We start from the raw sequence: 144,179 nt of genomic DNA on the forward strand, positions 1-144,179 counted from the left end.
CCAACTTTCTGTTTTATTCTAAGACCCTGTGGGATTTTTGAAGTGCTCAGGTTGTAAAGCGGTCCACAGCCCACTTTTGTTTGTTCTCAATGCTCAGAGTGAATGGGGACAAATATTCTCTACCAGAGGTGGAGATGGATGGAAGAGAAGTCACATGTATGCAGAGGTGTTTCTACCCTGAGTGTGTAATAGGGTTGGGTGGGGGTCAGAGCAGTTCAATTCAGCATCAAAACAGAGAGCATCAGTGTAATGACGTGGTGAATCTAGTTTTAACCTTGCATCCAGGTCTAGTAAATTTTTTTGACCTGGTTTTTGAGCTGGGTCCCAATCTTGCTCCACAGGATAAGTCCACCCTTTCTCTGCATACCTCTGTGAACCTGCAGATACCCTGCTGCTATTTCCCATTACAATGCTCAATCCACCCAATATTTGAGGCCAAGGATACCTCCTACTGCCACTTCCCTAGGGTCCTGGCTGGTTGCTTAGCTGTCTGCTACTGGCCTCCTTCCAAAACATCCAGAGTCATCCTCACACTGCAAAGTACATCTGTGCCTACTCACACACATAAACTTTAGAAAAACAACTCCTCCAGATTCAACCAGGTCACAAGGTGTCCTGACTGGTCTCCCAAAAGATACACAAAGCTTCTTATTCTTTCTGATTTAATCTTTTTTTACATCTGCCATGACAGAAGCTGTCACTGATGGATTCCAGACGAGTTTGTGATATTTTTACTGGAATTTAAGATACAGAGGTCTATCCAATGACTGTCCCCAAAAAGCAGTGAGAGAAGCTGTTTGAGCCTGAAGGTAAAGGCAAACTTACATCCAATAAAAGATTTCTTCTTACAGTTGCAAATGCAAACATCCAAAAGAAATGGGAACAGACAAGAGCCCTCTGAAAGCAGCTGTTATGTAACATTTGCTGACCAAAATCTGATTCCGTCTCCCATTCAAATACTGCAATTTAAAGGAAGGTTAAATGAACATCTATATTCAGAACTCTCTAGAGAGTCTGGGACATTTTAATACTGAGTAGAATTTAATGAGTCTTTAGATACTAATAATGTCCTTTGCTGCTCTTTATTGTTCTGTGGATAAAATGTTTCCTGGGAAATGGACCTTGAAAGTAGGACCAATAAGGACTTGGCTTCTCAAAAGAAACAAACAACATCTGTGCCTCCTGGAAAATAATTGCTTGTATAGTCTTCGTTGTCATATGGTAGCATATAAGGGCCTAAAGTGAGACAAAGCAGAGAATATAGACTCTTGGAATGCAGTCTCCTGACCTCAGGAGGGACTCTCCTTGAATATCATATGGGAACATTTTTGAAATGGGAACATTGCAAGGAAATGAGTGAGTGAGTGAGCACATTGGTCAGAGTAAGAAGGAGGATGGCGCTTTGTGGAGCCCTAGTGCAGCTACTGTTACATTTTCATGTTGGGGAATTTCATGTGCTTTTCCTCATTCCATTCTCACCAGGACTGCATGTGCTAGGAATAATGCAGGTTAACAAGAAAAAAAAGAAATTCAGACTCAGATTATAAATAAATTGCCCAATTTCACACCATTAGTGTTAGATGTAGAATTTAAAATGTGGTCCATTGTCTCTGGTAGATTACATGATCAACCTCAATTCTGCATCCTCTCTGTAGCCACATCTTTTGCCACTGAGCGCTGCAGTGCTCTGTGGAGAGCAGGGCACGCGTCTTTTGGGTTCTACTATACAGCTCGGTGTGGCCAACAGAACTCTTAAAGTGATGATCTGTCAGTTCTGACTCTGACCTCAACCAGGCCTTATGTCTTTATACTTGTGTTCTGAAGCCTCTGTCACCATGAAGAAAAGAACAGGCCTGGGCTGCCCACTGGACCCAGAAGAAGGATGAGAGACATGTGAGCAGACAGAGGCTCCCTAACCAAGTCCAGCCTAGATGTCTAGACAGCTGCAGACATGTGAGTCTATCCAAGATCATACAAGCCTAGAGCAGTTTTACTCCACAGTCAGATTTATCGTTGCATGTCACTGAAGTTTATGGCGGTTCATAATGGACAAAGAGCTAACTTATGCATTGTTTTGGAGTTAGACTACTGGTTTTCAAGAGTTTATCAATGAAGCCCATTAATCAGATCAGTGTTTACTAAGAAGCCTAAAGTGTGGGACTTCGCTGGTTGTCCAGTGGCTAAGACCCTGCACTCCCAATGCAGGGGGCCCAAGTTCGATCCCTGGTCAGGGAACTAGATCCCTCATGCTGCAACTAAAGATCCCCGTGTGCCACAACAAAGATCCCACACATGGCAATGAAGATCCTGCATGCCACAACTAAGACCCAGTGCAGCCAAATAAATATATATATTTTTTTTTTTAAAAAAGAAGCCTGAAGTGGGAAGCAGATATAAGTGAGCAGATTGTTATGATTTTAACCAAAGGTGGCTTTATTCCTAGCCACCCATGAAATGTGCTCTAACCTAGTTCCTTCCATCCATGTGGATACAACGAACAGCATGAGGAACCCTCAGCACAGGAGGTGACTGAGAATGTATCATTTTTTGCTCATATGCTAGGAGTGAAAGCTCATTCTCAGGATTACCTGATGCTAGGTTAGCAAGTTTCTGATAGGCACTCTGCCCCAGGTAACTTTACTGCAGAAGTTCAATTTCCAACCATACTGATCCTGCTTTTTTTGAGCCATATTGGTGAGACCCATCTAGGCTTGGGATATATTTACAATTGCTTTTGTGAATTTAGTAGCTTGATGGCTCGGATGAAGGCATTTTCATAGCTTCTACAATCTCTCATCTTAAAGAAAACCAATACATTTGCCCATGAGAGAAAGAATGTATTCAATAGAATTATAAAGATCATGGACATCAGAGCTGAGAATGAGCCCTAAAACTGCCCCAAGCTGTGTGACTTTGGGCAAAGCATTTACCAATTCTAGACCTGATTATTCTCATCAGTAAAATGGAGGTAAAAATACCATACCTTATCTCACATGAGATAACATAAGGAAAGTAATGAGCACAGAGTAAAGGCCCAGTGAGTGTAGCAAAAAGGGAAGAAGACAATACAGCTAACTCAGCATAGGCCAGTAAGGGTGTACCCACAGTCTGCAGCCTATGCTCTTCCATGAGCTGCCATTAGAGCAAAGAGTCAGTGAGGTTTTACTCTGAGAATTCTTTATTCATGCTGAATCTCCACAGACCTCTCTCTGTCACTCATGTCTATGCCACTTCCCCAGTTACCAAAGGGACAACTCTGCTTAGAATGTGTGAGCTCAATTAACTGTGGCTCAGTGTATTTAGGAGGGGTGAGCATGCTACTTTAATTTACACATATATAAATTAAATATATTTATATATTATATATAATTATATATTTATCTTTATTAGCTATAGATAATATATTAAATGTATGTTTATATATTATATTTATATTTAATTTTTTATATTTATATTAAATGATATTTATATTAAATGTTATATATCATATATCTGCACTTCACAAGTTAAAATTATATTTTGATTATCTTGAAGTTCTAGATTTTTTGTGGCAATGAATCTATGAATTGTTTCAAATAAGAATAAAAACATCTGCATAAGCTCTCTTACTTATATGTTCCCTCCCTTTCTGTCTCTCTCTCTCTCTCATAACCATGCATTAAAGTGTGACTGGGAATCTAAAATTAAGCTGACATCAAATTCCAGGGCAGGTTACAAGGCAAAAATGTCTCTATGCACCTAATGCTTTCCATTTAAAGGAAGAAGCTGAGATACAGTTTAATAACTGAGAAATTGATGGAATTCGCTGCCCAGCACTGGCTCACATCACGCGCCCCGCTGGCTTCTTCATTATCCCTGGCCCTTCACACCAGGGAAGCAGTTAGACTTATGAGGAAGAAGCAAAAGAGTTAAGTGAAGAACAAAGGTGAAAAGAACTAATAAATTCATTTCATTTGGTAGATTTCCAGCCAGTTGGTACCCTTTAATGGGTAGAGGGAAGTGAGACGAAAGCCAGGCTGAGTGACTCATCAGATCCCACAACGTGGGAGAATTAGATTTAAGTGAAAAAGGATGTTTCCTAGGAAACTACATGATCAGCTGGTGAAACATCAAACAAGTGCAATTTCTTCACAACAACCATGACTAAATTGATCTACCTCAGCCGGCTTTAGCAGTAGGGGGGAGGTTAGCTGCCTTTTGTGTTTTCTTAGTTACTATCATCAAATTGTCTACTATGTGACAGCTTCAGTTGCTGTGTTTCTGACCTTTTATAAGGATAGCCACGGCATTTGCTGTTACATAATTGGAAAACAGTTTTTCTTTTTTTCCTATTTCCTGTCTCTCCCCCCATGTCCCCTTAAACCCTTGGAACACACATCTCTTCATCACCCCTTTCTAACTTTGATAGAAGCTCCTAATGCTGTCCTCGCAGCAAACCACAAGATTCAGTCATTAGAACCACTAAGAATATCCTCCCAGCTTTAGTCATCCAGGGGTCTAAATTAACTTACTCTCTTTAACCATGACAGTGAAGAATCTGTAATTCACACTAATAGGACAAGGGAGGTCGGTCTGGATTAGAAAATGGTCTGCAAATACATGGAAACTCTTAAAAAATAGAGTTAATTACCACAGGCACATAGGGTGTTTAGCTCAAATACCTTAACACTACAGTCTAATCTATATCTTCAGCTTAAAAAAGGTTTATAATTAGCAGGCAAATTGGTCAGAGAGCAGAGCTTTGTCATTCAAAGCAGTTAATTACTCATTAAATTCTGAAGGTTTTCGGGAGTCACAAATTTGAATTCTGTGTTTTGGAGGAGGGAGCTGCTGGCCCCTCTCACAGCCTCAGGACAGCTGGAAGCCACACCTGGATGGGGCTTTGAGGGTCTCTGCCTCTTGAATGACAACTCTTGTTATTGTATTAACAGCAGCAGTTAAAATTGAACCCACTTGTTGGGTCAACTAAAATTTGTTTAGTGTCCAGTGTACATTGGACAGTGTTCTGATTGTTAGTACTAAGACAGAGAAGACTGCCCCTCCCCAAAATTACCCTCTAGTAGAAGGAAGGAGACAAGATAAAAAATTCAACAAACAAACAAACAAATTCAAAAAACATGTTAATTTCAGATACTGGTAATTTCTACAAAGAAAATAAATGAGGGTGATCTGATGGAGTGACTGGAGTAGGGAGGTACTTTGCATCTGTGCTTCTCCAACTGTCTGTGGTCTGTCTGTGTTGAGGATATGTTATTCTTACACCCACTGCCTAACCCATTATGGGCCAAAACTTTTGTAAAATACAATATAAATAACTTACCAAAAATTAAATCCAACTTTTGCAATTATTAGGTTCAATAGACATAAAATTACTCCATCAAATTGCCATAAAATTTTCTGAATGTCTATTCTCAATGACTGTTCTTTTCTAATCACAGACCACTAACAAATGGATTGCAGAGGCCCCTGTCCTCAGACCACACTTTGAGAGTAACTTACACATGGGATAGTCAGGGAAACCTCTGGAGGTCCAAACACTTTGTCTCGTATTGGAAATTAGTCACCTACTATATAGTACATAGCAGGCTCTTAATGTTATTTGATTGGCAGTAGTTTAGTTAGGACTGTAATATTTCAAATCAGTTAACATTCTAAATTGTCTTTTGGATATAACTGGATTTACAGCCATCTCCAATTTTAATATTGTTTCTTAGGCAAAAATATGTTTACAATTCCAACTAACCATCTTCAAAACAATTTCTCTACCTCAATTTCACTTAATGTAGCTACTACATATTGAGTGCTTTACCCTGCACCAGGTATTATGGTAAGCATTTTACATATATAATGTTATTTGAATTTCAAATAACCCTAAAAGCAGAAATTATTATTGTCCTTTCATATGTTAGGAAACAAAAATTTTTACATATGTGCCTAGAGGTGTCAAATGACACCATTTACATTTTTTAAGCTCTTGGATTATGTAATTGTATTACAAAGATGAAAACTGTACTCAATTCTGCTAGTGATTAAGTTCATTGAAATTCCATTAGCTGTCTGTGAAATAGCGTCGTGGAGAGTCTAGAGAATGGGAAGAAGCCGTTTCTGTTCTCTTCCCTTTTCAGAGATGATGGAAGACCCAGGAGGAAGTTCAAGCCCAGACATTGGGCAGATGCTACAGAGGTTTTACGTGGAGTTTAGGAGGTGGCGGTTAGACCAGGTGCATTGGTCCTGGGAAGGCCCTCCTCTGGTTTTATTTACTCATTTATATATTCCCTTTATTGCCACAATTCTTCTTTTCTCCACCCAACCCTGGTGTGTTCTAATGTGTTCAACATGTATCCTTTTATTTGTGTATGTTTTTCTTCATCTTTATTGGAGTATAATTGTTTTACAATGTTGTGTTAGTTTCTGCTGTACAACAAAGTGAATCAGCTATACATATACATATATCCCCATATCCCCTCCCTCTTGAGCCTCCCTCCCGCCCTCCCTATCGCATCCCTCTAGGTCATCACAAAGCATCGATCTGATCTCCCTGTGCTATGCAGCAGTTTCCCACTAGCCATCCATTTTACGTTTGGTACTGTATATATGTCAATGCTACTCTCTCACTTCATCCCAGCTTCCCCATCCCCCTGGTGTCCTCAAGTCCGTTCTCCAGGTCTGCGTCTTTATTCCTGCCCTGCCACTAGGTTCATCAGTACCAATTTTTAGATTCCATATATATACATTAGCATATGGTATTTGTTTTTCTCTTTCTGACTTACTTCATTCTGTATGACAGACTCTAGATCCATCCACCTCACTACAAATAACTCAATTTCGTTCCTTCTTACGGCTGAGTAGTAGTCCGTTGTATATATGTGCCACATCTTCTTTATCCATTCACCTGTTGATGGACATTTAGGTTGCTTCCATGTCCTGGCTATTGTAAATAGTGCTGAATGTACATGACTCTTTTTTGAATTATGGTTTGCTCAGGGTATATGCCCAGTAGTGGGATTGCTGGGTCATATGGTAGTTCTATTTGTAGTTTTTTAGGCACCTCCATACTGTTCTCCATAGTGGCTGTATCAGTTTACATTCCCACCAACAGTGCAGGAGGGTTCCCTTTTCTCCACACCCTCTCCAGCACTTATTGTTTGTAGATTTTTTGATGATGGCCATTCTAACTGGTGTGAGGTTTTGATTTGCATTTCTCTAATGATTAGTGATGTTGAGCATCTTTTCATGTGCCTCTTGGCCATCTGTATGTCTTCTTTGGAGAAATGTCTGTTTAGGTCTTCTGCCCATTTTTTGAATAGATTGGTTTTTTTTGGTATTGAGATGTATGAGCTGCTTGTATATTTTGGAGATTAATCTTTTGTCAGTTGCTTCATTTGCAAATATTTTCTCCCATTCTGAGGGTTGTCTTTTTGTCTTGTTTATGGTTTCCTTTGCTGTGCAAAAGCTTTTAAGTTTCATTAGGTCCCGTTTGTTTATTTTTGTTTTTATTTCCATTACTCTAGGAGGTGGGTCAAAAAGGATCTTGCTGAGGGCTTCCCTGGTGGCGCAGTGGTTGAGAGTCTGCCTGCCAATGCAGGGGACACGGGTTCGTGCCCCGGTCCGGGAAGATCCCACATGCCGCGGAGCGGCTGGGCCCATGACCCATGGCCGCTGAGCCTGTGCGTCTGGAGCCTGTGCTCTGCAACGGGAGAGGCCCGCATACCGCAAAAAAAAAAAAAAAGGATCTTGCTGTGATGTATGTCATAGGGTGTTCTGCCTACGTTTCCTCTAAGAGCTTTATAGTGTTTGGCCTTACATTTAGGTCTTTAATCCATTTTCAGTTTTTTTTTTTTTGTATGGTGTTAGGGAGTGTTCTAATTTCATTCTTTTACATGTAGCTGTCCAGTTTTCCCAGCCCTACTTATTGAAGAGGCTGTCTTTTCTCCATTGTATATTCTTGCCTCCTTTATCAAAAATAAGGTGACCATATGTGCGTGGGTTTATCTCTGGGCTTTCTATCCTGTTCCATTGATCTATATTTCTGTTTTTGTGCCAGTACCATACTGTCTTGATTACTGTAGCTTTGTAGTATAGTCTGAAGTCAGGGAGCCTGATTCTTCCAGCTCCGTTTTTCTTTCTCAAGATTGCTTTGGCTATTCGGGGTCTTTTGTGTGTAAAATTTCTTGTTCTAGTTCTGTGAAAAATGCCATTGGTAATTTGATAGGGATTACATTGAATCTGTAGATTGCTTTGGGTAATATATTTTTGTGTATGTTCTTAGTTCAATCAATGGCATTAGCCTATAAATATTTCTCATCTTTTTTGTTTTGTTCTCTCAGCATCCTCTTTTAAAATCAAACTACGTTGCTGTGTATGCATCTAATATCTTACTCTAACTGCTGTGGATTCCTCCCATTTTCTTTAACCAACATCACAGAAATGGACACCTAGGTCCATTTTCATAGGAGCAAAAAGAGCTGGATCAGGTTGTACATTTATGCTTCCATGGATATGGGTAAGTACCGGTGGATTGTTCCCCAGAATGACCATGGAACAGCCCCACTCCCTCCAGCAGAGCTCCACATTTCTTGATCTCTCTCAACCTCCTCTATAACTATTGACCTTGGACCTCGTTTTTCCAGCATCCCAACAATATCTTTCTCTTTTGTCCTACGTTGTGTCCCTTTTTCTCATACCCCATATCTTCCTTTAACTTAATTTATTCCCTTGATGGAACACAGAGTCCAGTAACATCCTGAAAAAGGTACAGGGGAGATACACGTTTTGAGAACTTGCTTGTGTGAAAATATCCTTTTTTTTTTTTTACTTCATTCATAGTTTGGATGGTTTTACAAGTCTGTTGAACACTTTATTTATCACTAAAACTTTGAAGGCCATTGCTTCCAGTGCTGCTGGTGAGCAGTTTCAGGTCATTAGAGTCCCACTTCTACATGTATTACTATTTCATTCATTCTTTGGGATTTCAAGATTTTTTATTTGTCTCTGGTGTTCTGGAGAACAAATATCTATCAGGATGATGTTACTTAAAATATGTGACTTCCATTTGTTAGGCAATTTGTTTTCTTTAAATGTTCATTTTTCTTTGGATTTTATTTTTGTTTCAGGATATAATGACCTCTGCATTTTCTGAGGATACTTACTATTTTTATTTATTTCCAATTTTATTGCAAAATAATTGACATATATCACTGTATAAGTTTAAGGTGTATAGCATGATGCTTTGATTTACAAATATTGTGAAAATATTACCACAATAAGTTCGGCTAATATCCATCATCTCATACAGATACAACAAAAAGAAAAAAGAAAAAAAGTGTTCTCCTTGTGATGAAAACTCTTAGGATTTACTCTCAACAACTTTCCTAAATATCATACATCAGTATTAACTATAGTCATCATGTTGTACGTTACAGACATACTTTGTTTATTGTGCTTCACTTTATTGCACTTTGCAGATAATTGTGTTTTTTACAAACTGAATGTTTGAGGCAACCCTGCATTGAGCAAGTCTATCAATGCTATTTTTCCAATAGCACTTGCTCACTTTGCGTCTCTGTGTCACATTTTGGTAATTCTTACAGTATTTCAAATTTTCCAATATTCCTATTATATTTGTTATGGTGATCTGTGATCAGTGATCTTTATTTTTACTACTGTCATGTGCTGAAGGCTCAGGTGATGGTTAGCGTTTTTTAGCAATAAAGTATTTTTAATTAAGGTCTGCACATTTTTTTAGACATAATGCTATGGCACACTTAGACTATAGCATAGTGTAAACATAATTTTTATATGTACTGGGAAATCAAAAAAATTGTATGACTCGATTTACTGAGGTATTTGCTTTGTTGTCGTGGTCTAGAACTGAACCCACAATATCTCCAAGGTATGTCTGTACATTCCTCGTACTTATTTATCTTATAACTAGAAGCTCGTACCTTTGGACAACCTTCCTCCAATTCTTCGTCCCCCTACCCTCAATCTCTGGTAACCAAAAGTCTGATTTCTTTTTCTATGAGTTTGTTTTGTTTTTGTTTTACATTCCACATATGAAATCATACAATATTTGTTTTTCTATGTCTGACTTATTTCAATTACCATAATGCCTTAAACGTCCATCCAGGTTGTCTCAAATATCATGATTGTCTTACTTTTCATGGCTGAATAATACTCCATTTTGCATATGTATATATTACAACTTCTTATCCACCGATGAACATTTAGGTTGTTTCCATGTCTTGGCCCTCATAAATAATGCTGCTACGAACATGAGGGGGCAGAGATATCTTTCTGAGTTAGCGTTTTCATTTCCTTTTGGATATATGCCCAGAAGTGAAATTGCTGGATCATATGGTTAGTTCTAGTTTTAATTTTTTGAGGATCCTTCATACTGTTTTGAATAATGACTATACCAATTTACATTCCCACCAACAGTATACAAAAGTATTTTTAAAGTTTCCTTCTGCCTTCTGCATTATCTCTAATTCTTCTTTCTTATTTTCATTGTTTGTTTTGGCCTCTGACTGTGATTCTGGGCTTTCCTCAACTGTGTGGTGGTCCTTGCTTTAGCGTTTACATTGCAAGGACTTGCTTGGCCACCCTTGTGTGAGGATATGGCTTTCCACGTGTAGATTTACTCGGTGGTAGTTTGGCTCCCCCGATTTGGGGGGACTCCACAACTTTCTATAACTCTGTTTTCTTGGACTTAGTTTCTCCAGAGGGAAATCCTCTCTTGACAGGGAGTATAAGTTGGTTTCCAGCATTTTTTGACTATCACTTCAACTCCATGATTTCATTCTATGCTTTTACACTCAAGTGAGTGTTGGATTCCCCAAGACCAAAGTCCCTCTGCCTCCAACTTTTCAGCCAATAAGCCTCCAGCCCTCTACTGAGATAGGGAAGTGGATGCGCAGGTGAGTACAGTCAGGGAAGGGATCTGGGTGCCTAACTGGTTTTATAAAGACTTTCATTCAGTCCTCCTGCTGTTAGTCCACCTGCTCCCCAACTTTTGGGTGTTCTTGAAAACTCCATTCACAAGGGTCTGTGTCTGTATGCAGTAGGGGAGGCTCTGTACTATGGATAGACTGGCCTCTAGGCTTCTACACTGTCAAGTTAGGGTTCAGCATCCCCAGGTCTGTTAAGTCCATGATTGCTCCTCTATCTCCTCTCCAGCTTCCTGAATTCTATGGCTCTCATTTCCTCTCTCTTATTCTTTATCATAAATTATTTCTATATTATTTTATCCCTTTCCTATCATTCTGTAAGATTTCAGAAAGGTATCAAAATAAATACTAATTTCAATCCACTTCTACCATTTAGCAAGAAAAAGAATTACAGTTGTTGCTTTGTTCTGTTTTATTAACAGATTTTACAACACATTCTTGATATAGTACAAGGTTGCTTTGCCTGTACCTTCTTCTCCATAGAGAGTTTTTATTAGTGAAAAAAGAAAAGGCGGTGATGAAAAATCTATTCTCTTCTCTAAAACTGTTGATTTTGTACCCCCAAAAGGTATGTTGAAGTCCAAACCCCTAGTAATTCAGGATGTGACCTTATTTGGAAATAGGGTTGTTACATATGTAACTAGATGAAATGAGGTTGTGTTGGAGTAAGGTAAGTCCCTAATGTAATAGGACTGTGACTTTATAAGAAGATGGCCATGTGAAGACAGAGATATAGAAGAATGATGTGAGGATGCAGTCAGAGGTTGGAATGGTACAGCTACAAGTCAAGGGATACCAAGGATTGCCAGGCATCATCAGAAGCAAGGAAAGAAGCATGGATGCAATTTCACCTCAGAGCTCTCAGAAGGAACCAACCTTGCCCAATAGCTTAATTTCACACTTCTAGCATCCAGAACCGTGAGGTGATATATTTCTGTTATTATAAGCCATCCAATTTGTAGTAACTTGTTATGACAGGCTTAATTAAGAAACGAATACAGATTTTGGTGCCAAGAAGTAGGGTGGTGCTGTAACAAATACCTAAAAATGTGGAAGTGGCTTTGAAATACAGTAATAGGTAGAAGCTGGAGGAATTTTGAGGGGCATGATAGGAAAAGCCTACAGTGCCTCGAAGAGATTGTTGATAGATATATGGGCATTAAATATGGACTTGGTGAGGTCTCAGATGGAAATGAGGAAAATGTTATTGGATGCTGGAGGAGAGAGAATCCTTCTTGTCTTTCTGGTGACAGAGAACGTGACTAAATTTTGCTCTGCTGTTTTATGAAAAACAAGTGATGAACCTAGAAACTTAGCTGAAGAGATTTCCAAGCAAAGAGTATTAGAAGTGGGCTGGTTTCTCCTTGCTGCTTATAATAAGTGAAAGAAAAGAGATAAATCAAAGAAGAACTGCTAAGCAGAAAGGAACAAATGCTTAATGATTTGGAATACCCAGACAGCATGCTCTGGGAACAGGGTCAAAATTGTGGCTGGACAACCATTTGCTAGAGATATTAGGTATGTGACTCATTGATCCAATCAATCTCCAATCAACCATCTCAGCAGTAACTAGGAATAAAGATGTGGTTCTCCAAGAAGGATCTGTAGGGACCCCTTGTCTTATTTTGTAATCCCCTCAATATCCAAAGAAGACCAAGAAGGTTTTGAGAATTTTATACTAGCAGAAATACTGCATGCCTAGACTGAGAAGGATTAAGATGAGATGAAATGAAGGAAGAATGACTTTTAGGACAGAGCCACAGACGCAGAGACCTGGACCAAGGGGACCTCCTAGTCTCCAGAAGGCAGGGCAACCCAGAGCCAACGTGGGTAGGGCCACTCCAGCAAAGCCAGAGGACAGAGCATCAAGTCACAGAGAAGTATTCTCAGGTCTTGGAAACTAATGGAATTTGCCCTGCTGAGCTGCAAACTTGCTTGAGACCTGTGATGTCTTTTTTCCTTCGAATTTCTCCCTTTTGGAATGGGATTGTCTATCCTACGCAAGTCCACCATTGTGTCTTGGAAGCAGACATCTTGTTTGCTGAATGCCATTTGAAGGAGGCAGAGATTGGAATGACACACCTATAAGAGAAAGAAGACCAAGGATTGGGAGACATCAACAAAAGACAGGAGGAAGGCATGGAGTAGTATCTTCCTGAGATCTCTCAGAAAAAAAAGCAACCCTACTGACATTTTGATTTTTTTTTTGGGGGGGGGGTACGTGGGCTTCTCACTGTTGTGGCCTCTCCCGTTGCGGAGCACAGGCTCCAGACGCGCAGGCTCAGCGGCCATGGCTCACGGGCCCAGCCGCTCGCGGCATGTGGGATCCTCCCGGACCGGGGCACGAACCCGCATCCCCTGCATCGGCAGGCGGACTCTCAACCACTGCGCCACCAGGGAAGCCCGACACTTTGATTTTTGTTGTTGTTGTTATAAAATATTTATTGTAACCTTGATAGTTTCAGTTGTGAAACTAAGTGCTCTGAAAAGTATCTTGCAGAGACGATTCTCTTGAGGAAGACGCAATATTTCATGGTTAGCTAGGCTAATTTAATGGTCTGATTAAATAACAAAATCCTCTCCTAGTTACAGAGACACAGGGCCACATCTGAGCCTTAAACCAAGACATACAGTCTGAGATCACAAGCTGCTAAAATCACCTCATGCGATTCTTATAAGGGCAGAGATGCCTGTAGATTCTTCCTAACTAATCCACATATATAGGCTGCCATATATTTCCCCAATGAAAATATATTTCTAATTATTTATAGTAACTAGAAAATATTCTATTGAGGATGCTACAGCTATAGGTGAAGCATTTTTAGTACCCCATCCTTAGAGGATACATAAGTGATTAGAGAACTTCAGATATTAACTGCCATTAAAGTATAATTTAGAAGTTCTAGCTTCCAGAATTTTGAGACAATCCATTTCTGGCGTTTCAAGGCACATAGTTTGTGGTACTTTGCAATGGCAGCCCTAGGAAATGCCCACATTCCATCTACTTATACCAGTTAGCAAGAAAATAAACTACAGTTTTATTTCAATTAATTGTAGAACATATCCTTATATATAGTTGAAAGTCAGTGTGCCTGTACTTTCTTTTCCATAGGCAATTTCTTATACATGGAAAAGAAAATGTGACAAAAAAATACATTCTCATCTTCTTTAAAAGAGTACTCATCAAGGATATAATATTTTTTACTCCTAATTCACAATAAAATTCAAATGGCTATAAGCATTAATTCAAATGTCATAGAAGTAATAAATATATTATTAAATACATATATATATATATACTCCAAAAGAGAAAGGCCAAGGAAGACTAATTGATATATAGTAGAAATAAGAAATTTTATAGAATACTTTATAAAATTTTATAAAATAGAAAAAACATTTATAAAATAGCATAAAAATTTTCCTTGTTTTGTATTGAATGTGTTTTCATTTTTATAATATTTCTCTGATTTAAATTGATAGGAAAATAACACTTAGGAGGGGTTCAGCTACGCAGGTAATTTGATCAAAATGCTGTGAAGAAAGATTTTTAGAGCATGGTTTCATAATGTTTTGCTAGTAAATATAAAAATCATTTTCCAATTGTTATGATAATATCCTGTGTGTTCTTCCCCTCAGCTCCTTTCCCCTGCTGTCTCTCTTAACACTTAGGCATAATTTTCACCAGGTTACCCATTCTAAGTGTGCCAATAAATGTAATTATATTTATTTCAGAAGGCAGAGTTAAATTTATGGAAGTAAAAACAACCCGATTTCTTATTTATAACCACAGTAAATTTTAATAGTGAGTTTACTCTAGCAGTGCATAATGTGATGGCTGAGGTACTTAGCACGATTATGATTCAGTGTAAACCCTGGGGAATTCCTCAAGAACCCCCTCCCCTCCAGTGTTTCTGTTTGTAGTTTAGCAAAAGAGTGCGGAATTAGAAATCAAAGGATTCGGACAAATTCTCAGCCAGGAAGCAGTGCCTCCCCTGAGCATCTATTGTTCCTGAAACTGACCTCCCTCACGGGGCTTCCTGGATTGTTCTGCATTCACCCACTTCTTACTCAGTGTTCCCACTGCAATTAGCGCCTTAAGCTCAGAGCTTGGATTATTTTTTCGTGGCAATCGTGCCTAGCAAGGTGCTCATGAGCTCTTTGTTAAACGAGTGAGAAAACGAAACAAGAGATTATTGAACAACGCCATGACTTGTTTCCTCAATGGGAAAGGAGCACTTTCGAGCTGCCAATTCAGTTGTATTGCTTTATGTATGTTTATATATTGTGGATGAAAAAATGTTGCCTGCCATATCAGCAAACAAAGGATGCTGTGGCCATCAAGCCATCAGCCACTATAGCTGCCCCAGTGGTGCATCCTGAGGGGACCCAGGCTGGGAAAGCACAGGATATTGGCCCCAGATACCTAAGGTGCATATCAAAGGATTTCAAAGAGCCCAGACTCTTGCATCTTCCCATACATAGAAAAGCGCTAAATTCCTTAACTTGAGATGTCTGGTTTTCTTTAATTAATAGTAAACTTTTGTTGTTCCAACTACTTGGGTTTTTGTTGCAAAAATTCCCCATATACCTTGGCTCCTCTCTTTCTTCTTCGGAGGAGTCCCTCAGAGCTATCTGAGAGCCTGTCTTCTGGGTTAAGCCTTCAGCTTTGTCAACCAAATAAAACATAATTCTCAACTTTTAGGCTGTACATGTTTTTTCAATCGACAATATGTTTTATATGCCATAGGGCAAAAGGGCCTGTTCTATTCACCTGGCTTGCCCCATTCTCATAACAACTTGCTATTTCCATCACTTTCTTGACATACAGAAGGCACAGACTGATTCTCATTGATCTCGGTATCTCCAGCCCTTGAAAGTGTTCAACTTGATAAATGAATAACAGAATAAATGAATGTCTAGAAGAAACAGATGCTCTTGATGTGCCACTCACATTCCCTTTACTTGGTGAGTGTACCTGCCCCCCACCTGTGTTGGCTACTGATTGCCCACAGCTGGCCTTTTCTCCAGGTGCATGTGCCTGGCATCTATGAGCCACCCTGCCAAAGAGGCAGTCATCTCTCAGGGATAACCTGAATTTAATGAATGACTGACCTGTCTCAAAATGGGGACAAATCTACAGTGTAAATCACGTTCTGGAACTCCAATGGGATCAACTGGAAGCTGGTTTCCAGCTGAGACCACATCCTTGCTGAGGTCTCCCCCTGCCCCTTCTCCTTTCTTTACTCCCCTAATCCTGAAAGCCCCACCCAAAGAATCACTTGCACAAAAATATCTGCCCTGGAACTAATCTAAGACACCATTTCCATGCTGGGTTTTTTTTTCTTTTTATTAAACTTAAAAAAATTTTTTTGAATAATTGTAGTGTAGACAAAGAATGTTGCCTGCCATTTCAGTAAACAAAGGATGTTGTGGCCAGCACCACCGTCCCAAGACCTTGTACCCTGAGGGGAATTCAGAATGGAGAAACACAGGATACTGGTCCTAGATAATTAAGATGCATATCAAAGGGATGGTTTCAATAAGCCCAGAGTCATGCATCTTCCCATACAGAGAAAAGCACTGAAATCATGAACTTGAGATACGTGGGTTTTTTTTTGTGATTTGCCGTAATCTTTTGATATTTGACTATGTGTTGTTTTGTTTGTTTTTGTTTTTTTAAAAAACTCCTGTATATCCTGGCTTCTCCCTAACCTCTATGGGAACACTCAGAGCTATCTGAGAGGCTGCCATCCCAGGTTATAGTCCTTAGTAATGTCCCAAATAAAACAAAATTCTCAACTTTCAGGTCGTACTTTTTTTTCCAGTCAACAGTAGACTGCAGTTGTAAGAATACAGAGAGGAGTTTGCAGGACAGCATGAAGAGCTCCTCATGGCCTCTCCCCAGTGAAACTGATAACAAATATTTTTTAAAAAAAGAAATTAAGTCTCCTGAAATGGTCCTATGGGTATAGAGCAAATAAACAATCAAGAAAATCTGCTCAAACTCTGTAAGAACTGTGTGAGTCTGTGGTATTGGAAACAAAACCTGCTCCCTTCTTTCCTCCTCCCAACTCAGTAGGACAGAAACTCCACTTAGGACTGTGCAGGGCTGCACACCACAGGCCTGCAAGCCCTGTACTTACCCATCCTCAAAACTAAAGAAAGAGCCCCGAGGCAGCAACAGAGACGTCAATTGTTTAATGGATGGGGGATCTTACACATCTGAAGCAAGGTCCTGGAGCAACACCCCACACGGTGTGGCAGACAGTGGGCAGGACATGGCAGTAGTCTTGGCTCCCAGGGCAAGAGGGAGATTACCACTTACAGGAGGGAACTGACATCAGGTTGGCTCATCCACTACCAGGGAAACCAGCAGAGGGGCATGCCTCTGACTGTCCCTTTGATAAACTACCATAGTGGAGACAGTTTTGATTTTAAGATGAGAACAATCACTAGCTGGGACGGGGCATTTACTGACTAGGCTTTAAGACTAAGAGGGAAGATCAGTCAGGTGAGTAGGGACTGGTCCAGCAGGGGATGTACAGAGAGCAAGAGAACAGCCGTCTTGGGTGGCCTGATCACACAGACTGGTATGGCCAAAAGTGCGGGGACCCTTCCCCCCAGCTGTCAGTCAGAGGGCTACCTCCTTGGGAAAGGTAGAATGCCAGCAGTTCTCAGCCTGCCCCAGCTACCTGTTGTTGAGGTTAAGTTCTAGGTGAGTACAACCCAGAGGTAGGGGCATCCTTCTTCTCCCCAATGCCCCCTCAGGAGATGGAGCTCCATCTTAGGTCTGGCATAGCTGGGAATACCCAGGGCCCTGACTGCCCTTTCTCCATCTCATAGGTTGGAGGAGCCACCCCAAAAGAGACAAGCTGAGGAGACCTGGGCTGCTGATCCCCCATCCATGGAGTCTTAGCTGCTACAGCAGGGTTGTCACCTAGACATTAATGTACTGTTTTCCCCACCCCAGCAGGAGAGCTCTGGGTCGGAGATATTTCCTGAAGGAAGAAGCAGGCCATAGACCCGAATTCTATATACCTCCCCAAAGAAACTGAGTTCATTTGCAACAGAGTGTGGAGAAGGTCAAGCCTAAAAATGGTCTTTAAAACAGTGGAATTTGTGTTGAAAGACAACTGGGAGGAGATGTAGAGATTCACTGGTGATGTAGGCTGAACTATAGGCCAGCTAGTTTGTCAGTGAGAAACAGGGCAAGAGACCAGGAAGAGCTCTCCTGGAGTTAGAATAATCTCAAACACTATCCAAGTCTGGGGTGGGAGTTCCTGTCTTACACATGGTCTCTGCTGACACCAGGTGCATTTGGCCTTATTACCAAAACTGCTTCTTTTTGCCCATCAACTCATCTAGATATAATGACTCAGGTTAAAATCCTACAAAGGGCAAGAAAACATTAAGCCTTTGCATAATCCTTTAGCACTGCTTACTTACAGGGAGCTGCTGATTTAGAGTGTGGAGAAAATATCTTTGGAGCTATTTTCACAGCATTCCAATTGATTCATTGCTTCTGCCACATTAAGCTACAATGCTATTGGCTTCAAAATCAACTCATCTACCATTTATGTCTATCCCCATCACTTTTTTTATTAAGATGCTTTTGCAGGTTAATAAAGTGTTTACATTTAAATTGTTATATCTGTCAATCAAATGTAGTCTCCAGTCAATCATATATCTAGCTTAAGATGGAAGAGGGGCAAAAAGCAGTTTAAACGACTTGGCTGACACAATGTATATGAAATCCATTCAGGGAACAGGTTAAAAATGTATTCGTTATACTTGATTAGGTTTGGAACAGAAAGTTTGTCCTCTTAAACCAGCCACTGGATGACTTCGATGACTCCACCATTTTTCCTTCTTCCCTTTAGGACTTATGTAAACATACACTAAGACATCTCTCCCACTCAGGTCAGTGTAGTTTTGACTGCAAATATCAATGTATCTGTATTGTGAAGCAACCATATTATATTAACACTTTTAACATCAAAAGCATTTATTATGTGAGTATGTAATATGTAACTTTAAAAATTACCAGGTGAATACAACCATGTTAACAATGTTTTGCTTATCAGGATTGTCTATGCCATGCTCATCTTTTAGTAATGTGTGATGTAAGTAAATTATATCAGTTCTCTGAGTCTCATTTTCTTTATGTACAAAAGAGAGTGTGGCTTTTCTGCTTCTCTCCCTCCAGTCAACATCCATTACACAACCACCAGTGTGATTTTTGTAAATTTACATCAGGTCATCTCACCCAAACGATTTAAAATCCTCCAGGAACTCATCACCACTAAAATGAAGTACAGATTCCCTAGATTGATCTTAGAATACCACATGATCTGTAATGTGTGCCATTTTCATGCCCCATCTTCTTCACACATGCACATATATGTCACATTTTAATCCAGTTATAATAATCAGAGTTTGCTAACGTGACCTTTCCCTCTCTGTATGTGAACACTTGCAAATAAACCATCCTTCTCAATATGTCACCGGAAAAATCTCTTTTTCATCCTTCCTCTCCAAACCCTATATACCCTGTGTTTCAATGCTTTCTTGAACATACTTGTATATACTTCCATTTTGACATATGTCATTTTAGGTAGGCTATATATTATACTTCCCCATTAAATTCTCAGTCCCTTTTAGGGCAAAAACAATGTTCCATCCATTTGGATTGAACATGATGTCAGCAATAGTAGATTATTCATTATGTTGTGTGAAAATTTTATGATTAAGAAATAGCTATCATAAGTTACATCCTAACCACTGAGATAAACATCTCAAAAAAACAAAAACTAAAATTTTTAAAAACCCTATTTGGCCTAAAAAAAAGTAAAGGAGATAGAATAATTTCTAAAAAAGTAAATAAGCAAATAGATACTTAGTTAACCCAAAGGAAGACAACAGTGGAGCAGAAAAAAGAAAAGAACAAAAAAAAGAGCAGCTAATAGAATGCAAAGGACATGATGGTAGATTTAACTCCAACCATACAATAATTACATTAAATATAAATAGTCTGAACATTCAATACAAACATTTTCAGAATGAATAAAAAGAAAGACTCAACTATATGCTGTTTACAAGACACACTTCAAATATAAAGGCATAGACTGACTGAAAATAAAAGCATGGAAACTGATATACATGCAAACTTTAAGCATAAAAGGAAGCAGATGTAGCTATATTGATATCAAACAAAGTAGACTTCAAGACAAGGAATACAACCAGGGATAAAGAAGATTATCTCATAATGATGAGAGAATCATTCTATAAGAAAGTCCATTTTGCAGATGAGAAAACTCAAGCTCAGAAAAAATAAGCAATATAAACAGGAAGTGGAAGAGTTAGATATGAAAATTGTCTGCACGAATCCACTGTGCTCTGATGCCTACCATGACTGCGCTTGCCAATAAATGAAGCAATCAATGAATAAACATAATCTCTAGGGTCCTTTTCATCTCCCAATCTTAGGAGTTCATTTTCTTTTCTGTCTCTTGCCAAAGCACCCCTGCCATAGGATCCCCACTGTCAATGGGTCTTTGAAAGAAGGGACAGTTCTCAAATCCCACATATATGCAGATAATCGCAATTGGTCTGCAATAATTTATGATTTGTTGATTTAATGATTCTTTTCCCACAATTTTGATGTCCTCATAACTGCAGGAGAATTGTAAGAGTTGTAATATCTATTTTCAGAAAGAGCTAAGCTTCAGACATTCTGTAGTTATTAATTTCAAATATGTTAGCATTTATTGGTTGGATGAAAGATTTGCCATTACTCGAGATGCTACAGAAAGATGTATTTGCTCTAATACTGGCCTGAACAGGACAAGTAAGTCGTCAAGAGAAATAAGATGAAGGATTTTTATTTGTAAAGTTACTCTGAATCTTGTATCTTGGAGCAGTATGTCAGTATTAATTAATTTAAGCTCAGAAAAAGAATGCATTGCAGCATTTAGAGGTATCTAAGACTGCTGAAAACTCTGATAAAGTTTCTCTCTCAAACTTCTATCACTAAAATGCTATGTTTGAGCATCCTTGGAAGTATGCAGCCTTTCCAACCTCTTCATATTTTTGATGTTCAACTTCACTATCATAAATTTTACTTTAAGGCTGAAAGTTTCAAAAACTGTGTAATCAAGTCCCTCAGCCCTAGAATCCTGGACTTTCTGTTGTTGCCATTTGAGATTCATAGGGGGAGACAATATGACATTGTGCTTAAGTGGCTTGACCTTTGAACCAGAGAGAATTCAGGTTTATTCTTAATTATGTCACTGTTAATGTGCCTTCTGATAGCCATTAACTCCTCTAAATATGTTCCCTTCCCTGTGAAATGGTGATTAGAATACTTACATCAAAGTAGGTGAGACATTTTATCTAGAGCGCATAGCATACTATTTAACACAAAGATATCACTTAACACATGGTATTTTGAAACCCAGAAACTGAATGAAGTTGACTCAGCACTTTATAATCACTTGCTGGAGGTTACTGGTGTCAAGATGCCCCTGGACATGACAGTCTGGGCTATATCATGGTGGTGAGGTTGGTCACTTCTCATTTGAAGTGAACCTTCCCAGCTTCTGTGGAAATGTTCGTGCTGCCCACTGAACTGAGAAAATACTGCTTTGGAAAATGGATGAATCAACAGGAAACAGAACAGTTTGAGGTTTGCTTTTAGGAAGAAAGTTACAAGGAATCTCAAACTTTATCTCTAATTACTCCCAGTCACTGACAGACATAACGTGGGAGAATTTGGACGTTCTGTAAGTGGAAAAAAAAAATTAGATCTCAGAAACTTAAAAAACATCATAATCCATTCTAAAAGTACACAAAATTAGCTACTGTTCCATTCATTCTGCAACATTAGAAACAGTGAAACATTTTCATCATACTAGGGGATAAGAAACTGGGAAAGACCATAAGGGGTACCTTGGCCATGCCATATCCCTATGCCCATGTTCTTCTTACTCTCTACACGAAATTCTGTATGCCACATCTTTAATGGCTGGTTATGCACTTTCTTGTTACCCACTTGTGCAATATGCAGCTTTAACTGACTGGAATTATTTTTTCTTGACAATTATGTTATCGATGATAGTTTTTCTTTTGTTCTTCCTAACAACTTTGTTGATACCTCTTTTCTCTCTCCCTCCTCCTCTCTCCCACTCTTTCCCTCTCTCTACCTCTCTCTCTTTCTCTTCTGCTGCACAACTCTCTTCTCATCTCCTCCTCTCTTACCTATCAGAGAGATTTGGATAGATAAGAGGGGTTATAAAAGTGGCTGCTAATTCCTCCCCTTCCTGCATCTACATACTTCTGCCATCACATAGTAGAGTCAGTTCTCCACCACTTAGGACTGGTCTTGTGACTGTGACTCCTGAGACAGTAGAAACCTGATATAAGCAGAGATTTTAAAAGTGCTTCTGTGACTACGGTTTACAGGAAAACTAGTATTACTCTGCCTCCAAAATCAAACAAAAGTTTATAAAAAAGAATCTATAGACCACTTCCCCTCAGAAATGTAGACAGAAATCTTTAACTAAATATTAGCAAGCAGAATTCAGAAACATATAAAAAGGATTGCACACCATTACTGTGTGAGGTGAATTTTGGTGATAAGACTGTTTCAAAATTCAAAAATCATTCAATGTAATCACCATATTAATAGACTAAAGAAGAAAAATCACATGATCCTGTAAGTTGATAAAGAAAAAGCATCTATCTGATGAAAGATTAACACTAATTCATCATAAAAACTCTCAGAAAATGAGGAACAGAGGAGAATGTTCTCAACTTGATAAGGAACATGTATGAATAATATAATATGTTTAATGGTGAAAGACTGATTGTTTTCCCTTTAAAACTGGGAACAAGACAAGAATGTCTGCTCTCACCACATTTATTCAACCTAGTTTTAGATGTTTTAGCCAGTGTAATAATGCAAGAAAAGGAAATGAAAGACAAAGGAGAAAGAAAGGAATAAAACTGTACTTATTTGCATATAACATGATTATCTACATAGAAAACTCCCAAAAATCTACCCACAAAAAAGTCTTCTAGAACTAACAAGTGAGTTAAGTGAGTTCAGCAAGGTCACAGCGTAGAAGATAAATATTCAGAAATAAATTATATTTCTATATATTAGCAATGAACAATTGGACTCAAATTACAAACACAATACAATTTATAATTGCTCATAAAATGAATTACTTCAGTGTAAATCTAACAAAACTTGTACTTGTATGCTTAAAACTATAAAATGCTGATCAAAGAAGTTCTAAACAAATGAAGAATCATACAGTGTTTATAGATTCAAAGACTCAACGAAGATGTCAATTTTCCACAAATTATTATAGTCAACAAAATTACAATAAAAATCACAGTAAGATTTTTTTATAGAAAAATAAATATTGTTTTTAAGTGTATATGGAGAGGCAAAAGAAATAGAATAATTAAAACAGTTCTGAAAAGAATAACAAAAACAGAGGAATAAGTCTACCTGGCTTCCAGACTTATTATATAACATAGCTACAGTAATAAAGACTGTGGTATTGGCAGAGAGATAGACACATATATCAATGCAATAAAATAGGAAACTCAGAAATAGCCCAACACAAGTACAGCCAACAGCTTTTCTAAAAAAGAGGTGCAAAATTAATTCAGTGTAGGAAGGATAATCTCTTCAACAAATGATGCAACTGGATATCCATAGAACAAAAATAAAACCTTGACCCAAATCCCACAACTGATACAAAAATTAACTCAAAATAGATCATACATGTAAACATAAAACCACACTTTTAGTAGGAAACAATCCAGAAAGAAACATAGAATAGAATCTTCAGAACTTAGCCCTTGGTAAAGAGTTCTTACACATTATACCAAAAGAATGATATTTTAAAAAAATTTTTATTGGAGCATAATTGCTTTACAATGTTGTGTGAAACAACTATATGTATATGTATATGCCCTCCCTCTTAGACCTCCCTCCCACCCTACCCCCCCAATCCCACCCATCTAGGTATTCTTTTAAGTTGATAAACTTGACATCATCAAAATTAAAAACTTTTGCTCTATAAAAGACCCTGTGAAGAAGATGAAAAGATAAGCTTCATACTGGGAGAATACATTTGAAAACCATGTAACTGACAATGACTAGTATATAGACTACCTAAAGAACTCTCAAAACTCAACAGGTTTAAAAAAAATCCAAATAGAATATTGACAAAAGACATGAAGAGAGGAACTTCTGTGGTGGCTCAGTGGTTAAGAATCTGCCTGCCAATGCAGGGGACACGGGTTCAAGCCCTGGTCTGGGAAGATCCCACATGCTGCACCACAACTACTGAGCCCACGTGCCACAACTACTGAAGCCCACGTGCCTACAGCCCATGTACCGCAACAAGAGAAGCCACCACAGTGAGAAGCCTGCGCACTGCAACGAAGAGTAGCCCCCGCTCGCGGCAACTAGAGAAAACCCATGCGCAGCAATGAAGACTCTATGCAGCCAAAAATAAGTCAGTAAAAATAAATAAATAACTTTATATAAAAAAAGTCATAAAGAGACATTTCACCAAAGATATGCAAATGGAAAATAAGCCCATGAAAAGCTGTTCAGCATCATTAACCATTAGGAAAATGCAAATTAATACCAAAATAACATATCACTACAGACCTCTCAGACAACATTAAATGCTGTTGAGGATGTGGGGAAACTGGATCACTTATCCATTGTTGGGTGGAATGTAAAATGGTACATTGAAGCTGGAAGACATTTTGAAATATTCTTTAAAAATTAAACATGCAAATATCATATGACTTGGCAATTACACTCCTTAGTAAATATCCCAGAGAAATGGAAACTATGTTAGCAAATATCCCAGAGAAATGAAAACTATGTCCACATAAAACCTGTGCACAAAAGTTTACAGCAGCATTATTCAAAATATGCCAAATCTGGAAGCAACCTAGAGGTCTTTCAGCGGGTAAATAGTTAAAATGCAATATCACGAATACTACTCAACAGTAAAAAGGAAATATCTATTGCTACATGCAACAACCTGGATGAATCTGAAGCAGAGTTTTAAACTCTGTGATTCCATTTATATAACATTCTTGAAATGACAAAATGATAGAAATGGAAAACAAACCAATGATTGTCACGAGTTAAGGAAGAAGTGGGGGCAGGAGAGCAGTAAGATGTGGCTCCAAAAGGGCAATAAGAGTGATCCTTGTGGTAATGAAGTCCTGTCCTGATTGTGTCAAAGTTGTTATCCTGGTTGTGATACTGTATTATAGTTTTTCAAGATGTTATCTTTGGGGGGGAAACTTCTCCATTGAGACTTGCCCTCTCTTGCTGCTCCTGGTACCTTAGTCCTCTCATCAGGGGAAGTATCCTGGACTAACCTGCTGAATAAAGAATGACATAGGCTGCAGTCACCTCTGTCAACCTGGACAAAAGCTGACCAACTGCCAGATATATGAGCGAAGCTATCCTATGCAGCCACTAGCTCACCTGCCAGGTGATGATAAATGCCTGAGGGATCCCAGTAAAGATCAGTCAAGCCAACCTAGTCCTGGAGAACCACCCAACTGATCCACAGAATATTGAGCTAAATAAACGCTGGTTGTTTTAAGCTCCAAAATTCTGCAATAGTTTTTTATGCTACATAAAGTATCTAGTATAGAGGTTAAGCAGATTCCCTAGTTTGCCACAGTCTTTACCAACCAGCCTCCCTCTGGGCTGCATGCCCAGGACTACAGGGAATGGCTTCTGTGTCCAGAAAACTGTGAAACCTCTTGCTGTCTGGGGACACCAGGTCTAACAGCATCATCCTTCTTGGATTCTGGTCACACATGTCTTCTGCCTGTGTCACTCTTAGCTCCCTGCCAGAGGGACAGTCTCTGTTGTCTCCTTTAATTGGAGTTAATTTTTAGGACACTCGTCCCTTTCCCTGAATGCATTCTGAGTCTGAGAAAAACAAAAACCCTCCATCCCTTCTCATGTGGCTCAAAGTCCCCTGTTACCTTGTCTCAGCATCTCTTCACTTTTGGGAAAGTAGAAAAAAATTCATGTTGAGACATTGCTTCTCTTTACCATCTACTTTTGAGCAGCATGATGTTGTTATGAAATCATGGCTTTGAAATCAGAGCAGGTTCTATTCAGATATTGGCCCCAGCACTTGTTGCGTTGGGCAAGTCACTTAATCTCTTTGAGATCTATTTGTTCATCTGTAAATTTTAAGGGCAATTGTGTAATACAAAATATAAGAAAGAATCTGAAGCTTCACATGATTTATGGTAGGTGCTTAAGAAACGTGAATTCCCTTCCTCAGAACTTTATTTCTCAGTCATGTGCCTGTTTAACCACCAAAGATGGAACTACTTAAAACCTCTTTAAGTAGTTAAGGTCTTGGAGACCCTCTCACTGCATTCTCTATGAGGGTGTTTCTCTTATGGAGGCACTTCATACTGATATTAGGATCCATCTACGAGAAATAAGATTATCAGTAATGACCACGGAAGGCCTTTACCCAGAGAAGAGGGGAGCACAGAAAATCAGAGCCCCTCTTGCCCAACCCACCATTATTAACTCGGAGAGAATGGCTACAAGAGCTTGGCCAGAGACACAAATGCTCTTTAATTTAAATTAAAATTGGAAAGAGTTGCCTTGCTTACTCTAGTGTGCTCCCTACTGAATAAAGAGGAAAGTGAAGTTGTATCACTGCCTGTCACTGCCCCTTGCTAGCAGTAGCTGTGCCCACATCAGGCCCAGGGACCTGAGCCCTTGCTGTTGAAATGAGATGACAAAGGGACACAAATCAGTGACTTTTCCTGAAGGTGTGCAGGAAAGGCAAGACCTGCGTTCATCTTCTGGGTGACAGGAAATGCAAATTAAAAATTAGAGCTGGCACATTCTCCACCAACACACAGGTCAACGCTGCAATCATCAGCGAAAAACAGAACTTCTATTAATATAAAAGGGCAACAGAGATGGTCTAATCTCCATTTAAATTGTATTTGCTGTCTTAGTTTTAGGTTCTTCTAAAAACAATTACTGAGACCACTATTGTGCAAAAATTTACTTAGGACGTGAAGGTAACACTGGTAGGGAGATGAGGAAATGAAGGGAAAGGAAACCCATAAAGGGCGCAATCAGCTACTACAGTGAGCAAGGGAAGCTTAATCACTTCAAAAAAATTGTATAATTATTGTGGCCAGGACACGAGGGAGTTATGGTATTTATGCCCACACCTAGAAGCCAATCCCTATAGCAAATCCATCAATAAATCCTCTTGTCTCCATCTTAAAAATACATCCAAAATCTAGCCTCTCCCCTTGTTATCACCCTGGTCCTAGCCACCAGAGTCCCTTGCCTGGATTACTGCAATAGTTTGGTTTTTTGTTTATTTGTTTGTTTGTTTTTAATCTGTTTTCTCTGCTTATCTGTCACCCTACCATCTATTCTTCAAAAGTATCCAGAGCATTCTTTCTCAGATTTAAGCCAGATCATGTCACTCTTCTGCTGAACCCCTCCTATAATTCCCAGAGTCTTCAGAGTCATGGCCAAGATCTTTGTTTTTTTTAATTTAATTTATTTATTATTTATACAGCAGGTTCTTATTAGTTATCTATTTTATACATATTAGTGTATATATGTCAATCCCAATCTCCCAATTCATCCCAACTCCCCCCCTCCATTTTACCCCTTGGTGTCCATACGTTTGTTCTCTACATCTGTGTCTCCATTTCTGCCTTGCAAACCGGTTCATCTGTACCATTTTTCTAGATCTTAATGATGCTGCAAGGCCCAGCTTGATCTGGCTGCTTTGCCTCTATAAACTCTTCCCCACCCTTTCTCCCATCACCCCCCTCTAGCCACACCCACTTCCTTGCTGGTCCAAGACTCCTGGATCAAGAACACTCTCCCCTCATTTTCTGTTCACTTGTTTTCTCTGCCTACAATACCTTTTCCCTCACAGTCACATGACTTTCTCTTTTTCTTCTGATTTCTCGTATGTCTTTTAACAAAGAGGTCTTCCTAAGACCACTCAATATGGAATAATACTCCCAACCACATCCTTAGTACTCTGGATCCTTCTTTGATTCCTTTATTCTTCTTCCTATTACTTATTAGCTTCTAGCACACCACATATTTAACTATTTTGTTTATCAGACTTCCTGCATTAGAAATAGGGCAGTAACTGTCTCTTTCAGGTTCAGCATTGATCCCTAGCTTTTAGAAATTAGGTGCTTAATACATATTTGTTGAGTGGATGGATAAACATAAAATACTCTCTATAAATATAAAATATCATAAAAATTTCTAGTTACACTGCAAGACCCCGAGAAATGGAGTGTTACCTCTTTCCTCGCATTCACAATTCTTGGCCCAGTGTAGAAGCTTAATAAATGTTGGTATTAGGGTTAGAATCAGCAGTTGATAAAGTCGCCCTGAGCTGAGCTAAACAATTTCTCCAAATGGCTTGGTTCAGTAATAAGAACATGCAGGGACGTAAATGGATTATGCTTCCTACTGTGTATTTGCTTTGACAATATGGGGCAATGTGAAGCGGTGTTTATTTTTCTTAATTAAAATAAGTAAAGGATACCCTTTGAATGATGATAGTGTCAAAGTGTTAGGCAGCTTCCATTTGGCTGAATTGTTCTTATCAATCTTAAATATTGTTCCTATACTTGCTTTAGTCATAATGTGACTCCTTTTCTAGTCCTGAGCTCTCTCTCAGGAATAGGTCGGTGCATCAAGGATACAGCAGATAATTTCTTGTTTTGGGTAAACAACACGGACCTGGGCAACTCTCCAAGTGAAGTCAGCCATAACTATGATTTACTTTTTTTATTTTAAAGGTTTTTTTTTTGATGTGGACCATTTGAATTTTGAATTTGTTACAATATTACTTCTGATCTATGTTTTGGTTTTTTTTTTTTTTTTTTTGGTCGCGAGGCATGTGGGATCTTAGTTCCCGGCCAGGGATCAAACCCACACCCACTGTAGTGGTAGGTGAAGTCTTAACCACTGGACCGCCAGGGAAGTCCCTATGATTCGCTTTAAATCTGTAACCTTTCTTTCTCCAAGAGCGATTTGGGGCAGAAGATAACACCACAGCACATTTCCATTGGGCAGCCCCCCAGCTTCCATAAAAGGAGCTGGGGTGTTTATTCCGTTATTCAGCTTTTCAACTGCCTAATATGAAAAATCAACTTTTCTCAAGCCAGAGAGCCGACTTCTCAGATGCAATGCTATTGTTTTCTCTCTTGAGAGAAGGAACTAGATTGTCAACTTAACTAAGCATCAGATGTTTATTACTAGATCATAAAAGAAAAGTGTATTAGGAATCTGTGCTTTGGCATTAGGCTGCTATAAAATAACTCTAATTAGGGTTGTGAAAAATGATGCTTTGAGGAAAAAGTATTTGGTCTATAGCAGCTTCCCAAAAGGTCAACCTCAGTGCTTTCATTTAGACTCTGAAACCAAAATTACTGCCTTTACTGTTGATGGAAAAACAAAAAAGTGTGATGTAGAGAAAACACCTCTGTGCTGGGAGTCAGAAAGTCTGAATCCTGTTGCAGCCTCAGCACTAAGGAAGCCACACGTCTCCTCCGCAGGAGGGCGAGGAACAGCTTTGGACTGACTTTAGTTCTAACTCTATAAACCTGAGAAATAGAGTCAGGCCTCTGTGCTCCAGGCATATTTGAGATTCCTCTTGCAGGGCCTTAAATATCATGCAATACATCCTAATCTGCCTGTGATCTGATCACCTGCAGCTGTGGTGTGGTCATCAGAAGGAAGAGATTCTGTCTTATTCATCTTTGTATCACCACTACTTCGCCTAATGAAGAATTTAGCAGATAATAGATGCTTATTAAACGGTTGCCATTTTTTAACTGTGTAGTTGGCAGAATGCAACGTACATTTTCAGAAGTGATCTCATTTGGTTTTCACCATAACCCTGAAACAGGAGTGTCATTGTACCCTTTCTGCAGATGAGGAAAGAGGCTAATGTTACCTTCTTAAAATCTGACAACCAGTAAATGGTGTCTCTTTAGTAGAAGTCACACTCAGTCTTCTGCCTCCACGTCTATTATTCTTCCCGTGGTTGCAGAGGCACACGGGCAGGCTGAGACTCAGGCCTGGAGAAGGGCTGAACCCGCCAAGGAATGATCGCAGCCCTGTGTCCAAGTCCCCGTGCAGCACCTGATCCTGCCATCTCCCACAGCATCTGCACACCCTGCCCGAGAGTTCTAATGCCTCCGTTGCTAGTTCTGCCTGCAGAACTGACCTGCATGGAGCTCAGAACAAGAACTGTGGGTCTGAAAGAGACCGCACTATGCTCACGACGTAATCTGCCCTTCCAGACTGGATGGAGATGCAACACCTCAGTTCTCACACACACTGTGTTGACTAGGACAGACTTTTCTTTATTGTTTCCAGAGCACATGAGGGATGTTATCTCTGGAATCCTTTTCATACACTCATCAAACTCTTCTTCTTGTCCCTGGGTTTTGGCCAGTTGCAGGAGGACTATGACAACCACCGGTTGACTGAGCCTGAGGATGAACACTTCCTCACGCTTGGACTGACCTCTTTCTGTGTGTTTGGGCTTCTCACAGGTTTGTCTGCACCTTCCCACTAACAAGCCCTATTCTTTGTCTGAGGAGATGTTTTTGGGGCAACCATGGGCCTCCTCATCACTTTCGGTCCATCCACTAGACTTTGGGTGTGTACCTAAAACTCAAGCTACCTTGGGATGAGGGCTTCTTAGCCTGAGACTCCAGGCCTTTGTGTGAGGAGGAGAAGCAGCTACAGGTTCAGGGCCTCCAGCCTATGGGTCAAGGAAGCTCCCTGAAGCCAGCTTTATGGTGTCCCCTCCCCTAGGGGCTGTACTGAGTAGTCCCGAGGTCTCAACTCGGACTTGCAGGCAGGGTTTCCCGCTCTTGCATGTGTACACACCACTGCATGTACTTTCGCATGTGTCTTTCAATATGTGTAGACTCTCCCTGGGCAAAGTGGGACTCAAGGGAGTGTGCTGGTTATTGTGCATTCGGCTCCAGAGCTCCCTGCCCTGGAATCTGCTGGAGCTGGCTCTACCTCTGCAGTCTGCTCGTCTAGCCCAGCTGAAGCAGACCTACCCCTGACTCAGGCCTTCTTAGGCCTGGAAGCTTCTCCGTGGTGTGTTACCAAGACAACATGGCACCCTAGCAATTTTATAGCCAGCTCCATGATGGGATAACATCCTTGCTTGTGTGCTGGTATGACTCAGCACATAATTCAGCAAAGATGCTTGATGTTCATGAAGATGAACTACCTTCCTCTTTAGTCTTGTTCAAGGAGACACTGGTTCCCAGGATAATGCCAGTGTCCTTCTGTCACTACACCCACCTATGAGACAAACCTTTGGAGACACCACTTCCAGAGAGACCTAATGCAATGGCTGTTGACCCTGGGCATTCCTGCCATCCGCAGACAGTGTGAAATAAGGGTGGATGGGGAGTTTGGTGCCCTCACTAGGGAGGAGAAAGTGCAAAGAAACAGCCACCCTCAGAAACAGGACCTCAGGTATAGAACATTGCCTTGCCTCATCCCCTTTGTCTGAAGCAAGCTAGGACATTTATGGGGCATTCAACAAACATTAGAGCTCACCTCATGGTACATGATGATGTCAATGACAGAGAGCAATGCAAACCACCATGGAAGCTCAAGTGAAGAAGAAACTGGATCAGCGCAGGCTCGGGAGGGAGTCAGGACCAGCAGGAAGCACCTGCCAAGACAGTGACATGAGAACTGAGTCCTAAAGCCTGAGTAGAGTGTTCAGGAGGAGAAGGGCATTTTACACATGGAGGGTGGTGCAGTTTACTAAGCTCCTGCTGTATTCTGGGTCACCCAATCATTCCTGTGCAAAAAATCAAATAATAGATTGCACTTTGTATATATGGTGTGAGAAGTGCCACTTCCCTTGTTACAGATTCGGTTTCCCCATTTGGCTGGCAGAACAACTGCCCTCCTTATCCTTCTGGCTTAGTGGGATTCCCTAGAAGGGCCTGAGATGGTGACTCTCATCAAAAGATTTATGGAGAGGGTGCACTTAGGTTAAATATGTGAAGAAGTAAAGGTAGCACAATGGGGCAGGGTAGGATGTGGTCTCCATGGAAGGTGCACTTAGCCTGATCCCATTGGGAGCTCTGGAGTATGAACTGTACTGCAGAGTCAGGCTCACATGGAGGCAAAGGGGCTGGAATTTTGCACCCTACATCAGTCAATCACTGATCAAGTTCTGACTCAAGGAGGAAGTACCTTATAAAGTAAGGTAGAACCTTTTAGAGCAAAGGTAATTCTTTAGAGAAAGGAGTGCTCGTGGGATGCTAACAGCCGGTGGTCTCAGTAGCTATAGAAGGGGGGTTCCTGCTGGCGAAGTGGATGTGGATGGGGCACTGACAGCATTCATGAACAATTTCTACCCCAGGAAGACACAGAAAAGAGTGGGAAGTGTCCAGTTGCCCCATTAAATCAGCCAGACTCATCTACACACCTGCATCTGCCCCCTAGGAAAGGAGTGGAAACATTAGCCCGATTGAAAACAATGGTCACAACTTGCATCTTGGCAGTCTATTGTCTTTCTATTCTTTTTCTCCCGTTCCTGCCAATGTTTTGCCTTTTTTAAAAAAAATTTTTACATCTTTATTGGAGTATAATTGCTTTACAATGGTGTGTTAGTTTCTGCTTTATAACAAAGTGAATCAGTTATACATATACATATGTTCCCATAGCTCTTCCCTCTTGCGTCTCCCTCCCTCCCACCCTCCCTATCCCACCCCTCCAGGCCGTCACAAATCACCGAGCTGATCTCCCTGTGCTATGCGGCTGCTTCCCACTAGCTATCTACCTTACGTTTGGTAGTGTATATATGTCCATGCCTCTCTCTCGCTTTGTCACAGCTTACCCTTTCCCCTCCCCATATGGAGGTTCCTTAAAAAACTACAAATAGAACTACCATGTGACCCAGCAATCCCACTACTGGGCATATACCCTGAGAAAACCATAATTCAAAGAGAATCATGTACCACAAAGTTCATTGCAGCTCTATTTACAATAGTCCGGAGGTGGAAACAACCTAAGTGTCCATCATCAGATGAATGGATAAAGAAGATGTGGCACATATATACAATGGAATATTACTCAGCCATAAAAAGAAACAAAATTGAGCTATTTGTAATGAGGTGGATAGACCTAGAGCCTGTCATACAGAGTGAAGTAAGTCAGAAAGAGAAAGACAAATACCATATGCTAACACATATATATGGAATTTAAGGGGAAAAAATGTCATGAAGAACCTAGGGGTAAGACAGGAATAAAGACACAGACCTACTAGAGAATGTTTTGCCTTTTTGATCCCAAGCTTGGTTCTCATTTCTGAAGCAAATCTAAGTTTACTCCTCCAGGCAATGGCCGGGCTGGTTCCTTAAGCTTCCAGTGCCCCATGGGTAGAGACTGGCTGCCTCAACCTCAGGCCCTCAAAACCTCATCCCCTGTCCTGGCTACTAATCATGGGTTCCCTCTGCATTCTTTCTCCCAGGCAGAACAGACAGACCAGATGACTCACCTGAAAGTTTACAAGTAGAATTTCTTAGAAAATTCTTTGCTGTCATGCCTGTAAATTAGTATTTTTAAGGTCTTTTATTTCGTGGACAACAAAACTGAAAGTATTGTTTTTACATGAAAAAAGAAAACTATTTTTAGCTTGCAGAGGGAATAGGATGATATATGCTGCAGTTGTCAACTGTCTTTTAAAATGTATGTAGCACACTGGAACTCATAAATATTTAAAAGGACTAAATAATTATCTAAAGCTCCCCAGTCTGTTTTTTAAAATGATAATTTCCACAGGGAGCAAGGGAGCATTTGTTCTTTGTCAACTGTCCAGACAGAATTATCATCTTTGAAAACTTGTCCCTCCTGTTTGTTGCTATTTTTGTCATTTTTGACTCACTACCCAGGCCCCCTTATTCGTCTCCCCACTGGTTTGAATGCCACAAATTTGGCATGTGTGCAGAATACTTCCATCACTGCCTCTCCAGGTAGAGGCTCTGACCATCCTGGGAACCTGCTTGAGACCAGTCATAAACAGAGGTCAAGAGATACACTGAGTATAGGCTGCCTCTTCCTGAATTGTCAGGGGGTCTCCTGGGCAAGGAAGCGTGATAGATAATGACTCAGCCATCTGGGACATTCTTAAAACATGTCTATAGAATAAGAGGTTTTCCTGAATGGGAAAGAATAAGAATACAGTAAAATAGAAATAGCAGAGAAATTGTAATTCTGTCTTGGCCATTCACTAATTGTGTAAGTTTAACGTACTTATTACAAAGCAAGCCTTTATAATAGTTATCTTGCAGGTTTATTGTGAGAATTAAGATAATGCGTTAAGAATTAGGTAAAAAACAGCGCCCAGTACCAGACACCTATTAGAAGCTCAATAATTGGAAATGGTCATAATTTAATCTTATTATTATCCACTCTTTTAAGTAACATAACATTTAAAATTATTTCAGGAAGAAATTCTTTTAAATATACTTTACATAGTGTTACTATCCTCAGTACAGTGAATATTTTTTTAAATGCTGCATTTCCTTGATGTCAACGTTATTAACATGAGTTACAATTTAGGTCTGGTATGACCCTCAGGCTTATTGAAATATGTAGAGATGATTGTCCTACACTAACTGTTGTTGGACTGCAATGCATACTATTTTGGTTTGTATCTTTGTTTCCAGTCTTCTCTATTTCCATGTTATTTCTCAGGCATGTGTTTGCTTGTAGCAAACTCTCCTCTTGAATTTCTGCTTCCAAGCTGATATGCATTTATAAAACAGATCTCCAAGCTTGGCAGAATTGCAAATATTCAGGGTTTCTGTTCTTGGGAATAGGGAAGACAATATATCATATAAGTACTACCAATAAAAACACCTAGAAAAATTGGATGAACTCTAAAGAATGCATAGCAGGACTCTAAAGAATATAAGGGAAATATCGAGGGACCTAAAGTGAAGAAGAATCTGAAATCAGACAAGAGTAGGCACTGAGGTTTCAGCTATTTTGGGGGTAATTGAAATCCTAATAACTGAGAATTAGAGTTTTAACATCCAGATATGGTTAGGGGAAAAGGACAGGCAAATACTAATATCCCCATATAAGCCTGGGATGCTAAAAATGCTTCATCTTCCTGTGGTATGATAGACTAGGATTTTTTTTAATGGCACCTCAGACATAAAGGAAAGGAAAAAAATCTATTTTGCTGTGAATTCTGAATAAGGGAAAAGAAAAAATACTCAAAGAATTTATAAACATCATTCTCTGCTCATAAGGGTTTAAGTTTGAAATTTGCAATGTCTGCATAGTCCAAGAAACCCAAGGTAATACATTTAGACAAAAGGCGGTTCTAGGTTGGTAATACTTCAGGAGGGTGAGGCAAAGGCAGTTACCTTAGCCTGGATTCCTGAGAAAGCAGAGTGTGTGGCAAAGGACCTATAGGCTACTATTGTTTTAGGGTCAGTGAGAGAAAAGGGAGTCAGGCTGGGAGGAAAGCAAAGCTGCCAATCTGAGGATGGACTGTGGGGTCAGCCCCTGAGAAGTGTGATTGCTTTCTTGATGCCTCGGGGACTGTCCTTTAAGTAACCAGATAACTACATCTCGCCAATCTTTCCAGAAGAAGCAAGGGGATGGCTCCATTTCCTGGCTTCGATATTTCATTTGTCAAATATGTGCCCCATGAGGCATTAACGATCCCAATGTCCCAGTGCTTGCTGAGCCAGGTTTTTAAGGTTCCAAACCCTGACATCAAAAGGGAAGCCCTGGGCAAGAAGCAAAAGGCAAGGGGTGTGAGCTTGAGGCCAAGTGATGTGGGTTGTGTCTACACGAAGTCAGTAGGAGCCCAGGGAGAGCTGACCATACTGACAGTGAGAATAACAGGCGGTTTAGGCTGAGAGGCTCTGAAGTGGAGCCTAAGTAGTGTCTTATATGCCAAGCTATGCATAATCACCACAGATGAAATCCCTTTGACAATGCATTTGCAATATAAAATTACAAAACACACAAAGAAGCAAAACATCATAAGCAAAGCAGAATAAAACCCAAGAAAATTTATATGACAAATAATCAGAGGCATGTCTAAAATCACTATATATCAATACATATATACACAATGGAATACTACTCAGCCATAAAAAAGAATGAAATAATGCCATTTGCAGCAACATGGATGGAGCTGGAGATGATCATACTAAGTGAAGTAAGTTAGACAGAGAAAGACAAATACCATATGATTATCGCTTATATGTGGAATCTAAAATATGACCCAAATGGACATATCTACAAAACAGAAATAGACTCACAGACATAGAGAACAGACTTGTGGTTGCCAAGCAGGAGGGGGAGTGGGGGAGGGATGGATTGGGAGTATGGAATTAGCAGATGCAAAATAGTATATAAAGAATGGATAAACAACACAGTCCTACTGTATAGCACAGGGAACTATATTCAATATCCTATAACAAACTATAATGGAAAAGAATATGAAAAAGAATGTAGATATACCTATAACTGAATCCCTTTACTGTACAGTAGAAGTTAACACAACATTGTAAATCAACTATACTTCAATAAAATAAATTTTTTAAAAATCACTATATAGGGCTTCCCTGGTGGCGCAGTGGTTGAGAGTCCGCCTGCCGATGCAGGGGACACGGGTTCGTGCCCCGGTCTGGGAAGATCCCACATGCCGCAGAGCGGCTAGGCCCGTGAGCCATGGCTGCTGAGCCTGCGCATCCGGAGCCTGTGCTCTGCAAGGGGAGAGGCCACAACAGTGAGAGGCCCGCGTACCGCAAAAAAAAAAAAAAAAAAAAAAAAAAAAAAAAAAAAAAATCACTATATATGGTGAAGGGAAGAGAAACAATCCTAAAATCAAACTTCCAAATACTTTATGTATGTACTACCCCCTCCATATTAATGTACTCCTTTTGTCCTTAACTGTGGGCTGGGCTTTGTGACTTGCTTCAAAAAAGTACAGGGTGGAGCTTCCCTGGTGGTGCAGTGGTTGAGAGTCCGCCTGCCGATGCAGGGGACACGGGTTCGTGCCCTGGTCTGGGAGGATCCCACATGCCGCGGAGCAGCTGGGCCCGTGAGCCATGGCCACTGAGCCTGCGCGTCCGGAGCCTGTGCTCCGCAACGGGAGAGTCCACAAAGTGAGAGGCCCGCGTACCGCAAAAAAAAAAAAAAAAAAAAAAGCACAGGGTTGAAAGTGGTGGAAAAGTAACTTTACAGTGGAGAAACATGGCAAGCATCCCCTTGGTCATTTGATCAAAGTTAACATCATCATTGGTAAGTCAGGTCAGTAGGATGTACTCTTGATGTGATGTGATGAGAATGGCTCTCTAACTCAGTTATCCCCCTCCCCAAAGCCCAGAACCCCTATTCCACCTTGAGAAAACCATCAGACAAACCCAAAATAAGGAATATTCTAAAAATATAAATATAAAATAACTAGTACTCTTCAAAACTGTCATAGCGATCAAAAACTGTCACTAGTCTAGAGGAGCCCAAGGAAACATAATGACTAGGTACAATGTGGTCTCCTGAATGGGATCCTGGAACAGCAGATGGACACTGAGTAGAAAACTTGTGAAACTCAAATGAAGTGTGGAGCTTACTTAACAGTAATATACCAACTTTGATTCCTTAGTTGTGACAAATATACTGAGTGGAAAAATATCACAATACATGGCACTGGGTAGTGTCTTAAGAAGATAATTGATTAATAGTGGGCTTAAATTAGCCCTAGGATAAAGGCTGGACTCACCATAACAAAGCTTGAAAGAAGTCTGGAAGTGAATATACTGCCCCAGAACAAAGTTCAACATTATTTAAAGGAATACAGTAAATTCCAGCACCCCAAAAATATAAAATTTAGAATGACCAGAACTCAGTAACAAACTACTGGGCACAAAAAAGCAGCAATATATGCCCATACCTAGGGCAAAACATCAGTCAGTAGAAACAGACCCAGAAATGACTGAGAGTATAGAAGCAGAATATAAGTACTAATAAAACAACTATTACAAATCAGCATGATATGTTCAAGAAGATAAGAAAAGCATAAAATAATGAGTAAAGATTAGATGAAATGAACTAATTCATGGAAATGTGCTATTTATTAAAGTGAATAAAAAAGCTGATGAAAAATACAATAGTCTTCTGATTAGTAAAGAAAATTAATCTGTGATTTTAAAAAAAAAGCTTCCCACAAAATGTTCCTGGTACTGGTGATTTCACTAGTTAATTTTACTAAATATATAAGGAAGAAGCAAAAACCAATCTAATGGATGCACTTCCAATAGAGAGATGAGTAATAAATATTTTTCAGATATTTGTATGAGGCCTTCATGAACTTGATACCAAAGCTTTCAAAGGCATTAATGAAAAGGAAAATTTTCTTTTGTAAACATAGGTTCAAAGACTACTAAAAACATTAGCTACTGGTAGCCAAAAAAATTGTATATTAACTTATATCTATATCCTTAACCATATTCATATCTTACCTGGGGATACAACATGACCAATTTAAAAATATTTCAGGGATGAAAGTTTGGTTTAGCATCCAAAAATATGTCAAGGTAATTTTCCATATTAGCAAAATAAATGAAAAATATTATATGACTACTCAAGAGATGCAGAAAAAGTGTTACAAAAGTCAACATCCATTTATGATAGAAAGCTCTTAGGAAGCTAGAAATAGAAGGAAACTGATAAAGTATATTTAAAAAATGACAATTATAAAGAGAAATTTTAGATGTAATGGACATTGTATAAAACATTTCTTTTAATATCAGAGAAAAAAAAGGTTTCCATACCCACCTACACCATTTTTATTCATTTTTGGTCTACTGGACAAGTGAACAAAAAAGAAAGTGAAAGTATATGCAAGATGTCTTATACACTTACAGTAATGAAGACATTGTATTATTAGCAGCAGGTAGAAAAATAGCCCCTGTGAACAGAATGACAGTACAGAAATAGACTTACATGTATATGACCATTTGATTTTTTTTTACATCTTTATTGGATTATAATTGCTTTACAATGTTGTGTTAGTTTCTGCTGTACAACAAAGTGAATCAGCTATATGTATACATATATCCCCTCCCTCTTGAGCCTCCCTCCCACCCTCCCCATCCCACCCCTCTAGGTCATCACAAAGCACTGAGCTGAGCTCCCTGTGCTATACAGCAGCTTCCCACTAGCTATCTATTTTACACATGGTAGTGTATATATGTCAATACTACTCTCTCAATTCATCCCAGACTCCCCTTCCCACCCCTGCGTCCACAGTTCCATTCTCTATGTCTGGTCGCTGTTTCTGCCCTGCCACTAGGTTCATCAGTACCATTTTTCTAGATTCCATGTATATGTGTTAATATACGGTATTTGTTTTTATCTTTCTGACTTACTTCACTCTGTATGACAGACTCTAGGTCCATCCACGCCACTACAAATGACTCAATTTCATTCCTTTTTTATGGCTGAGTAATATTCCATTGAATTTATGTACCACATCTTCTTTATCCATTCATCTGTCAATGGACATTTAGGTTGCTTCCATGTCCTGGCCATTGTAAATAGTGCTGCAATGAACATTGGGGTACATGCATCTTTTTGAATTATGGTTTTCTCAGGGTATATGCCCAGTATATGACCACTTGATTTTGACAGTGGCAGTATTCAAGAACAATGGAGGAAAGGACAGTTTTCAATAATGGTGCTTGGAAAATGGAATATCCATGTGGCTAGAAAAAGTCTTGGTCCCTATTTCATAACTCACAAATAATAAATTTCCAGTGGATTTTAGCTCTAAATGTAAAAAGTAAAAACTAAATTTGGGGGAATATAATACAGAACAATATATTCATAACCGTGTATGTGAACAGAGTTTTAAATGAACCTAAAAAAGTCCAACAACAGGGAAAAATTGGACTACCTTTATCTGTCAACTTTTGTTCATCATGATATTCCAGTAAAACAATTTAAAAATAAGCCACAGGAATTCCCTGGGGGTCCAGCGGTTAGGGCTTGGTGCTTTAACTGCTGTGGCCTGGGTTCAAGCCCTGGTTAGAGAACTAAGACCCCACAAGCTGCGTGGTATGGCCAAAAAAAAAAAAGTAAGCCACAAAGTGAAAAAATATATTTTCAGTATACATACACAAAAAAGGGCTCCTATCAAGATATATAAGGAATACTTTCAAATCAATAAAAAAGCTTAACTTAAAATCAATTACAATCAATAAGACAATCTAATAAAAAATTACAAGAAATTTAAAAAGGTATTTCACCAAATGGGCAGTAACTATATGAAGTTATGTTAGTATCAGTAAAGTGGAAAATAAATCAATAATGAGATATCACTTCATGTTCACCAAAATGTCTAAAAATAAAAGTTTTGATAATTTAAGTTTGATGAGAACATGGACTAATGGCATCCTTTTCAATACTGAGAATTTGCTTCTAACATTTTGGAAAGCATAGTGGCATTATCAACTAAATTTGAACATGACATATAATCTGGCAATGTCTAGCAGAAATACATTAGTGCATGTAAGAATACTTATAGTATTATTAATTATAACAGCCACAAACTAGTAACCAGACAAATATCCACTCATTCTAAATGATAAATCAATGGAACACTATACAACAATAAAAATGTTAAAACCACAAGTACATGTTAAAAGATAAATAAATCCAACGTTATGAGCCACATAACACAAACTTAAAAGATGACTTACAGGATCATTCTACTTACGAGAATTTAAAAATAGAAAAACTAATATGCAGTATTCGAAACCATGGTACTTGTAAACTTTGGAGAAGAGAGAGAGGAATGTTTGGGAGGGAATGTGAGGACAGCTTTCCGATTCCCCATATTCTATTCCTTGGACTATTTATCTAGTTAATAATAATATACTGAACTTCATATACATTTTTATGCATTTTTTCTCTGTATATTTCTATATTGATACAATGTAATTTTTAAAAGGATGTTTGATAAAGTTTAGAAACTGGAACAAATGTAAATCCCCTTCAGTATGTTAGTGATGAATCAATTTATGGTGTAGAGCTAATATGGAATAATCTCCAGTCATTTAAAATACTGTGATACTGGAAATTCCCTGGCAGTCCAGTGGTTAGGACTCAGCTCTTTCATTGCCGAGGGCCCAGGTTCAACCCCTGGTAGGGGAACTAAGATGGCATCGCCAAAGAAACTCCAGAAAAACAAAAAACAGAAACAAAAAAAACCACTGTGATATTAAGATAAGATATTGAGGTGGAACATAAGAAAAGATATAAAATATTTAGAATGTGATTCCTCACTCTCCCCGCAAAACATTTAAAATCATGACCCGTTTTCAAATTACTCTTGGATAAATAAAGGTAACTTCCTTGACCACCTCAAGTAGGCTCACTGGTTCGAAAACTCAGGAATTCCCAGGGTGGAATCTGAAACCAGCCCCATACACAGAGGGTAGGGAGGGACCTAAGAAAGAGGCCACTCCAGCTAAGTAGGCAGCATTTTTAACAAGCAAAGGAACTCAGTTAGGAGGCTGGGCTTGGGCAGCCCCAAGAGGAGTATGGGGTTCAGTCAAGAACAAGTAACTCTCTCAAGTCTGTGTCCTCAAAAAGCCACAAGAACTGGGGTGGTCAGAATATACCTTCCAAGGATGGAGGGAGGGGTGAGGACCCTCTGATGACCCAAGTTCCCTCTTGGGTCAACCAGTGGTCTTCTCCTCTCCATGATCTCCTCCAACAGCCTCTTCAGAAATTACTTAGTTATGTAAGTCAGCTCAGAAATACATATTTTTCCTTGTTTTCAGTAAAGTGCTTATGAAATTAACTAATGACCTTTTTAGCCAGAAAAGTTCCCCTTTCTTTATTTCACCTAGGAAAATGGTGTTTGTTGCAGAATAACTATATTTTGCAACATTCTTGTGATTTAAGATACTTTAAAACCTTCATTTATGTATCTGATTTTATAACACTGGACAAAGCATAGACCTAACAGAGGGAATGATCTAATGGTTGACTCTTGTAATATTATAGAAATAAACCTTTGCTCACAAACTGATTATCAGTATTTACTACTCCGGTCCCATTTCGTTTCAGTGGAGATCTTGGATATTTTGCTTATATATACTATTAAGAGGAGAAAGCAAGTTGAAGAAAAATATATAATATAATCATATTTACAAAAATAAAATTATATAGATAGTTCTACACTTTCATGTGTGTGAGTACAAATATGCAGTGCAATCCATCCAGATCCTGGTTTAGGCCAGTGGGCAGTACTACTTAGAGATGAGATGGAGGACGAAGGAGCAGTTAAGTAATGTTTATTCCCTGGGCTCCCTTCCTGTTGCTCTGTGATTTGGTAGGAGCAGTGTTCCTCCACCACCAAAGGCTACATATAACAGCTCTCTTTTCCTTCTGGTAATAACACCCTCCCCTTCAAGGCTACCCAATGACAGAGAACCTGTTATGATTAAAAAGCCAATCTTTTTTTTTTTTTACATCTTTATTGGAGTATAATTGCTTTACAATGGTGTGTTAGTTTCTGCTTTATAACAAAGTGAATCAGTTATACATACATAGAGAAAGACAAATACCGTATGCTAACACATATATATGGAATTTAAGAAAAAAACCAATGTCATGAAGAACCTAGGGGTAAGACAGGAATAAAGACCCAGACCTACTAGAGAATGGACTTGAGGATATGGGGAGGGGGAAGGGTAAACTGTGAAAAAAGCCGATCTTGAGCCCCAAAGAGATTTAGAAAGATGTTATATTTGTAGAGCAACAGACAAGAAGCTTCCCTCATCAATTTCCCATTGTTGTGTGATCACAGCCACTTCACAGCTATGATGATAGTGTTGAAGGAAAGATAGGAGTGGGCCACTGTACGCTCTCTATGAAATGTGCAATATAAAGAGACAAGAGTTTAGGGCTTCCCTGGTGGCACAGTGATTGAGAGTCCACCTGCGGATGCAGGGAACACGGGTTCGTGCCCCAGTCCGGGAGGATCCCACATGCCGCGGAGTGGCTAGGCCCGTGAGCCATGGCCATTGAGCCTGCACGTCCGGAGCCTGTGCTCCGCAACAGGAGAGGCCACAACAGTGAGAGGCCCGCGTACCGCAAAAAAAACAAAAAACAAGAGTTTAAATAGAGGCTGAAGGTGATTTTTGTGTTGACCTTAGTGAGAATTATTTAATGCAGATGAGTAAAGGTTTAGAAATGTTCTGTGGGTCATTTTTGAGAGATTATGGAAGACAGAAAGGAAAGGAGAGGATTAATATGTGCATATTTGTAGGAACCAATTGACCCGTGGTTCCCAAGAGTCAGGCTAACTTGAGTCTTTCCAAAGAGAAGGAAGGCAGAAAACATGAATCACTAAGGGAAGGCATTCCCTATAACTTTGAACCCCAGTGTTTGCATTTCTGAGATCACAGAGCCACAGAATGAGAACAAACTGATAAGCAAAAGGATGGATGAAAAGAAAAACACCAGATCAGTGGGAAATGGAGCAAAATCTATATTTTCTTTCCTTTTCCCATGAATGTTCTGTCTCATATAAAGAGTGGATCTTAAAGTCAGACCTATTTTACTTCTTAGTAAGGAGCAATGGTATATGTTTTGCTTCTTGTTTAAATTTTCTATGTTTATGATCGGCTTCCATGAGTGTTGTCCTGGGCCATTTGTTGCCAGGAGTCCTGGGGTGAGGGTCAGGGAGGCTGGTGAGGCAGGCCCACAGCTCCCGAGGGAATCTGCCAGAGAACCGCTCTCTGTCCTGGTCTCCCAGAGGCTGCAGGTGGGTTGAGCAGTGGCTGAGGCTGTTATGCATCACTAACCATTTTTCTTGGTATTTCAGATTGATTTCAATGTTGTGTTACTCTAAATATTGTCTCCTAGCCCCAGGCTTCCCAGTGAGAACGGATCAAATTGCCTGTGAGGTTGCAGCATTCAGGGGGTTACGGCCTGCCAATCACAGAGCAATGAGAGATCCAGACGTTTCTTTGTGGGACTGCCAAGATCTGTCTTGGGATGCAGAGAGAAGAGAACCAGAAAGCCACACTCTAATCCTTTCTCTAGAGAATTCTATCATGCTTTTCCTCTTCCATTATTCAAATACAAATTTAAGAAAAAAACATTTAAATAACTTTTTCTCAAGTTTTAAAAGTATAGCATGTTGATCATAGAAAATTGAGAAAATCCAGGTTTATGTGAGAAAATAAATATAGCCCATAAACCTAACACCCGGATTCACTGTTCATGTATTAACATATTTCTTTTCAGGTTTTTAATCTATTTACACATATATGTATTCATAGTTATATTTAAAACTGCTACTATTTATCTGAGATATAAGTTAAGACTATTTAAAGAACCCAGGCTTTCTTTCTTCTTTCTTCTTTCTTTTTATCTCATATGTACGTACGTGTGTGTGCTTCTGACTTATTCATGACTCTGTTATTTTATCCTTGTGAATTTTTAGCTGCCGCTGACACAGCTGCCTCTTTATCACTTTTTTCTAGCTGCCCCAGACCTTGCTATTATTTATTTACTTAACTTCCAAAATCTTTCTAAAAATCCTTACAGAAAATTATGTACTTTGAAAATAAAATCAACCCCACTTTTAAAACCTTCCTCCCTGACCTTCCTATTTGGTCTCAGTTCTGGCAGAATCATTCTCAGCTTGAGGTCATGATAAGCCTCCAGGTATCATTGCTATCAGTTCCGGTGGATCTCTGGTCCTTGTGCAGGAACTTGGGGCTGCCCATGACACCACCCCTTTGTGGTACTCACACACATCCTGACTAAGCTTCTTATAATTCTCCTACCCTGTTTCACGATCCAAATGACACTATCACTCACCTTATTACCAAATTAGAAATTTTGAGACATCTAAGACTCCCCTCTCACCTTTATTCCTAATATGCAATCCCAGATCGTCTAATTCTAACTCCTGAATCACTCTGAATTAATCTCTTCCTATCCTTCCCCTTGGATATCACTCTGGTTTAGACTCTGCTCATCCCTCTCCTAAATTACAAGGGAAGTCTCCTCCTTGGATGGCTTCCCTCTGGCCCAGCCCTCCTCTCTTGTAGCCTCCATATGGCTTCTTTCAAAACACAACTTGGCTCCAGGCTCATTGTCTCCGGAGCCTCTAACTCCACCATTTACAAATCCTCAACAACTCGCTCTCTCTTAGGCATTCTTTCAACCTGCAGCCCACAGGTGTCTGAGAAGCAGACTAAAGTTAGAGTCCTTAAAATGTGGTCTCCAGACCTGAAGTATCAGCATCACCTAGGAACTGGTAAGAGACGAAAATTTCCAGGCCCCAACCAACACCTTTATGGTGGGACCTAGAAATTTACATTTTAACAAAATCATTTATTAGCTTTCTACTCAAAACCTCCAGAGGATATTTATTGTTCATAGAATAAATCATAATTCCTGTACCTTTTTTTACTCATAGCCTTCTGGAAACTGACTCCAAACATTTTTTTTCCAAAATGCTTTTTGTAGATCTCTGTCTTGGTGAAACGAGCCAATCTCTGCTCTCTAGAGTATTCCCACTCTCATCTTTTTTTTTTCCTCTATTGTGTTTGATTTATTAAGATTTAATTTATGTACAGTAAAATGCACCATCTGAGATGTGAAACTCAATGACATTTATACATGCATACACCTATGTCGCTATCACCCAGTTCAAGATGTAGAGCGCTTCCATTATCCCAAAATGTTCTTTAATTCCCATTTCCAATTAATCCCCTCCACAACTCAAGAGTGAATCACTTTGCTAACTTTTGTCCCCATAGATTAGCCTGCCTCATTTTGAATTTCATGCGGATGGAATCATACAGTTCATACCCTTTGTGTCTGGCTTCTTTTACTCATCATAATGCATTTGAGATTCATCAATGTTGTTGCGTGTCAGTAGTTTATTCATTTTTATCACTGAATAATATCCCACTGGGCAAATATACTACCATTTGTTTAGCCATTGTCCTGTTGATGGACATTTGGGTTGTTTCCAGTTTGTTTTTTTTCTTCTAAAGCTTCATTAATTTTTTCAAAGGAGCCATCCCATCTGTTTTAATCTCTCCTTCCCACCACTCCTTTGCATATTTATCATTCTCAAGATCTCACCCAAACCCAGATATCTTTCCTGACCACAAGAAACCCCATCGCTACCTTCCTCCTTTTATCCCCTACTGCCAATAGACTTCTGCTGTCTAGAACTATTATATACCGGAGTCACGTGCTGCTTTAAGCTATTTTTTCCTGAGGCAGAACTCCCCAAACTAGACAGAAAGCTAGAGCAAGGCAAAGACAGTGTCCTATGTCTCCTTGCAAGCACCATAGCCTCTAGCTTTACACCATAGGCAATATTTGTTAAACGTATAAAATTTTAACTTCATATAACCTTCGTAATAGCTCAAGAGCATATGAATATTAACAAATTTCATCAACAGCAACATAATTAAGTAGGTACCCCCTATGAGCCCGGTGCTCATACCTGAATTCCATCACCAGCTTCACTGCTAACTATCTAGGTTTACTTGACAAGTTACACAGCTATTCAAAGTCTCAGCTGCAGTGCCTGTAAAGTGAGACTATTAGTTCTTATTGATAGGTGGTTTATTTAAGGTATGGTGCTTCGCCTAGTGCCAGGAACCCAGACATGCTTAATAAATATTAGTCATTATTATCTCATTTATTTTCATTAATATCATTCAGTTTTTAACCAACAAGGACCTACTGTATAGCATAGGGAACACTGTTCAATATTCTGTAATAACCTAAATGGGAAAAGAATTTGAAAAAGAATAGATACATGTATATGCATGACTGAATCACTTTGCTGTACACCTGAAACTAACACAACGCTGTTAATCAACTATACTCCAATATAAAATGAAAAAATTTTAAATCATTCAATTTTATCTAATTCTGCGGGTTTGGCAGCATTTCCACCATCATTCTCTCTCCCCTTATACCAATAGTACTACACGACGGCCAGGTGGGCTGGCTTTCTGCCTTTCTTCATTAATACGCATACTCCATGAGGACAAGTGCTTTGCCTCTTTTGTTAATCATTCTATCCCCATCCCTAGAAGAATGCCTGGCATACAGTGGATTTCCAATAAATAAATATTTTTTGAATATGTGAATGAATGAATATAGTATCCACCATTTTATGGGTGTGAGACTGAGGCCGAAAGCTGTAGCTTAGTAAGTCCTGTGGCTCTGAGGTGGACCCTCCTTTCATCTATCCAGCAAGCCACCTCTCTGCTGAATTTGGCCAGTAGTGGATATCCCACTACGCAACCAAACGGTCTGTCTGTCTGAGGCAGTTCTGAGTTTTAGGAAGTTCTCCCTTATGCAGAGCTGACAGCTCTCTCCCTCTGCAAAAATCACAGTGTCTCTTAGTTAAAAAGAACCTCAGGTAAAGGTCCCAGTGCCTGAGCACCAAGCAGTTCCTGTTTGCCTGAAATGTCATGCTGGAGGCAGCATTTAATTCAGATGAGAAGTGACACCCACATCCTGATGCCTCAGCTGCCAGCAAAGGGCCAGTGACAACTTCCATTACACAGAAGCATGAGCCAGGTGTCCTAGAAAAACTCCAGCTCCTCAAATCCCATCTACCTAATTAGATTCTCTCTGCAGAGTTTGCTGGATCCCTTCCTCTGTGCCAGGTCCTAAATTCTGCTTTAAAACTCTGCTGCTTCAGTGCTGCAGTCCTGTAAAGAAAGAGCTTGCAGTGGGGGATCAGGGGAACAGCAGGGACTGTATGACAGGAAGGATGAAGGGAAGGGGATTTGGGAGAGGGAAAGATGAACACTGAAATGCACCCACTTTCATACTTAGCAGAAGATATTTGGTTTTAAGGCATTGATTTGTGGGATGTGTTAACCTCATCAAGTTCACCGTTTTGAGATTTTGGAGGGAAAAAAATGTCTCTCCATCACATCTTGGGTTCTGGAGGATGCTCAGATGTTTGACTTTAGAAAACCTTTAAATGAAACTGTTATTATTAACTCTAGTCATCTTGGCCTTCTTTCTTGTCCTGGTTCTGAGAGTTGTATGCCAGTGGTTGGCAAGGTATGTCCCAGGTACCTGAGGCATGTATTAAAGAAAGAACTGCAGATCTGCTCTTGAGAAGTGATGGCAGGAAAGGACCTTTGAGATAGTCATGGGAAAGGCTGGACTAATTTCAGCCTCTTGCACAGATACTATAACACTGACATCAAAATTGTGTTTTTGTGTATTTGTGTGTTTACTTGCATGTGAGTTGGAGCAACTACAAATCAAGAACGATTTAGGAAAAAATAAAGTAAATGTTGTTATGAGTTCAAAGTAGAAATGATACTCCCATGTTGAGCATTATGTTTTACATAAAGAGAAATGTTAATACACTGATATCACTATATTTTGCATCCAGAAGTCAAGACATATAATGTGACAATGAGACATAATTTTTGAAATTGAGAAAAATCTCAGAAAATCTGGGTCCTATATGAATGCCTTCTGTAGGCAGAAGTCCTCAGTATGGTCTTCAGTAAACACAAAGAGCTCCTACATTTCCTCAGTCATTTCCGATGAACAAAGGTTTTCTTTACCCATGTGCAAGGCCCTCAGGAGCGGGGATTCAGACATAAACAGGAACTTGCAGTAAGTTAGAGGAGAAATGATGTTTATGCAGGCAACCACAGGACATGGTCTAGTGATGAATGCGCTGTAAACCACCGTAGAGAAATTGGACTACAGCACCCCATGGGGAGAGATTATATATTACCATTAAATGGTGGCTGATGACTCATAATATAAACCTATAAAATCATTTTAATGTAATTAATTTAAGGAATGGAAAAGGAAGGTGCCCTGAGGGATGTGTGAGTTACATGAGTGAAGGAGGCTTTTCCATGCGCTCAGGTGTTAGGGGATCCAGCACGGTGTTTGAGGGCCGAGGATGGGAGCGGGTACCAGAGGAACAGGCACTGAAAGGACAGGGGAGGCCTAACTGGAGAGTGTCTGAATTGTTAGGCTGAGGATTCAAGCCCAGGTATAGGAGGTGCTGCAGGAGGCTTCTGAGCAACAGAGTATAGGAAAAGCCTTATGTTAGGAAGGTCACTGAAATGGCATTTACAGAGACTGGTCCCTCGTTCCTCTTCTGCTTCTGCCAGGTGAGGCAAGGGCCTCTGGGAAGAGGTGACATTTGAGATGATACTGTGGCAAGAAGATAAATATGAGACTGAGGAGAACAGAGACAAGTAGGGCAAGAAATATCTAGTCTCCATTCCCTTCTGTAGCCTTTCAATCAAGCCCAGCTTAATCCTCCAGCATCCCTGCTGGGGCTACAAGAACACTGAAATGGAAACAACTGCTCAGGAGACCAAAGCAGCCTCTGGTGTCTCAAGCCCTCAGCCCACTCAGATGCCTTGGTTCCAGTTCCAAACAAGAATCCCTCACCCTTTTCCTGAAGTTCTTTTGATGGGAGATGAAAGAATGTTTTAAAATACCAATGATGCCTATGACAGAATTCAGATATAGGTTCAAATTAAAGCATCACTTTAATCCCACAGACAGGAGTTGTGAATCACTACGGCCCTGTCTTGGGCCATTGCCCCTTTAAGAGACTCTGAGGCTATAGAGGTGGAGAGAACTGATGGAAAAAGAGACACATAACCTTAGAAATAAAGAGGTAGGAAAGGGTCTTTCAGAGGGAAGAAGAACAGAATATAAAGTCAGAGGGCTATCGACTGCTCCATTCTGACTAGGACCAATTCTATACTTCCATTTTTGGAAAATAAAGCTCTTCAAACTTTAAGGAAGGTATAATAGTGTTCCTTAAGAACAATACAAGGTCTTCTCTTTAAGGTTGTATCAGTATCAAATGTCAAGTTCATCTCCTGGTGCTTATGCATAGCAAGTCATTAGTGAGAAGATATCACACCTACACATGCTATGATAATAGATTATCATTTTTTACTGATGCAGTGTCATCGCGGCATATTATCTTCCATTTTTATTCATGGGCAAAAATTAAGCATTCATTCATACTTGAAATTAAAATAACTTTTAACATTGGAAATGTATTGTGTGAAGGAAATATATTTTTGTTATGGTCAGTAGAAAGTGAAATCGATGTGGAATGTGCACAACATGAGGAGACAACGTGTGTGTTGAAATCCTTTCTCCACTTCCTACCTTGTGTGTGACATTAGCCAAGTCCTGGTGACATTTCTGAGTCTCTGAAGCTTCACATATGGAGGGGTGGCATCAGTCTCCCGTGATTCACGTCACTGTGGTATAGAATAGGAAGAGAATTCATAGTCACCTAGTAAGTTCTCAAGAAAGGTTAGATACGTCTGATCCACTATACCCACTAACTAGACTCTAAGCTATGTATAAAATAAAAAAAGGCAAAACTGCCTACAACCTCACATTTAAAATAATCTGTGTAGGTAAATTTTCTAATTAAAACATGTCATGGTCAAGTTTGGAAAATTCAAATAATGTAGAAAAATACAAGGAGTGAAGCAAAGTGTCCTTCTGCACATTACAAGTCCCCTAGTCCAAAGTCACCATGATAACAAGCTCATGTAATTCCTTCAAGACAATTTTTTTTGTGCATGCACCAATGTATACTTGTTTGTGAATATACAGATAATTGTTCATATTTATGCAACAAAAAATGATGTACATCTTTGTTTATTGCACTTAATAATATATGTTAGAGATCTTTCCACAAAGCATATATTATCTATATCCTCTACCTAGACTTCCTATACTTTTTAATGGTTATAAAATAGTCTATTATAATATTTATTTAGGTTTTAAAATATATTTTATTTGACCGTTCCTTCTTTTCTGTTATTTGTTATATCATAAACAAAGCTGTGGTGAACATTCTAGTTCCTGTAACTTGGCCAACTTTTCCATGTATAAATAAAGAGATTGGAATTGCTGAATCTAAGCACTAAGCTTTTTAATTTCCTCTGAAGAGAAGTAATAATTCCTCATCTTTTCAGTATCAATATTATCAAATTCAAAAATTTTCCCAGTTGAATAAATTAGAAAGTTTATCCCATTTTTAATTTCATTTCAATGTCTTTAATTAGGAGTATGTTTTAGCATATTTTCATTTATTTATTTTTAAAATTTATTTAGTTGAAAATCATTTAAGATCCTTTCTCATTTATTAATTGTACTAGATTTTTATAGTACTATTATAGAGTCAGTGAAATAAATGTTGCAAATATTTATTCTCTAGTTTCTCATTTATGTTTTGATTTTGTGATTTTTTAACATGCAAAGTTCAGAGATTTTATGGGGTTACTTTTATTATTATTTTAATTTAAATCTTATGAAATCTGAATCTTACATAGACTACTTCGTCTACTTTAGGATAATATGTCAATTCAGTCATGCTTAATTTTAGCATTTTTGTGGTTTGTTTTTAAGTTAAAATGGTCAAACTGAAAGTTATTTTGGTATAAGAAGCAAGGTAGAAATCCAACTTTAAAATATACTAGTACAAACAATTAGAAAATTCAGGAGAACTTTTAAGTAATAAAATTAATAAATAATGACAAGTCTTCTGCAAGTACAGTGGTTCTCTATTTAACTATTATAGGTACAAGTGTGTATGTGAGTGAATGTGTGTGTGTTTAGCAGAATTTTAAAATTTCTTCATATAAATCATTTTTGTTAAGTGTATACAAAAGCACTGTTTATATACTTGACTAAGTGCATAATTTGGATTTATTTTATTTTCACTACCTGATTATTGCTCACACATAGACATTTTTTGAGAAAATGCTTTTTTAGCATTTATGTAGGTAATACTATGTTCTTTTCTTTTATGACACATTCATATGGTGAATTATATTTATTACTGTATTCACCAATCAGAGTACAGTTGCAGATAATAGAAACCAATGTCATGATTTTAAGCAGATAGTATTCAAAATCTGGAGACCAGGTCTGGGTTGACCCTCTTGATCCTCCCAGAGCAATTGTGCAGGGCTGATCTTCCAAAGCAGCTGTTGCCTTAGCCATACCAGGAAGCAGGAGAAACAGGAAACCTCTGAGCCAGCAGCTGGCTCCAGGATCACATTACCTTAGCAGGGGCCCTGGAATCAGAGCCCTGCCTCCACTCCTGATGACTTGAGAAAATCACCATTTAAACTGAGATCTGGATAAAGACCCCCGTGGTCATAATTGTGGGTCTTGTTAGCTAACATCGGAATTGTTAGTCACGTCTGTCTCTTTCCCGAAGGGAATGTGTAACATGGCATCTTGAATGAACCAACCTACCACAGTTACTACATTACTATAACAGTGGGCCACACCTGCGTACTCACTGTTGGACAAAACTAACATTATACTCAACTCACAGCATGGCTGGTAAATGGAAATCAATTCACAGGAAATATCTAGTATGTAAACAGACAAGTGTGGCTCAGAAAAGGCAAAGGTTCTTTCCTTCTCAATAATAAGGACTATATCGCATCATTTTCATTTCCCACGCTTTTAGAATTGCCATGATACATGGTAGGCACTCACTCACACTTGCTGAAGGTGTGAAGTATTACTACTCATATCCTTAGAACTATCTTGGACCAATCTGGCATCTTTTATCTCCAACCAGCCATTTCCAACTCACACTATCCCTATGTTCTACCAATCCTTCTTCTACAATGCCGTTGTATCTAAACTTTCAACTTACCAGCCATGCTGTGAGTTGTGTAGTGTTAGTTTTGTCTTAATTTGTGAGCTTTTTTTCAAGGAGTGCAGTTTTACACGTCAGAGTGATTCCCTGCAAGCAGTCAAGATGAGCGGAGTCATCAAAGAGCAGATACCTGGAAATGATTCCAAAGTGGTGGTTTTGTCCACCCTCTACCCTTCCCCTCAAATATCCTATACTCTACTCTCTGTCTTTCAGGTCTCAGCTCAAAGCCACTGCCTCTGCACAGCCTCTTCCTATCTCTGACACCAAAGAAACAGAATCTACATCTTCTTCTTTCTATTTTTTAATTGGGGTATAGTTGCTTTACAATATTGTGTTAGTTTCTGCTGTACAGAGAAGTGAATCAGCTCTATGTATACATATATCCCCTCTTTTTTGGATTTCCTTCCCATTTAGGTCACCACAGAGCACTGAGTAGAGTTCCCTGTGCTATACAGCAGGTTCTCATTAGTTATCTGTTATATACATATTAGTGTATATATGTCAATCCCCATATCTCAATTCATCCCACTCCCCCTTCCCCACCTTGGTGTCCATATGTTTGTTCTCTATGTCTGTGTCTCGATTTCTGCCTTGCAAACTGGTTCATCTGTACCATTTTTATAGATTCTACATATATATGTTAATACAATATTTGTTTTTCTCTTTCTGACTTACTTCACTCTGTATGACAGTCTCTAGGCCCATCCACATCTCTACAAATGACCCAATTCCATTCCTTTATATGGCTGAGTAATATTCCATTGTATATACGTACCACATCTTCTTTCCTTTTTTTAATTAATTAATTTATTTATTTATCTTTTTATTTTTGGCTGCATTGGGTCTTCATTACTGTGCACAGGCTCTCTCTAGTTGCAGTGAGCGGGGGCTACTCTTTGTTGTGGTGCGCGGGCTTCTCATAGCAGTGGCTTCTCTTGTTGTGGAGTATGGGCTCTAGGCACACGGGCTTCAGCAGTTGTGGCATGTGGGCTCAGCAGTTGTTGCTCCCAGGCTCCAGAGCGCAGGCTCAGCAGTTGTGGCACATGGGCTTAGTTGCTCTGCGGCATGTGGGATCCTCCCAGACCGGGGCTCAAACTCATGTCCCCTGCATTGGCAGGCAGATTCCCAACCACTGAGCTACCAGGGAAGTCCCTGTACCACATCTTCTTTATGCATTCGTATGTCAATGGGCATCTAGGTGGCTTCCATGACCTGGCTATTGTAAATAGTGCTGTTATGAACACTGGCGTGTATGTGTCTTTTTGAATTATGGTTTTCCTTGCCCAGTAGTGGGATTGCTAGGTCAAATGGTAATTCTATTTTTAGATTTCTAAGGAACCTCTATACTGTTCTCCATAGTGGCTGTATCAATTTACATTCCCACTAACAGTGCAAGAGGGTTCCCTTTCCTCCAAACCCTCTCCAGCATTTATTGTTTGTACATTTTTTGATGCTGGCCATTCTGACTGGTGTGAGGTGATACCTCATTGTAGTTTTGATTTGCATTTCTCTAATGATTAGTGATGCTGAGCATCTTTTCATATGTCTCTCGGCCATCTGTATGTCTTCTTTGGAGAAATGTCTATTTAGGTCTTCACCCATTTTTTGATTGGATTGTTTGTTTTTTTAATATTGAGCTGCATGAGCCATTTGTATATTCTGGAGATTGATCCCTTGTCCGTTGCTTCATTTGCAAACATTTTCTCCCATTTTGAGGGTTGTCTTTTCATCTCGTTTATAGTTTCCTTTCCTGTGCAAAAGCTTTTAAATTTCATTAGGTCCCATTTGTTTATTTTTGTTTTTATTTTCATTACTCTAGGAGGTGGGTCAAAAAAGATCTTGCTGTGATTTATGTCAAAGAGTGTTCTTCCTATGTTTTCCTCTAAGAGTTTTATAGTGTCCAGTCTTACATTTAGGTCTTGAATCCATTTTTTGGTGTTTACTTTTGTGTATGGTGTTAGGGAGTGTTCTAATTTCATTCTTTTACATGTAGCTGTCCAGTTTTCCCAGCACCACTTATTGAAGAGACTGTTTTTTTTTATTAGTTTCTGCTTGATAACAAAGTGAATCAGTCATACATATACATCTGTTCCCACATCCCTTCCCTCATGCATCTCCCTCCCTCCCACCCTCCCCATCCCACCCCTTCAGGCGGTCACAAAGCACCGAGCTGATCTCCCTGTGCTATGCGGCTGCTTCCCACTATCTATCTACCTTACATTTGGTAGTGTATATATGTCCATGCCTCTCTTTCGCTTTGTCACAGCTTACCCTTCCCCCTCCCCATATCCTCAGGTCCATTCTCAAGTAGGTCTGTGTCTTTATTCCCGTTTTACCCCTAGGTTCTTCATGACATTTTTTTTTTAATTCCGTATATATGTGTTAGCATACGGTATTTGTCTTTCTCGTTCTGACTTACTTCACTCTGTATGACAGACTCTAGGTCTATCCACCTCATTACAAATAGCTCAGTTTCGTTTCTTTTTATGGCTGAGTAATATTCCATTGTATATATGTGCCACATCTTCTTTATCCATTCATCCAATGATGGACACTTAGGTTGTTTCCAGCTCCGGGCTATTGTGAATAGAGCTGCAATGAACATTTTGGTACATGTCTCTTTTTGAATTATGGTTTTCTCAGGGTATATGCCTAGTAGTGGGATTGCTGGGTTATATGGTAGTTCTATTTTTAGTTTTTTAAGGAACCTCCATACTCTTCTCCATAGTGGCTGTACCAATTCACATTCCCACCAGCAGTGCAAGAGTGTTCCCTTTTCTCCACACCCTCTCCAGCATTTATTGTTTCTAGATTTCTTGATGATGGCCATTCTGACTGGTGTGAGATGATATCTCATTGTAGTTTTGATTTGCATTTCTCTAATGATTAATGATGTTGAGCATTCTTTCATGTGTTTGTTGGCAGTCTGTATATCTTCTTTGGAGAAATGCCTATTCAGGTCTTCTGCCCATTTTTGGATTGGGTTGTTTGTTTTTTTGCTATTGAGCTGCATGAGCTGTTTATAAATTTTGGAGATTAATCCTTTGTCAGTTGCTTCATTTGCAAATATTTTCTCCCATTCTGAGGGTTGTCTTTCGGTCTTGTTTATGGTTTCCTTTGCTGTGCAAAAGCTTTGAAGTTTCATTAGGTCCCATTTGTTTACCTTTGTTTTTATTTCCATTTCTCTAGGAGGTGGGTCCAAAAGGATCTTGCTGTGATTTATGTCATAGAGTGTTCTACCTATGTTTTCCTCTAAGAGTTTGATAGTTTCTGGCCTTACATTTAAGTCTTTAATCCATTATGAGCTTATTTTTGTGTATGGCGTTAGGGAATGATCTAATCTCAAACTTTTACATGTCCCTGTCCAGTTTTCCCAGCACCACTTATTGAAGAGGCTGTCCTTTCTCCACTGTACATTCCTGCCTCCTTTATCAAAGATAAGTTGGCCATATGTGCGTGGGTTTATCTCTGGGCTTTCTATCCTGATCCACTGATCTATCTTTCTGTTTTTATGCCAGTACCACACTGTCTTAATTACTGTAGCTTTGTAGTATAGTCTGAAGTCAGGGAGCCTGATTCCTCCAGCTCCGTTTTTCGTTCTCAAGATTGCTTTGGCTATTCGGGGTCTTTGGTTTTTCCAAACAAATTTTGCAATTTTTTGTTCTAGTTCTGTGAAAAATGCCAGTGGTAGTTTGATAGGGATTGCATTGAATCTGTAGATAGCTTTGGGTAGTAGAGTCATTTTCACAATATTGACTCTTCCAATCCAGGAGCATGGTATATCTCTCCATCTATTTGTATCATCTTTAATTTCTTTCATCAGTGTCTTATAATTTTCTGCATACAGGTCTTTTGTCTCCTTAGGTAGGTTTATTCCTAGATATTTTATTCTTTTTGTTGCAGTGGTACATGGGAGTGTTTTCTTGATTTCACTTTCAGATTTTTCATCATTAGTGTACAGGAATGCCAGAGATTTCTGTACATTAATTTTGTATCCTGCTACTTTACCAAATTCATTGATTAGCTCTAGTAGTTTTTCGGTAGCATCTTTAGGATTCTCTATGCATAGTATCATGTCATCTGCAAACAGTGACAGCTTTACTTCTTCTTTTCCAATTTGGATTCCTTTTATTTCCTTTTCTTCTCTGATTGCTGTGGCTAAAACTTCCAAAACTAGGTTGAATAAGAGTGGTGAGAGTGGGCAGCCTTGTCTTGTTCCTGATCGTAGTGGAAATGGTTTCAGTTTTTCACCATTGAGGACAATGTTGGCTGTGCGTTTGTCATATATGGCCTTTATTATGTTGAGGAAAGTTCCCTCTATGCCTACTTTCTACAGGGTTTTTATCATAAATGGGTGTTGAATTTTGTCGAAAGCTTTCTCTGCATCTATTGAGATGATCATATGGTTTTTCTCCTTCAACTTGTTAATATGGTGTATCACACTGATTGATTTGCATATATTGAAGAATCCTTGCATTCCTGGAATAAACCCCACTTGATCATGGTGTATGATCCTTTTAATGTGCTGTTGGATTCTGTTTGCTAGTATTTTGTTGAGGATTTTTGCCTCTATGTTCATTAGTGATATTGGCCTGTAGTTTTCTTTCTTTGTGACATCCTTGCCTGGTTTTGGTATCAAGGTGATGGTGGCCTCGTAGAATGAGTTTGGGAGTGTTCCTTCCTCTGATATTGTTTGGAAGAGTTTGAGAAGGATGGGTGTTAGCTCTTCTCTAAATGTTTGATAGAATTCGCCTGTGAAGCCATCTGGTCCTGGGCTTTTGTTTGATTTTTAATCACAGTTTCAATTTCAGTGCTTGTGATTGGTCTATTCGTATTTTCTATTTCTTCCTGAGTCAGTCTTGGCAGGTTGTGCATTTCTAAGAATATGTCCATTTCTTCCAGGTTGTCCATTTTATTGGCATGGAGTTGCTTATAGTAATCTCTCATGATCTTTTGTATTTCTGCAGTGTCAGTTGTTACTTCTCCTTTTTCATTTCTAATTCTATTGATTTGAGTCTTCTCCCTTCTTTTCTTGATGAGTCTGGCTAATGGTTTGTCAATTTTGTTTATCTTCTCAAAGAACCAGCTTTTAGTTTGGTTGATCTTTGCTATCGTTTCCTTCATTTCTTTTTCATTTATTTCTGATCTGATCTTTATGATTTCTTTCCTTCTGCTAACTTTGGGGGGTTTTTGTTCTTCTTTCTCTAATTGCTTTAGGTGCAGGGTCAGGTTGTTTACTCGAAATGTTTCCTGTTTCTTAAGGTGGGATTGTATTGCTATAAACTTCCCTCTTAGAACTGCTTTTGCTGCGTCCCATAGGTTTTGGGTCGTCGTGTCTCCATTGTCATTTGTTTCTAGGTATTTTTTAATTTCCTCTTTGATTTCTTCAGTGATCACTTCGTTATTGAGTAGTGTATTGTTTAGCCTCCATGTGTTTGTACTTTTTACAGATCTTTTCCTGTAATTGATGTCTAGTCTCATAGCATTGTGGTCGGAAAAGATACTTGATACAATTTCAATTTTCGTAAATTTACCAAGGCTTGATTTGTGACCCAAGATATGATCTATCCTGGAGAATGTTCCATGAGCACTTGAGAAAAATGTGTATTCTGTTGTTTTTGGATGGAATGTCCTATAAATATCAATTAAGTCCATCTTGTTTAATGTATCATTTAAAGCTTGTGTTTCCTTATTTACTTTCATTTTGGATGATCTGTCCATTGGTGAAAGTGGGGTGTTAAAGTCCCCTACTATGATTGTGTTACTGTCGATTTCCCCTTTTATGGCTGTTAGTATTTGCCTTATGTATTGAGGTGCTCCTATGTTGGGTGCATAAATATTTACAATTGTTATATCTTCTTCTTGGATCGATCCCTTTATCGTTATGTAGTGTCCTTCTTTGTCTCTTCTAATAGTCTTTTTTTTTTTTTTTTTTTTTTTTTGCGGTAGGCGGGCCTCTCACTGTTGTGGCCTCTCCCCTTGCAGAGCACAGGCTCCGGACGCGCAGGCCCAGCAGCCATGGCTCACGGGCCCAGCCGCTCTGCGGCATGTGGGATCTTCCCAGACCGGGGCACGAACCCGTGTCCCCTGCATCGGCAGGCGGACTCTCAACCACTGCGCCACCAGGGAAGCCCCCTAATAGTCTTTATTTTAAAGTCTATTTTGTCTGATATAAGAATTGCTACTCCAGCTTTCTTTTGATTTCCATTTGCATGGAATATCTTTTTCCATCCCCTTACTTTCAATCTGTATGTGTCTCTAGGTCTGAAGTGGGTCTCTTGTAGACAGCATATATATGGGTCTTGTTTTTGTATCCATTCAGCCACTCTGTGTCTTTTGGTGGGAGCATTTAGTCCATTTACATTTAAGGTAATTATTGTTCCTATTCCCATTTCCTTAATTGCTTTGGGTTCGTTATTGTAGGTATATTCCTTCTGTTGTGTTTCTTGCCTAGAGAAGTTCCTTTAGCATTTGTTGTAAAGCTGGTTTGGTGGTGCTGAACTCTCTCAGCTTTTGCTTGTCTGTAAAGGTTTTAATTTCTCCATCAAATCTGAATGAGATCCTTGCTGGGTAGAGTAATCTTGGTTGCAGGTTTCTCTCCTTCATCACTTTAATTATGTCCTGCCACTCCCTTCTGGCTTGTAGAGTTTCTGCTGAGAGATCAGCTGTTAACCTGATGGGGATTCCCTTGTGTGTTATTTGTTGTTTTTCCCTTGCTGCTTTTAATATGATTTCTTTGTGTTTAATTTTTGACAGTTTGATTAATATGTGTCTTGGTGTATTTCTCCTTGGATTTATTCTGTATGGGACTCTCTGTGCCTCCTGGACTTGATTAACTATTTCCTTTCCCATATTAGGGAAGTTTTCAACTATAACCTCTTCAAATATTTTCTCAGTCCCTTTCTTTTTCTCTTCTTCTTCTGGAACCCCTATAATTCGAACGTTGGTGCATTTAATGTTGTCCCAGAGGCCTCTGAGACTGTCCTCTGTTCTTTTCATTCTTTTTTCTTTATTTTGCTCTGCAGCAGTTATTTCCACTATTTTATCTTCCACCTCAGTTATCCGTTCTTCTGCCTCAGTTATTCTGCTATTGATCCCATCTAGAGTATTTTTCATTTCATTTATTGTGTTTTTAATCAATGCTTGATTCATCTTTAGTTCTTCTAGGTCCTTGTTAACTGTTTCTTGCATTTTGTCTATTCTATTTCCAAGATTATGGATCTTGGAAATAGAATCTTGGATCAGCTTTACTATCATTATTCTGAATTCTTTTTCAGGTAGACTGCCTATTACCTCTTCATTTGTTAGGTCTGGTAGGTTTTTATCTTGCTCCTTCACCTGCTGTGTGTTTTTCTGTCTTCTCATTTTGCTTATGTTACTGTGTTTGGGGTCTCCTTTTTGCAGGCTGCAGATTCGTAGTTCCTGTTGTTTTTGGTGTCTGTGCCCAGTGGCTAAGGTTGTTTCAGTAGGTTGTGTAGTCTTCCTGGTGGGGGGGACTAGAGCCTGTGTTCTGGTGGTTGAGGCTGGATCTTGTCTTTCTGGTGGACAGGTACACGTCTGGTGGTGTGTTTTGGGGTGCCTGTGGCCTTATTATGTTTTTAGGCAGCCTCTCTGTTAATGGGTTGGGTTGTGTTCCTGCCTTGCTAGTTGCTTGGCATAGGGTGACCAGCACTGTAGTTTGCTGGTCGTTGACTGAAGCTGGGTGCTGGTGTTGAGATGGAGATCTCTGGGAGATTTTCGCTGCTTGATATTATGTGGAGCTGGGAGGTCTCTTGTGGACCCGTGTCCTGAAGTTGGCTCTCCCACTTCAGAGGCACAGCACTGACTCCTGGCTGCAGCACCAAGAGCCTTTCATCTACCCAGCTCAGAATATAAGGGAGAAAAAGTAGAAAGAAAGAATTAGTAGAAGAAAGAAAGAGAGAGGGAAAGAAAGGAAGAAGGGAAGAAAGGAAGGAAGGAAGGAAGAAAGAAAGAAAGGAGGGAGGGAGGAAGGATGGAAAGAAAGAAGGAAAGAAAGGAGGGAGGGAGGGAGGAATGAAAGCAAAAGGAAGAGTGAATGGAAGAAGGGAGGGAGGGAGGAAGGAAAGAAAGAAAGAAAGACAGGAGGGAGGAAGGAAAGAAAAGGAAAGTGGAAAGAAGAAGGGTGGGAGGGAGGGAGGGAGGAAAGAAAAAGAAAGAAGGAAAGGAGGAGCGGAGGGAGGGAGGGAGGAAGGGAAGGTAGGAAAAAAGGAAAGAGCAGGTAAAGTAAAATAGAATAAAGTATGAAATATAGTAGCATTATTAAAATTAAAAATTATTGAAAAAAATGGACCGATAGAACCCTGGGACATATGGTGGAAGCAAAGCTATACTGAGAGAATCTTACACAGAAGATTACACATACACATTCACAAAAAGAGAGGAGGGGTAAAAATCAAAAATGTTGCTCTCCAAATCCACCTCCTCAATTTGGGATAATTCGTTGTAAAAAAAGGAAAAGGGCGAGAAGTCTGAAATCTTGCTCTCTAAGTCCACCTCCTTAATTTGGGATAATTCGTTGTAAAAAGAGGAAAAGGGGGGAAAGTCTTAAATCTTGTCCTCAAAGTCCACTTCCTCAATTTGGGATGATTCGCTGTCCATTCATGCACTCCACAGACGCAGGGCACATCAAATGGACCGTGGAGCTTTAATCCGCTGCCTCCGAGGCTGCACAGAGAGATTTCCCTGTCTCTGCTCTCACAGCTCCCGGGTCTCAGCCTTGGACCTGGCCCCGCCTCTGCGCGTAGGTCGCCGGAGGGCGTCCGTTCTTCGCTCAGACAGGACGGGTTTAAAGGAGCCGCTGATTCGGGGGCTCTGGCTCACTCAGGCAGAGGGGAGGGAGGGGCGCGCAGTGTGGGCCGGGCCTGCGGCGGCAGAGGCTGGCGTGACGTTGCAGCAGCCCGTGGCGCTCCGTGCGCTTTCCCGGGAAAGCCGTCCCCGGGTCCTGGGACCTCGGCAGTGGCGGGGTGCACTGGCCCCCCGGAAGATGGGGCGGACAGTGACCCGCGCTCGCACACAGGCCCGGCGGCGGCGGCGGCGGCGGCAGCCCCAGCGTCCCACGCCCATCTCCGAGGTCTGCGCCTTACCCGCGGCTCGCGCCTGTCTCCGGCGCTTCCCCAAGCAGCCCTCTTAATGCCCTCTCCTCGCGCACCAGGAAGCAAAAGGGAAAAAAGTCTCTTGCCTCTTCGGCAGCTCCAGACCCTTTCCCCGGACTCCCTCCGGGCTAGCCGTGGTGCACTAACCCCTTCAGGCTCTCTTCCTGCTGCCAGCCCCAGTCCTCTCCCTGGGCTCCGACTGAAAGCCGATACCCGAGCCTCAGCTCCCAGCCCCGCCCGCCCCGGCGGCCGAGCAGACAAGCCTCTCGGGCTGGTGTGTGCCTGAGGGCACCGGTCCTCTGTGCCAGAATCTCTCCGCTTTGCCCTCCGCACCCCTGTTGCTGTGCTCTCCTCCGCTACTCCGAAGCTTTCCCCCTCCGCCACCTGCATTCTCTGCCCGCGAAGGGGCTTGTAGTGTGTAGAAACCTTCCCTCCTTCACGGCTCCCTCCCACTGGTGCAGGTCCCGTCCCTATCCTATTGTCTCTGTTTATTCTTTTTTTCTTTTGCCCTACCCAGGTATGTGGGGAGTTTCTTGCCTTTTGGGGGGTCTGAGGTCTTCTGTCAGCGTTCAGTAGGTGTTCTGTAGGAGTTGTTCCACGTGTAGATGAATTTCTGATGTATCTGTGGGGAGGAAGGTGATCTCTGCGTCTTACTCTTCCGCCATCTTCCTCTGGGCCCCCGAAGAGACTGTCTTAATCTACATCTTCTGAAGCTCCACAGTGTCATCTGTGTGTCTCTTGTGTCCTGTTGTTTACCCAACCATGGCTATTTATGATTTTTCTTATCTCTCTGACAGTTAATAAATTCCTCATAAGAGATCTACCCCCCCCTCAAAACGTGACTACATCTTGCATAAACAAGTGTTCAGACAATAAGTGATGAAATTAATGGAATGGAACTTTTCCACAGCAGACTCTTGCAGGTATGGCAGCATCTATTCAGCAATTTTATTTATTTCACCAAAATTTGATAATCAGGATAAAAGCATCTTCCCAAGAAGTATAATTTTCAGTGAGAGAAGATTGTACTGCACGAATTTTAATGAATTTTTCTAGTTTGCAATGTTAATTGGATTACTGGTGGTAATTATAACTGAAACATGCATCAAATCCTACACGTTTAGTTATATCACACTTGTTATTTCCAGTGTGAATGCAAAACTAAGTATCCGAAACACATTTTTTAGAGAGTTCAATTATTTCTCTAGCTGGTAACACATCACAGGTTTGGAAATCTGGATGGTATTATGTTCCTCTTTCCCAGAAGTGTGTTTTGAACACGTTTCATAGAATCTGATAGAGTGTCAAAATGGTCAAGGGATTAACACATGTTTAGCAGTTATGACCCAATCTATGTTACTGCTTTCACTTTTTTTTTAGTGTACCAAAAGATTTTTGAGATGGTAAGGAAACATATTGCTCTGTTCAAAGCCTCTTTCGGACCTGCAGTGCAACACTGCGTTTGAATCATTTGGGGATAATTTTTGTAAGCCAGCCACCCAACAGAAAATACCCTCTGGTTGAATTTCATAGCATAGTACAAAACTTCCTTTTTTAAATTTTTTCAGTGTAAATTACTACAAGTAATTTACATGGCAAGTGATAAGAAAAATCAATCTAATAATATTAAAAAGTTTGGTTATCAAGAAAGCATGCCCCAAACCCTGTAGCAGACACAGCCATCATTCCCAAAGTCTGCCTGCTGCCAAGTCTTTGCATCACCTGGTGGGAATATAAAAATGCCCACTTGGGGGCTTCCCTGGTGGCACAGTGGTTGAGAGTCCGCCTGCCGATGCAGGGGACACGGGTTCGTGCCTCGGTCCGGGAAGATCCCATGTGCCGTGGAGCGGCTGGGTCCGTGAGCCATGGCCGCTGAGCCTGCGCGTCCGGAGCCTGTGCTCCGCAACGGGAGAGGCCACAACAGTGAGAGGCCCGCGTAGTGAAAAAAAAAAAATGCCCACCTGCAACAACAGGATAGTCAGAGTCAAAGAACTCACACCTGGGACACAATACAGGGATATTTTTTTTTCTTACTTTCCCTGGTCTTTTTATCTTTCTTCCTTTCGCAAACCCACTTTTTTTGTTTTTCTTCTCCATCTTCCAATTCTCGACCGAATTTTCCCATTTCCTTCACCCCTCATACTCTGTCCCCAAGTGTAAATTTCATCATTAATCTTTCCATCCATCTATGTTTTCATCAAAGCTTTCTTTTGTAACAGAACCGAACTTGGGTCTGCTCTCCCAATGTGCAGCAAAGCCAATCTACTGACACCTGGTTGTTATGAAGAAAAGTACAGTTTATGGCAAGACACTAAGCAAGGAAACCGGGAAGCTCATGCTCAAAAGACCCAATTCCCTGATGGCTTTCAGGGAAGAGTTTTTAAAGATAATGTGAGGGAGGGGCTTCCCTGGTGGCGCAGTGGTTGAGAATCTGCCTGCCAATGCAGGGGACACGGGTTCGAGCCCCGGTCTGGGAAGATCCCACATGCCGCGGAGCGACTAGGCCCGTGAGCCACAATTTCTGAGCCTGTGCGTCTGGAGCCTGTGCTCCGCAACAAGAGAGGCTGCGATAGTGAGAGGCCCGCACACCGCGATGAGGAGTGGCCCCCACTTGCCGCAACTAGAGAAAGCCCTCGCACAGAAACGAAGAGCCAACACAGCCATAAATAAATAAATAAATAAAATTTAAAAAGAAAAAAGATAATGTGAGGGAGAGGGTCACAGGGTGTGTGATCAGCTTGTGCACAATTCTCTGATTGATTGGTGGTGATGTAACAGGGTGATATTTGGGGAATCTCAATCATCAACCTTCTGGTTCCAATCTGTCTGGGGTCTACATGCTGGTGGTCAGCATGTAGTTCACTTCTTCCACCTGGTAGGGGTTTTAGTATCTGCAAACAACTCAACGGCTCAGGATATTATCTGTACCACTTGATAAGTAACTAAAGGTCTTTGACTTTGTTTCATGGCTAAACTATTTTGTCTTGCTTGAGTGTTTTCCTTTGTTTCTGTATTTTTTTTTCATTTCTCTGATTAAATTTGCTCTTTGGAACTCGAGGAAGGCCTAGGAGGCTAAAGCTCTTTTACAAGCAAGGTGTGGGGGACTTGGACCAGGGGGACTTCTGTCCCTGGGAAGGCCCCGGAGGGTCCTGCTCAGTTTCACTTTCAGCCAATGAGATGTTCCTGGTCTAATGGATATAACTCGAAGAAGCTCAAACATGGGAAGAGGATCGATCTCTGTGTCCTACAAAAGGTAGCTGCCTATTACTCAGCCATAAAAAGAAACGAAATTGAGCTATTTGTAATGAGGTGGATAGACCTAGAGTCTGTCTTACAGAGTGAAGTAAGTCAGAAAGAGAAAGACAAATACCATATGCTAACACATATATGTGGAATTTAAGAAAAAAAAATGTCATGAAGAACCTAGGGGTAAAACGGGAATAAAGACACAGACCTACTTGAGAATGGACTTGAGGATATGGGGAGGGGGAAGGGTAAGCTGTGACAAAGCGAAAGAGAGGCATGGACATATATACACTACCAAACGTAAGGTAGATAGTGGGAAGCAGCTGCATAGCACAGGGAGATCAGCTCGGTGCTTTGTGACCGCCTGGAGGGGTGGGATAGGGAGGGTGGGAGGGAGGGAGATGCAAGAGGGAAGGGATATGGGAACAGATGTATATGTATAACTGATTCACTGTTATAAAGCAGAAACTAAAAAAAAAAAAAAAAAAAGTAGCTGCCTGAGGTCATGGGTTGAGTTGTATTTCCAATGCAGACTGGCAAGGACCATATCAGGAACGTCTCATAAGCCAATCCAAGAATAGTTGAATTTCCTCAGTGCTGGAGGGAACATTGTTAAACAAGATGATGTCATAATCACATTTATATTTAGAAGTTGTATTATGTTATCAATGTTCAGATAAATTAAGGATGTTGTAGTGACAAACAGGAAGATATAGAAACACTGTTTAAAATATATTTTCATTAAAGAGAAAAGAAGTGTCAGATTTCTAAACTGACGCAATAGTGGTCAGAATGAGAAGGTGGGGCACATGACTTGCTATTGGTTGGTTGGGGTGGATAGGAATGAGAGTACTGGAGGCTCCCTGAGGTGACCATGTGAATGAAATCACTGGAGAAGTAGAGAGAGGGGACTTTTAACTTCCTATGGAATCAGCAGTTCAAAAGAACCTTGGGCCATTAATTCCCCAACCAGCCATAAACTGTGGTCATGCCATATAAAGAGTAATAAGACAAGGCCATGCTGGGACCATGTCTAAAACAAGGCTGAGTCAAGGTTACTCTACAATCACAAAAATAGCTAAACATCCCCCTGTTCCAACTAAACTGAAGCACAGAGTGGTAAAGTAACTTGCCCAAGATGGCACAGCTAATAAGGGGCAGGGCTGACATCCACTCTTGAGCAATTCAACTCCAGACGTTGCCTTCCTAGCTACCACTCTGAGGTACATGTCACATCAGTGAGAGCTGTGATACAGAGATCATGGAAGTGTTTTCAGAATGCATGGGAAGGACAACTAATCCAGACTGTCAGTGATGCAAATGAAAGGTGGATAGTCAGGGAAGCTGTAAGATGCTCCCCTATTATTCCTTTACAAATTAGAGAGGCCATTTAGTCTTATAACACTAAAAATCTTCCCTGTAATTAAGAACTTGGCTTGGTTGACTTCTCTTGTTTAAATGACAGGTCAAAACCTTTCCATTTTAGCTAATGGTTACAGATTCAATCAACCCAAGGATTTCTGGAGGATAATGATGAGGTGCTGGACTCAGTTCGCCGGAGGCACTGCCTGGAGGTTTTAACTGCCAGGACATCGTTTAATAAACTGGGACAGCAGGAGCATTTCCGTTATTTTTAACCTGCCATCTTGACTCATTTTAAACCTTTTTAATCAGAAGAATTTTCCCTAAGTGTTATAGCATTCTAAAAATGCAAGCAGAAAGGCAGGAGTGGGGGTGTGCTGGGGCATCAGTGGACAGGCTGTTTCCAGCGGAGAAGGGAACTCTGATCCACGTGAGGGCAAGAAATAACGAGAACTTGCAGATTTCAAAGAGGAAAAAGTTAAGTGCCAGCCAAGAGCTGTTTAACTTTCCCATAATTTCTGCAGGTTTAATGAGAGGCCCAAAAGAGAAAGACATTGCAAATGTTTGCAAGTGGATGTCAAGATCAAGTGTAGGCTTGGGGCTTCCCTGCTGGCACAGTGGTTAAGAATCTGCCTGCCAATGCAGGGACACGGGTTCGAGCCCTGGTCCGGGAAGATCCTACATGCCGCGGCACACCTAAGCCCGTGTGCCACAACTACTGAGCCTGCGCTTCTAGAGCCTGTGTTCTGCAACAAGAGAAGACGCCGCATCGAGAAGCCCGTGAGTAGCCCCCGCTCGCCACAACTAGAGAAAGCCCATGCACAGCAATGAAGGTCCAATGCAGCCATAAATAAATAAATAAAAATTAAAAAAAATAAAGTGTAGGCTTGTATCTCTGAGTCTTTCCAAATTGATTTTTTTACATCCCCCACTTCTCTTGGATGGGAAGAGGTAGGGTAGGTACTCCTGGCTTTTAGGGCTTTTGCCTCCACTCAGTCTGAATAACATGCAAAGCACTGCTGCATACACAGAATACAAAGAACAGTCACTGCCACCTAGAGGGATACACTCTGGAAAGGGGAACATGGAAAAAACAATGACAGGCAAAGACCTCCTTCTGTGACTCACTAATTCATTCAAATATTTATTGAATGTCTGCATTGTACAGGTCATGGGAACTTAGGGACCAATGAACCACTAACCCTGTCTTCAGGAAGCTCACAACCAGATGGGGAAGAATAATGTATAAACAGGTGATTACAAGACAGAGTGGAAGGTAGAAAGCTCAGGGGATAGGACAACACAGAGAAGAGGTAATGAAACCAGCCTCAGCAAAACTGGCTGCTTCCCAGAGGAAGGGAGCCTTAATTTATGGTTCAAATTGGAGACAGTTGGCTGAAGAAAGGGAGAAACTATCCCAGAGAGAGACAGTAGCTTACAGAAAGGTACTTTCAGTGAACCTCCAGGAGCTGAGTAAAATGCAGGGCTGGAAAATAGGAGACATTTTTTTTCCTACCAAGATTCATACGAATGAGAAGGTAATCTAAACGAATTGCTCCATATCATTCACTGCACCTTTGGGGGCTTTCTTGTACCTAGTGTGCTGCTATTTCCTATGGAAATTATTATTCACTTGGTTTCCCTAAAGCAAGCATTTCTCAAGGATGTCTTTTAGGCTTTTCCACAACATCATGTGTGTGTGTATGTGTATGCACACATGTGTGTGTGTGTGTGTGTGTGTGTGTAAGTAAAACACTGACATTAAGAAAGAAGAAAAGGGGAAAGAAAAAGAGAGACTAACATTTATTGGGCATCTAACGTGAACTGTGATCCTGAAAGTTTAAATAATTATAAATGCTTGTGACTTCATTAACACATTAATTCATGTCCTAACAACCTAGTACATATAAAACCAATCTGACTTAGTATAATAGGCATAAATAACAATAGAAATATGTTTAAAGTATAAAGATTATTCAAAAGAATGAAGGAGAGGAAGAATATATTTAAGCTGAGTTTCAAGGATAAATAGCAAGTCGCCATGAGGAGTAAGGAAATGGCATGTGGAGAGACTTTTTAGGCCTAGGGATATGCATGGACAAAGAAATTAAATAGTTAGCTCAACAAGGTTCATTAAATGGAGAGACAGGGAGGAAAGGTTAGAGTTGTAGGCAATAGCCAGATGGTGAAAAAGTTTACATATCATGAAAAGCCATGTAGACTTTACTATAACTTTGATAGCATATTGAGGGGCTAGGAATTGAATCAAATATGCAACTGGGAAGAAAATAGTCTTAAACAGGTGAAAAATAAGTGGGAAAGGAGTGTGAGATTAGAGGAGGGGAAACCAACTCAAAGGCCATTTCAATAGTCCAAGCAAGATACGGTGAGGGTCTGGTGTAAAGTAATGGCATGAAAAAATGAGCAGATCGTAGACTCAGAAGATTTTGACTGGATATAACTGGAAAAGTCTTACTGACCAATTGGGTGGGGGGGATAGAAAACAGAGACAAAGTGAAACTTCATAGTATAATCACCTCTCACCCCCACTCCTTTTTTTTTTTTTTTTTTTCAAGAACAACAAGATGAAGAGAATTGTTTGCCTGGTGCCATGCAATTATTAAATGGCCAATTTGGGATTCAAACTAGATCTCACTGGACTTCCCTGGCATGGTTCAGTGGTTAAGACTCTGTGCTTCCACTGCAGGGGGTGAGGGTTCAATTCCTGGCTGGGGAAGCTCTGCATGCCATGCAATGTGGCAAAAAAAACCAAAACAACAAAACAAAAAAACCCAAACTAGATCTCACTGACTAAAATCACGCTTTCCCCCAGGGGTTCAGTGAGATTGCTGTTCTAGAGTTAGCGAGTAGCAACAGAGTGAAGGAAAAACACCTAAACTACCAACCTCATCAGAGCATCTGAAGCATATAGGGCAGATAAGAGTCACCAGAAGTGGAATGGGAAGGGAAGAGGCCCCCTGAGCTGGCCCATTCATTTTACTACCTATGTTTATAGTTTGGTTTCCTTGGAATTACCCACCAGTGGCCTCACAAATCTTTTCTGTTTTGATTCTCTTCATCCTTTGACTCTCATCACAGCGACATGGAAAATGAAATATAATTAGAAGTAACTCACGCTAATTATAACTTCTTTGGCTACATTGAATAATGAGAGTGCTGTCATCTTTTTCCTGCCATGAGAACCATCTGTCCTCTCCTGTCCCCCTACCCCCATGTCCAGGAATGGTTAACCCATCAAAGAAACCTTACTGCTCAGCAAAATGTCATTTGAGAATTCTTTCTATCAAAATAAGAAAATGAAATAAGGGGTGAGTATAAGTTATAAATGAAGACCCTTTAAAGCTCACATATTTCTAGGCAACAAAATGAAGTCATTAATCCATGAGGACTTCATCCATTTATCTCTCTCCTCTAGTCTCATTTCATAAACACAAATTTTCTGTTACATTCCCAATACATTTGTTGAAAGAGGGGGGTGAGAGATGAATGAAATGAACACCCACTCGATAATTCCTGACCTTTCCTTCAGCATGGCAGTTTTATCAGTCAAGCAGAGAGATAATATGATGAGGATAAAAAGCTAATATTCTCTTCTGATGAAAAAGAATCAATGACACTTTCACCCACAGCTTTATTGAAAAATGGATGATAATGGTTCAAGCACACCTACCAGAGTGAGCTGCTTGAAGCTGCATTTAGCAAACTTCTTAGAAGATGAAATATAACTGAAATTGTAGGGAGGCCCACAAAAGAGGTGCAGGAATATTTCTTGAAATGAATGCAATAAACCCATTTCCCCCCAGCCTATGGAGGAGCAATGAAGTGCCCTTTATGGAAAGGAAGAATGAAAGCTGTAAACTGCCTGAGTTCACTGAATTTCACAGTGGACATTCTTGTTTGGTGATCCTAACAGTTTTAGCCCTTGGGGAAACTTGCTCCAACTTTTGGACTATAGCTATTAGACTGGGGAGAGGCAAGAAATGCGTCACCTATCAAACTTGTATTACTGATGACAACTGAAGCTTTTAAAAATTATGTATACTTGAATAGGATATTTCTGCCTCTGGAGGAAAGATTCAAGAACATGCTTTCTTTCTTCCCTCAAGATGCCTAGTTAAGTTACCTCCCGGAGTGTTCCTCTCTTTGTTCAGACTGCAAAACACTGATTGGGCTACCTTCTTGAATGAGTTATAAATAAAACTATACTGCAAATTTTCTCTTGTTGCTGAGAAACCTGTAGGTCCTGCAAAGTGTCTGAATTTAGCGAGGGGAGTGGTTGAAAAGAGCTTCCACTTGTGCTCTGCCAGATCACTGGAGATCTATACTGGAGTTTGGGTCTAAAGACTTAGTAATATTAAACATTTAGACGAATTTCCTTGTTTTCTTATGAATGCTCAGAGACTATCTTGGCTGGGCCATATGGTCTCACCTTATTATTTCCAATAGGTTCTCATTTCCTGATAAATTGTAAGCCTAGGTTGCCCTATTCCTCTTCCTGAGCTTCTCTTCCCTTCCTATCAAATTTCTCTATCATGGGGGAGGGTCCCTGGCCTCTAATGTTAACACCCCAAATCATGAGAATAGGAAGAACCCAAAAGCCTGATCTTCAATGAAAAGTATGCAAAAAAGAATGATCAAAGAAGTCCTCAGAACTTCTAATACCCCTAGACACAAAGGGATGTGCATCTGTTATGCTATGGCCAGGACCAGCTACACAATTTTCAGCACACAGTGCAAAGTGAAAATGCAAAGCCCCTTGTTCAAAAATCATTAAGAATGTCAAGATGGTGACAGCAGAGCATTAAACCAAGTGTTCATGGGTCACACACCCATGAAGCATGGATCAACTTCACCTGTGGCCTTGACCTTTACCAACAAGTCTCCTCTACTGTGTGTAGGCTAAGGGGATGGAGGAATTTTGTGCTCATCGTGGAATTTGGAGCGAGTCCCTAACGCTCCATTGTTATGTGTTCTTTTTCCCGTGATCAGCCAAAACTGAGGTTGTTATGGGGAGGGGAACATATTAGCAGGTTATCATAAAAAGTGAGTATATTTTATTAAATTGATTCTTACATCCTCCCCCTGCTCCTGTGTAACTACCTGGGACCAATGACATACATGATGCAAGTCCTCCTAACTTCATGAATATCACTCTGATGTTGACTCCCAAAACTTGAGAAATCAATCAGTTCATGTCTTCTACTAAATTTGGTGCATGATCATACTCTATACTAGGTAAACAAAAATCACCTCTTATTCCATTTTCTATTTCAAATGTGATTTATGTCATCAGTCATGTTCTTTATGTTATTATTTGCACACCCAACAACTATATATAACATCCTTAAAATGTAAGGGATTTTCTATCATCTTATATAACACAGTAAGGGCCCTCTGTTATCAATTCAATCTGTTGTTCTGATAGAGAAAATAACATACTCTATGTACAGACTACCTAACTCTACCCACCTTATCCAAGCCAATCCTGAACCCACTTGTGCTCCTGACCAGAATCACATGCCTCTTCTTCAGAACGTACCACTGGAGGCTTCTTTGTCTGAAACTGATGCCACTCCTTAACCTTACCCAAAATGGGCTACCCTATTCCCATCTTTCCCGTATTCCACATGCTTCCAATGATTCAGTGAGTTTTCATAACACTGATTCCTTGTTCACCCATTCGTATCCTAAATCGAGACCCAGAAGAAATGAGATAATTACAGGACCTAACAATCTAAACACGTATAAAAAAACTATCAGAGAGCTAGTAATATAACTGAACATCTTTAACTTAAGAGTGATTAAAAACCCCACCCTACATCAAGCAAAATACTTAGTAGAGAAATTTTGGATACGTTCCCATTTAAGATAACAAGACAAAAGCGACCTTACACACTGCTGTTGTTTAACATAATATGAGATGTCTGAGTCAGTGCTACAAATCTGAAAACATGGCAGAAGTGTCAAATTTGGAAAGTAAGGGATAAAACTCTCATTATTAGCTGATGATTTGACCTCCTGCATAAAAATCTCAATAGAATAAACACAGTATCTAAACTAATAGAAGATTCATTACTACTGCCAGATGTAATCAACATAGAATAAGTATTCTCTACTCCAACAAAACTCAACCAGAAAACAAGACAGAAAATACAATATTATTTAACATAGAAACTGTAACCATCAAGAAATATTATAATAATGTGTGAAAAGATACAGAAATTCATTAAAAACAATGAAAATTCACATAAAAACACAAGTAAGAGAATCAAGAAAACTTCTGCAAGGATGGAAATGCTGGATGTCTTGATTGGGTTGGTGGTTACACAGTTTAATCCATTTGTCAAACTCTTTGAATGCACATTTGAAATCTGCACTTCATATTGTCGGCAAATTCTACCTCGATAAAAAATAAGAAAAAAAACCCAGATATGATATTAAACCTGTGAGTTTTTGAAAGATGAAAAAGGTAGCTAATATTCAGACATAGCAAAGGTATAAACAGAACTCTTGTGTACTATTTATTGGCAGTAATGTGAAGTAGCATAGCTATTCTGAAAATAATTCTGGAAGAATCAAATAACTTTAAGTGTGCATATGTACTAACCCAGATATTTCTCACCTGGACATATATTCTAAATAAATACTCTCAGAGATCTATAAGAATGCATTTATTTTTTCATTTTTTAACATCTTTACTGGAGTATAATTGCTTTACAATGTTGTGTTAGTTACTGCTGTATAACAAAATGAATCAGTTATATGTATACATATATCCCCATATCTCCTCCCTCTTGCATCTCTCTCCCACCCTCCCTACCGCACCCCTCTAGATGGACACAGAGCACTGAGCTCGGATCTCCCTGTGCTATGTGGCTGCTTCCCACTAGCTATCTATTTTACATTTGGTAGCGTATATATGTCCATGCCACTCTCTCACTTCGTCCCAGCTTACCCTTCCCCCTCCCCGTGTCCTCAAGTCCATTCTCTACGTCTGCGTCTTTATTCCTGTCCTGCCCCTGGTTCTTCAGAACCAATTGTTTTTTAGATTCCAAATATATGTGTTAGCATATGGTATTTGTCTTTCTCTTTCTGACTTACTTCACTCTGTATGATAGTCTCTAGGTCGATCCACCTCACTACAAATAACTCAGTTTTGTAAGAATGCATTTAGATGGATGTTTAATATAATAGTCTTAATTTTTCATAGCAGAACACTGGAAGGCCCCTAGTTGCCATCAGTTAAGGAATGGAAAAATAAAATGTGGTAATTTTATGTTACAGAAAACCAGTAGTTGGAAATAAAGACTAGACAAACAGTAAGATGAATAGATCTTAAATATAGTTGAAGTTTTTACAAAGAAACAGAGGTGATTTATAGCACAATACTGATACATACTTTTTTTTAACATCTTTATTGGAGTATAATTGCTTTACAATGGTGTGTTAGTTTCTGCTTTATAACAAAGTGAATCAGCTATATGTATACATATATCTCTATATCTCCTCCCTCTTGCATCTCCCTCCCACCCTCCCTATCCCACCCCTCTAGGTGGTCACACAGCACCAAGCTGATCTCCCTGTGCTGCAGCTCTGTTTACAATAGCCAGGACACGGAAGCAACCTAAGTGTCCATCGAAAGATGAATGGATAAAGAAGATGTGGCATGTATATACAATGGAATATTACGCAGCCATAAAAAGAAACAAAATTGAGTTATTTGTAGTGAGGTGGATGGACCTAGAGTCTATCATACAGAGTGAAGTAAGTCAGAAAGAGAAAAACCAATACATACATACTGTTGAAACAAACACAAAATAATACTCTTCTTACTCAAGACATGAATGCATATTAACAGACATATGTCAGACACATAAGAGTTGATGCTCATAGTCAGACTGGGGATCAGGAATGAAGGGAAAAAAAGTAAATAAAATAAAATAAGAGAGTAAACTTGACTAGGCAAATAATGATTATGCGCTATGAACTAAGAAGAATGAGAAACACCCCTTGTACCCCAGTTCCCAAAACAGAGAAATATAACAGGAAGGAGCATGGCTAATGCAAGATGTGAGCCCAGTTTGTCCTAGACTTCAAGCCCATGATCTTTTCCATTTTAACAGGCCAATTTGCTAAAATACTTTACACTGTACCATGGTTCTTAAAACTGTCACCCGTTTGGCTTAGAGAATTAGTATCCCATTTATCTATAGCATCTGTGTGAGGCTGTATTTTATATGACAGAACCAACAGAGTCAGGATGCTACCATAGAATAAAATCACTGAGCTAGGAGTAGGAGGCCCTGTCTATAACCAACCGTCTTTTATGGCATTGAGAAAGTCTTCTAACCTCTGGAAAGTTGCTGTCTTTAAAGAGGTGCTCTCCCGGCCTTTCTCTTGTAAAATATCTTTATATCCAGAGACAAAATCCTGGGAAAATCCAGTGAAACCATTCTTTTTTTTTCTTTTTCATGTTTTATTTCTGGATTTATTAATGGAATTGATAATTATAGGAAATGTTTCTGTTTTTCTTTTTAGTTGAGGTATGGTTGTTTTACAATGTTGTGTTAGTTTCTACTGTACAGCAAAGTGGAGTTCCCTGTGCTATACAGCAGGTTCTCATTAGTTATCTATTTTATACATATTAGTATATATATGTCAATCCCAATCTCCCAATTCATCCCACTCCCCCTTTCCTCCCTTGGTGTCCATACATTTGTTCTCTACGTCTGTGACTCTATTTCTGCCACACATACCAGTTCATCTGTACCATTTTTCTAGATTCCATATATATATGTTAGTATATGATATTTGCTTTTCTCTTTCTGACTTACTCTGTATGACGGTCTCCAGGTCGACCCACATCTCTTCAAATGACCCAATTTCGTTCCTTTTTATGGCTGAGTAATATTCCATTGTGTATATGTACCACATCTTCTTTATCCATTTGTCTGCCAATGGGCACTTAGGTTGCTTCCATGACCTGGCTATTGTAAATAGTGCTGCAATGAACATTGGGGTGTAAGTGCCTTTTTGAATTATGGTTTTCTCTGGGTACATGCCCAGTAGTGGGATTGCTGGGTCATATGGTAATTCTATTTTTAGCTTCTTAAGGAACCTCCATACTGTTCTCCATAGTGGCTGTATCAATTTACATTCCCACCAACAGTGCAAGAGGGTTTCTTTTTCTCCACACCCTCTCCAACATTTATTCTTTGTAGATTTTTTGATGAGGGCCATTCTGACCAGTGTGAGGTGATACCTCATTGTAGTTTTGATTTGTATTTCTCTAATAATTAGTGATGTTGAGCATCTTTTCATGTGCCCCTTGGCCATCTGTATGTCTTCTTTGGAGAAATGTCTATTTAGGTCTTCACCAATTTTTTGATTGGGTTGTTTGTTTTTTTGATATTGAGCTGCATGAGCTGTCTGTATATGTTGGAGATTAATCCTTTGTCCATTGATTCATTTGCAAACATTTTCTTCCATTCTGAGGGTTGTCTTTTTGTCTTGTTTATGGTTTCCTTTGCTATGCAAAAGCTTTTCAGTTTCATTAGGTCCTGTTTGTTTATTTTCGTTTTTATTTCCATTTCTCTAGGAGGTGGATCAAAAAAGATCCTGCTGTGACTTATGTCATAAAGTGTTCTGCTTATGTTTTCCTCTAAGAGTTTTATAGTATTCAGTCTTACATTTAGGTCTTTAATCCATTTTGAGTTTATTTTTGTGTATGGCGTTAGGAAGTGTTCTAATTTCATTCTTTTATATGCAGCTGTCCAGTTTTCCCAGCACCACTTATTGAAGAGACTCTCTTTTCTCCATTGTGTATCCTTGCCTCCTTTGTCATAGATTAGTTGACCATAGGTGCATGGGTTTATCTCTGGGCTTTCTATCCTGTTCCATTGATCTATATTTCTGTCAGCAAAACCATTCTTAACATTCACACACAAATACTAACACATAAACCCTCAGTTTTACTAAGAATCAAAATGCTATTTAGGGGTTTCCCTGGTGGCGCAGTGGTTAAGAATCTGCCTGCCAATGCAGGGGACATGGGTTCGAGCCCTGGTCTGGGAAGACCCCACATGCTGCGGAGCAACTAAGCCCGTGCACCACAACTACTGAAGCCCACGTGCCCTAGAGCCCATGTTCTGCAAAAAGAGAACCCACCACAATGAGAAGCCTGTGCACCACAACAAAGAGTAGCTCCCACTTGCCGCAACTAGAGAAAGCCCGCACACAGCAACAAAGACCCAAAGCAGCCAAAAATTAATTAATTAATTAATTTTAAAAAAAACGCTCTTTAGGATATGAAATCATACAGGATTTAACCTTAAGAAGTTAAAAAAATCCAGCATAAGAGAATGACAGAATGGAATTTTTAAAATATAAATCAGATTAATCTTGAATCCTGGTCAAAGTGACTCATGTCAAATAAAATAATTTCAAGATCACAAAAAGATTTGTTGGTATTAATTTCTTTAGCCAAACATTCATTGATTTACTCATTTAATAACAAAAGTCTACCAAGAGCCAGGCACAGTTGTAGGTACTGGGGAATTCAACATTGTACAGACCCTGCCCTTGTGGATTTTACAGTCCAACTGGAAGAGAAATACTAACACAATTTTACACAAGTAACAAACATAGTTAGTTATACTGTGATGCATGCTATGGATGGGGTGTTATAAGAATATAAAAGATCAGGTTCTTACATAGTTTGAGTGACATCAGGGAAAACTTCCCTTATGAGAGAGGCATTTAAGTTGAGGCCAAAAGGAGGATTATAAATTGGCTGGCTGAAAGGATTGCATAGAGAAGGGGGAAATGTTCCAAAGAGAGACACCAGACAGCAAGGAAAAGCTCATGTAGTTAAGAGTGTTAGAAAACATTGTAAAGAAAATGGGAAACAATTCAAGGACTATAAGAAGGGAGCTGATATGATTAGATATGCATTGTTCAAATATTCTCTGGCTGTTGTGTGGAGAATAAATGCTATCTACAGAGTGTTTTGTAGAAGAAAAAATAAACGTGAAGAGGTAGTTACAGAAGTCCAATTTAGAGATAACAGGGTATAGATTAGAGTGGTAGCAATGGAGAAGGTAAGAAGTTTATGGATTGGGACTTCCCTGGTGGTGCAGTGGTTAAGAATCTGCCTGCCAATGCAGGGAACACCAGTTCGAGCCCTGGTCCAGGGAGATCTCACATGCCACGGAACGACTAAGCCCGTGCGCCACAACTACTGAGCCTGCGCTCTAGAGCCCGCGAGCCACAACTACTGAAGCCCGCATGCCTAGAGACCGTGCTCCACAGCAAGAGAAGCCACTGCAATGAAAAGCCCTGCACTGCAATGAAGAGTAGCCCCAGCTCACCAAAACTATAGAAAACCTGCAGCAACGAGGACCCAATGCAGCCAAAAACAAACAAATAATAAGTAAATAATTTTTTTTAAAAAAAGAAAGTATTTCAGAAAAAAAAAAGAAGTTTATGGATTTAAATACCTCTAGGAAATGGGATTTACCTGACTTGGGTATTGACTGGCTATAAAAGAAAATGGAAGAGAGAAATTAGGAGTGATTTCCAGGTTTCTTGGAATTTGGTAGATTCATTCAATGAGATGGACAAGACTGGAAGAAGACAAATTTAATGTGAATAGTAATCTGGCTCTTAGGAGCAGAAACATATCAAATCTAGCTTAAGTGCAGATTATAGAAACAAAGGATTCATAAGGTTGTTACCCACCAATCCACCGACAATAAAGCCTGATACTGAACACAGTGACCCACTCTCCTCTCCTTGCATATGGCACTCTACACCCACATTCCGGGGACCCGTCCACAGCTCCTCCTGTGTAGGCTGACCTGCATGCTTCTCGTCTTCTTTCTCTAGACTTCCCTCATTTCAGCGCAGTCAAGACTGCCTGCCCCCCATATGTTAACTTGCATACTTCTGTCCACTTAAGTCAATCTTTTCCTCCCCATTCAATACTACTATGAAATAAAATTCATGTTTTATGGCAAGACAAGACAAATTTAAACATAAAAATTCTTCTCTCCCCTTTGGCCTCCCCTCTCCCCCAACCGTGCATTGTGTATCTGCATTATGTATGGACCAAACCTCCCCCATCAACAGGAATACCTGCTCAACCATAAAAAACAACATTCTCCCAGCATCAACAAGACAACTCCTTAAGAGATAACATTCCTTCTAGAGCTTGTAAGGGGTCACATGACCCACCAGGATCATGCTTAGATCTTGATTATGTAAACTGTCAATAATACATCATTTGATGTATAGCCCCGTGTCTCAAAAAACTTCTATAACTGTGCCTTGATTTCTAACCGGCAGAAGAGTTCTCAGAGCTTTCTGAGATGCTCTTCCCAGGTTATAATCCTCAAATTTGGCTTGAATAAAACTTTCCAATTCTTTCTTAGATTGACTGATTAATTTTTTCATTGACACTATGTAACGTTAGTTTTGCTAAGGCTATCTCTCCTTTCTCCAGGTTTCAGTCATCTTCATGAGGAAATACATAAATACTCTCTAACAGGTCTAAATTTCCAGAGACCTGGGGAAAAAAATGTCAGCAAAGTCTAATGCAAGTATCGTTTGACTGTTGAAGTAGTGAGTCACACTGTTCTTAAATGAAAATATTTTTAATACGGTAGTTTCACAGTGGGAATGAGACATGGTCATTTATACACAATGTTAATACTTCGGGAAAAATCACAATTATGACTGACATCCCTCTGAAAAATGGCTTCTCTTGGGCCAAATATTAACTCTAGTGGAACAGATCTTCAACAGCAATAAGTTCCTTCTTATAATGAGATCCCAACTTCCACATTCCAGCCAAGTCTCCTGGCTTGCTATTATACATGAACCATTGAGTTAGTACCTGCTGGCCTTTAAGCCTGTCACCAATGCAAGCAGCATTACTTTTTTAAACTTAAAAAATATATATAATTTGTTTTAAAGTAGTTTCATTTTTTTTCCATAACAGAAGGATTTCTGTTATTAAAAAGATGGTTCTTGTTGCAATGAAGTTCTCTGCTAAACAACATATCCTATTGGAAATGCATGATTCAATGATACTGAAGGCTGCATTTCCTCATTCTCCTAAGTGGATAAGAATCCTAATTATGGTTAGTCTGACTTTATCTTACCAATTTTAAATCTTACATCTTCCTCATATGTGTATAGTTAATACTAATTATTTAGTAGCATAATACAGATAAATGAATATTTACTTCTATATTGTGGATGGTAGACTTCTAATGGGCATTAATATATAGTGAAAGACTGAATAGTGATGATGATTCCCAAGGGAGAAGAGAAAAGATGTATTGGTTAATAAGCAGGCTCCTGTTTATACCTCAGCTATTAAATAAAATGTGTTAGCTTTATAGTCCATGATTTGATTATAGGGATTATCAGGTAAAAATATTGACAAAGCATTTGAACACGTTGAACCTAAAGAAGATGTGACTTACTTGCAGGACCACAAATGCAGCTGTCTTTGCTAAAATACCAGCCCCATTTTTCAGGAGATGTCACTCACAATGCAGGCCTAAAATAGGCAAGTGGTGATGCTGAGTCACAAAAGAAAGAACCGATGGCTAATAAAGCAGATGAAGAACTGACATTTTAGTCCATCTTGCCTCATTTAGAACCTATTCTAGGAACTCTCCTTTATTACTAAGCAAGCTAAAATTTCTCCCTATTTACAGTTTTCTTTCCCCTCAGCACAAAAGATGCTCAGGCTTCTCCTAACTTGAAAACAAAACAACAAAAATCCCTCTACTGATTCCTTACCCAATCTTTCCCTTCACAGTTAAACTTATGAAAAGAAACCCTTCCTCTTCACTCTCTGACCCATGAACTTCTCAACCTACAGCAAAGATTTGATCACCACTGAAACTATTCTTATCAACTGTGTTTATGACAAATGTGACTATATCTTATCATTCAACCCAGGATGAGAATAAAAAAGGAAATTATTAAAAATTAATCATCAACTTGGACTGCCCTGAACAAATAGGGCATAAGGTCATAACACACACACATGACTTCCTGGCAGTAAAATCTGATGGACTGATTAGTCCTTGACCTTTCTGCAAATACTGATTTTATTGGCTGCAAGCAGCGCTATCCTCCTTTACCGTACGAGACAATCCATTTTCCTGGATTTTCCCCCAACTACTTTGTTGCCTCCCCCGAGTGTCGTTACAGGTTCTTTTTCTTCTTTCCATTTCTTCAGTGTTCATGTTGCTAAGGTATTGGTACTGGACAATTTCTCAAGCTCTTAGCACACGAACTCTTGGGTATTATCGTTCACTCTCATAGCTTTAATTTTAATGTATGCCGGTAACTCCTATAACTGTTTCCAGGTTTATCTTTTTCTTTGAGTTCCAGAATCATACCCAAATTCCCAATTGGCATCTACTTTTTAATGAACCACAGTCATATCAAAATTAGTTGATTAAATCTAAAGTCATCTCCATAGAGAACAGACTTGTGGTTGTCAAGGGGAAGGGGTGTGGTGAGGGAAGGATGGGGAGTCTGGGATTAGCAGATGCAAACTAGTATATATAGGATGGACAAACAACAAGGTCCTACTGTATAGCACAGGGAACTATATTCAGTATCCTGTGATAAACCATAATGGAAAAGAATATATATATACATGTATAACTGAATCAATTTGCTGTACAGCAGAAATTAACACAACACTGCAAATCAACTATACGTCAATAAAATTTTTTTTAAAATCTTAAGTCATCTTCCACCCCAAAAAAACTCATCCCACTGTGTTCCAGAGTTTGGTGAAAGATATTATTGAACCACTTATATTCTCAACCCATAAATCTGAATGACAGCTGTATTAGGGTAATTACATTATGCTGCTATAAAAATAATACAAGTCAAAATTCTGAGGTTCAACACACACAAACACACACATGCACCCTCCTATGCCATTTCTCATTGATATTAGAGTCAATATAGAGCAGTGGGGTCTCTGCTCCATTCATTCATTTGGGAATGCAGGCTACTTTGATCTATTGGGTCTACTGTTTTCTAAATGTGGCTCCAAGGTCATCCTGACATCATCCAGCCCACTAACTGGGAAATCAAAGACAGCATGGATAAAGCATGCCCTCTTTAACTCCCTTACGCACACATCACTTTGGTTTATAGTCCACTGGCAAGAATTTTTCATGAGGCTCCATCCTGCTGCAAGATAATTAAAAACATCAATTAACTCTGTGGAAAGGAAGAGAAACAGGCTTGGCGAGCATGTAGCCAGTGTCTATCACACTGTCTTGCTCTCCCCCTCCTTCTTCACCTCATATCTAATCATTTTTGTGGTCCTGTGCATTATTCCTCTGTAACACCTTAGAAATACTGCTATTTTCTATTCTACATTGCCAATTCTTTTTTTTTTTTTTTTTTTTTTTGCGGTACGCGGGCCTCTCACTGCTGTGGCCTCTCCCGCTGCAGAGCACAGGCTCCGGACGCGCAGGCTCAGCGGCCATGGCTCACGGGCCCAGCCGCTCTGCGGCACGTGGGATCCTCCCGGACCGGGGCACGAACCCACGTCCCCTGCATCGGCAGGCGGACTCCCAACCACTGTGCCACCAGGGAAGCCCTACATTGCCAATTCTTTAGTTAAGATCCTCAAAATTCTTACCATGATTCCGCAGTTGCCCACACTTTGCTCTTCACTGGTACAATGCTGATCTTTCAAAGTTTGAATTGATCCTATCATTATCCTGGTTGGAATCCTGAGTCTCACAATAAAACTCCAACTCCTCAGCCTGGGGTAAAACTATCTTTATGTACCTCATCATATATCTCATAACATGTTACACAAAAGTACTCAAGCCAGTTCAAAATTCCTGTAAGACCTTAACTCTGTGACTTTGAACATCTTAATCTTTCCCCATCTCTTGAAATGTTTAGTCACCATTCATCCATTCTGTGTCCATAGTCACCTTCTGAAGGAAGGCATCCCTGATTTCTCCCCATAAACTCCAGAGTTAGACTTCCCCAGATGCCACTCTTTCTACACAAATTCATGCTTCTCTATAAATTATGCTATCTCATACATTTATAGTTGTTCATAATTGTTTATTTGTTCCTGATCTAGAATACAGAGTGTAAAAGAAACATTACATAAGAGTTGGATGAATGAATTAATCATTAAGAAAGAAGAACAGTTGAACCTTTGACCATTCTATTTCAATAGATTGTGATTCAACTCTTCTCTGCCCCCACTAAAATCCAATAACCAGAAAACAGACAAATTACCAAATGCAGGATCTAGATTATCTATAAGAAGAGAACACAAAGAACCAGTGAACTTTTTTTTTTTTTTTTTGCGGTACGCGGGCCTCTCACTGTTGTGGCCTCTCCCGTTGTGGAGCACAGGCTCCGGACGCGCAGGCTCAGCAGCCATGGCTCACGGGCCTAGCCACTGTGCGGCATGTGGGATCTTCCCGGACCGGGGCACAAACCCATGTGACCCCTGCATCGGCAGGCGGACTCTCAACCACTGTGCCACCAGGGAAGCCCCAGTGAACTTTTTAAATAATTAAATTAAATCACTGAGTGATAAAATAGATAAAATAATCTTTTTAGTGTTAGCTTAGTATCTTTTGATTCAAAGTTCTTTCTGATTCCTCTATAACCAAATCTTCCACAAATGGCAGGATCTAGAAATGATTCGAAATATACGTAAAAAAATGACAGACACATGATGCCATTCAGTTAGTGTTAACTATCATAATTATTTATGGAGTGGGAATGAAAAAAATGCGGAAAATCTAGGGAATGATGAAGAGACAAAGTTAGATGGATCAGATTCCATGTGCTATAAATAAAACAATAAAAATATATGAATAAACTGCCTCAAGATCTACTATTCTTTACTAGCTATACTTCCCATTTCTATCTTAAAGTGAAATTTTACTTTATATAATTTTTAATAGCATCAAGAATGTAGGAGAGGAAGGAGAAATGTTTACTTCACAAACTTGAAAGACATTACTTAATTACTTGGCTTCAGTGTGCCAAGAAATATGACAAGGTAGAATTGGATTCTTTAGTTTGGAGAAACCAGTGAAAATCTTCTCTAACAATATTCTGGGGAAACATCACAGATGAATGAACGCTAAGAGAGGATATGGGATTTTTCTTAGACTAAAAAGATTGAGCCACAAAACTTAGGGACACTTCATTATTTAAAAGGCCACTCAAGAAATTCAATTTCCTTTACTTCCAATTTGAATTCTTTTAACTGTACAAGGTAGTATTAAGAGGATCAAGAGGATAAGACCAGAAGTACAAGCTGACGAACAAATCTTCCCTCAAACTCTATGTGCTCTCTCATTAACAGTAATGAGAAAAGTGTACTGAAAAGTGCTGTAAACTGATTAATCCAGTTCAGTTATCACTCATGTAGATAAAACAAATCTGCTGCACAATATGACAGTCACTGAGACTCATTACTTTCCTTTGGGAAAAGAGGAAATCCCCACCTCCAAAGGTGTTTAACTCCATTATATTTATGACCCTAATCCAAAATAATTTAGTCATGATTACTCTAATACTGTTTTAATCATGATAAGAGCTTTATTTCTCTTTCTCTCTCCTCTCTCCTTCCCTTAGCTTACAACTTTGCTAACTCTAACCAGCTGTCTTGAATGAGTTTTGTACCTTCTGCCTCTATTACAAGATTATCTGGCATCCAGTTCTTACAGCTAATGATCTACATTAAGTAGAAGTAGCCAGAATCCATTTAAAACTAGTGAAAACCCAAAACTGAGGAAATTCTTCTCCATGTCTTAAATGCACACCTTATGACGATCTGAGCTGATCAGTCAAGCCAATCAAAAACTGTAATATATGTATATATACGCTTGAAGAGGTATTCAAATGTCAGTGGGTATTTCTCTTCCATCAATATTGTTCGGCCCCAGAGCACAATACTGGACATGAATTAGGCCTGTTGACCATGAAAATAACATATGCAGTGTTTTTCTCACTAGGTCATCTGGGTTCAAAGCTCAAATGTGCCTATTATTGATTTCTAATTTAATTTCATTGTGGTCAGAGACAATACTTTATATACTTCTTTTATTTAACAATGTTTTAAATTTCTTTAGGCTTCTTTTTCTTTTATGGCCTAGGATATGGACTAGCCTGCATAAAGTTTCATATGTATTAGAATGAATGAGCCACTGACTTCATCTTCTCTTACACAGAAGCATGTGTATTCTACTGTTGCTGTGTGGAGTGTTGTACAGATGTCTGTTAGGTCTAGTTTGTTTATAGTGTTGTTCAAGTCTTCTATTTCCCTGTTGGTCTTATGCCTAGATGTTCTGTTATTGAAAGTGGAGTGTTGAAATCTCCAACTACTATTGTTGAATTCACTTTTTCTTTCTTCAGTTCTGTCAGGGTTTGCTTCATATACTTGGGGCTCTGTTTTTAGGTGCATATATGGAGAACAGTATAGAGGTTCCTTAGAAAACTAAAAATAGAGCTACCATATGACCCAGCAATCCCACTCCTGGGCATATATCTGGAGAAAAGCATAATTTGAAAAGATACATGCACCCCAATGTTCATTGCAACACTACTTACAATAGCCAGGACATGGAAGCAACCTAAATGTCCATCGACAGATGAATGGATAAAGAAGATGTGTTACATATATACAATGAAATATTTCTCAGCCATAAAAAAAGAACAAAATAATGGTGTTTGCAGTGACATGGATAGACCTAGAGATTGTCATACTGAGTGAAGTAAGTCAGACAGAGAAAGACAAATATCATATATCACTTATATGTGGAATCTAAAAAAAATGGTACAAATAAACCTATTTACAAAAGAGAAACAGAGTCACAGATGTAGAAAACAAACTTATGGTTACCAAGGGGGAAAAGGGGGGAGGAATAAATAGTGAGATTGGGACTGACATATTCACACTACTATACATAAAATCGATAACTAATAAGAACCTACTGTATAGCACAGGGAACTCTATTCAATACTCTGTAATGACCTATATGGGAACAGAATATAAAAGAGAGTGGATATATGTATATGTATAACTGATTCACTTTGCTGTACACCTGAAAAGTAACACAACATTTTAAATCAACTAATTCCAATAAAAATTAATTTAAAAATTAAAAAAAAATTTACAGAAGGCTAAAAAAAAAGAATCCAAGGATAAAAGTAAAATAGTAAAATAAATTATCAAGTTGAGAACCTGAGCTTCCTTTTCCTCCTACATCTCTTCTTTAGGCTGGGCAAGTTGTTAACTTATTGCCTATTTTATCTCCAACTCCTCAACTCCTAACTGTGACTCATATTTATTATTACTCCACTGATCTAACTGCAAAGTGTAAAGATAGTATTGAAATGGAAAAAAAATACTCTAGAATAAAAGGAAAACCTCCCTCATGCAGACACCAGAGAAGCTATTACAGTAAATGAAAAGAGTCACTTGACTGCAGAAAGCACATCTTTTGACACAGAGGGCTCTTCATCTGAGGGCTATTCACACCCTAGGGATAAAAATCACTTAGGTTTTGGGCACTTGATAATAGAATAAACTCCAAAAATATCAGCTCTTGTCCTGTCACATGGCTTAACCAATTCACCCAGGGGCAAAACTTTTGTTCTTTGTATAATATGTGAACCTGTTGTCAACGGCATCGTCTGTATGGTCTGTCCCTGTTACACTGGCTTCCAGCCCTGTCCTACACAGAATATCACTGATGAAAATCACTTGGTATCCCTGGTTTCATCTTTAAAGTATTGAAAGAAGAGTCCATATTTCTATCAGTCAGCTTAAGTCAAGTGGGTATAATAATAAATGATACTAAAAATAGTGGGTTGAGACATTAAAAGCTTATTTTTCCTCCACATTAAATATTGATTATGAATGTGTTCATCTCTGCTCCATGTAACCTTCACTCAAGGACCCAGAAGCAGCCCCATTTTCAAACACTGCTTGGCTAATGACTGAAGGAAAAGACCTCATGGTGAAGTACACACTGGCTATTAAAGTTTCCTGTTAGACGTTACACACATTGCTTATGTTCATAGTTCATTGGGCAAAGCAAGTCATACGGCCAAACTTGCTAGCTATGGAGCAAAGGTATATATAATCCTCTTGTAAGGAGTATCACTATATGCAAGGTACTCCATCAAAAGACATACAATGGAGGGGCAAGGAATACCATGAAAATTAATATTATCTACAGTAACATTCATTAAAGGATATCTTCTCTAGGAAATCAAAGCTCTAAAACAGTGCTGCCCAATGAAACTTTCAATGATGATGGAAGTATTCTACATCTGCAATGTTCAGTATTCAGAGAAAGAGATTCCAGATAGACAAAAACATTTAATACCCTCCAATCCTACAGTCAACTTCTCCCTTGTCAAGGACTGAAGACCATATCTCTCATTTTGAAATAAAACTAAAAAGAGTACATCTTAATAGTATGGAGGGAAGCCCTACAGAAGCCTAAGCATTTATTCCACTGGAGCAAAGAAAAAATGAAAAGTTTAACTGTACATTACAATAACATAATAAAAAGAAAAGGGAGTCTGATTCCCTTTAATAATAAAGGGAGTATTATTTTAGTACTACTGATTTAGCCATAGTACTAAAATAATTTGCAGTTAAATAGCAATACTACTCGGGCTACATGAAACTTAACTGTTCCCTCTGACAACATCTTGAGAGTTTTCTGTGTAAAATGAAGGGAGAGACAGAAAGACAGAGACAGAGAGAAAGACAGAGAGAGAAGACCTTAGAACTGATACTTATGTCAGGAACTGCTAGAATCCTATAAATCTTTTGGGGGGAACAGGGGAACTTGACTGAGAGGGACTTTGCTTGGTAGAGTGAATTGTCTGACATGAGGTCGGTATTAATCAAATAACAAAAATGTATTATTTGAACATGAATGAAATATATAAATTACCCAGTTTTTGGAAAGCTAATTTTCAGGGCTTTTATAGTCACGGCTGTTTCAGCATAGGCATTGGGTATAGTAGGATCCATAGCAAGAGCTATAATGTATGTCACAGTGGTTTCACCAAATTATTGAAACTCAACATACCTCATTGCACTGTTGCAATCACTGATTCAAAGAGGTAACACTGAAATGTCTCCGGAAGATTTAATTGGAGAATCATTTATTCATTTACTCACTTCATTATTCAAATATATATTAGAAAGCTCCTGTATGCCAGGTGTTAGAAAAAGTATTGCAGATACTAAAACAAACAATATACTTCTGGTTTTAAAAGGGCTTTAAGTGTATTCAGGTATGTTTCCTCTTGAGAGGACGGCTGGTTACATGAACAAATAAGTCAAAAAACTATTATTCCAGTTTGAAAATCAGTTAAAGAATGGTATTAGTAAATATTAGGGGAATTCAGCCTGACTATACTGTATACATCCTGCCTATAAATCACAGCTAACTCAGTATACATGGTGGGGCGGCAATCCTCAATCCAGCATGCTGTACATTAGTGCAAGCCGAATCTTAAGAACAAACCAATACACTCAGTCTTTTTTTTTTTCCATTTGCATTTGCTCTTGCACCTAAGTTTTTATAACAGTTGATTCTAAAAAGAAGAATCATTGTAAAATTAATAAAATGTGGAAAATGAGTACTCATCTGCTAGGACTGCCACAATGAAATTCCACAGACTAGGTGACTTAAACAACATAAATTAATTTTTTCACAGTTCTAGAGGGGAGAAGTCCAAGATCAAGGTGCCCTCAGGGTTGGTTTCTGGTGAGGGCTCTCTTCCTGGCTTGAGGACAGTTGCCTTCTCACTGTGTACTCACTTGCCCTTTACTCTGGGTGTGCCCGAGGAGAGACAGCGATCTCTGGTCTACCTTCCTCTTCTTATAAGGACACTGGTCCTGTGGGCTACTGAATTAGGGTCTCAGCCTCATGACCTCATTTACCTTCATTACCTCCTTAAAGACCCTGTCTCCAAATACAGTCACATTGAGGGTTAGGCTTCAACATAGGAATTTTGAGGGGAACATAATTCAGTTCATAACAATGGAGCTGTCGAAAGATGAAATTTTGAAATTGCATTGTTCATGGACCAGGAAGGAGCAGAATCTTAACTAGATGCCCATTTCAGAACCTATATCCACTAAAGACATTTGTAATCACTTAACTGAAACAACTCATTTTTAAAATAAGTTATAAGTAATACATTCCTCACTAGGGTTTTGAAAGTAACATTTCTTTACCATTCCCACAGCTCACATTTGATTGCGCTGGCAGAAAGTCAAGACTCACAGAGCAACCCCCTGCCTAATCAAAATTAATGTACAGTAATAATTGGAGGGGTACTGCCATGTAACACTGAATGGTACCAGTTAGAAGCAAATATCGCACTGAGCTCAATGTGTGTATTTCAGAAAAAGACTGGAGAAACTTTAGTCTCTATGTCAAAGAGGAGGAATTCTCTTTGAAAGTAGGAAGAGAAGAATTACTGGAAATCTTTTCTAATCAGTGTGTATTTATGAGATTCCAATGTCAAGCTATCTCAGAGCCCCCAAGGTATCTCAGGACCCAGAAAAATGCAAAATTTTATGTAAAAAGTGTTATGAAAAGGCCAAAATATCCTCACAGATAGAACCAAAAAGCCTTGAAGTTTTGCAATTTTTTGGAAAGTGCTTGCTTCAAGAGAAGTACCTAATTAGAGATTCAAGTACAGTCTTGAGAAAAGTCATCTCCAGTCCCATTAGAGAAACAAGGAATTATCAAATCTCACCCCCCCCAAAAAAAAGCTGTATAAACTAAGCCATCCATCTTGAGGCTCCTTTACTGATTATTAGAAAATTTAAATCAGTTTCATATAGTTTATACTAAAAACAGGATCCATAATAGGACTGATGGCTTCATGGACTTGCAACCCGTGCCCTGGTCAGAAGAGCCCCACACGTGGTTTAATGCTCTGTTATCACTGTCTTGTTTTATTTTGTTTTGTTTTTTTTAGGCAATAATTTTTTTTATTGAAGTATAGTTGATTTACAGTGTTGTGCCCACCTCTGCTGTACCGCAAAGTGACTCAGTTATACACATGTATATATATTTTTTATATTCTTTTCCACTATGGTTTATCATAAGACATTGAATATAGTTCCCTGTTCTATACATTAGAACCTTGTTGTTTATCCATTCTAAATGTAATAGTTTGCATCTACCAACCCCAAACTCCCAGTCAAACCCTCTCCCTCCCCCTCTCCCTCAGCAACCACAAGTCTATGTGGTTGAGTCAGTTTCTGTTTTGTAAATAGGTTCATTTGTGCCATATTTTAGATTCCACATATAAGTGATATCATATGGTATTTGTCTTTCTCTTTGTGACACTTCACTTACTATGATAATTTCTAGTTGCCTCCATGTTGCTGCAAATAGCATTATTTCATTCTTTTTTATGGCTGAGTTGTATTCCATTATATATATATATATGTACCACATCTTCTTTATCTATTCATCTGTCGATGGACATTTAGGTTGTTTCCATGTTTTGGCTATTGTGAACAGTGCGGCTATGAACATAGGGGTACCCGTATCCTTTTGAATTATAGTTTTGTCTGGGCATATTCCCAGAAGTGGACTGCTGAATCATATGGTAATTCTATTTTTAGTTTTCTGAGGAACCTCCATACTGTTCTCCATAACTCTTGTACTAACTTACATTCTCACCAACCGTGTACGAGGGTTCCCTTTTCTCCACACCCTCGCCAGCATTTGTTAATTGTAGACATTCTCATCATGGCCATTCTGACCAGTGTGAGGTGGAACCTCATTGTAATTTTGACTTGCATTTCTCTAATAATTAGTGGTTTAATGGTTTAATGCTCTGCTATCACTGTCTTGTTATTCTTAATGATTTTTAAAGGAGGAGCCCTGTGATTTCATTTTGCACTGGCCCCCACAAAGTTACGTAGCTGGCTTACTGATAAAGGAGGAACTGACTACCCAGCAGAACTTCTGCTGAGGAAGTGGGCTGGACGACAGCAGTGGTAGACTTGCACTTAATATGAAACCATTATCAGCAACTCCAACACTACCCAAAGGGTGCATTCAGCTGGACTTCTGACTCTAGCTCAGGGAGGAATTCATATTCAGAAAAAAAATGCCCATTCATTCAACCTTGCTTATGTATTCAATATCTATGTAATTCATCATGTTCATGAAATGATTCAGAAGAGACTAACTGGGACAATTGCCATGTTCTTTCATTAGTTACTTTTTAACTGGTCCTAACAGTGATTACCCTGAATCTTCCAACTCATATCAGTAGGCTGGTGGCATTTCATTCTTCAGGTCTCAACTCCAATTCCAATCAGAGGTAGTGATCGGAATCAGGAAAAAAATACCTGGTTTATTCTATTCAGCCACTCCCTCACTGGGTCTCCTAAACAAAATCCATCCTTGCCCAGTTGAAACGAAGGTTACCAGATTGAGCCAGTTATTTTATTTTTGGCTAAATGGCTGGGTATTTAGCCTGAATTATTTAACAGTCAAATAATCTCTCTGAGAAAGCAATTTGTGCCAAAACTAGTTCTCTGTTTCATGCAAAACATAAAAAATAAAAACAATAATTACTAGTGAGTTAAAATATCAGTTATTATTTTCATTTTGTTCTTCAATAAAGAACAAAACACAAATGTCAAAAGAGTTGATGATGCATATCAATACCTCTATTAATTTCAAAAGACATTCTTATTTAAATGCAATGAAATCCATATTTCTTTGCTAAACAGCATATTAGCACAATGGATTTTTTTAAGCAAGTTTTACTGACAGATTACTAAACTGTTAGGAAAAGCTTGCACAGTAACAACCTTAACTATATTATGAAGGCTAGGAAGCTAGTTTCTAAAGAAGCAGTGATGTTGTTTATTTCTACGAGAGTATCTAACTATTTTAAAATTTCCCACGAAACTTGGCATTCCCTAATCCAACATAATATACAGGTTTTCACTGAAAGGGAAAAAACCCATAACTTTTTAAAAATGCAGAATTAGATGTCAGGCTTTCCACTAAGTGCAACGCAATGTTATTGGAAACAATAAGTAAGTGATGTCTGGTTTCACTGAAAAGTACTGGCAACATGGAATGGAGCAGGTGAAAGGGCCAGGGTATGGTACAAAACCTGCTCAGGAGGACAAAATAGTTTCACTTGGGTCAGGAAAGACACAAGTGTCTATCGTTTATGGGCAAAGCAAATAAAATGAGGGCAAATGCAGAGTAATTACAAGTAAACAGGGAAAGTCTACCAGGAGGATGTAATGAATTGAATTCATGAGCATAAGCCAGGTTCCAAAAACAGATCTCACCAAAGAACAGAAGGAAGTGGGAGAAAGCAGGAAGACCCAGATATGTAGTCTCTCATACAATTCAAAAGTCAGTCTACACAGGAATAGAGATGCAGATGTAGAGAATGGACTTGAGGACACGGGGAGAGGGAGGGTAAGCTGGGACGAAGTGAGAGAGTGACACTGACATATATACACTACCAAATGTAAAATAAATAGCTAGTGGGAAGCAGCCGCATAGCACAGGGAGATCAGCTCAGTGCTTTGTGTCCACCTAGAGGGGTGGGATAGGGAGGGTGGGAGAGAGACACATGAGGGAGGGGATATGGGGATATACGTATATGTATAGTTGATTCACTTTGTTATACAGCAGAAACTAACATACAATTGTAAAGCAATTATACTCCAATAACGATGTTAAAAAAATAAAAAGTCAGTCTACAGATTCCTTCTCACCTGGGACATGTTCGAGATGCAGAAATGACAGCCCCTCTAAACAACTACTGAATCAGAATTTACATTTAACCATGTCCCCCAAAGATGCATATGCACTTGAAGGCTTAAGAAGCACTTCTCTAGCTGTTTGGTTCCTATTCAGGCTTTCAAGAAGCTGCTTTTGCTCTCTGCTATTACAGTATTCATGACCTTGGACACACAGTCTTTTGTCTACTCTCCCAAAACTACTTTTTTTTCACCTATACTCTTATTCTTTTTAACATCTTTATTGAAGTATAATTGTTTTACAATGATGTGTTAGTTTCTGCTTTATAAAAAAGTGAATCAGGGCTTCCCTGGTGGCACAGTGGTTGAGAGTCCGCCTGCCGATGCGGGGGACACGGGTTCGTGCCCCGGTCCGGGAAGATCCCACATGCCATGGAGCGGCTAGGCCCGTGAGCCATGGCTGCTGAGACTGCACGCCCGGAGCCTGTGCTCCGCAACGGGAGAGGCCACAACAGTGAAAGGCCCACGTACCGCAAAAAAAAAAAAAAAAAAAAAAAAAAGTGAATCAGCTATACATATATATATATATCCCCATATCTCCTCCCTCTTGAATCTCCCTCCCATCCTCCTTATCTCACCCCTCTAGGTGGTCACAAAGCATCAACTGATCTCCCTGTGCTATGCGGCTGCTTCCTACTAGCTATCTATCTTACATTTGGTAGTGTATATATATCCATGCCACTCTCTCACTTTGTTCCCGCTTACCCTTTCCCCTCTCTGTGTCCTCAAGTCCATTCTCAACTTCTGCATCTTTATTCCTGTCCTGCTCCTAGGTCCTTCAGAACAATTTTTCTTTTTTCACATTCCATATATATATATGTTAGCATATGGTACTTGTTTTTCTCTTTCTGACTTACTTCACTCTGTATGACAGACAGTAGGTCCATCCACCTTACTAAAAATAACACAATTTCATTTCTTTTTATGGTTGAGTAATACTCCATGGTATATATGTCCCACATCTTCTGTATCCATTCATCTGTCGATGGACATTTAGGTTGCTTCCATGTCCTGGCTATTGTAAATAGTGCTGCAATGAACATTGTGGTACATGACTCTTTTTGAATTATGGTCTTCTCAGGGTATATGCTCAGTAGAGGGATTGCTGGGTAATATGGTAGTTCTATTTTTAGTTTTTTTTTTTTTTTTTTTTTTTTTTTTTTTTTTTTTTTTTGCGGTACGCGGGCCTCTCACTGTTGTGGCCTCTCCCCTTGCAGAGCACAGGCTCCGGACGCGCAGGCTCAGCAGCCATGGCTCACGGGCCCAGCCGCTCCGCGGCACGCGGGATCCTCCCAGACCGGGGCACGAACCCGTGTCCCCTGCATCGGCAGGCGGACTCCCAACCACTGCGCCACCAGGGAAGCCCCTATTTTTAGTTTTTTAAGGAACCTCCATACTGTTCTCCACAGTGACTGAATCAATTTACGTTCCCACCAACAGTGCAAGAGAGTTCCCTTTTCTCCACACCCCCTCCAACATTATTGTTTACAGAATTTTTGATGATGGCCATTCTGACTGGTGTGAAGTGATACCTCACTGTAGTTTGGATTTGCATTTCTCTAATGATTAGTGATGTTGAGCATCCTTTCACGTGTTTCTTGGAAATCTGTATATCTTCTTTGGAGAAATGTCTGTTTAGGTCTTCTGCCCATTTTTGGATTGGGTTGTTTGTTTTTTGAATATTGAGCTGCATGAGCTGCTTGTATATTTTGGAGATTAATCCTTTGTCAGTTGCTTCATTTGCAAATATTTTTCTCCCATTCTGAGGGTTGTCTATTTGTCTTGTTTATGTTTTCCTTTACTGTGCAAAAGCTTTTAAGATTCATTAGGTCCCATTTGTTTATTTTTGTTTTTATTTCCATTTCTCTAGGAGGTGGGTCAAAAAGGATCTTGCTGTGATTTATGTCATAGAGTGTTCTCCCTATGTTTTCCTCTAAGAGTTTTATAGTGTCTGCCCTTACGTTTAGGTCTTTAATCCATTTTGAGTTTATTTTTGTGTATGGTGTTAGGGAGTGTTCTAATTTCATTCTTTTACATGTAGCTGTCCAGTTTTCCCAGCACCACTTGTTGAAGAGGCTGTCTTTTCTCCATTGTATATTCTTGCCTAGTTTATCAAAAATAAGGTGACCATATGTGTGTGGGTTTATCTCTGGGCTTTCTATCCTGTTCCATTGATCTATATTTCTGTTTTTGTGCCAGTACCATACTGTCTTGATTACTGTAGGTTTGTAGTATAGTCTGAAGTCCAGGAGCCTGATTTCTCCAGCTCCGTTTTTCTTTCTCAAGATTGCTTTGGCTATTCAGGGTCTTTTTGTTCCCATACGAAGTGTGAAATTTTTTGTCCTAGTTATGTGAAAAATGCCCTTTGATAGGGATTGCATTAAATCTGTAGATTGCTTAGGGTAGTATAGTCATTTTCACAATGTTGATTCTTCCAATAAAGAACATGGTATATCTCTCCATCTGTTTCATCAGTGTCTTATAGTTTTCTGCATACAGGTCTTTTGTCTCCTTAGGTACGTTTATTCCTAGGTATTTTATTCTTTTTGTTGCAAAGGTCAATGGAGGTGTTTCCTTAATTTCTCTTTCAGATTTTTCATCATTAGTGTATAGGAATGCAAGAGATTTCTGTGCATTAATTTTGAATTCAGCTACTTTACCAAATTCATTGATTAGCTCTAGTAGTTTTCTGGTAGAGTCTTTAGGATTCTCTATGTATAGTATCATGTCATCTACAGTGACAGCTTTACTTTTCCTTTTCTGATTTGTATTCTTTTATTTCTTTTTTAACTCTGATTGCTGTGGCTAAAACTTCCAAAGCTATGTTGAATAACAGTGGTGAGAGTAGACAACCTAGTCTTGTTCCTGATCTTAGAGGAAATGGTTTCAGTTTTTCACCATTGAGAATGATGTTGCTGTGGGTTTGTCATATACAACCTTTATTTTTTGAGGTAAGTTCCCTCTATGCCTACTTTCTGGAGGGTTATTACCATAAATGGGTGTTGAATTTTGTTGAAAGCTTTTTCTGCATCTATTGAGATGATCATATGGTTTTTCTCCATCAATTTGTTAATATGGTTTATCACATTGATTGATTTGCGTACATTGAAGAATCCTTGCATTCTGGGAAAAACCCCACTTGATCATGGTATATTATCCTTTTAATGTGCCATTGGATTGTGTTTGCTAGTATTTTGTTGAGGATTTTTGTATCTATGTTCATCAGCGATATTGGCCGGTAGTTTTCTTTTTTTATGACATCTTTGTCTGGTTTTAGTATCAGGTTGATTGTGGCCTCATAGAATGAGTTTGGGAGTGTTCCTCCCTTGCTATATTTTGGAACAGTTTGAGAAGGATAGGTGTTAGCTCCTCTCTAAATGTTTGATAGAATTTTCTGTGAAGCCATCTTGTCCTGGGCCTTTGTTTGTTGGAAGATTTTTACTCACAGTCTCAATTTCAGTGCTTGTGATTGGTCTGTTTATATTTTCTATTTCTTCCTTGTTCAGTCTCAGAAGGTTGTGCTTTTCTAAGAATTTCTCCATTTCTTCCAGGTTGTCCATTTTATTGGCACATAGTTGCTTGTAGTAATTTCTCATGGACCTTTGTATTTCTGCAGTGTCAGTTGTTACTTCTCTTTTTTCATTTCTAATTCTGTTTATTTGAGTCTTCTCCCTTTTTTTCTTGATGAGTCTGGCTAATTGTTAATGAATTTTGTTTATCTTCTCAACGAACCAGCTTTTACTTTCATGGATCTATTGTTTCCTTCACTTCCTTTTCATTTATTTCTGATCTGATTTTTGATATCTTTTCTCCTGACAACTTTGGGGTTTTTTTGTTCTTCTTTCTCAAATTGCTTTAGTTGTAAGGTTAGGTTATTTGAGATGTTTCTTCTTTCTTGAGGTAGGATTGTATTGCTATAAAGTTTCCTCTTAGAACTGCTTTTCCTGCATCCCATGGGTTTTGGGTTGTTGTGTTTTCATTGACATTTGTGTCTAGGTATTTTTTTATTTCCTCTTTGATTTCTTCAGTGATCTCTTGGTTATTTAGTAGTGTATTGTTTAACCTCCATGTGTTTGTATTTTTTACAGATTTTTTCCTGTAACTGGTATCTAGTCTCATAGCACTGTGTTCGGAAAAGATACTTGATATGATTTCAATTTTCTTAAATTTACCAATGCTTGAATTGTGACCCAAAATATGATCTATCCTGGAGAATGTTCCATGAGCACTTGAGAAGAAAGTGTATTCTGTTGTTTTTGGATGGAATATCTTATAAATATCAATTAAGTCCACATTGTTTAATGTATCATTTAAAACTTGTGTTTCCTTATTTATTTTCATTTTGGATGATCTGTCCATTGATGAAAGTGGGGTGTTAAAATCCCCTACTATGATTGTGTTACTGTCGATTTCGCCTTTTATGGCTGTTGGCATTTGCCTTATGTATTGAGGTGCTGCTATGTGGGTGCATAAAGATTTACAGTTGTTATATCTTCTTTTTGGATTGATCCCTTGATCATTATGTAGTGTCCCTCTTTGTCTCTTGTAATAGTCTTTATTTTAAAGTCTATTTTGTCTGATATGAGAATTGTTACTCGAGCTTTCTTTTGATTTCCATTTGCATGGAATATCTTTTTCCATCCCCTCACTTTCAGTCTGTATGTGTCCCTAGGTCTGAAGTGGGTCTCTTGTAGACAGCATATATATGGGTCTTGTTTTTGTATCCATTCAGCCAGTCTATTTCTTTTGGTTGGAGCATTTAATCCATTACATTTAAGGCAGTTATCGATATGTATGTTCCTATTACCATTTTCTTAATTGTTCTGGGTTTGTTATTGTAGGTCTTTTCCTTCTCTTGTTTCCTGCCTAGAGAAGTTCCCTTAGCATTTGTTGTAGAGCTGGTTTGGTGTTGCTGAATTCTCTTAGCTTTTGTTTGTCTGTAAAGGTTTCAATTTCCCCATCCAATCTGAATGAGATCACTGCTAGGTAGAGTAATCTTGGTTGTAGGTTTTTCCCTTTCATCACTTTAAGTATGTCTTGCCACTTCCGTCTGGCTTGCAGAGTTTCTGCTGAAAGATCAGCTGTTAACCTTACGGGGAGCCCCTTGTATGTTATTTGTTGTTTTTCCCTTGCTGCTTTTAGTATTTTTTCTTTGTAATTAATTTTTGATAGTTTGATTAATATGTGTCTTGGTGTGTTTCTCATTGGATATTTCCTGTATGGGTCTCTCTGTGCTTCCTGGAGTTGATTGACTATTTCCTTTCCCATATTAGGGAAGTTTTCAACTATAATCTCTTCAAATATTTTCTCAGTTCCTTTCTTTTTCTCTTCTTCTTTTGCAACTCCTATAATTTGAATGTTGGTGCATTTAATGTTGTCCCAGAGGTCTCTGAGACTGTCCTCAATTCTTTTCATTCTTTTTTCTTTATTCGCTCTGCAGTAGTTATTTCCACTAATTTATCTTCCAAGTCACTTACCTGTTCTTCTGTCTCAGTTATTCTTCTATAGATTCCTTCTAGAGAATTTTTAATTTCACTTATTGTGTTGTTCATCACTGCTTGTTTGCTCTTTAGTTCTTCGTAGTCCTTGTTAAACGTTTCTTGTATTTTCTCCATTTTATTTCCAAGATTTTGCATCATCTTTATTATCATTACTCTTAATTCTTTTTCAGGTAGACTGCCTATTTCCTCTTCATTTGTTTGGTCTGGTGGGTTTTTACCTCGCTCCTTCATCTGCTGTGTGTTTCTCTGCCTTTTCATTTTGGTTCACTTACTGTGCTTGGGGTCTCCTTTTCGCAGGCTGAAGTTTCGTAGTTCCCGTTGTTTTTGGTGTCTGTGCTCTGTAGGTATGGTTGGTTCAGTGGGTTGTGTAGGCTTCCTGGTTGTGGGGACTGGTGCCTGTGTTAAGGTGGATGAGGCTGGATCTTGTCTTTCTGGTGGGCAGGACCACATCCGGTGGTGTGTTTTGGGGTGTCTGTGAACTTACTTTGATTTTAGGCAGCCTCTCTGCTAGTGGGTGGGGTTGTGTTCCTGTCTTGCTAGTTGTTTGGCATAGCGTGTCCAACACAGTAGCTTGCTGGTCATTGAGTGGAGCGGTGTCTTAGCATTGAGATGGAGATCTCTGGGAGAGCTCTTACCGCTTGATATTACATGGAGCCGGGAGATCTCTGGTGGACCAATGTACTGAATTTGACTCTCCCACCTCAGAGGCACAGCCCTGACACCTGGCAGGAGCACCAAGACCCTGTCCACCACACGGCTCCAAAGAAAAGTTAGGAAAAATAAAATAAAGAAAATAATAATAAAAGTTATTAAAATAAAAAAAATAATTAAATGTTAAAATATTTAAAAGTCATTAAAAAAGAAAGAAAGATGAGAGCAACCAAACCAATAAACAGATCCACCAATGATAACAAGTGCTAAAAACTATACTAAAAAAAAAAAAAAAAAAAAACCAAAAAACAGACCGACAGAACCCTAGGACAAACTGTAAAAGTAAAGCTATACAGACAGAATCACACAAGGAAGCATACACATACACACTCTCAAAAAGAGAAAAAGGAAAAATATATATATATCTATATATAAAATAAAAGAGCAACCAAATCAATAAACATATCCACTAATGATAATAAACTCTAAATACTGAACTAAGATAAACATAAAACCAGAAACAAATTGATGCAGAAAGCAAACCCCAGGTCTACAGTTGCTCCCAATGTCCACCGCCTTAATTTTGAGATGATTCATTGTCTATTCAGGTATTCCAAAGATGCAGGGTACATGAAGTTGATTGTGGAGATTGAATCCACTGCTCCTGAGGCTGCTGGGAGAGATTTCCCTTTCTGTTCTTTGTTCGCACATCTCCTGGGGTTCAGCTTTGGCTTTGGCCCCACCTCTGAATGTAGCTTGCGTGAGGGCATCTGTTCCCGCCCAGACAGGACGGGGTTAAAGGAGCAGCTGATTAGGGGGCTCTGGCTTACTCAGGCCGGGAGGAGGGAGGGGTGTGGAATGCGGGGCGAGCCTGCAGCGGCAGAGGCCAACGTGACGTTGCACCAGCCTGAGGTGTGCCATACGTTCTCCTGGGGAAGCTGTCCCTGGATCACGGGACCCTGGCAGTGGCGGGCTGCACAACCTCCTCAGAGGGGAGGTGTGGATAGTGACCTGCGCTTGCACACAGGCTTCTTGGTGGCTGCAGCAGCAGACTTAGAGTTCCATGCCCGTCTCTGGTGTCTGCGCTGATAGCAGCAGCTCGCGCCTGTCTCTGGGGCTCCGTTACGTGGTGCTCTGAATCCCCTCTCCTCGCACACCCCGAAACAATGGTCTCTTGCCTCTTAGGCAGTTCCAGACTTTTTCCCAAACTCCCTCCCAGCTAGCTGTGGTGCACTAGCCCCCTTCAGGCTGTGTTCATGCAACCAACCCCAGTCCTTTCCCTGGGATTGGACCTCCGAAGCCCGAGCCTCAGCTCCCAGCCCCCACCCGTCCTGGCAGGTGAGCAGACAAGGCTCTGGGGCTGATGAGTGCTGGTCAGCACCAATCCTCTGTGTGGGAATCTCTCCACTTTGCCCTCCACACCCCTGTTGCTCTGCTCTCCTCCGCGGCTCCGATGCTTCCCCCCGCTACCCCCGACTCTGCCAGTGAAGGGGCTTCCTAGTGTGTGGAAACATTTCCTCCTTCACAGCTCCCTCCCATAGGTGCAGGTCCCATCCCTATTCTTTTGTCTCTGTTTTTTCTTTTTTCTTTTGCCCTGCTCAGGTACATGGGAAGTTTCTTGCCTTTTGGGAAGTCTGAGGTCTTCTGTCAGCATTCAGTAGGTGTTCTGTAGGTGTTCTTCCACATGTAGATATATTTCTGATGTATTTGTGGGGAGGAAGGTGATCTCCACATCTTACTCCTTTGCTATCTTGAAGGTCTTCTCCACCTTTACTCTTTAATGAGACATTTTCCTTCTTCTCTTAAAAAGTATATTAAAATTCTTATTGAAAACTTAAAACACACAGATGTATATTTCTGAATTTGGCATCTAACTTTGGTTAAATGATAAGTGAGGGAAATTATTATTTATTAATAGCTATGAGATTAAATACCTCCTTATTTGGAAAAAAGGTACTGAATTTCTCTCTCCACCTTACATGGTATATAAAACAATTTCCAGATGGATTAAAAGTTAAATGTGAACAAAAAAGCCATAAAAACTAGACAAGATGTCGTTACCTTATTTCATAGGAGAAAAGGCATTTCCAAATATAAAATATATTTCTACACATAAGACAAAAGGAAAATATATATTGATCTTACAACATAAAAATTGGAGACCATCATATGTCAAAAATAAAATAAGCTACAGTAAAAGAAAAACCACAAACTGTGCATAATTTGTAACATATTTGGTAACCAAAAGAATAATATGTTTATTAAATCAAAGTTTTTACAAACTAGTAAGAAATATAAATACCATAATAGAAAATTTTTAAAAGAAATAAAGAAGCAATTCATTAAGGAAAGAGTCAATTGCCCATATCTGAAATACTGTTCAGCTCTGTTAGTTAAAAAATACATAAATCTCAAAAATAATGAAGCACACTATCAAGACCCATTATATAGTTATAGTAATTATGACAATGTGGTATCAGCTTAAGGGTATATAAATGGGCTCTGGAAAAGAACAGAATCCAGAAAACCATACTTCTACCATCAACTGATTTATGACAAAGGGGACACTGAGATGAAGTGGGATAAGTATGGTCTTTTCCAATAAATGGTATTGCATGACCTGGATATTCTTGTTGAAAAAAAAATGTGTTTTCATCCTTACTTCATTCCACAAACAAAGGCTACTCCAGATGGATTGCAGATTTAAATGTGATAGGTCAAGAAATAAAATAATTTTAGGAGAAACCATAGGAGAATATCTTTGTGTCTTTGGAACAGGCAGAAATTTTAAAGAAAGCAAAGATCTACAAATTATAAAAATTGATACATCAGATTTTATTAAGATTAATGTAGTTCAATTTCATCACCAGGTACCTTTAAGAGAGGAAAAAGGTAGGCTGCAGACGGAGAGAAAATATTTGAGTGCATCTGTCTCACAAAAGACTCTTCTAAAATGTATAAAGAATTTTATAAATCAGTTCAAAAAGGCAGTTAAGTAGAAAAAAATGAGCCAAAGATGTAAATAGAAACTTCACAAAGAAGGATATCTAAATTGCCAGTAAACATATGAAAATACGCATTTTATTATGAAAACTACAGTGAGATATCACTAAAACTCCACCTAAAAGGCTAAAATTTAAAAAAAAATCATTTCAAATGTTTCTAAGACTCTCAAGTTTTGTTAAAAATTGACTTCCTTGTATTTCTTTTTTTTTTTTTTTTTTTTTTTGCGGTAGGCGGGCCTCTCACTGTTGTGGCCTCTCCCCTTGCAGAGCACAGGCTCCGGATGCGCAGGCTCAGCAGCCATGGCTCACGGGCCTAGCCGCTCTGCGGCATGTGGGATCTTCCCAGACTGGGGCACGAACCCGTGTCCCCTGCATCGGCAGGCGGACTCTCAACCACTGCGCCACCAGGGAAGCCCTGTATTTCTTTTCAAACTTTTCTCTTCTTAGTATACTTATAAATTATGAACCCAAAGAATGGGAAAAGATTAGTTATATTTGAATATTCACAACAAAGGAATTATGTCCAATATTTTTAATTTGTAATGTTACATTTAATATAGCACCATAAAATCCATGTCTAAACTGATTTTTATCCATGGAATTAGTTAAAATCTTCTTCTTAACATCAAAGTGAGTTAATGGATCGAAATGTCTGGTTACTAAGTTATTCATCAAGTCAGCAGAAGATCAGCTACATGTCAAATGCAAGATACTGTAGAACACACCCCTTAGTATAACTAGCCTGACAATTTAGCTGATCAGCCTTAGTTAGATTCTTAAAAAGCGGGGAAGGTACTGTGATAACATTTTAATTTGGAAAAGAATAGCTTTCCTAATCTTTTCCCGCACATTTTGTCATTAAATGGTATTCTTCAAACCTCAGCCCAGAAATTAAATAGTGCCTTGGGAAAGTTAAGGGAAGTACAGACAGGAAACTTTGACCCAAATCACTTTGGGGATCTTAGAAGGAGGTTACCTGATAGTCTGTCCCATATCAACCTGGATGTAGGCAACCAAGGAAACCTGGAGGTAAGAGTGATCAGATCTCAGAATCTCAGAGGTTAGCTTCTCTGAGATGCTCTTGGTTCTGTTGAACATGGGTTGACCCCAAAATTGAGTGCCAGTAAGCCAGATAAGGAGAAATGGGGTAAACTGCCTACAAAGCCTACCGAATGAAAGTCATGGAAGACTCTCAGAGACATGTATGATAGTATGAGTAAAATAGGTGCTGAGATTGAATCAGCTAGGAAGAGATACAAGACAACAAGCTGAGAAACTAGAAGAAAATAATTATTTCAAGGGCTGTATTGCTATATAAGAAACCACACCAAAACTTAATGGCTGATTTGCTCACAATTTCTGTGGGTTAGGAATTCAGGAAGGGTGCCCTGGGGACATCTCATCTCTAATGTATGGTGTCTAGGACCTCTGCAGAAGTGGCCTAAATAGATGGGGGCTGGCTGGGATTACTGAATGGGGTCGTATGTGTCTGAGGCTCATTGTAGCCCAGATTGTTCCTCAGTTCTCTTCCAAGTGGCTTCTCCATACAATTTGGACTTTTTCACTTCATGGTGCTCACAAGATTCTAAAAAGAAGTATATCAAGAGAACTAGCCCCATGGTGCAGGGCTTATTAAGAATTTGCTAGCATCACACTTGCTAATGTCAAATTGCATGAACCAAGTTATACAACCAGTCAGTGTAACCAAGTTACACAACCCAGTCAAGGTGGGAAGGGACGATACAAGATGGAAGAGGGACTGATCTGGAGATAGCCGTATGTTGGTAAGTATTTAACAACCAGCTCTCTGAGAGAAACAGCTCTGACTTGTAACATTTTCCAATTTCCAGGATATAAATACTCCTACTATGGCCCATGAAAGCTACCAAAGTGATAAACCAAAATGACAAAACATGGAGTTGGGAAGAGATGTACACAATCGGCTCTCATAAGCTGGTATAAGCTGGTTCAAGCACAACACCATCTGGAAACCTAAACTGGGAAGGTACTTAGTGGGACCAAAACCTAGAGGAACAGGAAGACAAGGAACACTGCTGATGAGATCAGAAGAGCTAGAATAAAAAGTGCAGATCTTTTCCGTCCATATCCCTCACCTACCTGCCCAAAGGCCACCCCTTAGAGGAGAGAGGTGGAAAGGATTTTAATTCTGAAAGTACGAACATTCACATATTTAAACCATTGCATCAGATTAACCTCACTGGATTAGAGTAAAAATAGAGTACTCCCTATGCTCCAGGGGGATGTGGGCTTGTAACACAGATCAGATCAATTAGGAAAAAAATTGTATATTTTTTAATTGAATGAGGATTTTTATTAGAAAGGACAGTGCTTCTCTTATGAAGCCTAGAACTAGTCCTGAAAGCAACATTTGGAATTCTTATTCTAGCAGGTCTGGGTTGGTGGTGGGCAGAAAAAAAGACTAATCACCTCTCTGAATAATAATGGGAATTAATAATTCCAAGGAAAGGAGAAAGTATGAACTCTGAGACAGTGAAATAGCTCCTTCCTTCTTCATTATGAATTTACTTGAGGATTTAGGCCTCAAATCATGAGGTGTGCAATGAAAAGAAAGGTGTCACACATGCACGCACACACACAGACACACACACAGACACACACATATGGCAATACATGACATTCCACACTTAGTCTTAGGGCCTGGGAGATAAAAGGAAATGATAGAGAAGACGTGGCAAAATAGAGATCATATGCCCAGTCTAGGGGGCTGGCCTCTTTCTAAGCCTGTTTCTGCCAAGTGGACTGTGGGCTTCTATGTTGCTTGATATTCTGCTTTTCAAGAGAACCTGGATATACAGATATTTAAATAAAATCGCCTGGATTTTCAAGTGTGTTCAAGTAACTCAATTAATTGATGTTCTTTTATTTCTTTCTTTCATCCTTCCTTCCTTTATTATTATTATTTTTTAGTTTAACATAAATGGTTCCATGTTAAATGCTAAACCAAGCAATTTTGCAAGTTTTGGTCAACTGGTTTGACTTCTGGTTTAGACGACACCATGCCTGAAAATCGACTTTTGGGCTTCTAAGAGATACATCTATACGTTTGATCTAACCTCCATGAAAGTTGATAAACATGTGTGCCCATATCTCATTGCACTGCTAGGAATTAGTTAAAACTAGGTTTGGGAAACTGCATATTCAGTATTATTTTCACTACCACAGCCTGTGTCTTAGGCTATAGAAATATGATTCTCCTACTATTATTAAAAGGAGGCATCAAAACATATTTTACAGGAATACCAAATTTTAGGTCTATGGTTATGATTAAATGTATTTAATTGATGTATTAGGCACAGAAGCAGAAGTCCTTCCATACTAAGATTGATAAGGAATATTATGCATCAGCCTCACATTATTTGTTATAAAGGTGTCACACAAAGTTCAACAATGACACCCCTGCAGGATCTTAGAACCTTGGATGCTCTCTGTAGCAGAGCACCTGCCAGAAAAAAGGCTAGTGATGGATCAAATCCCAACTCCAATATTAACCAATGATAGGACTTTGACAGGTGTTTCAACCTCCCAAAGCTCTATTTCCTTTAAGATAAAGGTAATAATAATAGCCATCTCAAGAGTGTTATTTAGAAGGAAAAAGGAAATAACAAATGTAGAGAACTAACATATACTAAGCATTCAAAAAATAACATTGTTTTTGGTGTTATTTGATTCTAGCATGTGTGGATCTGCTTTTGACAAAAAATTCCAAACATTTTGATTACTCTAAGAATAATGTAGAAAATTATATTTGGCATTCAAATCACAATCAGAAGACAATATAACCCTTATTTTTACTGCCGATGCTTTCCATTCTGACTTCCTATACAAACACCCCTCTCCCTCAAAAAGAAAAGAAATAGTCTGCAAGAAACCCCTGTGATAAGGTAATTGTGTGTGTGTGTAACACATATCTATATTTTCAGACCATATTCAGAAGTTTTCTCATTTACATATAGAGTATATTTCTATCTGCAGGAGGCCAGTTGGACCCTGTCTGAATTTGGAAAACTATTTAGGGAAACTCTAAGTTAGCTTAAATGTCATACAATTCTTTCTGGATTGATGGGATTATAGGCTCTTTTGTTAAAGTTTCTTCTTTACACTTTTTTTTTTGCATCTTTTTTAATACAAGTAATATTTTTAAAACCAGGAAGTTACTTATTTTAAAGTGCAAATAATTAGCTTAAGAATGGTGACATTTGCAAGTGTTTCATTGTTCCTGATATGAATTCATATAATTAAATAAAACTATATTAGTACTTGCAAATATTATTAAGGCATTCTTGGCTTTGATAATTTGACCAGGATGACCTTGAAACGCAGACTGCAGTTCCTCTTGAGCAAAAGGGAATGAAAATTCAGGCCAGCACATTTACCGTGAATTGTATAACAACAATGCTGTATTTTTCTTTGAAAATGTGACCTACATGGGCTACTACTCAGAGCAAGTATTTTAACTATCCTTGTTCATAACACAGTAGTTTAAATTCTGTGTCATTTAGCTGTTTCTGTGTAATAAACCACTCTAAGCTTAGTGATTTAAAACAATAGGGACATTTTTAGCTCATGAATCTCTGGGTAAGTTGGGTGGTTCTTTTGGTCTGGGCCAAATTGAGTTGATCTCAGCTGGGCTCACTCATGTGTCTGTGTTTATCAGGGGGCAGTTGGTCTAGAGTGGCCTCGCTCACATGCCTGGTGAGTTGCTGGCTGTTGGTCTGGTAAAGGGTCACCAGTCTGTCCTCTTCCAGCAAGATAGCCTAGGATTACTCATATGGTGGTTGCAAGAGCCCCAAGAGAGTCAAGCCTAGGCTGGGAATGGCACATCATTGCTTCTACTCCATTCTTGTGTTCAATGCAAGTTACAGTGCAAGACCAGATTTGTGACATGACAAAAGAAGCTTTACCTCTTGAAGGTAGGAACAGCAAGTCATTGCAAATGGCATGGATATACAAAGTAAACAATTGGGGTCATTGTTGGAAGGCAACAATGCAAAGGCATATGATACATGAAACCAAAAACTCAAGCAAAAAAGGAAAACATGGATAAACTGGATTTCATCAAAGTTAAAAATATTTTTGTTTCAAAGGATACCATCAAAAAAGTGAAAAGACTATAAAATGGGGGGAAATATTTTCAAATTACATGTGATACAAGATTTGTAACTAGAATATATAAAGAAAAATTACAACCACAAAATAAAAAGACAAATTAAAAAATGAGAAAGGAGCTAAATAGACATTTCTACAAGGAAGATACAAAAATGGCCAATAGGCACATGAAAAGATGATCAACGTCAATAACCATCAGGAAATGCAAATCATGACTGCTATAAAATACCCCTTCACCTGACAAGCATACAGATAATAATGAATGCTGGCAAGGATGTGGAGAAATTGGAACACTCATACATTGCTTGTGTGAATGTAACATGTTGCAAGTGCATTCCAAAACAGTGGCAATTCCTCAAAATGTTAAACACAGCCACCATATGATCCATCAATTCCACTCCTAAGTATATACCTAAGAGAAATAAAACATGTTCACACAAAAACTTCTAGATGAACATTCATAGCAGCATTGTTTATAATGGCCTAAAAGTGGAAACAACCCAAATGTCCATCAGCTGATAAACCTATAAATTAAATATGGTATACCCATACAATGGAATATTATCTGGCAATAAAAAGGAATAAAGTACCAATACCATGACAGCATGAATGATCCCTGAAAACATCATGCTAAGTGAAAGAAGCCAGTCACAAAGGACCAAATATTGTATGATTCCATTTATAGTAAATGTCAGAAAAGGCAAATCTATAGAAATACAACACACATAGATTACTGGTGGCCAAAGGACAAGAGGAATGAGGAGTGACTGCTAACTGGTGTAAAATTTATTTGGGATAATTGATGAAAGTATTCTAAAATTAATTGTGATGATGATTGCACAACTCTGTGAATGTATGAAAACCATCGAGTTGTGTGTGCACTTTAAGTAAATATATGTTTTGTGAATTATATCTCAATAAATATGCTATTAAAAATATCATCCCCAAAACTGATAAAATAGGTATAGTCACTAAATATTGACTGCTTAAAATTAATAAGGTTTTGTGCTTAAGAGAATGTAAATTAAAAATCCTATAGCTTTAACAGGGAACTATACTCAATATCCTGTGATAAACCATATGGAAAAGAATATGAAAAAGAATATATATGTATAACTTTGCTGGATAGCAGAAATTAACACAACACTGTAAATCAACTATACTACAATTTAAATAAATTCTATAGCTTTAAAAACATGAGGGTGGTGTTATAATAGATAATTAAAGCATGTTAAAGTCCTCCGAGGTTCAAAAAAAGAACTAATACTTGTTAGAAAGAAAGAAGTTATGTATTTAAAATTTTTAAGTTAAAGTTAACAACTAAAAATGCACACACATACACACACACATATATATTCCACATTGGTGGAGAAAAATTTAAACAAACAAACAAAAATAACACAAAAGAATCTGGAGCTAGAGAATTAAAGAAGCAAACATCTGGTATAATAATATAAGCCCCAATATATCTGTGATTATAATCAATATAGATGAATCACAATCAACTAATAAGTCAGAGATTCTCAAATTGCAAAACAAATAAAACCAAATAAACTTTAGAAACAATAAACCAATAGACGGGGGAGTACTAAAGCAAGGGATACACTAGGTTCTGGAGAAACATTTATAAGAAATCCACAGACAAGAGTTCAAGTACAATAATAGAGAAGATACATCATACTAATACTAAGTAAACCTTCTGAAATATCAGTATTAAGCACAAAGACTAGCGTACAAGAAGAAAGACACTAGGTAATACAGAAACAACCCATGGAGAAAAAGAGTCATGGATTCCTAATTGCTTCATGCTTCAAAAAGCATAAAAAGCATAAACTAAGAGGTTTATAATGATCAATGCACTATTCAACAATCATATTAGGATATTTTAACATACATCTCTGAGAAACTGATAGCTTAAACAAACAAAATATTAGGAAAAATATAGGGAATTCAAAAAAAAGTAACATTGTTCAACATCAGCCTTCCCTCTCCCCCCAGGAAGTAACACACACGTGGTTTTCAAGTATATAAGCAACAATTATAAATTAACCATGTACTAAGCCACAAAAGGAGTGTCAAAAATTTGTGAAAAACTGACGGCATGCTGGCCACATTTTCTAACCACAATAAAGCTAAAATAGAAAAAATAACCAAAAATAGCTGACAAAAATTAGGAAATAATATGTTGGAAATTTAAAAATAACCCATCTAAGTAAGCCCTGGGTTAAACAGGAAATAATAATAAAAACTACAAAATATTTAGAACTAAATAGCACTGAAGTTATTACGTAACAAAATCTGTAGGATGTATAATAGGATTGCTTATACTGGGGTAGGTATTTAGCTTTTAATGCATTTACTCAAAAACAAAAGACAGTGAAAACAAATGAGTTGATATTTTAATTCAAAAGCTTTAAAATGAGGTACTTCTATAAAATAGAGGAAAGAGAATAATAATAAAAAGCAGATCTTTCTGAAAAAAAATTTTTTAATTAGAGAAGATAAAATCAAAGGTTGAATATATTTCTTTCTGTGAACACATAGAAATTCAGAGATAATTACATATCGTAAGAGCAAGCCTGAATAAAAGAGTAAATGTACTATTCTCATGGATGGAAAGACATAATAGGCTGAAAACAAAATTTTCAAACCTTAATATATTGATATAATCCCAATATAACTCCATTCAGAATCACACAGGGGTTTTCATGAAATTTAATAAGCTCAACCTAAAGTTCATACAGAAAAAAAGGACCAAGAATAACAAGGATATTTTAGAAGAAGGATAACGGGGGAGGGGAGACAATTTATTATCTCAGCGAGAAAGAGAAAGGCACAAGAATAAATGAACTGATCAGTAAATAGGATAGAAAGTTCAGAAGAAGGGTTCCCTGGTGGCACAGTGGTTAAGAATCCACCTGCCAATGCAGGGGACACGGGTTCGAGCCCTGGTCCAGGAAGATGCCACGGAGCAACTAAGCCCATGCACCAGAACTACTGAGCCTGCACTCTACAGCCCGCAAGCCACAACTACTGAGCCCGCGTGCCACATCTATTGAAGCCCACGCGCCTAGAGCCCCGCAATGAGGAGCCCACGCACTGCAGTGAAGAGTATCCCCTGCTCACTGCAACTAGAGAAAGCCCATGCACAGCAATGAAGACCCAACACAGCCAAAAATAAAAATAAATAAAATAAATTTATATATAAAAAAAGAAGTCCAGAAGCAGACCCGAGGTGACTAGATAAATGAGAGTTGACTTTAAAAAATGTGAAGAAAGAATAAACTCCTTGTTATATTTTGCTAAGATATTTCCATATCCACATGGAAAAAAAAGTAAAATAAAATAGCTACTTCACATGGTACACAGAAGCAAATTCCAGGGACACCAAATTCCATAATTTGAAATTTAAAACTTATTTTAGAAGGCAATATAGGACAATATCTTTATGATCTTGACATCCTATAAGATTCATTTAACAAAACATAGAAAATAATCATAAATTTTATAGGGTATTGCAATTAATCTCAATTAAATTAAAATATTTTAATTATATAAAACACCAGTAAGCAAGTGAAATGGAAAGTCATCCACTCTGGCTATTCACATAAAAGACAAAGGTGTATTCTAGTATAAGCTTTTCTGGAGCCATCCAAACTGGTTAAAAATTACAGATTTATAACTGAGAGCTGTGTGATCTTAAGCAAGTAGCTTAATTCTTCAATACCTGAATTTCCTCATCTGCAAAATGGAGATACTACCTACCTCATAAGGTTATTGAGATAATTACTGTATTAGTATATCCAAGATACTCAGAAACACCAGAAACAAAGCTTAATAGAGGTTAGTCATTACTGTTATTATCCAGAATATATAAAGAATTCCTACAGATGAGTAAGAAAAATATAAACAATCTCAGCCTTAACATGGTCAAAGCATATGAATATGCAATTCACAGAAGACAAAAATCAAATGGCCAATATACATAAGAATATCCTCAAGCCTCCATAATCAGACAAATACAAGTTGAAAGAACACTGAATTTCCAGTTCATAGCTCTCAGGTTGAATGAAAAACTTCTTAGGTCTGACAATACCAAGTGCTGGCCCAGTATATTATGATAGAAATATATATTGATAGAGGACATGTAAATTGACAAAATGTCTTTGGAAATGACTTTGAAAATACACAGTTAAGTAGTTGGAGATGTATATTATTCGTAACCCAGAAATTCCACATCTAGGTTCATAATGTAGAAAATTTCACAATGTGCTAAAGAAAATATATACAAGAATACAAAATTAGACTAGAGACCACCTAATTGTCTATCAATGGGAGAACAGTTAAATAGCTTTTGAAATATTCAAATAATAGAATTTCAAACCATGATTAAAATAAATGAAATATAGTGCAGCCACTTTGGAAGACAATTTGGCAGTTTCTTATGAAACTAAACATGCTCTTATAATACAATCCAGCAATCATGCTCCTTGGTATTTACCCAAAGATGTTGAAAACTTATGTCTACACAAAAATCTGCACATGGATGTTTATCTCAGCTTTATTCATAATTGCCAAAACTTGGAAACAACCAAGATGTCCTTCAGTAAGTGAATGGATAAATAAACTGTACTACATCCAGACAATGGAATATTATTCAGTGCTAAAAAGAAATGAGCTGTCAAGCCATGAAAAGACACGGAGACACCTTAAATTCATATTACTAAGTGAAAGAAGCCAATCTGAAAAAGCTACATACTGCCTGATTCCAACTAGATGACATTCTGGAAAAGGCAAAACTATGGAGATAGTGAAAAGATCAGTGGTTGCTAGGAGTTTGGTGGGGAGAGAGGGGGATGAATAGGATTTTTATGGCAGTGAAACTATCTGTATGATATTGTCATGGTAGATACATGACATTATGCATTTGTCAAAGCCCACAGAACCAGCAACACAAAGGGGAAATCTAAAGTAAACTATGAACTTCATATAACAATAATATACTTATATTTGTTCATCAGTTGTAAGAAATGTACCACCTTGGTACTGGAATTGATATTCTGGGAGGCTGTGCACGTGCATGTGTGGGGGCAGGGGGTGTACAGGAACCCTCTGAACTTTCTGCTCAATTTTTCTGTGAAACTGAGAGGGCTTTAAAAAATAAAGGTCTATTTAAAAGGGAAAAATGAATGAAATAGAATTCATGTATTGATTTGGATAAATGTCCAAAATGTTTTGTGAGTGCAAAATACATTGCAGAATCCTACATTTAGAGTAAAATTATTATAAAATTTTGAAAATTGAGAAATAACATTATTGCTTTGAAGTATACTTATGAAGTGTAATAATATAAAGTCATGCAAGGGCTAAAGAAATATCAGGTACAAGATGGTGGATTTTTCCAGAAAAATAAGAGGGATATGGAATTAACGATGGGTACCCAGGAGTCTGCAATTAATATATGTCATATTTTCATTCTTAAAAAAAAATCAGAAGGCATAGAGTCATAAAACCTTGCTTAAGTGGTTGTAAGTAAGACAATAAAAGTGGAAATCCTGGAATTGCACCTAACACAAAGTGGCCCCTTACTAAATGTTCTTCCTCTGACTTTCCATCCAGTCCTATTTCTTCAAGGTCACGCTTCCTCTCTCTGAGGCCTCTGGTCTGCCTGAAGCAAAGTGAAAAGTTGGTTAAATGGAAGCAGAAGGGGACCAGGAGCAGCCAATCTAGACTCGAGCATCAGGCCTGCCACCAAGTCTCTGTGTGCCCTTGAACAAGCCACTTAACCCCACACACTACTCTGAAATGAGAAGGTTGCGTCAGGTCATGGGTAGCACTTCTTTCAACTTTAATAGTCTATAGCTCTGTTAAAAGAATCTCACAGCTGCACTTAGCGGTCCCTCATTTCAATTGGTTAGAGATTCAGAGAATATTTGACAACCTTTCAAAATAGTGTCTGTTAACTCATAGAGCACCTGGTGGCATTCTCTATGATTAAACGACTCTCCTTCAGGTTGGTGCCATGATCAAGACCAGGCAACTGCTCTGGTCCGAGAACCAATGTTCCTGAGGTGCAGGCTCTGTTCACCTGACTCATGAGGACCCACATTGATCTATTCAGTGACGTACCCACATCACCCACCACCGACACCCAAACCTCTTTCCTGGCTTTATCCTTTTTTCTCCTTAGCACTTCACACCACCAATATATTTTAATTTTTTTGCCTTGTTCATTGTCTGTTTTTCCCTACTATAATGTAAGCTCCATGGACATGGGCTTTTTTGTCTGTTATAATCTGCCCAGAGATCTAGAATAGCATCTGGCTCAGTAGATGCTCAGTAAGTGTTTGGAGAAGGAATGATTAAGTGAACACATTTGTGGCTGACTTCAACTTGAGAGTGGTCCTGGGACTACCATCAAAACCCCAAAGATCACTTTAAATTCTATCCACTATTGCCTGCCCCTCTCTTGTTACCTCATAAGCACAACATTAATTCTCCCTCTATCATGTTCCCAAAATACCACGTATGTACCTCTTGCAACAATTATCACATCCCGTTTTATATGGTAGTCACATCATCTTTCCCTGGGGAGAGAGTGAGTTAAACTGGGGTCGGAGCAGTTTTGTTTCCTCTGCAGCATGTACTTCAGAATAAATCTTTTAATCTATGGTATTATTACTGACATCCCTGTTCTCCCTCACTATTTCTTTCTCTCTCAACCTCTCCCTCTCTTTTTCTTTTCTTACATATACTCAAAGGGACCTCATCTTGGATCAATCCAATAGCCCTCTCTTCTAATTCAATTTTTAGGTTGTAGTGAACAAAATATCACAAGCATGAAGAGAGTGGCCATTAAACAGTTCTGCCCTCAGGGCTTCCCTGGTGGCGCAGTGGTTGAGAGTCCACCTGCTGATGCAGGGGACACGGGTTCGTGCCCTGGTCCGGGAAGATCCCACATGCCGCGGAGCGGCTGGGCCCGTGAGCCATGGCCGCTGAGCCTGCGTGTCCGGAGCCTGTGCTGCACAACAGGAGAGGCCACAACAGTGAGAGGCCCGTGTACCAAAAAAAACAACAACAAAAAAAAAACTAACAGTTCTGCCCTGTAATCAGGTAGTGATTTATTTACACATCCCTGATTATATCCCGTCCAATTCTAAAAATGGTTTTCAAATCTTTATGACTTTCATCAAGGTTAGGTTGGTAAAAGGTAAATGTTTAAATGTAGACACTGCTGGTGAAGAAAATAGTAATGGACTCTCATGGACTGTTGCTTCACGGCATGTGGGATCTTAGTTCCCTGACCAGGGATCGAACCTGGGCCCCCTGCAGTGAAAGCTCAGAGTCTTAACCACTGGACCGCCAGGGAAGTCCCAGGGTCTTTTAGCTTTAAGTTGTGCATGTGATTCAGCTGGTTTGTGGGCACATGCTTTTCTGGACTGGTGGCCATGTCCATCCCCAGACCCTCTTCCATGCCCTTCCTCAACGCAATCTCTGACTGTACCCTGTCACCACAGTGTCTTGGGCCGTTGGGAGTGAACCAGTCACTGAATCTCCATGTTGTAGTCCCCTCTACCACACCTCTTTCTCCAGACTTCTTATATTGTGTATATTACCATTAAAAGGTAATTTTACTCACATTTTTATCCTGAGAAAGAAGGTGACATTCTCTTTTAGGGTCAAAGACCTAAAAGCAAAGGTGGTGGGATGCTAAGGGAGAAATTTGGAAGAAAGAAAGTGAGGCTTGATTTTGCATCTACAAAGGGGTGATGCTGGAGTCCATCACCACCCTGCCTCTAGGTAAGGTGGAAATGCCCCACCTCACACACAAAAAAAGATGCCCAATGCCAAAATGGACAAATACTGGGTGTACTGAAATTGAAAAGGCACTTTTTAATACCTTCTCTTGTCCATGTCTCTTCTCCTCAAAATTGCAAAGGAAAATTCCTTAGTAGGACTGGAACTCATTTTCTCTTCTCCTTTCAGGAAGATTTCAGGAAGAAGCTAGAGGGGTATCAACAATCATCTGAGGCTCATTATTAAATTTTTAGGGAAGCTTTTCCTATAGAAGTTCCACAGAGCTTCAGCAGCCTTCTCAGAAAAAAATTTCCAGTTTTGCAAACCTCCTGAGTTTAATAATGGAGGCAATTCCAATAAGAAGCATTCATTTTTATCTCTTTCATGAAATAAACAGAGAGGCACTCATTAGAGCCTTATTCAGGAGAACCCCACATAACCTAAATCCTTTTATCTTTCATTTTCCCCAACCCCTCTGTGAATTTCTATCTCAAATAGGAATTGGAATACAAAAAAATCTGGATATGCCTAACTAACTATACTTTCAGATTTTTCCACAGAGCTGGAGTTGGGGCTAGAAGGAAAATAACCATTAAAGTATCTCAGTAACTTCAATCTCATTTTTCAAATTCTGACTGAATTTTACAGTGTCAGGAGGTCCATAGTAATCACGAAATACGAGTTCCTCTAAAAATAGACATTTTACCACATCTCTTTGGACATTAATTTTCTGTTCTCCAGGTAACAGAAAGCCCTATCGTAAATAAGAATGTGCGTTATTGATACTGATTGAGCAGAAAAGCTGTCAGAGAGACACCCTGATTATCTTTGAGAGGAAGAATCACTGTGAGACACAAAAAGAATAAATACCAAAAGGAGAGACTCATACAGGTTCCATTTCAATAATGGAACGTTAGATAGATCATCTGGAATGACTTTCCCATTGCAGACAACTTAAGACCTGGACCAAAAACATCAACTTAAAAATACTTTCATATGATAGTGGGGAATTACAGTTTCAGTTGTGGAGTCTGCCTTTCTTCTGGGGGCGTTTGCCAATTTTGAAAGAGGCAATTTAGAGAATAAATTTATGATTATAAAGGGCATTGAGAGGGCTTCTGGGCTACAAATATGTCCCATGTCTTGACCTGAGTCATGATACATGGGTGTTTGAGACATAATAAATCATTAATCTGTTTGTTTACATGTTATGCATTTTTCTCTATATATGCTCTATCTTAAATATTTTTAAAATATCTTTGGTATTTCATTAGTCCAAAACTCCTTTAAAGCAGCTGAGTTCCATGGGAGAGAGAATGGGGAATAATTTGCCTTTTATGTTAAGCTGAGAAGATAAGAAGATGCAAAGTGAGCTTCCAAACAATCTTCCTCCTCCAGACTTTTTGTGTCATGAATATTGAGTCCTTTATTTATTTTTTATTTTTTATTTTTTTAATTTTTAATTTTTATTTTATTTTTTATTTTTTGCTTTATAACAAATTTAATCAGTTATACATATACATATGTTCCCATATCCCCTCCCTTTTGAGTCTCCCTCCCACCCTCCCTATCCCACCCCTCCAGGCGGTCATTGAGTCCTTTAAAAGGTCATTTTGCTTGCAATTTTCTTTCTTTTCTGAGAAAGAAAATGGTTTTGACCATTACCAGGTCAAATGACTTAAAAGTAGAGGTTACAGGACCTCAAAGGGGGAACTTGGAAGAAAGGAAGCCAGGCTTGATTTTGCTTCTAGAAAGGAAGAATGCTAGAACCCATCACCACTCTGTCTCTAGGTTAGATGGAACCAGCCTGGGGGAAAAAAATGTCTGCTGCCAGAATGGGTGCTGAACTTTATTCCAGCTCCTGGAATAGAAGATGCAGCCAGCATCATCCAGGTGCAGCCTGCCTTGGCCAATCTGTTATCTGTGTTCCACCACCCCTTTGGCTGGTCACCTGGGCCACCCTCTGACAGGGAGCCTCATTCATTCCAAATTTCAGAACAGCCTTTTGCCAGTTTTCTTGGCTGTTCTGGATGGAGACTTGAGCTCTGAACTCTGCAGATGGACAGTACACATTGATGGGCCCTGAGCTTGGGACTGGGAGAAGGGGAACTGAAACAGAACTGGCCTTTTTTTTTTTTTTTTTTTTTTTGCGGTACGCAGGCCTCTCACTGCTGTGGCCTTTCCCGTTGCGGAGCACAGGCTCCGGACGTGCAGGCTCAGCGGCCATGGCTCACGGGCCCAGCCGCTCCGCCGCATGTGGGATCTTCCCAGACTGCGGCACGAACCTGTGTCCCCTGCATCGGCAGGCTTACTCTCAACCACTGCGCCACCAGGGAAGCCCCTGGCCATCTTTAATATGTATAAATTGTGGGGGTAGACCAGATGTTCCCCAAGTTCTCTTCTTTGTAACTTTATGACCTTTCACAGTCCTGGCTTCTTCCTACCACCACTTTTCCTTCCCTATCGTCACTTTTCTTCTTTTTCTTTTTTTAAAAAAATATTTATTTATTTGTTTGTTTGTTTGTTTGTTGGGCTGTGCCGGGTATTTGTTGTGGCACGTAGGATCTTCGTTGCAGCATGCATGTGGGATCTAGTTCCCCAACCAGAGATCGAACCTGGGCCCCCTGCATTGGGAGCGCAGAGTCCTACCCACTGGACTACGAAGGAAGTCCCCCACCTTTCCTTTTCTTCTCAACTTTCTTTACCTCATGTAAGGTTAAAGTTGGAGATCCTCAGTAAGAATTGACAGTGTTGATTCATTAACATATAGTTGGTTTTTCCCCACTTCAGTTTTTGTTACTCTGTTTAAGGTCTCCTTCTAAGACATAGTCAGCAGCTGACTTAGTCCCTGAGGAATGTCAAATGATCCATTTCCAAGTGGTAACTTTTCCAAATAATAAAAGTTATTGAGCTATAATCATCAGAGGTGGATTATTTGTGGTTGTCTTTATTAATTTAAATTTAACTCTTGAAAAATAGCAATAACTTGGGGGGGATTAGAGAGTATGTCTAATATTTACCACTGAAAGTAATTGTAAAGTTATCTCATTTCCCTGCATTTGTCAGGTTTGTATTCTGAAGATAAATGCATTGAGCTCTGATAATTAACAGCAATGTTATGAGTCAATCAGAGTTATGTCATCATTTTTGTGTAGTTATGGAAGATGAAGATTCAATTTAACAAATATCCATCTAGTACCTGCTATGACACTATGCTAACCACTGCCACAAGATAAATGAAGCAGACCTTCCCTTTTAAGGAGAGAAACACCTATACATTTAACAATAAAATTAAGTGATAAGCATTTGCTATATAAGTTATATGAAGGAAATAGTAAGAGAGCCTGAAGAAGGGAATGATTGAGCCTTCTCTGTGTGTATGTTGCAGAAGGCATGGGTCAGCCTCAAAGTTGGCTGTCAGCATATATTTATTGAGATACAAATTGATTAAGCTTTGGTTGAATGAATAAAAAGATTTATTGAGGCATAACTGACTTATGAAAAATATGAAAGGAAGTAAAAATGTTGTTAGCCAAATGGTGCCAGGAGCTGGAGGATGATGGGTAAACCTACAAATATTTGGAGATATTAAAAACTTGGTAAAGAGACATGTTTAATGAAAAATTTAGTAGATATAAGTTGAAATACTACCAAGAATATTCCCTACATATCTGAAACAAATATTTAAACATGTTGTCATAAACCATACCACTTCAGAGCAAAGGAACTTAGAGTTCAGCTCAACCAAAGTTTGTTTTACAGAAGAGGACACTAATACCCAGAGAGAATAAATAAGAGGTGCAGGAATTAAGCTACATGGAGAAGTAGAAAAATACACTTTCATAAATTATTTTAAATTAGATCAAGGTGATTTTTGCTTTTTTATTCCCTTTGCATTGCTGATAACAGTTTTGTAAATGTTGTATGGTATTCCCAGCAAAAAAGCTGCTGCTAAAGCTATTTCTTTGACAATATTTCATGGATGAGCAGTGGAGCACTTATGTTGGTATCTAAAATTCCCACTCTTTTTTGCAAGCATATATCTCATTAACTTTTGCATTCAGAATCATAGAATTGGCATAAAGGTCACAAAAGTCCAAAGCAAAATACCATTTACCCACCAGTAGCTTTCTATAATTTTGAAAAAAAAAACAATAAATAAGAGGGGAAAAGAAACTTCTGGTTGCCAGGTTATATAACAAGAAAGATAATGTCTCTGTTTTGCTTTGCATGTAATTCTGCTGTTACCAGATGGAATTTTGATTGCAAGCAAGTACTCTATTAGCACCACATTTTGTCATGGTTTATCTGACACCTGGAGACAAACTTGGACAACCTCTTTCCCTAAATATGGGCCCTCTATCTATATACCTTCTAGAATGCTACACTGTCCCAGGCCCTTTGCTATGGACTGATGATTTTTTAGAAGAATAGTTCATAAGGCACAGTGCCAGTTATGTCCAGTAGTCTCCAGAATGACCTTAACATGTGTCTCTATCAGTAAGACAAAAGCCCCACAAAATAAGTCCATATCCCCAATTCATGCCTATTACAAATTACCAACATTTGCTATATTAATATAACACATTAATTTTTAAATAAACACAAAAATAGGAATGTTAAAAATTAGATAAAAACAAATACCAACAGAAATGTAATATTTTCTCACTGCATTCTACCAGAGAATCTCACAGACCCCTGGGGAAGAGGTTCTTGCCCTGGTACCTGCTATTAGAAAGAAGTTAGAAGCACTGACTCCAACTACATTGTAAGTTTCTTGGAGTGATGAGGCCTTGTCTTACCTTGATTTTTCTCTGCATCTGCATAAAAAATATGTAGCACAGATGCTTGTGCCTCATTGGTACTCACTTCTGCTGAGAAGAGATTTCACATATAGACTTACTTTGCATTGATGGACAAGAGGATGGATTGTAAAGAAAAGGTCTTAAAGTCTTCAAGTATTTGGTTGGAGCTGGGTTTTTACACAGAAGACATACTTAGATGCCTAAGGCTGGGTGAGTGAATGGTTTTATTTTCAGAGCACTGCAGTGTGTATTGCCTTTCTGTGGGTACAATTTGCTTTCCTGAGAAAACTTTTAACCACAGCTCCTTTTTAATGTGCTTTAACTTCAAAATCCATGGAATTATATTTCAGAAAACACCAATTTTTCAGTCTAGTAGATTAAAAAGGCCATTAAATCTGCCATATTCTTTTCACTCTCTTACTCTCTCAAAAAGCAGGGAAGGGATTATACAGTAAAGATGCTTCACATTGACAATAATTCATAAGATCTTTCTTCACCAGGAAATGATTTTGTGGCTTCCAGATTATTTTTAGTCATATAAATAATTTCTCATTTTATTAAGGCAGACATTTATTTTAGTCATCTGTGACAAACTATGAGATGTCTGCTTCATCAGCCCTAGAGGTGACAAATCTAGATAGATGTCTTTAAAAGAATAAAGCTTAAAAAAAATAGCCCAAACGTAATAGGCATTGTTCCTGCATTAGGTGATTCATTCACACACCGATTCATAATTTTAAGCACCAACTGTGTGTCAAACTCTGGACTACTTCCCAATTAACCATTAACCTTTGAGAGCACAAGGGTACAAACAATCTAGCTCTAGAAGAAACAATTTACCGAAATAGGAAAAAGGAAAATGCATACAGTGAGTCAAACCTCTACCATTACCTTCCCTCTCTATGTGCCAGATGTGTTTCCTTTTATCTTTAACAGCAGAGGAAACCTCTTAAGCACAGGCTCTCCTCAGCTTATGTCTCCTTGTCAAGAACACAATGGAAGACTGGAGAAGCAGAGGGTTAGAACAGTAAACTTGAAAAGGTCATAAAGTGCAATCTCCATTTTTTATGCTCTGTAAAATGTAGTCTTCATCTGTGGAACAGAGCTCATGGGAGGGTTTCCTCTCCAGGATCAGCTGGCAAAAGACAGCCCTTTATGCAATAGCTTCCATTCTCTCACCATTTGTTTTCTGCATATTTCAGCAATTCTTTCTTATCTCCTTAAGGGTCATTTTCCAAAAAAACTTCTCAGAACACTGGGAGTAAACAGTCTATCTGAACTCTAATTTATTCATTAAACACATATTGGGGCATGTTATGTGTCATTCTATGAACTGTACTAGTACCTAACTATATGCTACCCTTAACATGTACGTACTATGGAGGAGATCCACATCCCATTCAGGGAAGAAAAATGATGTTTATTATTATTTACTTTAAAAAAATATATATATACATATATATATTTTTTAATTTGTGTAAATCATAAAACATTCAAAACAAAAGTAGAAAATTCAAAGGAATTGACCAAAAGAAAAAAAATCCTACAGAACTAATAGGCAATTATAGCAAGTTTGCCGGATATAAGGTATATTAGTTTGCTCTGGCTGCCATAACAAAATACTATACAGACTGGGTGGCTTAAACAACAGATATTTATTTTCTACAGTTCTGGAGGCTGAAAGTCCAAGATCAAAGTGCTGGCAGGATTGGTTTATTCTGAGACTGCGCTCTTTAACTTACATAGGGCCACATGTTTGCTGCATCTTCACATGGTCTCTCCTCTGTGCACACACATCCTTGGAGTCTCTCAGTGGATCCAAATTTCTTCTAAGCACCATTAAAGAGGTAATTAAGTAAAAATGAAGTCTTTAGAGTTGGCCCTAAACCAATCTGATTGGTGTCCTTACAAGAGGAGATTATGGCATCTGTAGAGACACCAGGACTGTGCATTTACAGATGAAAGACCACAAGAAGACGCAACAAAATGGCGGCCATTTGCAAGCCAAGGCAAGAGGTCTCAAAGGAAAGCAACCCTTGATCTTGGATTTCCAGGGTCCAGAACTATAAGATAATAAATATCTGTATTCTAAGCCACCAGTCTGTGGTATTTTGCTATGGCAGCCCTAGTAAAGTAACACAATAGCCAACACAATATTGAAGAAGTAAAACAAAGTCAGAGGACTGCACTGCAGCACTATTTACAATAGGCAGGTCATGGAAGCAACCTAAATGCCCATCGACAGACGAATGGATAAAGAAGATGTGGTACATATGTAGAATGGAATATTAGCCATAAAAAGGAAAAAAATTGGGTCATTTGTAGAGACGTGGATGGACTTAGAGACCGTCATACAGAGTGAAGTAAGTCAGAAAGAGAAAAACAACTATTGTATATTAATGCATATATGTGGAATCTAGAAAAATGGTACAGATGAACCGGTTTGCAAGGCAGAAATGGAGACACAGATATAGAGAACAAACGTATGGACACCAAGGGGGGGAAAGCGGTGGGGTGGTGGTGGCGGTGGGATGAATTGGGAGATTGGGATTGACATATATACACTAATATGTATAAAATAAATAGGTAATAACCTGCTGTATAGCACAGAGAACTCCACTTCACTGTACAGTAGAAACTAACACAACATTGTAAAACAACTATACCTCAACAACAAAATAAATAAATAAATAAATTTTAAAGTACTAAAAAATTTTTTTAATTAAGGGAATAAAAAAATCAGAGGACTGACTACCTGACTTCAAGACATACTCTAAAGTTACAGCAATAAAGACAGTGTGGTATTGGTGAAAGAATGGACAAATATATCAATTGAACAAAATAGAGAGCCCTAAAATCAATAAACATGGATATAGTAAACTGATCTTTGACAAAAGAGCAAAGGCAATTAACTGGAGAAAAGATAGTCTCTCCAACAAATGGTACTGGAACAACTTGATATCCATATGCAATAAAAGAAAAGGAAGGAATTTGTCACAGACCTTAGACTCTTCACAAAAATTAACTCAAAATGAACTTAAGTATAAAGTGCAAAACTATGAAACTCCTAGATTATTTAAGAGAGAATCTAGATGACCCTGGGTTTGGTGATGACTTTTTAGATATAGCACCAAAGGCTTGAGCTATGAAAAAAGAATTCATAAGCTGAACTTCATTAAAACTTAAAACTTAAGCTCTGTGAAAGATACTGTCAAAAGAATAAGATCAGCCACAGACTGGCAGAAAATATTTGCAAAAGACATACTGATTAAGGACTGTGATCCAAAATATTCAAAGAACTCTTAAAACTCAAAAATAAGAAAATGAACTACATGATTTTAAAATGAACAAACGATTTAAGCAGAAAGAAAACGACCTCAGGAGAGTACATATTGTAGGATTCTAACCATAAGACATGCTGGAAAAGGTAAAACTTTGGAGACAGTAAAACAATCTGTGATTGCCAGGGGTTTGGGGACAGGGAGGGATGAATAGGTGGAGTATGGGGGACTTTATGGCAGTGCAACTATTCTCTATGACACTGTAATTATGGACACATGTCATTATATACTTGTATAAAATCCATATAACATCCAACACTGAGCGAGAACCCTAATGTAAACTATGGACTTTGGTTGATAATAATGTGTCAGTGTTGGTTCATCAGTTGTAACAAATGTATCACTCTGATGTGAAATCATGATGGTGGGGGAGATTGTGTGTACTTGGGGTAAGAGGATAAATGGGACATCTCTATACTTTTCATTCAGTTTTACTGTTAACCTAAAACTGCTGTAAAAAAGTCTAAATATTTTTTGAAAGTCAGTTTCTTGTTCCTCCAATCCCCACTAACATTTGAAACATAAAAAAGGAGTTACAAAATTTTCTTGAATCTTCTTCCAATTAAATATGCAAGTGCAAAATACACACACCCACACAAAGTTTATCTACACAAATGAGATCAGTCAAGGCAATTGATCTGCACCCTGCTTTAATCATTTATTAATATATTTTGAAAATGTATTAATAATACTAGATACAAATGTAGCACACTTTTGAAATCTGTATAGAATTTTGTTGTTTGGATGTATTATATTTTATTTAACGAATACCCCATAGATTATATGTATATTGATTTTTTAAATGTTAATAATTATATTCCATATCATGGTGTAGTTCTGAGAATGTCCCTGGGGCAAATTCTGGTAATGGAATTGCTGGGTGAAAGGGTATGTAAATTTAAAATTGTTTTAGATATTGCCAAATCACTCCCCAAAATGGTATAGTTTGGACTTCAATCAAATGAGAGAGCCCATATTCCAAGATCTTTGTTGGAATTATTTTACCTATATCAATTGTACTATCAATGATATTCACTTTTTCCAATTAGATAGCTGTAAATGCTATCTAGTTTTATTTTTATTCATTTAAAACAAGTAAGGCTGAGTACTTTTATGTTTATTAGTAGCTTATCTTATTTTCTGCAAAATAATTACTTAATATATGAGAGGAATATTTAATAATTAAATATTAATCATTTAAATCATTTTTACAGGACTATTGTATATATTGCAAACATTTTATGCACTTTATTTTGATTTTCCAATATCACTATGTTTTCTTTCTTTTTTTTTTTTTTTTTGCGGTATGCGGGCCTCTCACTGTTGTGGCCTCTCCCGTTGCGGAGCACAGGCTCCGGATGCGCAGGCCCAGCGGCCATGGCTCACGGGCCCAGCCGCTCCGCGGCATATGGGATCCTCCCAGACCGGGGCACGATCCCGTATCCCCTGCATCGGCAGGCGGACTCTCAACCACTGCGCCACCAGGGAGGCCCCAATATCACTATGTTTTGCTATGATCTACCTTTAATTTTTTTATCTGTGAATTATTTTTTATTTGGTTACCACAAAAACATATTAATATGTCTATTATCAACTAACATCATGAATTTTATTTTTATTTTTTATGTCTAAAACTGCTTTTTTTTTAATACAGCAGGTTTTTATTAGTTATCCATTTTATACACATTAGTGTATATATGTCAATCTCCATCTCCCAATTCATACCACTCCCCCTTTCCTCCCTTGGTGTCCATACATTTGTTCTCTACATCTGTGTCTCCATTTCTGCCTTGCAAACCAGTTCATCTGTATATTTTTCTAGATTCCACATATATGCATTAATATACTATATTTATTTTTCTCTTTCTCACTTACTTTGTATGACGGTCTCTAAGTCCATCCATGTCTCTAAAAATGACCCAATTTTGTTACTTTTTATGGATGAGTAATATTCCATTGTATATGTGTACCGCATCTTTATCCATCCATCTGCCAATGGGCACTTAGGTTGCTCTCATGACTTGGCTATTGTAAACAGTACTGCAATGAACATTGGGGTGCAAGTGTCCTTTTGAATTATAGTTTTCTTTGGCTATATGCCTAGTAGTGGGATTCTTGGGTCGTATGGTAGTTCTATTTTTAGTTTTTTAAGGAACCTCCATACGGTTCTCCATAGTGGCTGTATCAATTTACATTCCCACCAACAGTGCAAGAGGGTCTCCTTTTCTCCATACCCTGTCCAGCATTTGTTTTTTGTAGATTTTCTAATGATGCTCATTCTAACCAGTGTGAGGTGATACCTCATTGTAGTTTTGATTTGCATTTCTCTAGTAATTAGTGATGTTGAGCAGCTTTTCATGTGCCTCTTGGCCACCTGTATGTCTTCTTTGGAGAAATGTCTATTTAGGTCTTCTGCCCATATTTGGATTGGGTTGTTTTTTTTTTTTTTTATATTGAGCTGTATGAGCTGTTTATATATTTTGGAGATAATACTTTATTTGTTTATTTGTTTGCAAATATTTTCTCCCATTCTGAGGGCTGTCTTTTCGTCTTGTTTATGGTTTCCTTTGCTGTGCAAAAGCTTTTAACTTTCATTAGGTCCCAATTACTTATTTTTGTTTTTATTTCCATTACTCTAGGAGGTGGGTCAAAAAAGATCTTGCTGTGATTTATGTCAAGGTGTGTTCTTCCTATGTTTTACTCTAAGAGTTTTATAATGTCTGGTCTTATATTTAGGTCTTTAATCCATTTTGAGTTTTTTTTGTGTGTATGGTGTTACGGAGTGTTCTAATTTCATTCTTTTACATGTAGCTGTCCAGTTTTCCCAGCACCACTTATTGAAGAGACTGTCTTTTTCTCCATTGTATATCCTTGCCTCCTCTGTCATAGATTATTTGACCATAGGTGCATGGGTATATCTCTGGGCTTTCTATCCTGTTCCATTGATCTATATTTCTGTTTTTGTGCCACTACCATATTGTCTTGTTTACTGTAGCTTTGTAGTATAGTCTGAAGTCAGGGAGCCTGATTCCTACAGTTCTGTTTTTTTTCCCTCAAGATTGCTTTTGCTATTTGGGGTCTTTTGTGTCTCCATACAAATTTTAAGATTTTTTGTTCTAGTTCTGTAAAAAATGCCACAGGTAATTTGATAGGGATTGCATTGAATCTGTAGATTGCTTTGGGTAGTATAGTCATTTTGACAATATTGATTCTTTCAATCCAAGAACATCGTATATCTCTCCATCTGTTTGTGACATCTGTGATTTCTTTCATCAGTGTCTTACAGTTTTTTGAGCACAGGTCTTTTGTCTCCTTAGGTAGGTTTATTCCTAGGTATTTTATTCTTTTTGTTGCAATCGTGAATGGGATTGTTTCCTTAATTTCTCTTTCTGATTTTTCATTGTTAGTGTATAGGAATGCAAGAGATTTCTATGCATTAATTTTGTATCCTGCTACTTTACCAAATTCATTGATTAGCTCTAGTAGTTTTCTGGTAACATCTTTAGGACTCTCTCTATATAGTATCATGTCATCTGCAAACAGTGACAGTTTTACTTCTTCTTCTCCCATTTGTATTTCTTTTTCTTCTCTGATTGATGTGGCTAGGACTTCCAAAACTATGTTGAATAATAGTGGTGAGAGTGGACATCCTTGTCTTGTTCCTGATCTTAGAGGAAGTTCTTTCAGTTTTTCACCATGGAGAAAAATGTTTGCTGTGGGTTTGTTGTATATGGCCTTTATTATGTTGAGGTAGGTTCCCTCTATGCCCACTTTCTGGAAAATTTTTATCATAAATTGGCATTGAATTGTGTCAAAAGCTTTTGCTGCATCTATTGAGACGATCATACGGTTTTTATTCTTCAGTTTGTTAATATGGTGTATCACATTGATTGATTTGCATATATTGAAGAATCCTTGCCTCACTGGGATAAATCCCACTTGATCATGGTGTATGATCCTTTTAATGTGTTGTTGGATTCTGTTTGCTACTATTTTGTTGAGGGTTGTTGCATCTATATTCATTAGTGATACTGGTCTCTAATTTTTTTTTTTTTTTAGTGTCTTTGTGTGGTTTTGGTATCGGGGTGATGGTGGCCTCGTAGAATGAGCTTGGTAGTGTTCCTTCCTCTGCAATTTTTTGGAAGAGTTTGAGAAGGATGGCTATTAACTTTTCTCTAAATGTTTGATAGAATTTACCTGTGAAGCCATCTGAACCTGGACTTTTGTCTATTAGAAGATTTTAAATCACAGTTTCAGTTTCATTACTTGTGATTGGTCTGTTCATATTATCTATTTATTCCTGGTTCAGTCTTGGAAGGTAATACCTTTCTAAGAATTTGTTCATTTCATCCATGTTGTCTGTTTTATTGGCATAGAGTTGCTTGTAGTAGTCTCTTGTGATGCTTTGTATTTCTGTGGTATCCATTGTAATGTCTCCTTTTTCATTTCTAATTTTATTGATTTGAGTCCTCTCCCTCTTTTACTTGATGAGTCTGGCTAAAGGTTTATCAATTTTGTTTATCTTCTCAGATTACCAGCTTTTAGTTTTATTGATCTTTGCTACCGTCTTCTTTTTTTCTATTTCATTTATTTCTGCTCTGATATTCATGATATCTTTCCTTCTATTAACTGTGGGTTTTGTTTGTTCTTCTTTCTCTAGTTCCTTTAGGTGTAAGGTTAGATTGTTTATTTGAGACTTTTCTTATTTCCTGAGGTAGGACTATATTGCTATAAACTTTCCTCTTATAACTGCTTTTGCTGCAGCTCACAGGTTTTGGATCTTCATGTTTTCATTTTCATTTGTCTCTAGGTATTTTTTTATTTCCTCTTTGATGTCTTCAGGGATCTCTTGGTTATTTAGTAACGTATTGTTCAGCCTCCATGTTTTTGTGTTTTTTACATTTTTTCCCTTGTATTTTATTTCTAATCTCATAGGGTTGTGGTTGGAAAAGATGCTTGATATGATTTCAATTTTCTTAAATTTACTGAGGCTTGATTTTGACCCAAGATGTGTTCTATCCTGGAGAATGTCCCATGTGCACTTGAGAAGAAAGTGTAATCTGCTGTTTAAAGATGGAATGTCCTATAAATATCAATTAAATCTATCTGATCTACTGTGTCACTTAAAGCTTGTGTTTCCTTATTAATTTTCTGTCTGGATGATATGTCCATTGTTGTAAGTGAGGCATTAAAGTCCCCCACTATTATTGTGTTACTGTCAATTTCCCCTTTTATAGTTGTTAGTATTTGCCTTATGTATTGAGGTGCTTCTCTGTTGGGTACATAAATATGCATAATTCTTGTATCTGCTTCTTGGATTGATCCCTTGACCATTATATCATGTCCTTCCTTGTTTCTTGTAACAGTCTTTATTTGAAAGTCTATTTTATGTGATATGAGTATTGCTACTCCAGCTTTCTTTTGATTTCCATTTGCATGGAATATCTTTCTCCATTCCCTCAGTTTCAGTCTGTATGTGTACCTAGGTCTTAAGTGGGTCGCTTGTAGACAGCATATACATGGGTCTTTTTTTTTTATCCATTCAGCAAGCCCATGTCTTTTGGTTGGAGCATTTAATCCATTAAGGTAATTATCGATATGTATGTTCCTATTACCATTTCCTTAATTGTTTTGGGTTTGTTTTTGTAGGTCCTTTTCTTCTCTTGTGTTTCCCACTTAAGAGAAGTTCCTTTAGCATTTACTGTAGAGCTGGTTTGGTGCTGCTGAATTCTCTTAGCTTTTGCTTGTCTGTAAAGCTTTTGATTTCTCTGTCAAATCTGAATGAGATCCTTGCCAGGTAGAGTAACCTTGGTTGTAGGTTCTTCCCTTTAATCACTTTAAATATATCGTGCCACTCCCTTCTGGCTTGTAGAGTTTCTGCTGAGAAATCAGCTGTTAACCTTATGGGAGTGCCTTTCTATGTTATTTGTCATTTCTCCCTTGTTGCTTTTAATAATTTTTCTTTGTCTTTAATTCTTGTCCATTTGATTACTATGTGTCTCAGCGTGTTTCTCCTTGGGTTTATCCTGCCTGGGATTCTCTGTGCTTCCTGGACTTGGGTGGCTATTTCCTTCCCCATGTTAGGGAAGTTTTCGACTATAATCTCTTCAAATATTTTCTTGGGTTCTTTCTCTCTCTCTTCTTCTCTTGGGACCCCTATAATGCGAATGTTGGTGCATTTAATGTTGTCCCAGAGGTCTCTTAGGCTGTCTTCATTTCTCTTCATTCTTTTACTTTATTTTGTTTTGTGCCAGTGAATTCCACCATTCTGTCTTCCAGGTCACTTATCCATTCTTCTGCCTCAGTTATTCTGCTACTGATTCTTTCTGGTGTATTTTTCATTTCAGTTATTTTATTGTTCATCTGTTTGTTTGTTCTTTAATTCTTCTAGGTGTTCGCTCTTTAATTCTTCTAGGTCTTTATTAAACACTTCCTGCATCTTGTCAATCTTTGCCTCCATTCTTTTTCTGAGGTCCTGGATCATGTTCACTATCATTATTCTGAATTCTTTTTCTGGAAGGTTGCCTATCTCCACTTCATTTAGTTGATTTTCTGGGGTTTTATATTTTTCCTTCATCTGGTACATAGTCCTCTGCCTTTTCATTTTGTCTATCTTCCTGTGAATGTGGTTTTCATTCCACAGCCTGCAGGATTGTAGTTCTTCTTGCTTCTGCTGTCTGCCCACTGGTGGATGAGATTATCTAAGAGGCTTGTGCAAGCTTCCTAATGGGAAGGGACTGGTGGCAGGTAGAGCTGGGTGTGCTCTGGTGGACAGAGCTCAGTAAAACTTTAATCCACTTGTCTGCTGATGGTTGGGGTTGAGTTACCTCCCTGTTGGTTGTTTGGCCTGAGGCGACCCAGCACTGGAGCCTACATGCTCTTTGATGGGGCTAATGGCGGACGCTGGGAGGGCTCACGCCAAGGAGTACTTCCCTGAACTTCTACTGCCAGTGTCCTTGTCCCCACAGTGAGCCACAGATACCCCCTGTCTCTGCAGGAGACCCTCCAACACTAGAAGGTAGGTCTGGTTCAGTCTCCTATGGGGGTCACTGCTCCTTCCCCCGGGTCCTGATGCACACACTACTTTGTGTGTGCCCTCCAAGAATGGAGTCTCTCTATCCCCCAGTCCTGTCAATGTCCTGCAGTCAAATCCCACTAGCCTTCAAAGTCTGATTCTCTGGGAATTCATCCTCCCATTGCCAGACCCCAGGCTGGGAAGCCTGATGTGGGGCTCAGAACCTTCACTCCAGTGGGTGGACTTATGTGGTATAATTGTTCTTCAGTTTGTGAGTCACCCACCCAACAGCTATGGGATTTGATTTTATTGTGATTGCACCCCTCCTACCATCTCATTGCAGCTTCTCCTTTGTCTTTGGATGTGGGGTATCTTTTTTGGTGAGTTCCAGTGTCTTCCTGTCAATGACTGTTCAGCAGTTAGCTGTGATTCTAGTGATTCTTGCAAGAGAGAGTGAGCACACGTCCTTCTACTCTGCCATCTTGAACCAACCCTCTCCTAGCTTTTAATTTTAAGTAACCATTTTTATCAATATTCCCTTTATAATTTCAGTGACTTTTACCACCCATGTCTGCTCTTAACACTTTTTAATATTATATTTTTACCACCATAATATTTGTAAGGTTTTAATTTATACAATTAAAACACCTTGTATTCATATTAGCACTGAAGCAGCCACCCAGGTTTATTTTTTCCACAAATGTCAATTCCATTTTTACAAAACCATTTTTTAGCTAAGCCATCTTTTCCCACTGAATAAAATATCATCTTTAGTATATACATCATATTCATGTATATATGGATGAATATTTTCTAGATTCCTGATTTTGTTCCACTGAATCTATTTTTTTCTTTTTTCTTTTTTTTTTTCAGAATCAGCATAGCAATTTCTACATGTATTGCTCAAAAAACTTCATTTTGTAAAGTTTTCCACAAAACATTTCATTGGTATTCTAATTTGGTTGGCATAGGCTCCACAGATTACTTTTCAAAGGTAATGTCTTTACGATATTGAGACTATTTATCTAAGAATAAGTTATGACTATTTTTCTAAGTCTTTTTTTATAATCCTCAAAAGACTTTTAAAGTTTCCTTCACATAATCCCTGAATGTTTCTTGTTCCCAGGTTTTTTAAATCTGCTTTTCTTGGTATTGTAAAGGGGATATTTCCTTCATTAAATTATCTGTTTATAGTTAGTATATAAGAAAACCAATAATTTTGATATAAATTTTGCAACCAATTTTCTGAACTCTTTTTTTTAATTTCTAACAGTTTTCCAGACAATTCTCATGAGTTCTAATAGTATACAATCATATCATCTGCAAATAACAATAACTTAATGTCCACCATTCTCACTTTTATAGTTCTTTTCCTGCCATATAACTGCATGAGCTAACACTTTCAGAGCTATGATAGTCATTATATTGACCTCCTGACAACCACCTGACTTTAATTTACTTTTTACTTAGAGCATATGGGCAAGGTTTTTCAGAATTTGTTCCACTCACCTACTTTTCCCTTTGCAGTGCTTATGGGGTGGAAACATTATTAGGAACATCCCCAAGCCTCGGGCATTTTTGCACTCTTCTTTCTCTGGCTTACACTTTTCAAAGACTGTTGTGTGAAGCTGTGTCATTCCCTGTGTTTGACTGTGGCCCAGGCAGCAGTGGGGTATCCATTTCTGTTAGATATTTTAGGCTACATGGATGGAGACTGTGACCCAAGGTCTTTCTCATTCATCCTCTGCCAGAAATGCCATCCTGTTATTGACTGTATGCTTATCAGGTGTCAGACACTTCGCTGGCACATTTAACAATCACAACAAGCCTAAGAAATCATTGTTATTATCCCCAATCTATTAATGAAGTCTAGAAAATAACTTATCTTTGTTATATGGTTAATTCGTAGCAGAAGCAGAACTTGAAGACACATGTCTCTCTCTCCAAGTCCCACAGTCTTCCTGCTACATGTCCTTGCGTCTCAAGAAGGCTGAAACAAGGGATGTTCACAGTTCTGGTTAAATGGGGACCAAGAAGAGATCAATTCTGCTTAGGGAGAGTGAAGAAGTAATGCCTCTGCTAAGGATCGGCATGGAAAGGGATGAACAAAAAATCCTGATCTCCCTCTGTGATTCAGAAAATACCCTCCATGCCCCCAGGAGAAGTAAGCACATCTCAACCTCACAATAGCCCTTGATTGATTTCCCTCTGGGTTCTTGGCAGTTCCTCATTTTCTAGCTTGGTCAATTATTTTCAAGTCCAAGCTTACTCGCTTTAAGAGTGGGCCCATACTCAACAAGGTTCTTTAGGGAGGGAAAAAAACTTGTTTTACCCGAGGAAACTTAATTCAAGTTTTGAACTCATTTCTTCTTTCAAGCAGTTTCTGTTGTAAACCCAATTCTGTGGTGGGATTTACTGAAGCACAGAACAGAAAAGACATTTGCTCAGAAGTGACTCAGGGATATGATGTGGATTAGAACCCAGGAAAAATAATAAATCATAAAGCCACTGAGTCCTGAAAGCAATGAGCCATACCTGAAAGTAGACAGAGATTTGAACTGGTGAGCTATCGTTAAATGAACATGAGTATGTGAAGAACTATATCTGGGTTACTTCCCATTTCAGAAGTTTTATTTGGCCTCTAATTTTTCTCTTAACTCTTTTTAACCCTATTAAAGGAAACATTAGTGTTTCTTTTCACTCTCTTTTATAGATGAATTAATAAAAGGATAATTGAATTTCCAGGAGTTATTCAGGGGATAACTAAAGGCCTTTAATTAGAATGGAAAATTCCTGATCAAAGAAGGGTCTTTAACTCATTGGTTGAGGGTTTTTTTTTTTTTTTTTTCCGGTACGCAGGCCTCTCACTGTTGTGGCCTCTCCCGTTGCGGAGCACAGGCTCCGGACGCGCAGGCTCAGCGGCCACGGCTCACGGGCCCAGCCGCTCCGCAGCATGTGGGATCTTCCCGGACTGGGGCACGAACCCTTATTCCCTGCATTGGCAGGCGGATTCTCAACCACTGCGCCACCAAGGAAGCCCTGAGTGTTGTATTTTATCATGCCTTATTAAGAGGGTACTGGAAGTCTGAGGTTCATCATGGCCGTTTTCTTTGTTCTTTCTATATCATCCAGTCTCTGCAGCTGCTGCTCATCAGAGTTTAGTTACCTTCACAAGAGGTCAAGTCAAAAGCCCTAGAATACAGATAAGCAGCTGGAGAACCTTACCTTGATATTCACAAAAGGTGACATAATCAATTGCTCATTTACTGGCAAGAAAATTCATGGGTTACTTATTGATCACTTCACCAGTCCTGACATATGTACAATCTTGTCCAGAATACTTGAAAGTTTGGCACATGGCCTTCTCTTACAGAACTTCTAATCTACTGTGGAGACAAATGGTACCCAGAGAATATAGTGAGAGAACTATCAACATAGACTAATAAGAGTATAAACATGTTATAAATGTCAGAGTGTGATTCAGAGCTAAAACAGGAGAAGATGTCAAGGTGTCTACCATAGTAGTTACAAAGAATATCTGTAAGGTTGGGATTTGTCTTTACAAAGAATATCTGTAAGGTTGGGATTTGTCTCTAAACATCAAGTGGTTTTTTTTTTTTTTTTTCCAGTAAGAGACAAACTCTGAATTATCAGCTTATTTCTAGCTTATATTTCTATCATGAAATTGAGTTTTCTGAATGATAGGGACATAAGATTCATATTTTCATATCCTCTGTTGTAAAGAAGAGAGTGTTTTACATCAAGTGGTTTAGGTAGTCTTATCATGGGACAGTTATGGAAACACCAAAAGATGCCCACAGACACAGTTAAGGTTGTAATGAGGAGACCTTGCTGTACATACCCAGGTAGAAGTGATTCCTAAAGTCCTCTCTGAGATGCCCGGTTGCCAGTGATTCCATCCTTGTAGAATGAAGTTCTGACCACAGTGAGAATCATCACTTTCCCATTCTCAAGGGAGATTTAGAATCTTCTGAAAAATCTGGTTAAGTATTTTTCTACCCACTAGGTTCTAATGACTACGAAAAACCAAACCTGGAAAACTTACTTCTGGGTAGGTAAAAATTCAGTTCCCCAAGCCTGCCAAAGGTCTGAATTCCTATAGATATCAAACTGATTTCTTGATTTTTCTTTTTCTTACTCATATCCCTATTTCCATTCCTTTACGTATTTTTTTACCATCTTCTACTAAATGCAATCTTTCAAATAACCTCAAATTTTATTACAAAAATATATGGTAAGAATAAAAATATACATAGGAAATTAGATTAGGATATTAGTCTGAGAATGCATGCCTATATCATTTACTTCCCTAGGGGAGGCATAAAAAAATTGTACTAGAGAAAACAAAATTACAACATTAGCAGTAAAAAACAGTCTCTTCAGTGAATCAAACTTGTGGAAGAATCCTTGAAAGTAAAATGCAGGAAGAATCAGCTTGACAAAGAAGACCACAGATCAAGGAACACAAAGGAAAGGACAGCTGTAAAAAGGAGCATTTCTAGGGGTTCTCTAAGTCAGATTTAAAAGATATAAGAAGCAGGAAGGTATGCTGAGAACAACTATCAAGGTGATTTTTTTGTGGAGCTAAATTTATACCAGTTGATCTTTCCTACTTTCATGACAGAAACTTTTGGGCAGTGATATAGATACTTGTGTGAGAGAGGCCAAAAAAGTGCCAAGATGGGTGGTGACATCCTGAAAGAACACAGAACATGCTCTTTCCAAATACAAGCCACTGGTGAATCACACAGATAAGCTTAACCCATGACATCCCCATGATCACTATAAGCAGGCTGTAGTATAAATAGAAGTGGAATCCCAGAAAAAAATGATGAAAAAATATTAAAAAGTGTCATACTTTGAATAAAATCAAGAGTATGACATAAGGGAATAAAAATGTAAATAAATAATATTTATTTTATCAAATAATTTAATAAAATTTTATTTATTTAAGTAATATTTATTTACTAAACAAATGCATAAGAAATTAGATTTATTATAGAAAATTATAGGAAAGGCTTTATTAAGCAATGTAGGAGAAAATATTCTTAAGTTTCATTTTATGAAACTCATAAAATTCTTTCCAATACAGACATCATAAACAATATTAAGATAAAATTGGCAGGTCTGAGAAAATAATTGCAACATATGTAACAAAGAATTCATATGAAGGCCATCTGAAGAAATTCTATAAATGAATAAAAGTAAGAAATCTAAATCCCTAGCAAAGTGCCTTAAGAAACTTAAGAAGATACAACCTCACAAATTACCAGGGAAATAAAATGCAAACAATGAGATAATATTTTTCACCCTCTAGACTGGCAATAAGGACTAATAGAAATTTGTTTCTTTCTTTGTTTAGCTCCTGATATTCAAGGAAATTTCTGTCAAAACACTATCTAAACACGAGAAAGTAAAGAGATGTCAGTGACCTCAAATGACAAGGAATACAGTTTTTGCAAAAAATAGTTTGGTAAAGTCAGTTAATAAATGGATCACTGCAGCCTTCAACAATCCATTCTTCAAGAAGATCTGACAATTATAAACATATATATGCACCAAACAACTGAGCCCCAAAATATATGAAGCATACATTGACAGAAATAAAATAGAATTTAGAACTAAACACTTCTAAAATAGTATTTGGAGACTTTAACAACCATACTTTCAATAATAGGTTCATGTTCTACATTGAAAATCAATAAAGAAATAGAAAACTTGACACTATATTATAAATCACTAGACCTAACAGACGTATGTAGAATATTCCCCTCAACAACAGCAGAAAACACATTCTCAAGTGCACATAGTACAGGATAGATCATATGTTATAGAAAAAGAAGAGCAAACTAAACTTAAAATTAGCAGAAGGAAGGAAATACTAAAAATTAGAAATAAATTAATAGAAAGTAGAAAAACAAGAGATAGTTAACAAAACTAAAAGCTGATTCTTTGGAAAAAATCAATAATTTGACAAATGCAAAGAAAACACAATGAGATACCACTTCAAGCCTACCAGGATGACTACAATTTTAAAAATTAAATTAAATATTAGTGAGGATGTGGACACATTGGAACCCCATCCTTTGCTGGTAGGAATGTAAAATGTAGCTACTATGGAAAACAGTTTGGCAGTTCCTTGAAAAGCTAAACATAGAATTACCATATGATCCAGCAATTACACTTACACTCTTAAGTACACACAAAAGAATTGAAATCAGGGATTCAAAAAGTACATTAATATTCATTGCAGCACTAATCACTACAGGCAAAAAGTGAAACAACCCAGGTGTTCATCAACAGATGAACAGATAAATAGAATGGATGGTACATGCATATAATAGAATATTATTCAGGAATGAAGTTGTGATACATGCTACAATACCACAGAATCCTGAAAATTTATGCTAAGTTAAATAAGCCAGACACAGGTCAAATATTGCAAGATTCACTTATATTAAATATCCAGAATGGGTAAATTCATACAGAAAGAAAGTAGGCTACAGGTTGTCAGGACGCTGGGGTAACATTAGAATGGGGAGTATTGTTTAATAGTTAGAGTTTCTATTTGGGGTGTTGAAAAAGTTTTGGAAACAGATAATGGCAATAGTTGTATAACATTAAAAATGTAACTAATGTCACTAAACTGTACATTAAAATATTAAAATGGCAAATTTTATGTTATATATATTTTAGTATAATAAAAATTTGAGGAAAAAAACAGTGCTATTATAAGATGAGGAAATTAATACTAATACACAGGAAGGTACTTCTTGATACTTCTTGGAGGACAATTTGTCACTATCAAAATTTAAAATATTTGTGGATGGACACAATGTATTTTTCCTTTTCAATAGATTCATAGGGCCTGAAACATACCAAGTTACTTCCACACTGAAAAAGCACAGCCTTGAGTGTAAAGTTCAGTGATTGCCCACAACCTCTTCCTGCCTACTGGTTGGGGTTGGAGGTGGCAAGGAAGGGGGAATCATATTAAAAGAAGACCATTGCCTTCTAATGACTCCAAATTTTATACTAAGGGTACAATGTGGCAAGTAGGAATTTTTTTTTTTTTTTTATCTCTTACCTCATTGCCTTCCTGGAATATGACACATTCTATCACCTCTTCCTGGGGCAAAAAAATGTACAGATCCAGCCAGAATAACAGTTGCAATGCAACTGAAAGCCAAGAATTGGGAAGTTTGTTACTGTTGTTGTTTTACTTTGGTTTTCTGTTCTGTTTTTTAGCATAAAATACTTGGCAATAGTAAAGGTAGTCTTGCATTTATTTGGCCCAGTATAGTCAGTTTTCATTTATCCCTTTTCTATATTCTAATAAATTGGAAACTGTCAATGACAATGCACAGGGAGAAAAAAAAAAACCCACAATTTGAAACACAGTAGATAACACAAGCTGAAAGCTAAATTGGGGGTTGGAGACTGAAGAAGCAGAGGGATATAAGCTACTGAATGTTCTCTGGGAAAGGAAAGAAAGAGGGAGTAATTCAGAAAGCCCAGGATCAGGGAAGATACTTCATCAGCCCAAGAGTCAAGAAAAACCTTCAGGACCATCTAGGGTAGGAACAGACCAACATTTGTATATCTGACTATTTATATCAGTTAATTTTTTCCTGAGTACAAACCACCTCAATTCATAGTGACTTAAAACAACAACCATTTGTTTAGTTGACATCTCAGTGAATTAGCCATTTGGGTTGGGCTCAGCTGGATGGTTTCTCCAGTCTCATCTGCATTAATCATGCATATGTGTTCAGCTGCAAGGTCATCTCCAGGGCTGACCAGCTGACCGGACTCAGACGGCCCCAGCTGAGATGGCTTGCTTCTGGTCTATGTGGTCCCTCATCCTCCAGGAGGCTAGCTCAAGATGGTTCACGGAACATCTAGGCAATTTCCCAAGGCAGGAAGCACAAGAATGCAACTCCTTCCGCTGTGTTTTAATAAGCACAAGTAACGTTCTAGCCCTGCCCTGACAAAGCTGGTAAACTGGGAGAAGAGAGAGAGATTTTATGGCAAAGATAAGTTAACCCTTCACCAAATGTATTTCCTTTTCTCCCTGGGCACAGAACAAGATTCCATTTCTCAGTCTCATTTTCAGTTAGATGTGGCTGTATGCCTGCGCGTGGCCACTGGGAAAGGGTCGAAGCCATATATGTACTATCAGATCTCACCCATGAAAATCTCCTACAAGAACCTCCAGCTTTTTGCTGTACTCCAAGTGATCTTGGAATCCAGGTGTTAAATATGACAAAGGCTCTATCAGTCCAGCCCCTGAATGACTGATTCTAAGCTCCCCTGCCTTGGCACTCCCTCATGCCAATGAACTTTACACGGGCAAGAAGTCAACTTCTGCTATATTAAGCCATCAAGATCTTAAGGTTTGTCTCTGAGAGCAAGTAATGTTCCCCTTAAATGTTATACACTTTCATAAAACAACTTTAATATTGAGCAATGGATTGACTCTCATGAAGGTTCAAGGTGCTATTTGGAGAACGGATATTTACAAATTTAGTGTGGTGGCAGCTGAATTTTCAATTTCCTAGGTTTTCTCCGAAATACATCGATGGGGAAGTTAAGAGTCAGAGAAATTCTGCAACCTCCAAGTTAGGTGTCAGGCAGTTCAAAAGCTCCTGAATGCAAGTGAACCAGCACAAGAAGCCATAAAGTTAGATTACGAGTGGAAAGGAATAACAGGTAGGGCAGTGGGCCCTAGTCATGGAAGGTTCCACACATTTATCTCCTGAAAGAGAGGACCAAACCCTGCCTCAGAACTGCTGTGAACTGGGCTGTGAATGAACAAGGCATGAGCATTTGGGGAGAGAGAAGACACAGAAAGTTTCCAGGAGGCCCAGAGGTGATTCTCAGCAATGACCACCTTCTAAAAGAGAGAAAACTCTGGAAGGCAGTGGGAGTACTCCTTGGCAGTAGCAGCTGGTAAAAGGAATCTACAAAATCAGGACAGGTGGTGGAAGCTCCCTCAAACTTGGTTAGGATCTAAAGCAGAAGGTGCCATACATAAGAGAAAAGAAAAAAAGAGGCAATTTTGGTTAAGAAACCACGTAGGTAAGATGCTCTAATATAATAGCTAGGCAAGGAAAATTCAACACATTTAATAATTCTATATAAGATTTTTTAAGGTATAACATGCATCTAAAGATACCGTAAGAGAAACCACCTGAAAAATAGCAGGAAAACTCTGTAGAAAACTCTCATTATAGGGCTTCCCTGGTGGCTCAGTGGTTGGGAGTCCACCTGCCGATGCAGGGGACACAGGTTCGTGCCCCGGTCCGGGAAGATCCCACATGCTGCGGAGCGGCTGGGCCCGTGAGCCATGGCTGCTGAGCCTGCGCGTCCGGAGCCTGTGCTCCGCAATGGGAGAGGCCACAACAGTGAGAGGCCCGCGTACCACAAAAAAACAAAAAAACCCAAAACCTCCCATTATAAAGTATAGAAAAGTTGTAACCCAACACTTCAACATGAAAAACAACAAGAACAACAATCAACTTTATGAACAATTTCAGCTCTAAGTGGGAGACCACAAAGCAGAAGTATAAAAACTTTGGAAAGTAAAGACCAGATAAAAAGAGGTGATGGCCAGTCAAAAGTAGGGGGTGAAATGAAAGCTGATAATAACTTAGGAAAGAAATGGAAACAAAAGAAATAGAATTTAAGAATGACAACTACATTAAAAAGAAAACAAGGGACAAAATAAAGTTACCCCCCAAAGAAGCATATTAAAAGACAAGAAGAATAGAAACAGGAACAGAGAAGGAACCAAAGAAAGAGGATAATGTTTAAGAGACAGAAGAGTGATATATAAAGTAGGCAACACACAGACTTGAGATTCCTAAAGGAAAATAATCAAGAGTACAGAGCAAATATTTAAAATTTAAATTAAGATACTTTCCTAAAATAAAGGGAAATTCTAATCTACATATTGCAAGAATACACTATATTCTAAAGAAAACTGATGCCCCAAAAGTCAAAACAAAAATAAATCAAATGTACTAAACATGCAAGATAAAGAAAGAATCCTTTGGTCACAGAGGTACAAAGGTCACATCATTCTTAGAGAAATAAAATTGAGTTAACCATCAGACATAAAAGAGAAACTAGAGCAACACCTCCAGCTAAAGGAAAGAGAGCCAAGAAATTTATATTCTGCCAAGTAGTAATCACTACAGGCAATTTGGCTTTGCAAAGTCTCAGGAAATATTGTACCTATGTGTTATTCTGAGGAATGTGCTAGATGATTAGAAAATCTTCAACAGGGTGACTGATGGTGAACACTGAATGCATTTATCTATATAGAGATTTAAGAATAAACCAAAGGATTACAAAATAAAATGCAAATGGACATTTCTAAATTACAGAAAACAAGAAAGAAAATAGATGATATTGAGAATGACTTAATGGACTATTAAAGAAAATAAATTTTTAGATGGAGTTACAGAATAAGCCACAATTCTATGTGCTATATACAAGAGACACCTAAACCAAATGATTCAGATAGGATAAAAATGAAAATGTAGACAAGGTATAAGGGCAATTGCAAACCAAAAAAGAAAGCAGGGGGCATGACTTTAATATTAAACAACATAAATTTGGGGCAAAAACACATTAAATTTATCAAAGAGAGGGATTACATTGCTACAAGGTAACATACTGTGGAAGTCGAATAATAACCTCCCACCCCCCTCCAAAGATGCCCATGTCCTAATCCTAGGAACCTGTGAATATGTTACCTTATATTTCAAAGACTCTGAAGATAAGGATCTTGAGATGGGAAGATTATCCTGGATTCTCTGGGTGTGCCCAATGTAATCACAAGGGGCCTTATAGAAGTGAGGCAGTTGGTACATATTCAGAGAGAAAAGATGTAAGGATGGAGCAACAGGTCAGAGGGGAGATGCTTTGCACATGGAGAAAGGGTCCATGAGCCAAAGAATGTAGGTGGCTTCTAGAAGCTGGGAAAGGCAAGGACATGGATGTTCCCCAGAGCTTCCAGAGGAAACTAACTCTACTGACACTTTGATTTTAGCACCATTAGGTTTATTTCAGACTGTGGACCTCCAGATCTGTAAGGAATAAATTTGTGGTTTTTAAGTTACTAAGTCTGTGTTACTATGTTACAGCAGCAAAAGGAAACAAAAATTATAGCAATATACAGTAAAGAGCCTACAAGAAGGGCAACTAGCAATCACGAACATTTCATTTATTCAAAAATATATTTACATTTTTAAAATATGTCAGCTGTAAAGGAGGGTTAGGTTTCTGGCAAATTTTGGCTTGACTTACATATCTACTGTTGACTTACATAGTTGCTTACTCTGTGCAATGTACAATAATAAATACCATTTATCACTAAAAACAGTACCAAAAGGTATGCATTATCATCATCTAGAGTAGAATAAAGTCGAATACTGCTGTTCATAAAGGGAAAGTAATTTTCCCCAAAAACAAGCTAGAAATAAGTAGAGCTAGATTTTAAACGTTTCTCTCCCTGACACCAAAACTCATGCTCTCTTCAGTATTGAGTATTTTAAGTATTTGTGTTTTTCCTTCTATCCTGATGCTCATATCCTGGATAAGGCCAATGGGGTTGGGCAGGAAGGAAAATTAGGATTCATTGTGCAGCAAGAATGTCTTAGGTTTTTTCACACACATGTAATTGTATTCATTTCTCGAATTCCAGAAGCACCCTCAACAATAACAAAAGAACTCTGGAGGCATAACATCAACGCAAGTGACCTAAACCCAAATCTTTAACTCACAGCTCTCAAAACCCCACTGAAGTAAATTCAGTCTATGGTATATTACTACAGAACTAGTGAAGGGTGTTTGCCACTCACCTGAAACTTAAATGAACTTCAGCAAGAAAAGCAGAAGGTAATATCCCTACCAGCTGCCCTTCACCCACTGTGGAGGAGAACAGTACATAGAGAGGGCAGGAAGGGACACCAAGGAGGACTTGCTAACACTCCGGGCTCAGCATACCAGGTACCACAGGGCAAGTGGCTGAGGAGCAAATCTCAGAGTTCTTGGAGCCTCTAGCCTGGGTACCAAGATTCACCTGGCACAAAAAATCAAGAGTGTTCACAGTTTAAGCTTGCAGCCTGCCTCAGGCAGATCTATTGTACATGTGCCGGGAAGAGGCTATGCTTTGCATTTGGCTTCTTCCAAGTAACAGAGGGCATTTGGAAAGGCAGTGACAGCTCTAGGAAGCTTGGTGACGTGAAGGCAGACCAGATGTAACAGTTAGACAGTTGAGCTGCCTCCCTCCAAACGCAGCTATGATCCTGGATCTCTAAATTGGCAACAAAAAATTATAATGAATTTAAACTTCTCCTAACTATATGATTTCCCACAATAACAAGCTAGAAATTCACGGAGCTAGAATTTAAACCTAGCTCTGCCTGGTTCTTAAGCCCATGCTCTTTCCAATATTCTTCATTTTAAACATTCCTATTTCTTCTTTTATTCTGATACTCACAGCCAAGGACTCTATGAGAAAGAAAGGAAAGAGAAGGGGCGAAAAGAGAAGGAGAGGGAAAGGAAGAGAAACAGAGATACTTTCACAGTCTGAAAGAAACTGCATCGGATCCCGGTGCATGAGACACTCATTGTCACTCCCCCTCACATAGATGAAAAGAACAGGCAGAGAAAAATCATCAATTACGTGTAAAGACTCAACATAACAAAAAAGGAAAAGTGTGAACAATGAAAGTTTTCTCCTAAGGAGGCACCCTTGATTCCGCTGTTGAAAGGAAAGTCCTTGACTTGGGGTATAGCCAGGGATGTAATTTATTAATTCACATAAAAGGAAATAGATGGTGGGGGGAGGAGGGGAAGCAGATGTGAGTTTGAATTCAGACTCCATTATTACCTGACTAGTCTTGGACAAAGGATTTAACTTAATTGAACCTCAGTCTTCTCAAATTAAAATGAGAATAACAACACATGGCGTTACTTTTTGGTTCTGGCTAATGTAAGCAGAAATGGACAGTTGTTAGAAGGATATTAATAATTTACAAAATGAACAAAGGAGCACAGGAAACAAGATAGTGTAGACAAGTTAGCAGGAACACTACAGTCTCATCGAGAACTTCCACAAAGCAAGTAAATTCTAACAATTTTCAGTAATTTTAAAGCGCAGTTGAAGATGGATCTACCCAGGGTTAACTATGAATGGCCTGATTTGGTTCACATTCCTACCATGGCTAGGGCATCTTAATTTACTGTCTAACTGGATAGTAGAAAGTGGGGAAAAGGTAATTTGCTAAAAGGGAGTCAGGAACTATTGCCCAAAAAAGGTGGAATGGATGTTTGGTGGGCCAGATAACAAGTGTTTAGCATATATCCTCAGAAGGTGGTTATGAGGAGTTAATAAGAGATTTTTGGCAAAGCACCCAATAAATGAAAGCTAAAATCAGACAGGAGAGGACCAGGATTTTGTGGTCCTGTGAGTTAGAGGACTTAGCCACCTTGATTCTTTAAAATAGCAACATGACCTGTGAGCTTCTGTTTTCACTTAAGCCACTTCTGTGGGACCAGAGTCGATTTAGCCATTTTCCTTAAACTGGTCCGAAAAGAATCAACACGATCTGCTTTAGAAACCTTCCCCTTTTTCCTCTAACATGTATTTGGCAAGAAAAACGTTCCCTCTAGCCCCTCCCCTTTCATGGTTTTGTTTTAATGTCCCCTGAAAATTAAAATAAAAAAAATTGATTGGCAGACGACAATTCTAATTGTGGTTGTATCCTTGGAAACCACAGAAAATTGGCTACTTTAGGCTAATTTGTTATTGTGATATTCATGACAACAGCCAAGGGTTTATTTTAACTACTGTTTTTACACTAATTCAATTAGGAAATAAAAAATGTTTAAAGCCAAACAGCCCTTAGACTCTCTAAGGCTGTTTCTGTTTCTTTATGTGCCTCAGTGGTGAGTATAATAGAAGCCAGGAGATGAAGCCAATTCAGATGCCACTTGCCTTCCTGGGTTTAGCTGCAAGAAGGACATCTAGATTATTTGGTGAGAACAAGGTGATTTATGGCCAATAATGTGTTCAAACCCTGTGTAGGAGGTTCATGGCCATGGATCCAGACCTACCCTGGCCAGTCACCTTTCTTTGCAGGGTGTGTATAACTAAAAGGAAACCAGTTCCTCTTGAGGTGTAAGTTTGGAGTCACTATCAAATTCTTCCAGGCAAGAAATATGTAATTGTTGCCAAATACCAGCTGAAACGCACCCTTCTCAGTCTAAGACTGCAGCATGACCTGGGCTGGAGAGGTATAGACTCCATACCTTTTCAGGGCTCATACTAATTCATCAGCACAAGGAAGAGGGATTATAACCCTCAAATCTCATTAATTATTGTTCACATTTCCACCTAGCCAGAGGGAAAACTGGGAAAAAAAGAAAA

Source organism: Mesoplodon bidens (assembly GCF_964165515.1).
Source record: "Mesoplodon bidens genome assembly, chromosome: 10".
Classification (NCBI taxonomy): Eukaryota; Metazoa; Chordata; class Mammalia; order Artiodactyla; family Ziphiidae; genus Mesoplodon; species Mesoplodon bidens.